We start from the raw sequence: 144179 nt of genomic DNA, 5'->3' as shown, positions 1-144179 counted from the left end.
CAGTTGTCTGATTGATTTCCTCAGAAGACATCGCAGACTTGATGACTCAGGGAAATTTATTTACTATAAAGCATTTCCAGGGAAAAATCAGCAACTATCTGAGTAGGGAAGTGAGACATCAGGCAAATATCCTTATCATATGAAGGGAATTCTGGAAACAGCATGAGCCACTTCAGAAAGGTCACTGTGGGGGTAAGGAATTTGGGGTGCTTCTATCAGTCATTGGTTAAGGGCTGCCCCTAGGGTATGTAAATTCCCAGACACTCCCAGGCTTTCTGAAGAAACTGGCAAAGTGAATATAGCAACCTGAGGGTCTCCTAGTCTCTGCTGAGAAAATGCAAGTACTGCCTCCTGCTGTGCTGTCCTGCCAATACCCCACACCCCCTTTCAGGATCAAAGCTCTCCAGCTGCAGTCCTGCCCAGAAATTGCAGTTGGCCAGAGCAGTCTTGCCCAAGTTCCACCCCCTACTGGAAGTAGCTGCATCTAATGACTGGTCAGTGTGGGGTCACAATGCCCAGGTCCCCGGCCTCCTATGGTCCACTCAGAAGGGCTTATTCCTCTCCAGAGCTCCCTGCAGCAAAACTGGAGCGGGGTGTCAGTCTCCCTCTGCCCAATCACTCTCTTAAAGGTGTGGTTCCAAAGCTCTCCTCAGTGAACCTCTTGTTTGTAATCTCTGCCTCAGAGTCTGTTGAGAAAGCAAACTTGGGTCAGGAGAGAAAGCATCTCAGAAGCCAGTGTGATCAAAAACAGCAAAGAAACCTGAAGAGATGTTGGAGTGGGTACACCCCCAGCCTTGGCCACACTGGTGCATGATAGAAGCCGTAAAAAATTACCCTAAAATTGAAAAAAAAAATTACCCTAAAATGCTGAAAGGCAAGACATGGCATATTGCCTTATTTTGCTGACTCAAATTTAATTAAGCTCTTCACTCACCCAAGTGGTGATATGTATGTTCAAACTTAGTCACTTTTTTTGTATCTGTCCCTAGGATTGAACAAAATATCTGGAAAAGCACAAAAAAGTGCCATTGGCACACCTCACCTCATGCATGAATGTCCTGAGGACTAGAAATTGGAGGGATGCATTATCTGCAGGGGTGATGGTGGTGATGGTTCAGGGTAAAAAAAAGGCTGGAAGGACAAGGATTATAGGGACACAGGATGAATAATTCTTCTTAAAAATTATAGCTGTCAAGGCCCACCCACCAAGCTTGTTCTTCCCTCATGGGTAAGAGGGAAGAACAAGCCCTCCTCACTGGTAAATAGCAGCAAGTGGGTCACTCTGCATAGTTGTTGAAATGTCTCCCTTTGCCTTCCAAAGATACTGTGTCCTCTGACCCCTCTTACCTTCTACTTCCCCTCCTCACTGCTTCCCCCAACCACAGACACTATGGCAGGTGGGTGGGTTTCCCTCTTCCCTTGCTGAACCCTGGCTACACCTCTATTCACTCATCCCCAATAACTCTGTTCAGACTTTCCTCTTAACCAGAAATGGCCTGCAATTCCTTCTCCATTTGTTGAGATCCTATCCCACCTCTCCAGCTTCAAGGAAAACTCCCTATCTTCCAAGAAGCCTTTGCTGACCACTTAGTACTGACAGTCCATTCCCTTCTCTGACCACCAACCACACTCACAGTCATTGCATGCCTTCTGGTGAAAATAATCCATTTATTATTATTTTTATACTAATGCTTTACCTCCTCAAATGGTCTGTTAACCGAGACCTGAATGAAAGACCTTCTGAATCTTCTACAGTGCAGAACATGAGGAAACAGAGGATGCTCTCAGAAAAAAATAATAAGTCCATTGACAGTTTATCATACTAAAGATTTTTTTAAAAGATTTTATGTATCTATTCATGAGAGATACACAAAGAGAGGCAGAGACATAAGCAGAGGAAGAAGCAGACTCTCTGCAGGGAGCGCAATGCAGGACTTGATCCCAGGACCCTAGGATGATGACCTGTGCCAAAAGCAGATGTTCAATCACTGAGCCACCCAGGAGCCCCTATTATACTAAAGCTAAGAGCCAAGAATGATTCCTAGTTTTAGCACTCTTTGTAATTAGTATTCCAAGCAATGGGCTGAACTATGTCCGTTGTTTTCCCCCATGTTTACTCTTCAATATTGATTGAGCTACATTTCATTCTGAGAAAGAGAAGCAGGCTCTTTTCCCCCACTCTCTTCCTCTGTGTCCACTCCCAAATCCTTCCCAAGATGAGATGCACTACTTGGATCAAATGCTCCTATTCCAATATCTCTATTTATTCTGAGAGGCAGATCCATAGCTTCTGGGTGTTATGGTCTTTCAGGCATAAGCCACAGAATGCACCAGACCCACAGAAATTGAAGAGAAAGGGTACAGGTCTGGACACAAAAGGGATAAGGGATCCTGCCATCCTCAGACACAACAGAGATATCAGAAAGAATAAAGGGCTTGGAGAGAGAAGGATGAATGAGCATGCTTAATAGTGAAGGCTGACATGAGAACCATTTCTTGCTATCTGGGAAATGCAGCAGAAAGAGCAGCAAAAGGAAATGATGCTTCCTTGTGTGTCAATGCCAAGTTGGTTTTGAAAGTCAGAAAGACCTTGATTCAGATCCTGGTTCTGTCCCTTCCAAGAGCTACCTTGAATAGGTGACTTCATCTCTCTGGGTTCCTTATCTATAAGAAGAGGATAAAAATAAGAGTTAACCCAGAGTTATGATTATCAGAACATAAATGGTTAGCTGCCCGCTGAGGATCATGCTCTCAGCACATAATATATAGCTGTACTGTGAGCATTGCTCAGCCAAGGACCATGTTTCTCAGACTTCTCTACATCTAGATAGGATCAGGTTATCAAGTTCTGGTTCCCAGGAACCTTCTTATAGTCCTCCACACTCACACACACAAGCCTCCTGATTACAGGATCCAGAAAATGGATTTAGACTGTACCAGGTCTCATACCAGAAGACAAAAGACAGCCAGTTTCTCACTCACTTTTAGGAGGAGGTCTGTCAATCAAATTCCCATATTGGATTCATGAATACATAGAAATAAGCTACTATATTCAGCCACTGAGATTTCAGGGTTGCCTATTAGAGGAGCCAATCTTAAATTAGCCAAACAAGGATTAAATGCTTTATCTCAAGCAATGAGTACCATGTTTGACAGAGTAAGCACACAAAATAGATGGTTGCTCTTCTTTTTGTTACTCCTAACTCTGTACAGTACTTTATGCCTTCTAGGATGTTACTATATTGGACAGACTAATTCAATTTATGTTGCCAAGCACTGAAGAGGATAAAAAGTTAACAAATAAAACTCAGAGACTCCATTCTTCAGGGATTCATATGCTAGTGGTGCAATTAGATCTGTAATGTAAGTAATAATATTGCAAGGCAAATTTTATTAAATGTTTTAAGAGAGGCTCAAGGTGCAATGAGGAGGGGGAGATTAATTTTACCTGAAGAGATTGAAATGTTCCTGGAGGAATAAAGATATGAATGGGGCCTTGAGGCACAATTTATACTTTGACAGGTGGACACTGGCCAACAGTCTCTGGAAGGGAGAAAATTATAGATAATGGGAAACAATAAAAGGTCCCACTTCCTCTGTTCTCTTGTGTAAGGAAAAGGTTGCAGGAGGGAATAAGCTTTGTCAAGGCTTGAGGAGGAGCCTCAACTGCCACAATCAGGAGTCCAAGCTTCCCTTTATTAGTAATAAAGTACATTATTCACAGCTCTGACTGGAAATGACAGAAACACAAATGGCATAAGCTTAAGCAAACAGGGATTTACAGGCTCTACTCATAATCCAATTATTAAAAGGGTTAGAGCTGGTCCTTAGGGATAAATGGAACCAGGGACCTGAGCACCATCAAAAATCACAGGTAGTAGTACCCCCACCCTCCACCCCTATTCACTCTCCTAATCCAGTTTTATGTTACTTTTACTGTTTTCCACTATCTGAAATTACCTCACTTACTGAATTGCCCAACCTCCTAGGATATAAGCTTCCCAAGGACATGGGTCACTCGGTTTTATTTACCAAACATCACAGCTCCTAGCATGGTTCTTACATATATGGCACACAGCACACACTCAGTGCATATTTGTTGAAAGAATGATGTAAATGGATCAGAGATTTTAAGATGTTCTAGTTACACAAGTATGAATATTTAATCTCCCTGACTGTTCCAGTTCACCACATAAATTCGCACATTTGCAGTAAAGTTTGAATAGCTCAATATATCCGTGATTAATGTCCTCAAGAGTCACCAATAGCATTGAACATTTGGTTCTGTAAAAGTGAAGGTCAGAAGCTAGACTCTAGTGAATGAACCACCTTGTGGTACCACAGGGAGGTAGACCAGCTGACCTGTGCTGAGATGGTCTAACAATTCTATGAAGCTTCTTTGAAATGCCAGCACTTTCTGTCTCAGAAAGTCATACACCGTGGACCAAACTCTATTCTTTAAGACTGAGGAGAATACATGGGCTTTATGTCACATAAAGGGTCACAGTAACATTTGTGAGACTTCATCCTATTCTACAAAAGGTGGTCCCTATGAACCTTGTGTAAGAAGTCTAGAACTAGACATAAGTAAGACACAATCCCTACTTAGACCTTAGCCAGATTCTGAAACTATTATCTTCTGTCCTTTCTGACGTACTGCCAGGTCCTTTGGTTTTGCCAGAGCAGAGATGGTTTGAACATACTGGAGAGTTCCACATTTGTTCTCCTTGTTATCACATAATGAGATGATCACAGCCCTATTTTGAGTCTTTTTGTCTGAAATAGCCTTCCCTATTTTTACTACCATTTGACAAAAAAGAAAGAAAGAAAAACAGCCAAAGTTATTTCAGGATCAAGACAAAGAATCATCACACAATCCTCTGGGTATGTTGACTTTTTTTAGCCATTCCACTCCCACCTATCTTTGCCCTATATTTTCACCTTGATCTGCTGAATACTCTATTTGTATATTACTCTGAAAATAAACAAGGTATCACATTCTTTTGTGTTTTCTTTCCATTTGTTAATAGTTTGATATATATTTTTGTTAGAATTGTTAAGTACCACCAGAAGTCATAAAAAGACACAGGCATAGTGGTATACATCACACTCTGGCCATCTTAAAGAAGTCTATTTGATGAAAACCAGGAAAGGAAAAGAGGTAAGTAGTAGAGACAGGAACACTCCCCAATTTTCTCAATAGCCAAAATGGCTTTTCCTGGGAAGGAAGAGAATCTCTTCTGCAAATTATTTCCATTTGATGTAGTCACTTACCTTAGTCACAAACTATGACATGAATCCAAAAATACCTTTCATTGTGTGCTAACATGAAATAATGGTGAGACCACTGTGGTATAAGCAAAGGACCGTGGTTCACCTCACTACTTCTGCTGTCAGGCCTAAGCTCAGTCAGTATTACAGAGATGAGTTTGTGCCAGCTCATTTCTAAATCTCATCTGGTCCCACCTGGGACCAGTGATAGGTATTTACCAGGAGGTAATTAAGAGATAATTTCTATCTGTAGCTATCCCCAACATAAGGCTCAAATTTATTCACCCTAAATCTTCACTGATCAGCAAAAAGTTACAAAGATTTATGCTAGGGACCGGACAGCACGGGAGAAATTATTTTTTCTGTTCTCTAGGAAGTGACAGTCAAGTGGGAGGAAGAGAAATAGGGCACTAATATGCTAAAACAAAAGTAAGTGCCCTTAGAAGTGAGACAGTAGAAGAGGGAGTGGTCAGGATAGCAAAGAGCAAGAGTTGTGGACAGACATGAGGTTTGACTCTCCCCCTTAAGATATCATTTAGCCATTACTGCAATAATGCAGTGTAACAAGTATCTTTTTAACAATAGTTTACAATATCAAACATTTTTCTCATTCTGCAGGACACCTGGGTTTTAGCTGATCTAAAATGTGCTCCTCCTGAAATCCTGGAATTGGGTCTAGACTGTGCCTTGAATTCAGGTCTTCTCTACTTTTGTCTCACCTCCTTGAACCAGTGACTCTCTGAAACATGTTCTTATTACACAATAAAGGCACATGATCCTTGATTTTGGGCCTATGAGCCTAAGAGCCTACAGCAGAAGTTAAAAGTTAGCATAATGGAGTCAAATTTTCTTTATATAAGAGACCGTTTATGAAGGCTGTAATTTCCACATATCAAGAACTATATGCATGTGAAAGCAAAACCATCCCCAACCCTTACCTCTCTCACTTCTACAACAACCACAGGACAATAGCATAATACCTTCAAATCTTTTGTTAGTATTCTAAGGTTTATGACCTTGCAGGGATGCATTTCCTTTCTCAGAGCTCCTTAAGTTTGGGGAACATAAATTGCTCTGGATCTTACTTTAAGGCAGGTTAGATAAAGTAAAACCATTCTGAGCAACATGTTACAAACTTTGGGATGTTGGAGTCTGGTGTCTAGTGAGAGGAAAAGTCTTAAGAGGGAAGAATAGACCAAGAATATTGTATTGAGCTGGGAATTAGGGAGGTACATGGTTAGTAAAGAAATTCACTATGATGAGTTATGGTTAAGTCTTCTTGGGAGTAAGGACTGATGTTAAATTTTAAGTTGCCTCTATTGTACTGTGCAGTGATTTTTCCCTTCAAATACTGTGCACCTAACAAGTAATGTCTGCATCACACAACAGCATTCTATAATTGAACTTGGAAGAAATGAAAGAATAAAGATTCTGGGCAACACAGAGCAAAGTAGTCATAGAAGAACACAGGAGCTGCAAGATCCAAGTCAGGTTGAAGAGGTGAGAAATTTAGCAGCTGGAAGAAATCACAGTGAGAGGTAAAATAGTAGGAACACAAGCCTTCCAAAGAATTCTTAAATTCTGAGCTTCTCCAAACCTCCAGCATTCTTAGTTTTCCTTTGGGAACTCCTCCCAACTGATAGGGCTGCAAACACATGGCCTTTCTTTTCCAATTCAGTGGAGGAGGGGCCTGCAACACAAAATGTTTGGTGAAGAGCCCTTTACCCTCCTGAACACATAACAGGTTCAGGTTCAGCACCCAGTTCAATCAGAGTCCTAAGGAATGGAGAAGGAGTTACAATAGATGCTGCAAGTAAGAGGGTCCCTTTTTTTCAGCAAGTACATCGGTAAGAACTAAGGGCCATATAAGCTCAAAAGATTGGCCATCTTTTCTATCATGTAAAGAGAGCATGCCTGAGAATGAAGCCAATACAACAGAAAGGAGGTGCAAAAAGTAGAGAATGAGAATCCTGGTGCCATTCTTTATGCCCACAGATCCAGCCATAACAGCCCCATCCATACTGGGAGTCTGCAAGCCCAGACTCCAGAAAGGGTCCTGTCACAACCAAAAGAAAGCCTCCTCATATCCTGAGTTCATGTACCTACCAATTTACCCAGTCTACTCTCTACAGCAGAAGTTAGCAAATTCTTTCTGTCTTTCTGTAAAGAGCCAGATGGTAAATATTTTAGGTTTTGTGGGCCATTAGGTCTCTGTTGCAACTACTCAACTCTTGTTATGGCATAGAAATAGCCATGGACAGTATGTAAATAAATGAGCAGAACTATGTTTCAATAAAATTCCATTTATAAAAACATGTTGGCAACTCAGATTTCCTACTTATGTTGTAGTTTACTGACCCCTGCTCTATGGAAACCCTAGATGGTAAATTTCATAAATGACCACTGAATTTGTGCTTCAAAAATTCTATAAGAAGTAAATTTCATAGGGGTGCCTCTAAAAGTCATTTCCATGGCTAAAATGGGATTTTGGGGGAGGAGGAGGTGTTGTTTTATTTTTTACTTCAATGGCTTATTAATAGTATGGATGACATAACAGATTCTTATCCATTCATGCAGTGTTTCCTCTCATCCACTCTGTGAATTCCAACATGTGAAATACCCAGAATTCATAAAATTTAGCTAGTAACACCGGACTTTTTAGGCCTAAATACAGTGCAACTTTGAAAGTTAGTTGACTAAACAAGGCAGTATTAACCACATCAGCAAAAAGCAATGCTGCTTAATACACCATCTTTGTGTATTACATTTTTGATGATGACTGTGGTCATCCTGGGACATCACCGAGCTTCACTTATCCCTTTGCTGAGGGACAATGAAACTTCCTTTCCAGCCTATTAGTTATTTCACTTTCCATCGTCATTATTCCCTAGAAGAGCTTTTTCCCTTGAAATAGTTGTTAGAACTTTGTGCTCCACTGACATAAGCAGTCAAAACATTTACCCAGGTAGCTTTATGACTTTCTTATGAAATGCAATCAGAATGGCCAGCAGTATGTGTATGAATCAATTCAAAGACACCCTTGAGCATCAGTCATGATCAGAGAAAAATTAGGTTTACATCATCAACCAGCCACAACTACAGAAAATACAGACACAAGGCTTAACTCTGCCACCACCTAGCCATACGGTCTACTGTTTTTCCATGAGTTCTGAGTTTCTATTTGGATCACTTAGGGTTGAATCTGACCAAGTCCTAAAACTCTTGAGATGGCAGCCATCTCTCTGATGGCATCAAAATCTGGGCAACTGATTCCTGGATTTGATGAGGCCCTGGTTCCAGAAATCATTATGTGGTGCAGCTAGTCTCCCTGATTCACTGATGTTGAGTATTTTCTGAACTCAAGATCAAGACACACACATTCCCACTAGACCAGGAAAATCTTACCTGATACCTTGTATAATGCCAGAGGCTGGTAGAAAGAGTTTAATCTCTAAGAATGTGAAATGTTAACTGTATTCATTACCCCTACGATATAGAACCTCCAAAACCTTAAACTTAAACCCTTCCTAAAACCCAGGATCAAATTTCTCTCTAGCCCATCAGATCAGGCTCTATTCTGAGTTTTCTAGCAGGATCCCAGGATCCATGTGCTCTAAATTTCTTCTAGGTCTTCATTAATATAATTTCAGTGCTTATTATAGTATCTGGCACATAGTAGGAACTCAAATATTACTGACTGCATAAGCAAATTAATGTGTTGAGAATTTGCAATTAGTAATTAGGAATTACTCCTAAAATGGTAGATGGTATTAGAATACTATTTGGTAAGATTAATTCTATACTCCCCTCCCACACAAGAAATAATCTTACTTGCTTGGCCATAGAATTGTATTGTTGTTATAATGATGATGGATTTTGCTTCCCATACCTTTAATTTGGGTTGGGCCATATAACTTGATTCATCCAGTGGGATGTAGGCAGACGTGATGCAATAGAGATTGTGCAATGTAACATCTTATTATACTCTCTTCAGCATCATAAGAACTCCCACTCTCAGGGCACCTGGTGGCTCAGTTGGTTAAGTGTCTAACTTTCAATTTCAGCTGAGGTCACGATCTCAGGGTCATGAGATTGAGCCCCACATCTGGATCCATGCCGCACATGAAGCTTGCTTAAGGTTCTCTCTCCTTCTCTCTCTACCTGCACCTCTCTCGTGTTCTCTCTCTCTCTCTCTTTCTCAAAAACAAAAAAATTAGAACTCTCACTCTCCCCAAGGTAGCCATAGCTCCTTTGGCCTGGGATTTGAAATAAACACAGATGGAATAACCTGAGCTCACACTGCAGTAAGGAGCCAAGTCCAGCTGGATCTGCAAGTTGACAAACAGCCTCCCAGCTAAGCCAGGCTAGAACAGTCAACTGTCAGGCAAACCGTTGACAGGTAAGCAGGAATAAATGACTGCAATACAGTGATGTCAATTGTTTCCTCAAGAAAGTGAAACAAAATAAATTTTAAAAAATTTAAAGAATAAATGACTTATTTTAAGCCACTGGGTTTGTAGTACTTGGTTATGCAGCATTATTATAATATTAAATAAAGATACACCACTACCACCAGTAATATTAACAGCACTATCACTATTCTATCACTGCTATGAAAATGACACAGACCCCAAGCACATGACAGCTCTGCTTCTGCTGGGAAAACAGAAAACACCATAACAGCCCTAGTGCCTAAGTGGAAGACACAAAAAGTAGAAGACCCAAAGGCTTTGCTTGTCTAGCCCACAAAAATGTGGAAGACCTGCCTTGAAAGTAAGAGCTATCACATGGAGAAAATCCTCTCAAATGAAGAAGAAAAACAGAAAAATGCACCCTATATTTTCTTCCCCCTTTCCCATGAAGTGAAGAAATCAATTAAGTTCCTTTTTTAAAATAATCATTTCAAAGGTCCTCACAGATCTGAGTGGGCACAACCATTGTAACAATAGCTGCTGATAGCATTAATATGCAAATGGTGACATTCAGTATTGGTGACTTAAATGCAAACCCAGGACCCTCATTCTTCCAATCAGCATTGATTTTGAGACAAATACTAATGCTTGCATATACATTTGTTGACTTTTTCCTCAGAAGTTTCTTAAAAAAAAAAAAAAAAAGGCAATGAAAAAGAAAATGGCTTTTTGTTTGAATTTCCTTAAAGAGTCATTTGGTGAAGCAAGCATCATCAGCTCTGGTAAACACGCAAAATTCATTTAAGTGATCTCTGACTGTTCTGAGAAATTGGAATCTGAAGCCTTGTAGCAAATTGTCTCAAACGGATCATGGAATGTGAAATGCATGTGATATAGGCAGGATTGCCTTTATGACAACTCAGTGAGGAAAACAATTACTGCTACTTTTAATGCTCTAAATTAAGGCTCTGCTGTCTTCCATCTTGATAGAAGAATCACCCAAGGCTTGTGATAGATGCTGCAGGTAGGGTTCAGGAAGATGAGGATGAAGGACCTAGGAGCCTAGGAAGCAGCCCAAACATTACACAAACTCACCAAGACTATGTAAAAACATAGTGTAATCATCTCACTTTTTGCCTCTTCCACTTATCTGCCTCTTCCTCCAGCTTCCAAAGAGGTGTCCAAGGATGCTAAGGAGACCAAACTGCACACCCAACAATACTGACTAGTACATGCTGGCTTACCCTGGGTGCATCTCATAAATAAAGGTGTATATCTCCAGGCATCTTTCCACCAACTTCTCTCCTTTCATTTGGTTCCATCTCCCTTGAAGATCTCATCTACTCTATAGCTGATGGCTATCAAAACTCTAGTTCCACCTGACCTCTCTATTGAGCAAAATTCCTATGTTAAATGGCGAAAGTTACTTATTTTACAAGCACCAAGACCCAACATGAGCCAAGTAGCATTCATTAATTTCTGCCAGATGTATTTCTTCTCCTGCTTTCCCTTCATCAGGTAAAGGCATCAGCCGAGCTAAGAGACTTAGAATCATTCTTTACTCTTTTCTTCTTTCCACCCTCAAAGCCAGTAGGATGCCTAGGACCCTAGAGCTTCATTTTCTACTCTGTTAACCTACATCTGCCATTCTTTCCAGCCAACTTCCCATTCACTCGTTCGTCCAATACTTACTGAGTCCTTATTCTGTTCCAGACTCTTTTCTAGGTGTTTTTGGGATACAGCAGTGAACAAGCAGACCAAAAGCCCTCCCGTTTCGGAGCTACTTTTGAGTGTGGCAAGAGAGACGATAAACAAATAAATAAGAAAATATATAATTGTGGTAGTGTTAGGGAAAACAAAGCTCAGTAAATGGATGGTAAATGGGCAAGTGGATGGGCTGTGTGAAGGAAGGACAGGATGCAGTGTTGGATATGGTGGGCAGGATAGATCTCTCTGTAAAGATGAAGTTTGAGCAAGGATTTGAAGAAGCCAAGACTTAAGCAAGAAAACATTATTATAATAATTCAGGCAAAAATGTGATGAGGGCTTAGACCACTGGTAGCATTGAAGATAATGATAAAGGTAGAGGCAATGGGATCTTAGGATTGGTCCACTATGGAATATGAAAGAGCCAAGTCAAGGGCAACTCTAAAGTTTTGTCCTGACCAAATGAAAGCAGCAAAGCTGGGAATGAAGCAGGTTTAGGAAAGCAAAAAATCACCAGTCTTGGGCATGCAGAGTTTGAGATGCTTATTAGACATTTGAGCAGAGACATAAAGTAGGCAGTTGCATAACTGGAATAGTTGCATAGGCTAGAATTCAGGAAGGAGGTTTAGCCTGGAGATAGAGTTCAGGTCCACATCATCGCTCACCTGCATTATTGCAATGATCTCGTAATTGGGCTCTGTGACTCCAATTTTCTATTTTCTGCAATTGCCTTCCACATTTCTACCAGACAAGTATCTCTAAAGCCAGAATCAATTCCATTTCTCACTCGCTTAAAAATCTCTGATTTCCCATTCAATACCAAATTAAACACTATTCCACAATATGGCACTCAAATTTGTATTTTGAGCTCTCTCTTATTAGTGCCAAACAAATGGAGATGATACACTGGACCCTAAACTAATCGATAGTCTTGAATGTGTCAGGCAGCTTTGAGCATTTGTACATGTTTTCTGGATGTGGAATATCACTCCTCCCTTGTATTCCTGGCAAATCCACTCTTCTGTGAAGTACTAATTCAAATGCTGCCTCCTTGCTAGCCCTTGTTTTGCATCTCCCAGAATTAATTGCTCTTTTTTTCTGTCTTCCCATTGCACTTTGTACATTCCTCTAGTGGTAATACCATGTGGCAATACAGCTTTCTATATTTGACTAATGCACTGATCAGATGCTACTTTATTCACTTAAGTCAATGGCTAGCACAGCGGCCAGCAAAAGCTCATACAATTGCAATGAACCAAAAGAAACCCAGCTGCCTTGTCAGCGTACATAATATGGTAGCACAATCTGGGAGCCTAGGGATGTGGGAGAGAGAGTGGGTAGTGATGTTCCCCCATCACATGGGCAACCAGGGGCTGTCAGTTTTAGGGTGAGGCAGTCCCCTCGAAGTAGGTGATCATCCCTGCAGCCCACAGCAACTAAAATCTCCCCTTTTACTCAGTCTTGTGTAAGCCTGGCAAAGAAGAGCAGTGAGGGTAACAGGCTTGAGTTCTAACAGTAGGGGTTTTGTTTAGGCATAAAGAATGTCCTCATTAAACCAAGAAATGAGATGGAACTTGCAGAGAAACATTAAGGGAAATAGAAAAATGTTCTCTAAATTCATCAGACGCCAGAGACCTCAGCAGGCACCTCAGTTCATCACACTTTGCTTCCCTCATATTTACAAAGCATCCACAGGCCTGCTTCTGCAGTTTATTAATAGATATGCCTCCACCTCTGGTTCCCTACATATACTCTTTCTCCTGCCTTCTCTATTATAACAGTGTCACTGATCATTTAGAACATTTAGAACAACTGCCTCCCAGTGTTAGTTGAACACCTTTCAAGGATCTTTTGATAACTTAGCACTTTTTAGATTAAAACAAAACTCTTTTCTAGTTGATAAGAAGAGATGAGAGAAACCTCTCCTAATCCCAATTGCAGAACAACTCCCACCTCCTCCTAGAGAAATAACCAGCCATAAAGTTCACTTTGCGCTCTTCTCTGGGACTTGGGGCTAATTCCTAATTATTATGAACATCAGAGGCCACAGGGAGCCTCTGTGTCCTGAATATTCTAAATAAGGCTCTTTGGGAGAAAACCAAAATAAGAGCAACTTATGGATGGATTTATTCTTCACTATGTTTTAGGTTTCAATTACTTCTAAGGAAAATAGAGCAATTTTCAGGGATGCTCAAACATGACTTTGATGCAAAAATAAATTTAAAAACTAAGATTGAAAAGGTCCAAAGAGAGGCCACCCCATGAAGCCAGGACATTTTATTTGTTTTGTTCATGGTAATACTCCCAGCCTCCAGAACAGTGCCTGGCAGAGTAAGCACACCATAAACCTTTATTTAATAAACAATGAGTCACAGGACTTAAAAGTTAGGGTCAAATAGAAGGATGAAATGCCAAAGATCAGATGCTGTGGTAAGGAGTCAAGCAGTCATTGTACGTTTTTTTAAAATATTTATTTTTATTTATTTATGATAGAGAGAGAGAGAGAGAGGCAGAGACACAGGCAGAGGGAGAAGCAGGCTCCATGCCGGGAGCCGGACGTGGAACTCGATCCCGGGACTCCAGGATTGCGCCCTGGGCCAAAGGCAGGCGCAAAACCACTGAGCCACCCAGGGATCCCCTCATTGTACATTTTAAGCTGATTAAACCCCCTTAAAAAATAAATGAGCAAAAGATAAGTTACCCTTCCAGCATCTGTTTTTGTGTTTCATGTGAGTATAAGTAGAGAAGCAAGACAAAGCCAAATATTTACTGAAGGTAGGAATCTCAAATACTCCAGTCCTTCTTCTCTTCTTCCCTTCCTCCCCATTTCCCATTGCCCTGTCTCCTCATCCCCCCACTCACCATCCTCAGGCAACCTGTCACTAAATATTATGGTTTGTATCTCTTCTGAAGTTGTCTCCCACCAATTGCCTGCCCCCAGTCACTCTTAGGCTCATTCTCTCTCTACCCTGCTATATAAATGACCCTTCTAAATCACTTGACCATATCTTTTTCCTCCTTATAGACCATAAATCCCCTCCTTGTCTAAAGTACAATGTTTAGTTATGTTTGGGTGGCATTTAAAACTTCATGAGCTTCACCTCCAGCAAACACTGACCACTCCTTATAAACTGTCATATGTCCCTCTCCCCACTGCTTGCTTGGCAATCCCCTACCCATGTTTAAAGGCCCAAATGCCTTAAGGACTTAGTGATAAGTAAAAAGATTTTAAAAACTAAACATCTGAAAGGACAAGAACTATATGATCCTCTCAATAGATGCAGAAAAAACATTTGACAAAATATATCATCCTTTCTTAATAAAAACTCTCTGCAATGTAGGAATAGAAGGAATATATTTCAATATCATAAAAGCTATATACAAAAGACCCACAGCAAATATCATCCTCAACAGGAAAAAACTGAAAGCTTTTCTCCTAAGGTCAGGAACATGGCAGGTATGTCCACTCTCACCACTGTTCTTCAATATAGCCTCAGCAATCAAACAAAAATAAATAAAAGGCATCAAAATTGGCAAAGAATAAGTCTAACTTTCATTATCACAGACAACATGATACTCTATGTAGAAAACCCAAAAGATACCACCCGAAATTTGCTAGAACTGATATAGGAATTCAATAAAGTGAATGGATATAAAATCAATGCATAGAAGTCTGTTGCATTTCTATACACTAACAATGAGACAGAAGGAAGAGAAATCACAGAATCACTTTCATTTACAATTATACCAAAACCTATCAGATACCCAGGAATAAACTTAACCAAAGATAATATAAAGGATCTATATTCTGAAAACTATTGAACACTTATGAAAGAAATTGAGGAAGACACAAAGAAATGGAAAAACGTTCCATGCTCATGAATCAGAAGAACAAATACTGTTAAAATATCTATGCTACCTAGAGCAATCTATACATTCAATGCAATCCCTATCAAAATAACATAAGGATTTTTCACAGAGCTGGAACAAAATCCTAAAATTTGTATGGAATCAGAAAAGACCCCTATAAATAGCCAAGTAATGCTGCAAAAGAAAACCAAAGCTGGAGGCATCAAAATTGTGGACTTCAAGCTCTATTACAAAGCTGCAATCATCAAGACAGTATGGTATTGGCACAAACATAGACACATAGATCAATGGAACGGAATAGAGAACCCAAAAATGGGCCCTCAACTAATCTTCAACAAAGTAGGAAAGAATACTTAATGGAAAAAATACAGTCTTTTCAACAAATGGTGTTGGGAAAATTTGACAGCCACATGCAGAAGAATGAAACTAGACCACCTTCTTATACCATACATAAAAATAACCTCAAAATGGATAAAAGACCTAAATGTGAGACAGGAATCCATCAAAATGCTAGAGGAGAACATAGGCAGCGACCTCTTCGACCTCGACCCAGCAACTTCTTGCTAGACACATCTCCAAAGGCAAGAGAAACAAAGGAAAAAATGAACTCTTGGGACTTCTTCAAGATAAAAAGCTTTTTAACAGAAAAGGAAACAGTCAACAAAACTAAAAAGCAACCTTGGAATTGGATAAGGTATTTGCAAACGTCTTATCAGATAAAGGGCTAGTACCCAAAAATCTATAAAGAACTTATCAGGGCAACCCAGGTGGCACAGTGGTTTAGCACCGCCTTCAGCCCAGGGCGTGATCCTGGAGACCCGGGATCAACTCTCACTCTGGGCTCCCTGCATGGAGCCTGTTTCTCCCTCTGCCTGTGTCTCTGCCTCTTTCTCTCTCCCTCTCTCTCTCTCTCTCTCTCTCTCTCTCTGTGTGTGTGTGTGTGTGTGTGTGTGTCATGAATAAATAAATAAAATCTTAAAAAAAAAACTTATCAAACTCAACACCCAAAAAACAAACAAACAAAAAATACAGTCAAGAAATGATCAGAAGACATGAACAGTCATTTCTCCAAAGACATACAAATGGCCACCAGACACGTGAAAAAATGTTCAACATCTTTCCATATTAGGGATATACAAATCAAAACCACAATAAGATACTACCTCACACCAGTCAGAATGGCTAAAATTAACAACTTAGGAAACAACAGATGTTGACAAAGATATGGAGAAAGGGGACTCCTTTCACACTTCTGGTGGGAATGCAAGCTGGTGCAGCCACTCTGGAAAACAGTATGGAGGATCTTCAAAAAGTTGAAAATATTGCTACCATAAGGCCCAGCAATTGAACTACTAGGTATTTATCCAAAGGATACAAACACTAATCCAAGGGGCACCTGCACCTGCACCCCAATGTTTATAGCAGCAATGTCCACAATAGCCAAACTATGGAAAGAGCCCAGATGTCCATCAACAGATGGATAGATAAAGAAGATATGGTATATATGGACAATGGAATTTTATTCAACCATAAAAAAGAATGAAATCTTGCCATTTGCAATGATGTGGATGGCACTAGAGTGCTGAGTGAAATAAGTCAGTCAGGGAAGGACAAAACCCATATTATCTTACTCATACGTGGAATTTAAGAAACAAAACAGATGAACATGGGGAAGGGAAGGAAAAAAATAAGATGAAAATTGAGAGGGAGGCAAACCATAAGAGACTCTTAACTATACAAAACAAACTTAGGGTTGCTGGAGGGGAGGTAGGTAGGGGGACAGGGTAACTGGGTGATGGGCACTAAGGAGGGGATTTTATGTAATGAGCACTGGGTATTGTATGCAACTAATGAATCACTGAATTCTACCTCTGAAACTAATTTAAAAATTTTTAATTTAAAAAGAACTAAACCTCTAAATTCTTATATCACCTAGCATGCCTAGAAGAAGAAAGCTATCAGATTTATTTATTTATTTATTTATTTTTTATTTATGATAGTCACATAGAGAGAGAGAGAGGCAGAGACATAGGCAGAGGGAGAAGCAGGCTCCATGCACCAGGAGCCCGATGTGGGACTCGATCCCGGGTCTCCAGGATCACGCCCTGGGCCAAAGGCAGGCGCCAAACCGCTGCGCCACCCAGGGATCCCCCCAGATTTATTTTTCTAAAAGCCTGAAAGAGTTTTGGGTGAAAATGTACAAGAACAAAAAAATACATATGCTTTCAGTCCCTAGCAGGGGTGAATCCCTTATTTCTGCAGTTAGCTGACATGTATGTGGCCAGAGTCTCTTAGTATCAAGTAGCTAAGTGGTGGCACTCTGGAAGTCATTGCTGCTTAGTCTATTTAGGCATCTTATTTGTCTTTGATTTTGTGATTTCTTAATTGTTTCATTTCCTGCAAGGATTGAGGCTCCCAATTACTGCCATCTTAATGAATTAAAATAATATATTCTCTCTCTCCAACAGTGAGGGTTAGAATAATGTAGGGCCATGTAATATTATGAGCAGTTTGGAATTCATTTCATTGAATTTGTTTACTCTTTTTAAATTAAAGACAAAAACCTTCAGGAAGACAATAAACTCAACATTTAGTGATATGTCTCTTTCTATCCCAAAGGCCACATGCCAAGGATAGCCAAGTTTGGAGAGTTCAATTATAAGTTCTTTTCTCGGTGTGGGAGAGATTGTCCTCAATCATGGACAACATGAAAAGTCAATAAAAGAAACTTCCAAAGGATATGAAAAGGCCACTGAAGGGTTCAGTAAAAATAAGTATAAAGAAGTAAAACTTTCTGCGAAAGTCTTTTTAAAATATACAGTCAAACTATAGTTTCAGCAGGGTAAAAATCATACACCTGTTTTTAGTCTGAATTCCAAGCCCTCTAAGGTAATTAGTAATATTAAATATATAATCCAAAAAAAACAAAAAACAAACAAGAAAACACTTTTTAATTACTTCTAAGTTTCAGAGGACTTGCCACCTAAGAGCTATTATTAGATGGAGGGAGTAGATCTCCTGGTTAGAAAATATTGGGTAGGGAAAGATAAAATAGTAACTTTTCTTTAATACATTCTGCTTATAGAAAGAGGAAGATGCAAAGAGTAATTCTCTCTTATGTGAATAAAATGCAAGCATGCCTGGGAATCTGAGCTCTTTTAGAGACAAGCAGATAGAAATCCCACGCAAAGTTCTTACTAATTGGAGGACACTCCTGACCCTAGTGAAAGCCACAGAGAAACCTCAAGACCTTTCCATTTCAAATACAGAACAAAAACCACAGTAAGTCCACACTAGCTTAATGCAAACCTTGCTAAATTAAGCAGTGATGGAGACCAGTTGAACCATGGTAAGAGCAGGAGCTGTTTGTATATAACATTTTCATCCCTCAAGATCATGTTTAAATCAAAAGGCTGGAATAAAACAGGCCTCACTGGTCATTTTGAAAGCCATTAAGATAAAGCTACAGAGAGGAACCGGGGCACATAATAAACCAACAGCAACTTCTTCAAAAGTTTCACATATGAGATTTAATGTGCCCCATGTGAAACTGAATCTTCCTAAAGTTGGGTCAAAATCACATTTCAGTTACCAGTCAGGTTTCATGCAACATGTTTACTGCCACAAGCTGCATTTTCCTGTATTCTTCTCTTTAGGATCATAAATGTTAAAAACTCTGAAGACTCAACAACAAAAACAACAAAAGCAATCTACAGATTCAGTGTGATCCTTATAAAAATTCCAATGGTATTCTTTACAAAAATAGGGGGAAAAATCCTTAAGTAAATAAAAGCCAAAGCAATCTTGAACAAGAATGACAAAGCTCAAAACCATCATATTCCCTGGTTTTAAAATGTATTATAGACATCCAAATTGGAAAACAGAATTACAACTGTCACTATTGGCAGATGATAGGCTACTAAGGAAGCCCTCCAGATTCCACCAAAAAAAAAAACCACTATAACTAACAGGTGAAATTCAATGAAGTTACAAGATACAAAATTATTACACATAAATATGTTATAGTTTTATACAAGAATGAGCTATCAGAAAGAGAAATTAAGAAAATAATCTCATTTATAGCTGAATTAAAAAAAAACAATAAAATACCTAGGAATCATGGAAATCAATGACCTATTGATCTGAAGAATAAGACATTGCTGAAATAAATTGAAGATAACACATATAAATGTAAAGAGTACATAGTACATAGTTGTTAAGTACATAGATGTAAGAATTTATATTTTGTTAAATCGTCCATACAACCCAAAACAATATATAGATTCAATGCAATCCATATCAATATACCAATAGCATTTTTCACTGAACTAGAACCAATAATCCTAAAATTTGCATGCAACCTGAGAGGATCCCAAATATCCAAAGTAATCTTAATAAAGAAGAACAAAGATTCAGTTATCATGCTCCCTGATTTCAAACTATACTCCAAAGCTATAGTAATCAAAACAGTATGGTACTGGCACAAAAAGAGACACACAGATTAATGCAACAAGAGAATACAAAACAAACCCATAATTATACAGCCAATCTTCAACAAAGGAGGCAAGAATAGGGAAAAGACAGTGGAAAAAATGGAAAGACACATGCAAGAAAGTAAAACTGGATCAATTTCTTACACTATATATAAAAATAAACTCAAAAGAGATTAAATACTCAAATCTAAGCCTGGAAACCATAAGACTCCTTAAAGAAAATATAAGCAGTAAGCTCTTGGATATTGATCTGAAAATAATTTTTTGGATCTGTCTCCTTAGGAAAGGGCAACAAAAGGAAAAAAAATGTGACTTCACTGAACTAAAAAGCTTTTGCATAATGAAGGAAACCATCAATAAGACCAAAAGGTAACCTACTGAATGCAATAAGATATTTGAAATATATATACATATATCTGATAAGGAATTAATATCTAAAATATATAAAGAATTCACACAACTCACTATCAAAAAAAAATCCAAATAAAAAATTGGACAGAGGACTAGAAGAGATATTTCTCTAAAGACAGATGGCCACCAGACACATGAAAGATGCTCAACATCTCTATCAGGAAAGGCAAATTAAAACCACAATGAGCTATGTCTTTACACTTGTAAGAATGGCTATTATCAAAATGACATGGGATCAAACCCGTCTAGATCTACACTCAGCATGGGATCTGCTTGTCCCTCTCCCTCTGCTCCTCCCTGCTGCTCTCTCTTGCTCTCTCTCATTCTGTCAAATAAATAAATAAAATCTTTAAAAAGAAAAGACAAGAAATAAGCGTTGGTGAGCATATGGAACCCTTGTCCACGGTTGGTGTGAATGCAATATGGTATATCCACGTGTCAGTAGTATGGAGGTTCCTCAAAAAATTAAAAATAGAACTACCATATGCTTCAGCAATTCTACTTCTGGGTATTTAGCTGAAGAAACCAAAAACACTAATTTGAAAAGATATATGCATGCCTATGTTCATTGCAGTATTATTTATAATAGCCAAGATATGGAAGCAATCTAAGCATCTATCAACAGATGAATAAAGAAGATGTGGCATATACATACAATGTTGTATTACTCAGCAATAAAGAAGAATGAAATCTTGCCATTTATAACAACATGGATGGACCTAAAGGGCATTATGCTTACTAAGGTAAGTCAGAAAAAGAAATACCCTACAATTTCATTTATGTGTGGATTCTAAAAAGGAAAACAAACAAAATATAAATAGATTCACAGATCAGAGAACAATCTGGTGGTTTCCAGAAGACAGAGGTTTGAGAAGATGAGCTATTAGGGGGAAGGGGATCAAAAGCCACAAACTCTAATTATAAAATAAGCAAGACACAGGGATGCAAGGCACAGCATAGGGAATATAGTTAATATTTTAACAACTTTGTATATTGACAAAAGGTACCTAGATTTATTGTGATGTCATCATCACTTCATTTCTCAATGCATATAAATGTTGATTTGCAATGTTGCACATCTGAAACTAATACATATTTTGTCAACTACACTTCAATATAGACACATATATGTGCTACATTAATCGAAACAGTATGGAAATGGCATAAAAATAAACACATAGGTCAATGAACAGACTAGAAAGCCCAGAAATAAATTCATGCATCTACCATCAAACAATTTTCAACCAGGATATCAAGAATACAAAATGGAAAAGTTTAATAAATTGTGTTGGAGAAACTAGATATTCACACGCAGAATGAGATTGGACCCTTATGTCACATTGTACACAAAAATCAGCTCAAAATAGACTGACAACTTAAACATGAGATCTGAAACCATAAAACTACTAGAAGAAAATATAGGGGAAATGCTTCTTGGCATTATCCAACAGCTATTTACTAAAATCTTGGCTAGACCCTGGAGATATAAGAAATAAGATGTAGTCCCCATTTTCAGTAAAATCAGGGCCTACCTAGGGAAGACTGAAGTTAGAAGGTAGCAAATGCTAAAAACTCTTCCAGTGAGAAAAGGTAATCACTTGCAAGAGTATATTCCCATATTATAAAATAACTTTACATTTGTAAAATGCTAAAATTATTTATGGCTGTGTTAATCCTCTGGCTGAGAGCAATATGAAAAACTATTTTAGGGAGAATATTCAGAGAAGGATTCTTAAGGACAGGACACTGAAGATGAGACAGCAATCAGAAAGGATCAGTTTTGGGATTGTGATGAGATTTAAGTACATTACCACAGAATTTCTAAACTACTTAGCTAAAACTGAATTTTGTATTTGACATCCCTTTCCTTCACTTTCAGCCTCCCCTTACACATCCTTAGCTTGAGGTGTCCCCTTGTCAGGAGAGCACCAGTCATGTTAAGTGTTAGAGACTTGATGTGTTCATCAACCAGGAGTTCCTGTACTTCTTAACACTACCAGCAAGACACAGGAAAGTGAATGTAAATAGTATCCATACCTGTGTGTAAAATGTAAAAAGTGAGGGTTGCTATATACATATATCCTTATATATGTATGTAATGTCTGAAAAAGACTCAAAGACATCAACAACTATGGTTGATTCTGGGGAAGAAACTGAAAATCTTGGGATCCATGCTGAAAAAAGAGACTTCCTTTTCAGTAGCTACCCATTTGTAATGTGTTGTTGCTGTCTATCTGTTGCTATGTCCATGTACTACTTGTCAATTTTAAACTAAAAAAAAAAAAAAAAAAAAAAAAAACGCCAACCCAACGGAAATCAGTTGCCATAATGCCAACACAAAGAATGACAAAGAGTGAATTGACAACACTGAGGCATAGGATGGGAAAGTTATTTGAAGACTTGGAGGGCCCTCCATGAAAGTTGCTTGCTCCTTCTGTCTATTAGGAGTAGCCTGACCCAGTGCTTGGCAAGGTTGCCTCATTATGCCATGTTTAAGTCCATATATACGTAAGATGCTACCTTAGCTTGAGTTGCCTGATGAAATAATAAAGACTAAGTAACTTAACAACCAAAAGTTATTTTCTCACAGTCCTAGAGGCTGGCAAATCAAAGAGGCAGCATCGACAGTTCCTGTGAAGAACACTCTTCCTAGCTTGCTGACAGTCGCCTCTCACTGTGTCCTCACATGATGAGCAGAGACACAGCAAGCTTTCCGTGTCTTTTCTTAAAAGGACACTAATCTTATCAAAGATAAGTGCCCCAACCTCATGACCTCATATAACCATAATTACCTACAGCCTCACCTCCAAATACCATCAAATTTTGAGTGAGAGCCTCAACATGAATTTTAGGGGCAGCACAGTTCAGTACATAGCAGATGCATATATGTTAAGACGCATCTTAAGATAAATATTTGATCCTATCAAGCACATTTATTTTGTGGATGTGGGTCTCGCATAGAGAGCTTGCTCTTAAAGAACATTCTGTGTGGGTTTATGCCAAACCTTTTATTAGAAATGAGAATAGATGGAGAGTTGAGTATGGAACCTGGCAGGAGAAAATGCTTTGCCCTTCGTGCCCAAGAAGACACAGAGTGGAAGCCAAGTAGTCTCATTAAGGAAGTACAAAGAGGGTAATAAGGAAAGCCTTAGTGCCACCTGCTCCCATTTCTCCTTATATCACAGGGTAGAAAACTACCCTATAAAACTAAGTAAAACACCATCTGTGCTGTTGCTTCTGGAAATTGCTTAATTGATAGTACACCAGGAAACAAAGTGAAGTGAGCTTCTAATTCACTCAGCTCAGTCCCACCTCAGGAGTCTCAAAGACACAGGGAACGTGTATTATGCTTAATTTGGAAGTTTAGACTCTTCTTCCTGCATCAGATTTGATTACCTAACATTTGAAATATCGCACTGCAGTTATGAACCCATCTCGTGAACACACAGCCTTGGTTACAACGTGACTTTCAAAATCATCACTGCCCTGGAGCTGTTCTATTTCTCACAAAGCCAACAGATAGAACACTGGAGGAATTACGTATTTCCCTTAACATATTTTACTGTAGTTCCATAAAGGTCCATTTTTGCAAGAAAGGCAACATGTGTTTTCTGAGAATGGAAGGCAAAGTTACACGCAAAAAGAAATTAACAGGATGACAACTATCTAGAAAACGAAATACACGCTTGTTTTATTGCAACTCACTCCTGAATTCCATTGAAACCTACAGGACTGAGATCAATACTCAATCAGCTGAGGCAGTCTCAACACCTTGAGAATCAACTGGCAACATGCCACCCTCCTATACAAGAGAGTGCTATTGACCCAGGTGGTGCCTGCAGCAGATATGGCCATGCCCCCCCTCGGGTATTCTGGACCTTCCTGATAACCCATGTTTGGCGGCCAGAAAGATCTCTTATCAGAGCATTATCTGCCAAGGAGAGAATTCTTTAACAGCACAATTGGTGCTTTAAAATATACACCAAGTCATTCAAACTAAGTTTTGAGACCCTTAGAATTGTAAGGTTCTTCGATCGATTCTATTCTGCAAAGTACTTACTTCAATCTATGGCTATGCTACCAAGAAATTGAATATTTTGATTCCTGATTTAGAAAATTCAACTCAAGGGTTTTAAATCTTCATCATCAGGAAGAGGTGATTTTTTTTTTTTCTTTCCCAAGGGACTATTCCTATTTGCAGCTGTATGGGCTTTCCATGAGGTATGAAGGCGCCTATTATTTTTCTTTTTACCTAGAAAATGAGGCAAAAACAAAACAAAACACAGTATTAAATATTGTAACGCAGTTTTGTAGGACAATAACCACTACCTTGTAGCCTGCTTACTAAATTCTAAATGCTTTATGTATATCCACTCATTTCATCCTCACAGCCACATAGGAGTTGGCTACCATTTTTACAGATGAGGGAATGGAGACACAGATAAAGTAACTTGGCCAAAGCAGAAAGGGCAGAGGCATTTCAAGGGAGGCTTCTGATTAGTTTAACCCAAACACTTGAAGAGTTTTGGAGGGGAATTAAAAAAAAAAATCGTCCCTCAAAAAACAAAATACATTTGAACATGGTGTCCCTGAAATTGTTAATGCTCTTATGTAAGTACAATGAAGACACCCCTCCCCCAACCATCCTGCTTAGGTGGGTCCAGTAACCTGGTGTCTCTACACAAAGTAGATATTCAGTGAATACTGGCTGAGGGAAGGAAGAGATAGGTAGAGAAGATGGTTTTTTTCTAAATTACTATGGTCTCTTTGCAGCCCCTCCCACAAACATGGCCTCTGATGACAAAGAAACAAAAATGGTGTCTTCTCAAGGCTTTAAAGATCACTGTGGACTCCAGCACCCATCCCTCCCAAATTAATGCATGGCTAACTCATTCATTCCTTACCTGTGAGCAATTTCATCCAGTGTCCATTCATCTACTTCTGCTTGTCTCTACATACCTTGCATCCCCACCCTATGTGATCATGTACCCCTGTTTTCCCCAGGGTCCAGGCAGTCAGAACAGTAGACCCATAGACCCTTCATGCAGGACAAATGGACTGCACACAATTGCTACATCAATTCTTGGAAGACATTTTATTCTCACTGCTTCTGCCTCCCCAAGTAAGAGAAAACATTAAATTGTGGTTAAGTACAGAAAGTGATCAATGTGATAAATAATAAGCACTTGAATTGGTTCAAGATACTTGGATGTATCAGCCTATCCCTTGCCACTAACATGCCTTATGACTGGGAGTCTCTTCCCTTCTAGAATAGTAGAGACTACTGGACTACTTGGGGGACAGCAAATGCATATGACCAGGTCCCATCCCCAGTCCCAAGGCATGCATCACTCATCAGTCATTTTCCAATGAGCCAAAATTAAAAGTCAAAATTTATAATAGAAAGCATTCTTTTTTAATATTTTATTTATTTTTTCATGAGAGAGAGAGGCAGAGACATAGGTAGAGGGAGAAGCAGGTTCCCCGGGGGGAACCTGATGTGGGACTCAATCCCAGGACTCCAGGATCATGAGCTGAGCAAAGGCAGATGCTGTACCACTGAGCTATCCAAGTAGCCCCACAATAGAAAGCATTCCTGACAGATCAGAACTGACACACTGTCTTAAGCCTCTTTGCTACCTCCCAAATTTGGTAAAACTTGGTATCTTTCCCATTAGTTAATTTGTGCTATATTGTGTTGAAATCAAGGGCAACTGGTCAATAGTTTGGGGAGATTGGGTTTTTTTTTGTTTTTTTTTTTTTTTGTGGAGTTTGTTTTTTTTTTTTTTAATCACTACTTATTTGCTCATCTCCTCCCTGGCATCTTTCTTATTCTCTCTACCTCCTCAGGACTATCAAATATTTGTGTACACATAATCTGAGAACCTACAAATGTTATTTGTGGGTCAGGAGATTTAGATTATATTCCTTCATTCATTCAGACTCATTTAAGTTTTTTTTGGGTAGCAGCCACATCCAGGCCCAACCAGTTGGACTCTTGACAATGGCTCACGTGTTTGGATAGGGATTGCCTATTCTAATTTGATTGTCCTTTCCAGTGAAGGACATTTTCCCTAACAGAAGGCACTAAAATGTCCAGGTATGGCTGGTTATCTCCTATGCTTACTTTTTCAACAGCAACTCTCCCAAAGAAATGTCCCCCAGTTAGTCCCCAAAACTCTCTGAGCTGCATTGGATGGCATTTGGGTGTGGTCACCCCAACAAGGTAACACAACACCTCTGAGCTCCTAGAGATAGAAATTTTTACAAGAGGGGAGAGGACTCTGAGGTGTCACAAGGAGGACTAATGTCTAATTTGGCTGACATTTACATTTTGTCTGCATTAAGGCACATTACCTGCCTGTTCCATGCCGACTTCACTCACCAAAAGAAGTGCTCATATTCTGAAGTCAGGTCCAAATAATGATGAAAAATAAAGAAATAAGTCCAAGGAGCCCAATCACTTTTTCTATTATCCGGAGGGACATCAGAGGCCAAAAGGCTCAAAGGGTTCCATGCCTATTATATACAAGATATAATGCTGACACACAAATGGGAATCAAGGAAAGAAGATATCAGGGAATAGTTTCTGACTCAGTGCAAAGGACATATGAACAGTCAGAGCTGCCCAAAGAAAGAGAAGATGCATGAAAGAGTAAGGAGCTTCCTGGCTTGAGGAGGTAATCAAGCCAGGCTGTAGTAGAAAAAGGGAAGGGCCCATGCTTGTCTTATTTGGCTCTATAACCTCAGTGCCTAGCATATAGGTGCTCAATAAGTACTTCTGAAAGAGATGAAGAAAGGGGACATAAAGAATCAAGCTAACAATCCTGGTTCTTGAGGGAATTCTTACTCTCAGAGCGTGGCTGGATTAAATGACTTTTGGTCCCTCCTATTTCTGAGATTCTTTGATTCTGAGAAAAAAGAGAAGTGTATGAAAGACTTACCCAAGGTTTTTAAACAGAGATCAATATGACTTCTAAATGAGGGAGCTCCCCCTACTGGACTTCATGAGCTTTGCTGCTTAGTCCGTTGGAATTGGGAGGTAGGAGCATGCCTTCTCATACCAAATCTTTCTAGACCCTGAAGAAGCCAGTATTCAGTATGCCACACCCTGGTCTGAAGAACCAACTGTGAACAAGTGATAGAGTCATAAGCAGTGAAAATACTATTGATCGGAATCCCTAAGTCTAGTCTTTCTTGCTACCAATCTCCTTCTCTCAAGGAATCAGTTTCATCACCTACAGTAAAGCTGTACCCCATTCTATTATAAGCAGCCAGTCAATTATCTGGTCTCTATTCAACACCAACTATGTACCAAGCTGTCTGACACTAAAGATGCAATGATGAGCGTAAACATAGACCAGCAGAAAAAGAACTACAAGATTCTTTGAGTATGTGTGTGTTTGTGTGTGTGTGTGTGTGTGTGTGTGTGTGTGTGTGTGTGTAAGGGGGATTTGGGGAAGTTGGCCCATGAAGACCTCCGGGAAGAACTGATGTTCTGGACTGATGTCTGAAAAATGAATGGGAGTTTACCAGGCAGAGTAGGTGCTCACTGTTTATAAAAACTGAACAACTAAGCCACATAGCCCAACCTTTCTATTTCAGCTTATTTAAGGTTTTTTACATGTCTATTGCTGAACAGACTGTGGATGCTTTGAGGGCAAGTGCCTTAGTTTATACACCTGCTAGTCCTTAACCTCAATTATTTCAATAGAGGATACCAAGAGATTTCAGTTCTCTAAACAGAACTAAGGAATTAAATCAGAAACCTGAGTTGACTGCATTTTCAGCAGGGCCACCTTTGACTTGGAAGTGATTGGGATGTTAATAATATTTAAAATTCAATCTCCAAATACCACTCACAGGTTTCACATTTAAAAGTTTTGATAATGCAGACTCCTCCTACCCATGTTGAGAGGTTAATGCATGGAGTCATAAGTAACCACTGGTGTGAGCAGGAGTCAGGAAGAGTAATTGTTAACCCATGAGGCAAAGGTATAAACAATATCTGCTCTTGAGGAGAAGGAATTTAAAACTGACATTTATTGAGTACCTACTATGATTCAGATATAGGTCTGTGCTACTGCATTTTGTCTTTGTAAAAAACCACATGAAATGGATATGTCAACTTCAACTGATTGGTAAATTGACATAATGTAGACCATGGGGTCACAATGGTTGCAAAAGAGTAATAATTACCTTCCTGCCAGTCTTCTCCAAACTACAAAACAATAAAACTATATACTGAGCCTCTACCATGTACCAGGCTTTAGGTCCAGTGTTTTTTATAAGTGCAGCATTGACTTCATCCTAGATACCACAATTCTCCTTTCTGAAGGGGTACACTGGGGCTCTGAGAGATGCCATAATGTGCCCAGAGCCACACAGCTGCTAAGTGGAGGAGGCAGGACTCTTCATCAGAGCCTGACACCAAAATCTCACTTCCCGGACACATGCTACACAGTGTTCTAGTGTACCTTAACTTAACACAGGCTTAAAGGACTCAGGAGGCTTGGATCACACAGGAAGTCATCCACAGGGAAACCTTGTTTTCAGCCTACCATAACTCTACCCTACAGCCCATGCCAAGACCCAAGAACAGAAGAGTCACCCTTCTACTCAGGCAAGGGGGAAAGGAGTGAATTTTATTTTCCTAGCATACACCTCAGGCCAGGAAAAACTCTAATAAGAGAATCAAACTTTTTAGAGGAAATCTATGCAAAAAGGATGCTCTAGATTGCCGCAATTTAACTTTCAGACTCCTTGCCATCATAAAATCCCTTAAAGGGATTCTATTAAAGCAGAACTTCACTACAAAGAACATTACCAGGAAAGAAGTTAAAAATACAAGATTTGGCAGACAAGACAAAGAATGAACCTTGAACAACGAAGTGGGGAGATGTATTTACCCTCTTCTCCAACCAAACACCTCTACCAGATTCACCTGTGTGAATTTCACCCAATTCTTCTCTGTACCTAGTTGCACTTGTTCGCACTATGGGATGTAAACACAAAGGTGTTCTCACCAACTTGGATATCTGATGTATTCAGCAGGGGGCAAGGACCATGGCTTACTTGTCTCTACGATGCCCAGTGTCCTGCTCCATGGCTCACTGAGAATGTTCTCTCAAGATAAGTTAGCTGTTTCACTTCTATTCCAGTCAGCTTGGAATGGCATGACACAATGCCGCAGACTGGGTGGCTTAAACAACACACCTTTCTTCCCCGCAGTTCTGGAGACTGGAAGTCCAAGATCAAGGTGTCAGCAGTTGGTTTCTGGTGAAAATTATATTCCTGGCTTGCAGACACAACTTTTTACCATGTCTTCACATGGCCTTTCTTCTGTGTATGTGTAGAAAGAGAATTCTCTGGTAGCTCTTCCTCTTGTTATAAGGACACCAGTCCTATTGGATTAGGGCCCACCCTTATGACTTCACTTAACCTTAATTACCTCTTTAAAGGCCCCATCTCTAAATATAGTCACATTGGGGATTAGTACTTCAACATATGAATTTAGGTGGAACACAATTCAGTCCACAATAGACATATCATGATTGTCACCATCATCTTACTCACCCCTATACTTGAGTGCCACCATGGCCCCAACACAAAGTAGAAGCTCCAAAGAGTATTCACTAAACTGAATCTCATTCCTTTGCATCCACAACCTTAAAGTCAGTGTGACCACTATGTGCTATATACAGGAGCAAAAAACAGTCACAGGGCTGTAAAAGTTCCCTGCATCTGGGAGGAGGTAATTAATCATCCACTCATTCAAGCGAAAGATATTTATGGAAGATGCAAAAAATGAAAATGAAATCTGTCAAAAGAGAGAGAGAAAAAAATGAATGTGCATGAATGAATCAATCAATTAATCAATCAAGGTGTGCTTTGTATGGAATTCAGAGGCAACTTCTGCTGAAATCTCTGCTGGTCCTATACCTTACAAGCTGAAACACTTGGTTTCTAGTTTTGCTTTTTGATTGGTTAATCAGATATACTTGGAGATTATAAATCATGAAAACTCGCTCTTACTATTAGAATCACAACGGCTCTTCGTGTAGATGAGAGTGTTTGCAAAATAATCAGGACAATAGACATTAATTGTAATTAAACATTGATTGTAATGCCAAAGTTATGTATATACATTGTAACACAAATATCTTTTTTCACATATAACTTGTAATTCATCCAGTTACTGAAGGCAAAAAGATAAATTCCTACTCCTGGAGTTAACTACAGTCTTTGACTCCTCTCTTTTATTAGTTTAAAAAAATTATCTCGTGAGAAGAAACTGTGTGGTCTGGAAAAGGGCTATTTGAATATATGTTTTTGGGATCAGACGAATTAAATGGATTCAAATTCCAACAATGCCACCCATTATGTTGGAGAAAATCTTTGCCATTCTGTGCCTCAGCTTCTCCTCTGAAAACCATCAGCAGAATAATGCCAGTTAGATGTAACAGCAGATGTGAAAGGGGCCTTAGTTTTTCTTGCATTTGAGAGGTGTAATGCCTTCCCATCATGTATAAAACCTTCACCCTTTTTTCCCAAACAGTATGCACAGTACCCTATAGTCTTAAAAGAAAATAAAAATCATCAGAAATTCTTTTCACTCTGACACTGGCAGTCCATAGCAAAAATTAAATTTAAAGGTGAATTTATATTGTAAAGCAAATGTGTCCCGAAACACGGAATTACGACTCAAGCCACCTCAGTACACTTTGCAGTGACAGCACCTAACTCTGGTTTCACCTAGAAGAACAGAGCACATGATGTTGAGGTCACGTGACAGCTGAAAAGGCAAGTCCCAGCAGTGGTGCTCTAAGGGAAATGGGACTCAGGGAGATTAGGCAAGTGAATCTGAGTCACACAGATGTAAGATGGTAGAGCCAAGGTTTGAATCTAGATTGGTGTGAAGGCAAAGCCTGAGAACTTACCTGTCATGCTGTAACATATGCCTATGGAGTAAACATCACCCTGCCCTCAGGACCTTTGCCTGTTCAAAGAAAAACCTTAAAGATGCTCTAAACAAACTGAGGACAGAAAAACAGGCCACTACATCACTATGAATGCATGTAGCAAGAAGCTGAAGACCAAGCAACAGCCAATCTGTAGGCTGCTGTTTCCCAAGATGTCAAACAGCCCATTTGGGCTGAAACTTTCAGTGGGGGACCTCTCAGTTTTGAATCACATCAACCCAGTGCTGAGTGCACCTGCTCTACAAATGTAATAGCCAATATCTGGAGCAAGATGAGATAAATTAGCCCCTCATCCAGGTGTTTTGATGTTCATTAATGTGACATCTTTTAAGAATGTTATATACTGGGTATCTGGTAGGGGGCTGGTTCATTTTTCTTATTTTCCTATTTACCAGATGTGTTGTACAGTAGGAATGGAAACATGGTCTCAATTCTCATAGAAACAAAATGAATGGAGAAAAACAAGATTATAAAACAAACGTCTCTGACTAATTTGCATTGAATTAGCAGAATTTATTATTAATAACAACATAATGGCTAGCATACCTCCACCCTTCATGGAGAACTAATAGGCATGTCAAGCAATACAATGAATGTTTTATGTATATTATTGTCACATTTAATCCCTGCACCTATTCTCATTTGAGACACAAGGATTTGGAGACTAGGAGAGTCTGTCAAGTAGCAATGGTCAAGTTAGATTCAAACAATGACTGACTCCAGAGCCTTAATCCAATGTCACATCAGTGACTTTTCTGTCCTTGATACTCAGAGTGTGGTTCGTGGACCAACAGCAATTGACTTCTAGAAGCTTGTTAGCAACATAGGATATCAGCCTCCCTCCCCAGATCTAATGAAAGCAAGCCTACACTTTGCCAGGATTCTCAGGAGACCCTGTGCTAACTCTTGTAGGTTTAGTTCACAGACCACTTAGTGCATATCGCCTGAGTGCTTATGGAAAAAAGACATTTATCTGGGCTCCACTCCAGGTTAACTGAATTCTCTGAGTGTAGGATTAACTGGTTCTAGAGGGTAGAACCAACTAGAACCAGAATTAACTGGTTCTCTGAGGGTAGGATCCCGGAATCTGTATTTTTATCAGTTCTTCAGATTGTGCTGATGGCACAATGATGTTTGATAACCAATGCTGTGTTACAGTCTTTTCAAAGTCTAGATGTAGGGTTCTATGCTTATTTCTGGAAGTGAAAGATGTTATACCAAGATGGGTGGACTGTAAGAGAGAAAATAGATCCAATTTAGGGATTTTAGGAAGACATTCACCTATTGCTGATTTGTAATCCTGGGGAAGGTTTAACCATCTTAGCAAAGCCAACTCATCAAGTCCATCCAATTCAACAAACATTTGCTGAGTCCATGCACTCAGCATTAGCAACGGGGAACAAAAGGGTGGGTTTTAAAGTACCAGGCTGATAAGCAAAGGCACAAACACGACCCAAAGCACAGAAGCTTCGTGACATAAGAGATGCACACCATCCAAATTAGCTCTCCCTAACTAGAAACCCCAATGCCCTCCCTCAGCCAGTTGGCCCCATCTGGCACAAAAGCCACCATCCTGTCAAGGGAAATAGATTGGCCATGACCTCAGCCACCCTTCTGGATGTTACCTGAAGTTAGGCTGGTGGACAAAAACCTCTACGCCTCCCTAAGCCTTGTACTTGATCCATGTTGCCCTAATGTGTTCACTTGGGTTTTGGCTTTGTTTTTCCTGTTTAGCTGCCAAATAACCTATTAAGATTAAAGCCTCTAGTCTTTCAGGGCACACAGCCCTTGCTGATGTTCAGCAACTTCCCTGTTAGCTCTCTGAAGTGGGCTAGCATCTGGATCTTGAGCATTCATTCATTTCACACAGGTGCCCAGGACTGAGATATCACAAAGATACTAGACTGATTCTGTATTCCACACCTGGAAATCTGACTTAGAGGCTAATAGGGAAGGACATTAACCATTAAGTAATTACAAACAGAGATCAATGCAATGGAGGTGAGGTTCAGAGTCTTGTGAAATGAATAGAGGAGCCAAACTCAATGAGGGAAGTGACATTCAGTGGAAACTTGAAGATCCAGAGATGGAACTAATTACCTGGACCCCCACCATCCCTTGTGGATCAGGATGCACCTGAACATCCACTGCTCTGCAATGCTCATGGCCACTCAATCTGCATTTAACACTTCCTAGTGTGAACAAATGAGGTTTTGTGCTTTGTTATGAATTGAACTTATGCCCCCCCACAAATTCATATGCTGAAGCCCTCATCTCCCATGTGGCTATACTTAGAGATGGGGCCTCTGAAGAACTAAGTGAGGGTAAATCATCATAAGAGTGGGGCCGTGATCTAATAGTATTTGTGTCCTTTTGAAAAACCCCTGAGCACTCCCTCTCGTTCTCTGCCATGTAAGGAGACAATAAGAAAGGTGCTGTCTGCAAGCCAGGAAGAAGGTTCTCCCCAGAAACCAAACCCTGTTGAAAACTTGATCTTAGAGCTATAGCTCTTCGAACTATGAGAAAATAAATGTCTGCTGCTTCAGCTACCCAGTTCATGGTGTTTTGTTATGGCAGCCAAGCAAACCAATACATGCTGTATTTTGACATGAATTTGCTAAAGGCACTTTTTTATTCATTTATCATTACTTATCAATACAAAAGAAAAATTAGACCTTGGAGCTTGAGGACTTATTTTCTTTACCTTTTTTTCTGATCAGCAACAATATCTATGTGATATTTGTAATGGTGGACTAAATTAAAATAAAACCAGTTAAGTTCATTTTATAGCTTAGGTGAATAAAATAGATTTCCTATCATAAATATATTTTATGATTTTAAGTAATCAAAGTTTCTAAGTAATTTACACATTTAATGGTGAAACTGATACTTCACTTTATCTCATGAACTCATTAAAATTATAGAGAAACTATTATGCTTAACATAAGAAAATAAGTATTCTTCAAAGGTTTTGCCCCACCTGGTCCTTTTTTCTTTTTAATACTTAGGGATGAATATGCTCCAACATTTTTCTCCTTATTTTTAGTGAGAAAGACAAAAGTTATCCTGGCATCTTCAGGATTTCACAAAGTTGTTTTGTTTAGTTTTAAAGATTTTTTTTTGTTATTTTTCCAGTATCTATTTTATTTATTTCTGATCCAATCTTTACTAATTTCTTTCTTCTGTTTACTTTGAAGTCAGTTTGATGTTTTTTTTCTAATTTAAGTATTAAGTTAAGCTATTGATTATATATTTTTTTTAAATAATTTTTATTGGTGTTCAATTTACCAACATACAGAATAACACCCAGTGCTCATCCCGTCAAGTGTCCCCCTCAGTGCCTGTCAACATTTTTCTCCTTATTTTTAGTGAGAAAGACAAAAGTTATCCTGGCATCTTTTGGATTTCACAAAGTTGTTTTGTTTTGTTTTGTTTTAAAGATTTTTTTTGTTATTTTTCCAGTATCTATTTTATTTATTTCTGATCCAATCTTTATTAATTTCTTTCTTCTGTTTACTTTGAAGTCAGTTTGATGTTCTTTTTCTAATTTAAGTATTAAGTTAAGCTATTGATTATATATATTTTTTTAAATAATTTTTATTGGTGTTCAATTTACCAACATACAGAATAACACCCAGTGCTCATCCCGTCAAGTGTCCCCCTCAGTGCCCACTCACCCCCACCCCCCGCCCTCCTCCCCTTCCACCACCCCCAGTTCATTTCCCAGAGTTAGGAGTCTTTATGTTCTGTCTCCCTTTCTGATATTTCCCACACATTTCTTCTCCCTTCCCTTATATTCCCTTTCACTATTATTTATATTCCCCAAATGAATGAGAACATACACTGTTTGTCCTTCTCTGATTGACTTACTTCACTCAGCATAATACCCTCCAGTTCCATCCACTTTGAAGCAAATGGTGGGTATTTGTCGTTTCTAATGGCTGAGTAATATTCCATTGTATACATAAATCACATCTTCTTTATCCATTCATCTTTCGATGGACACTGAGGCTCCTTCCACAGTTGGGCTATTGTGGACATTGTTGCTATAAACATCAGGGTGCAGGTGTCCCGGGGTTTCATTGCATCTGAATCTTAGGGGTAAATCCCCAACAGTGCAATTGCTGGGTCGAAGGGCAGGTCTATTTTTAACTCTTTGAGGAACCTCCACACAGTTTTCCAGAGTGGCTGCACCAGTTCACATTCCCACCAACGGTGTAAGAGGGTTCCCTTTTCTCCGCATCCTCTCCAACATTTGTGGTTTCCTGCCTTGTTAATTTTCCCCATTCTCACTGGTGTGAGGTGGTATCTCATTGTGGTTTTGATTTGTATTTCCCTGATGGCAAGTGATGCAGAGCATTTTCTCATGTGCATGTTGGCCATGTCTATGTCTTCCTCTGTGAGATTTCTGTTCATGTCTTTTGCCCATTTCATGATTGGATTGTTTGTTTCTTTGGTGTTGAGTTTAAGAAGTTCTTTATAGATCTTGGAAACTAGCCCTTTATCTGATATGTCATTTGCAAATATCTTCTCCCATTCTGCAGGTTGTCTTTGAGTTTTGTTGACTGTATCCTTTGCTGTGCAAAAGCTTCTTATCTTGATGAAGTCCCAATAGTTCATTTTTGCTTTTGTTTCTTTTGCCTTCATGGATGTATCTTGCAAGAAGTTACTGTGGCCGAGTTCAAAAAGGGTGTTGCCTGTGTTCTCCTCTAGGATTTTGATGGAATCTTGTCTCACATTTAGATCTTTCATCCATTTTGAATTTATCTTTGTGTATGGTGCAAGAGAGTGGTCTAGTTTCATTCTTCTGCACGTGGATGTCCAATTTCCCCAGCACCATAAATTGAAGAGACTGTCTTTCTTCCAGTGGATAGTCTTTCTTCCTTTATCGAATATTAGTTGGCCATAAAGTTCAGGGTCCACTTCTGGTTTCTCTATTGTGTTCTATTGATCTCTGTGTCTGCTTTTGTGCCAGTACCACACTGTCTTGATGACCACAGCTTTGTAGTACAACCTGAAATCTGGCATTGTGATGCCCCCAGATATGGTTTTCTTTTTTAAAATTCCCCTGGCTATTCGGGGTCTTTTCTGATTCCACACAAATCTTAAAATAATTTGTTCTAACTCTCTGAAGAAAGTCCATGGTATTTTGATAGGGATTTCATTAAACGTGTAAATTGCCCTGGGTAACATTGACATTTTCACAATATTAATTCTTTCAATCCATGAGCATGGAATATTTTTCCATCTCTTTGTGTCTTCCTCAATTTCTTTCAGAAGTGTTCTATAGTTTTGAGGGTATAGATCCTTTACCTCTTTGGTGAGGTTTATTCCTAGGTATCTTATGCTTTTGGGTGCGATTGTAAATGGGATTGACTCCTTAATTTCTCTTTCTTCAGTCTCATTGTTAGTGTATAGAAATGCCATTGATTTCTGGGCATTGATTTTGTATCCTGCCACGCTACCAAATTGCTGTATGAGTTCTAGCAATCTTGGGGTGGAGGCTTTTGGGTTTTCTATGTAGAGTATCATGTCATCAGCGAAGAGGGAGAGTTTGACTTCTTCTTTGCCAATTTGAATGCCTTTAATGTCTTTTTGTTGCCTGATGCTGAGGCTAGGACTCCCAATACTATGTTGAATAGCGGTGGTGAGAGTGGACATCCCTGTCTTGTTCCTGATCTTAGGGGAAAGGCTCCCAGTGCTTCCCCATTGAGAATGATATTTGCTGTGGGCTTTTCGTAGATGGCTTTTAAGATGTCGAGGAAAGTTCCCTCTATCCCTACACTCTGAAGAGTTTTGATCAGGAACGGATGCTGTATTTTGTCAAATGCTTTCTCTGCATCTAATGAGAGGATCATATGGTTCTTGGTTTTTCTCTTGCTGATATGATGAATCACATTGATTGTTTTACGAGTATTGAACCAGCCTTGTGTCCCGGGGATAAATCCTACTTGGTCGTGGTGAATAATTTTCTTAATGTATTGTTGGATCCTATTGGCTAGTATCTTGTTGAGAATTTTGCATCCATGTTCATCAGGGATATTGGTCTAGAATTCTCCTTTTTGGTGGGGTCTTTGTCTGGTTTTAGAATTAAGGTGATGCTGGCCTCATAGAACGAATTTGGAAGTACTCCATCTCTTTCTATCTTTCCAAACAGCTTTAGTAGAATAGGTATGATTTCTTCTTTAAACGTTTGATAGAATTCCCCTGGGAAGCCATCTGGCCCTGGACTCTTGTGTCTTGGGAGGTTTTTGATGACTGCTTCAATTTCCTCCCTGGTTATTGGCCTGTTCAGGTTTTCTATTTCTTCCTGTTCCAGTTTTGGTAGTTTGTGGCTTTCCAGGAATGCGTCCATTTCTTCTAGATTGCCTAATTTATTGGCGTATAGCTGTTCATAATATGTTTTTAAAATCGTTTGTATTTCCTTGGTGTTGGTAGTGATCTCTCCTTTCTCATTCATGATTTTATTAATTTGAGTCTTCTCTCTCTTCTTTTTAATAAGGCTGGCTAATGGTTTATCTATCTTATTAATTCTTTCAAAGAACCAACTCCTGGTTCTGTTGATCTGTTCCACAGTTCTTCTGGTCTCGATTTCGTTGAGTTCTGCTCAAATTTTAATTAACTCTCTTCTTCTGCTGGGCGTGGGGTCAATCTGCTGTTTTTTCTCTAGCTCCTTTATGTGTAAGGTTAGCTTTTGTATTTGAGTTCTTTCCAGTTTTTGAATGGATGCTTGTATTGCGATGTAATTCCCCCTTAGGACTGCTTTTGCTGCATCCCAAAGATTTTGAACGCTTGTATCTTCATTCTCATTAGTTTCCATGAATCTTTTTAATTCTTCCTTAATTTCCTGGTTAACCCTTTCATCTTTTAGCAGGATGGTCCTTAACCTCCACGTGTTTGAGGTCCTTCCAAACTTCTTGTTGTGATTTAGTTCTAATTTCAAGGCATTATGGTCTGAGAATATGCAGGGGACGATCCCAATCTTTTGGTATCGGTTCAGACCCGATTTGTGACCCAGTATGTGGTCTATTCTGGAGAAAGTTCCATGTGCACTTGAGAAGAATGTGTATTCAGTTGAGTTTGGATGTAAAGTTCTGTAGATATCTGTGAAATCCATCTGGTCCAGTGTATCATTTAAAGCTCTCATTTCTTTGGAGATGTTGTGCTTAGAAGACCTATCAAGGGTAGAAAGAGCTAGATTGAAGTCACCAAGTATAAGTGTATTATTATCTAAGTATTTCTTCACTTTGGTTATTAATTGGTTTAAATATTTGGCAGCTCCCACATTCGGGGCATATATATTGAGGATTGTTAAGTCCTCTTGTTGGATAGATCCTTTAAGTATGAGATAGTGTCCCTCTTCATCTCTCACTACAGTCTTCGGGGTAAATTTTAGTTTATCTGATATAAGGATGGCTACCCCTGCTTTCTTTTGAGGTCCATTCGAATGGTAAATGGTTCTCCAACCTTTTATTTTCAGGTTGTAGGTGTCTTTCTGTCTAAAATGAGTCTCTTGTAGACAGCAAATAGATGGGTCCTGCTTTTTTATCCAGTCTGAAACCCTGCGCCTTTTGATGGGGTCATTAAGCCCGTTCACATTCAGAGTTACTATTGAGAGATATGAGTTTAGTGTCATCATGATATCTATTCAGTCCTTGTTTTTGTGGATTGTTGCACTGAACTTCTTCTTAAAGGGGAATTTTCAGAGTCCCCCTTAAAATTTCTTGCAGAGCTGGTTTGGAGGTCACATATTCTTTCAGTTCCTGCCTGTCTTGGAAGCTCTTTATCTCTCCTTCCATTTTGAATGAGAGCCTTGCTGGATAAAGTATTCTTGGTTGCATGTTCTTCTCATTTAGGACCCTGAATATATCTTACCAGCCCTTTCTGGCCTGCCAGGTCTCTGTGGAGACGTCTGCTGTTACCCTAATACTCCTCCCCATAAAAGTCAGGGATTTCTTGTCTCTTGCTGCTTTAAGGATCTTCTCTTTATCTTTGGAATTTGCAAGCTTCATTATTAAATGTTGAGGTGTTGAACGGTTTTTATTGATTTTAGGGGGGGATCTCTCTATTTCCTGGATCTGAATGCCTGTTTCCCTTCCCAGATCAGGAAAGTTTTCAGCTAGGATTTTTTCAAATACATATTCTGGCCCTCTGTCTCTTTTGGCGCCCTTGGGAACCCCAATTAAACGTAGGTTTTTCTTCCTTGGGCCGTCGTTTATTTCCCTTAATCTGTCTTCATGGTCTTTTAATTGTCTGTCTCTTATTTCCTCAGTTTCCCTCTTTGCCGTCAACTTGTATTCTATGTCACTCACCCGTTCTTCCACCTCGTTAACCCTCATCGTTAGGACTTCTAGTTTGGATTGCATCTCATTCAATTGATTTTTAATTTCTGCCTGATTGGATCTAAATTCTGCAGTCATGAAGTCTCTTTAGTCCTTTATGCTTTTTTCTAGAGCCACCAGTAGCTTAATAATGGTGCTTCTGAATTGGCTTTCTGACATTGAATTGTAATCCAGATTTTGTAACTCTGTGGGAGAGAGGACTGTTTCTGGTTCTTTCTTTTGAGGTGAGGTTTTCCTTCTAGTCATTTTGCTCAGTGCAGAGTGGCCAAAAACAAGTTGTATTGGGAAAAGGAGAAAAAGAGAGAGAAGGAAAGAAAAGAGAAAAAGAAAAAGGAAAAAAGGAAGAAAAAAGGAAAAAAGAGAAGAAAAAGAGAAAGAAAAAGAAACAAAGGTGAAAAAAAAAAGGGTGGGGGAAGCAATCAGAAATCCAAAAAAAAAAAAAAAAGACCCACGGGGGAGTATCTTCTGATTCTGTATACTTCAAGTCCCTTGACTTCCCCTGGAACTTGTCCGTCCAGCTGGTCTTCTGGGGGAGGGGCCTGTTGTGCTGATTTTCAGGTGTTAGCACTTGGGGGAGCTGCTGTGCCCCTGCCTGGTGCAGGGCTCAGGGGGGGTTGTTTACCCCGTGACGCCGCAGGAGGAACAACCGCAGTGGAGGCTCCGGGGCGGGGCCGCTGATCTGCTCAGCTGGGGCTGGAGCGTCCTTGAGGTCCTGGGCCCTCCCGGCCTCTGCCTGTCCCGGGGGAGGCCGGATCCTGGGCTGTGTCCCGGCGCCCTGTGCTCCGGGGCCTGCGCTGTTGGATTCCCGCTCCCGCCCCGCAGCCCCCTCCGCGGAGCCGCCCCCGAGCCCCCCCCCCCCCCCCCCCCCCCCGAGCTGCTCCGGGTCCCGCCGTGCGCGCTGCAGCCCTTAGGGAGCTCGGCGCACTCTCCCGGGGCGCAGGTGTCTGTTACTGTCCCCGGGAGCCCGAGGGCATCCCCGCCCTCCTGGGTCCTGCTCCAACTCCCCGCGAGCCCCTTTCCGCCCGGGAAGGTCGGTGCAGCTCCTGCTCCTCCGGGACGGGGCTCTCCTGTCCTGGGGACACTCGCCCCGGCCTCAGCCCGGCTCCTCCTGGGCCCCTCCCCATTGGAGGCCTTTTGTCTCTTTATTTCTTTTTCCCCGTCTTCCTACCTTGATAGAAGCGCGAACTCTTCTCACTGTAGCGTTTCAGCTGGTCTCTCTTTAAATCTCAGGCCGAATTCGTAGATTTTCAGGATGATTTGAAGGTTATCTAGGCAATCTGCTGGGGACAGGTGATTTGGGGACCCTACTCTCCCTCCATCTTGCCCCTCCCTCCCTAAAGATTTTTTTAAATTTATTCATGAGAGACACACACGGGGCCGGGAGAGAAAGAGAGAGAGAGGCAGAGACACAGGCAGAGGGAGAAGCAGGCTCCATGCAAAGAGCCCAACGTGGGACTGGATCCCGGGTCTCCAGGATCACGCCCTGGGGCGAAGGCAGGTGCTAAACTGCTGAGCCACCCAGGGATCCCCTTACAAAGGTTTTTGATTTGTTTTTTACACTTACAATTTATATTTTAACAACTATGGCTGATGTAAGAAATCAAAGCCTCTGATTTCTGACTTCCATGCCATACCTTAGTAACTATGCTCCACCCTTACAAATAAACAAATGATGAGGTAAACATCATGATTCCTACTTAGTAGATAAGGAAATGAGACACCGGGAAGGGACATGAAGATAAAGCCAATGTCACATAGTCAGAAAATAGAAATCAGCTTCCAAATCCAGGCCTGTTTCACTCTCAACACTATCTTCTACATTTAACCACTTAATTCCTCATCTACACTGCCTTCTCTTCTGATTAGAACCCTCCACTACCTTCCTGCCCCAAGCCTGTCAATGGCTACACTCTCAAGAGGACCCTTCACCATCCACCCTCCCCCATCTTTCCTATTATGCCACACTCTGCCTCCCTGTCCCCACCTCATGTCTCACACCCACAACCAGTGTCAAGAAACAAAATGCTTCTAGAACGAAAAATGTGGAAAAACCAACCCCCTGCAGCTGGAATCTGTAGAATATTAGAGAAAGGCAGCCTTGGCCTTGAAGCTTTCAGGAGGAACCAAGTTGTGAAGAAATGTAAATATTATAAACAAAGGTATAGAGCAGGGAAGTTATAAAATACATGAAATATATCCCAAATTAGAGTTCAGTTTTGATAAAGAACAGAGTGCATGTATTGGGTATATATCTAACACTCGGATAGGTTGTCTGGGTAAGCTGTGGAGAATACTAGGCACAAATTTGTAGAAAATTCCTTGTGCCTCCCCAGAATCTCCCCCTGCACTGGTAAGAGATGCCAGCACATACATATGACCCAAATTGGGCCAATTCTAGTAGCTCCCCCTGGCCACAGTGATTGACAGGGTACTTGACTCAAGCTAGACTGATCATATTCTCTCTTTTGGGAATATGACTATTCTTCAGACACCTAATCACCAAGAGTGGTTGAACCCAAGTCATTCTCTGGCAGTTTTCTAGACAGTAGGCCATGCACTCTAGCCTCGGAGACATCTGGACAACCCTGCATCCCATCATTCCCCAGGCTTGGTTATCTGTCTCTTCCTTTGACTTACTGAGCTATCCCATTTGCTTGAGGCAGATTCTAGTGCTTTAACACAAGCTAAGTAATCTGTGCTTCATTAAATAGGAAATGTAGGGTCATTAAAGGATTTTTAGAATAGGGGGTTGTTATTATCAGGCCTGCAGAAATTATCCATAGGGATAGATATAAAACAGCATAAGAAGGCTGTCTACTGATAGGCCCATCAATAATTATACAGAGCCATAGTCACCTGCCTTGTACCATAAACAATGTGACTAATGATGGTTTGAAATATCAACAAAGAAATCACGGAGAAGTCCCAAAAAGCAAGGTAAATTTCATTTCAGACCATCAGAAGCACATTCTTTCTTAATCTTGAGAATTCCCTACTTGAGAACTTTGATTTCACAGTACCAGAGAATATTAAGGTTACATGTGACATTCTATTACTTGGTCTCAGGAAACTGATTTGTGTTGGATATTTTAAGTGTGTCAATATTATTATTGCATTCCGCCACCCCCCAAAAATTCTAGTCTTGTCCAAAATCTAGAGTCCTGCGACTCAATATTTTTCCTGATGATAAGGCAGGCTCTTAAACTCTTGTCACTCCCCACCTTTCAAGAAGCTGTACTTGGATGAAATGAGCTCTGCCTAAGGCCAGTGGACTTGGATTTTCCTCAGGACAGGGAGGAAGAAACAAAAGCATCCAATGATTATGCCCCATTTTAGATCATTCGGGGCTTCATTTTGCTTTGGGATTTGATGCTCAGAAATGAGAGCAGACAGTCATGGGTATCACAGACCTGCCTCCACATGCAAACACATGGGATTATCTATCAAAATGAACCTGTCAATTCACACAGTTTATAAGATTTCCATTCCAACATCCAATTCCACATCCTCCCTACAGGGACTGCATTTACCCACACTCTTATTTTGTTCTCCCATTTCTGTCTTCCCTGCTTCTCAGCAGACATATGGGTACGGTACTACGATAAAGTATGAGTCTGGATATACATGCCCGTATGTGTTAGAACAGTCATTTTAACTCCTTAATCATATCTCCTAATAATGTTATCGAGGTTAGAAAATCTGAAGACTTTACCCATCTACAGAATTTTATAATTTGCTAAAACTTTGCATATGTATTATTCCATCAATTATGTTAAAAGACATGGTTTCTCAACCTCAGTATGGCTGACATTTGGGTCTAGATATTTCTTTGTGGTAGAGGTCTGTCCTGTGAATTGTAGGATGTTTAGCAGCATCCCTGGCCTCTAACCACTATCTACCAGTAGCACCCATCCTGGTTGTGGCAATCATAAGTGTCTCTAGACATTTCAAGGGGCAAAATTGCCCCCAGTAAGAACTTCTTCAATAAGGTATCACCTTACTTTTTCTCAATGCCCCTTACTCCATCCTCTATATCTGCCTCACTGGCAAACTCCTACTCATCCTTTCACAGTTAGCTGACACATTGCCTCCTCCTGAGAGTCCTCCTTGGCCTCCTGGAGTCAGTTAGGGGCCCTTCTCTGGCTCTATTCAAAACTCACACTCACCTGGATTATGCAAGTGTCATACTTTATGACCATTACCCAATATTGTCCCTTGGGAAGAGGGGTCACTTACTGTTCACATTCTACACCATCCAAAATTTATGGCAGTGTGAATTATATCTGGTAGGTATCCAAAGACTCCTTGGGAACAAAGAAAATAGGGCAGGTGATATTAGCCCACTCTGCTCATGAAGAGTCTGAGGTCAGGGTAGTTGACTGACTTCCTTATGCAAGGGCATATGCTTGTTAAATAGTTTGGCTTCTTTTATTTCCTGAATGTCTCTGGATTCCAACTATTTGCCTCCATCCTCATGGAAATCACCCAAGTCAAAGTTGTCATGTCTCACCTAGGCTTCTTATAGCTCTGGTAGTGTCCCCTCCAGTACCTACCATCTATTCTTCACGTACCAGTCTGGTGGCCTTGCAGATGTTAACCTCCCAGGTCAGAGCCCATATCTGTTAGGGAAGCCCCTGCCCACATCTCCACCTCCCCTTACCACACCTATCCCCTCTTTGGTTTTCCCTCTGTTCTAAATATGAGGCCACTTCCTCCCGCAGCAGGGCCCTGACACATATTTTTCCCCTTTTTGGAATATTCTATCCCTATTTTTCACCCAATAAACTTTTCTACTCCAGATTCTCTCAGTTCTAAGATGTTTCCTTCTTCAGCACTCTACAGCATGAACTAGATCAAGTCCTCCTGCTATAGGCTCTCATGCCTCCAATACCTTTCTTTCATAGCACTTATTATTTCTGACTATTTCTGTTGAATGTCTGTCTCTGACACCTCTCACCTAAAATATAAGCTCTGTGATAGTGAGTCTATGTTTATTTTGTTTACTATTATTATACCACTACATTGCACAGCAGCCTGGCAGGCAGTAGGCACTCAATGTACATTTATGGAAGGGAAAAGTGGAGGAAAAAAGGAAAAAGGAAGAAAGAAAGAGGAGGGAAAAGGTAGCAAAAGGGAAAGGTAGAAAGCAGAAGGGAGGTGGTTTGGAGGGAAGTAAGGAGGGATGGAGGAGGACAAGAGCCTGCAAAGCCATGATTAGTAGGTGATACATAATACATAGAATTATCACTGATAGCTTATGCTGTTAGAACTGTGGGATTCTTAAAGAAAATACCACTTTTCTCTCCATTTTGACAAGATGTCCAGATTGTCTTAAACCATCCACTCATCTAATCTATCATGTAAGCAATTGTTTGGAATCTGCTACACAAAAAGAGAATCAGAAATCAAAGGAGCTTGTGACCTTTAAAGGAAGTGACATTTTGCAGGATACATTGGTGGCACAGGGAACACATGATACTTTTCAGGTAGGGGGTTGTATCTTTTGATATATATTCCAGATTTTCTTTCTGTATATCTGCCTTCACCTAAGCTATAGCTGGATTTTCTCCATGTGGTAACACTGAGGCCATCAGTCTGCCTGCCTCCTGCAGACAGAAGAATTTTTGAAGATGGTCCAGTCCTTTGGCAAGTTGGTTTTGGTGGGGTAGATGGTGGGGACCATAGGAAAGGGGAACTTGAACTTCTGAAGGATGGAAGCTAACAGAGAAGAACAGAGGCTGCAAGCAGACACCATCTCTCCTTCCCCTCTCCTCTCTTCCCCTCTTCTTCTCTCTCTCCCTCTCTCCTTTATGTTTTCTCTAATCAAAGGTGGGGAGGAAAACTCTGGCTTCTCCCAAGGCTCTAAGATAAGTCTAGTTCTCAGCAAAATAGGTGCTTTAGGGAAGGCCTGATAGTTTGCACCTAAGCCCTCTGAACCCCCTGCCTTCCATTCAGGGAGGCCCAGCCTCCATCCCCCAAATGCTCCAGATTTTCTAAGTCTCTACCACTTGTGATGGATGATTTCATGTGTCAACTTGGCTGGTCCTTTGGTACCCAGTTTTAGGTCAAACACCAATGTAGATATCATAAAAATGGTTTTTTAGTGTAATACATTGAAATCAGTAGATTCTAAATAAAATTGCCTTCCATAATTTAAGTGGGTCTCACCTAATCAGTTAAAGGACTAAAGAGAAAAGACATATTCCACAAGGATAAAGGAATTCTGCTCATAGACTGTTTTGGACTCAAGCTTTATTTTTACTTTTTTTAAAGATTTTATTTATTCATGAGAGACACAGAGAGACAGAGAGAGGGGCAGAGACACAGGCAGAGGGAGAAGCAGGCTCCATGCAGGGAGCCTGAAATGGGACTCGATCCCGGGACTCCAGGACCACACCCTGGGCTGAAGGCAGCGCTAAACTGCTGAGCCACCCAGACTGCCCTGGATTCAAGCTTTAATATCAACTCTTCCCCCGGCTGCCTGCTGGCCTGGCCTGCCGTTACTGAGCCCCCAAAATCACCTAAGCCAATTCTTTAAAATAAAGCTCTATCTCCCAGTCTCAGTATTTCCCTCCCTCTCTACATCCTTCTCTGTATGTCTGTACACAGAGATACATGCACATGTGCATACACACATATACTCATATTCTATTGGTCCTGTGTCTCTGGAGAACCCTAATACACCACTCCTCCTCCTTCTAATCACAAGGCACAGCTCTGGTTCTGGCCCCCTGGGCGTGCTGGGACAATCTGATTAACTATTTCTGGCTGCAGCATTATTAGATACGAACAGAGAAAGAGATCACCCCTCTGGGAAAACATTCATTGTAGCTAGGGCTCGCAACTGTGTCCATGTACTGATTTTCATCTCCCATTCTCCCAGATGAGCAAGGAGAATGCGCATTCATATAACCCTTTTTAAAAATGAGTAAAGTAATCCTGGGGAGGTCAAATGGGATGCCCAAATTCACATGTCTACTGTCAGTCAGAACTCAAATCCATGTTTGTTTGTCCTCAGTTCTGGCCTTCTTCTGAAGCTGTATTGGTCTGCCTAGACCCAAGCTCTTGACATTACAGTATTTAAAGGTGGGACCCTGAGACACAGTGTCAGGCAGGAGGAGAAGATGAAAAATGTGGCAAAAGAACTTGGATTTGGATTGTCAAACCTGCATCACAACTGTGCTAACTCCCTGTGGGATCTTGCACAGCCATTTAATCTCTCTTGGCCTTGGTTTACCCAATATAAAATGAGAAGATTGGACTAAGTAGGTGATTAATTTCTAGGAAGGGTCTCTCTCTGTGCAGCTTCCAAAGTGCCATGATTGGAGAGAAATAGCTGAGCACCAGGAATAAACTAATCCAAGAAAGGAACAAAGATTTCTGGTGTATGTATGTCTGTGCACACATGTGCGAACACGCCTCTGTGTGTGTGTGTGTGTGTGTGTACATTTTGTTTTCATCACTTCTCCCCGCTGCCAGGGTCTGTTTTGAGTTTTTCCACCCTTGACACCCGTGTCTGACACATCTCTCCAGCTCATAATGAGCTTTCATTCAAGTCACTGATCAATAGCAGGAACCAGCAGGTCTGTCTCTCCTGCTTGTTTTCTCTATCTTCAATCTGCCAAGACAGATTAGGCTACTTCCAAGGTCACTCAATATTCAGGGAACGAATGGAAAGATATCTGTTGGGCTGTTCATAGAACAAGGCTGCCAGCAGACAAGATGTGAGCTCAACTGTGTGTTCCATGACAGATTCGATTTACATCAAGGTCAAAGAGGGTATGTTTTCTTGCTGAACCCTCCCCTATCAGTTTCTGGCTAGTCCATCAGCTACCAACTCAGGGTCCTCCCTAATGGAACACCGACTTACAAACACAGAGCCAGCCTCACCAGTCAAGAGGTGCTGTGTAATCTTGTGATCTAAGGTGTCCCTTGCTATGCAATCTGCTTTATCAATCTGTTGAAATATTCATCACTGGACTTTAATGTAGGACATAGCACAGAGCCCCTTTCTTTACCAATACTGGCATTTTTGTTGCAATAGCTAAGTCTAATCTCTTGACAGGTACTTATATTCACCCAATCATTTCTACGAAGTGCTTGTAGAGAAACATCTGTTCAGCCTCCACCTTTGAACACATGCACAGATGTTTCCTGGTTCAGGAAAACAACATAAGTATGGTGTTACCAGGCTGCCTGAGTGGCTTGGCCGGTTAAGCATCTGCCTTCAGCTCAGGTCATGGTCCAAGGGTGCTGGGATCATTGAGCCCCAAGTCAGGCTCCCTGCTTAACAAACAGTCTGCTTCTCCCTCTTCCTTTCCCTCTCCTTCTGTCCCTCCCCCACTTGTCCTCTCTCTTGCCCACTCTCTCAAATAAAGTCTTGTTTTTTTAAGATTTTATTTATTTATTCATGAGAGACACAGAGAGAGGCAGAGACAGAGGCAGAGGAAGAAGCAGGTTCCCCTGCAGGGAGCCCATGCGGGACTTGATCCCAGGACTCCAGGATCACAACCTGAGACAAAGGCAGGCACTCAACCACTGAGCCATCCAGGTACTCCTCAAATAAAATCTTTAAAAAAAAGAAAGAAAGAAAAAAAAATATGGTGTTGCCATATTCCCCCATTTATTTGTGAGGAAACTAGGAAAATAAAACAGAAAATCTCAAGTAAAAAAAGGTTTTCAATTTTAAACCTGTAAGCAATTGTTCATAAACTGTAAAGATGAAGCCCAGGTTGCATGCAACATATAGACTTGGAGAGCCTGCCTTGACTCTTGTTCTGGGTTAAATTTTGTCTCTACAACAAGTCATATGTTGAACTCCTAACCTCCAGAATCTCAAAACATGACTGCATTTGGAGTTTAAAGTATACCTTTAAAATAAACTCCTTTATTTTTTTGTAAATAAAGTTACCTCTTTAAAGAGGTAATTAAATTAAAATGAGGTCATTAGTGTGAGCTCCAATATAATATGATTGGTGATCTTATATGAAGCAAAAATTTGGACAAAGTCACATACAGAAGGAAGATGGTGTGAAGACACAGAAGATGGGCATTTGCAAATCAGAGAGAGAGGCCTGGAACATATGGCTCAAGGCTCTTAGAAGGAACCAACCCTGCGACACCTTGATCTCAGATTTCTAGCTTCCAGAACTGTGAGAAAATTACTTTCTGTTGTTTAAGCCACCCAACCTGTGGTACTTTGTTACAGCAGCCCTAGCAAATTCATAAAACTCTCCCTGAAGACAGCGTAACATTTGCCAAACAACTGAAGTCATATATTCGGATGTAGGGACCCTTCTCTGAACAAGTTTACAATGCCAATAAAAATGGTGTTTCAAAGTACATGCTTTCTAGAAGAAAAAAATGTAAATATAATATGCATATATGAGAGAAGAGAAAAAGAGAGAAAGAGAAGTACTTTCTCCTAATCCTTTATTTTCTATGATACTTGGAAGTTGTCAAACTTGGCTCTGAAGCACAGTACTTTTTATTAACAGTCCCTGATGCTGTTAAGGGATTCATTAAATCATTCTACAAACATTTATTTGATGTTCCCTATATTCTACTAGGAACTGGCGTTATAGGTATGAACAAAATCCCTACGGTCAGTGAGTTTACATTCTAGGAAGGGAGATAGGTGAAAAAGAAGTGAATACATAGGGAGTATGTTAGGTAGTGATACAAGCTATGGAGAAAAAAAATTAATCAGGGAAAAGGGATGAATTGTTGAGAGCTGTCACCTTAGACAGAGCAGATAGGGCATGCTGGTTATTGACCCAATGCCTCTCTGCTCTATTCTAGTCCTTTCAGGGTCAGCTCTGAAAAGCAGGGGGCTGAAAGCTTGCAAACTACATTTCCAAGATCCCATTGCAGCTGGCACTAGTGAGGCTCTGCCAATGCTCCCTCTGCCAATGGGAGGCACTGATGGAAGACTGGAAGGCAGAAGGAAGGAAGAAGCAAAGTTCTTTCTGCTTCTAGTGGTATTTAAGCAACTGTAGCTGCCAAGGTGGAATCAGGGGTGGGAGGGTTCTTGAGTCCCTGATAAGACAGAGTAATGCCAAGAGCATTAGCCATGAGGCAATTAATGGCTCTGGCTCTGGCAGTGGTAACACCAGAGGCGAGGGGCTCTTCTAGCTCCCAAGCACCAGTGGAAGTGAAGACTCTGGTCTTGCTGCAAGGTAGTGGCATGGTGGAGCCAGCAGCATCCAACTCTGTGGCAGATCAGGAACTGGCTCTGGGTTACACCATTTCCCCCTTTCTCCTCCAGCCCCCCTGCGGTCAAGAATCTCTGTGTAGGTCCACCTAACCCTTCTGTACCTCTAGGCTTTGATTTGCAACCAATCTCCTCTATTATATTGTCTGTTTGCAAAACCTAGTTGTTCCTGTGTTTCTAACTAGATAGTGACCAGGACAATAGGTCTCACTGAGAAGGTACCATTTGAGTTAAGGATGTGAAGAATATGGAGTGAGACTTGGGACTATCTGACTGAGGGATAAGCATTCCAGGCAGAGGAAGAGTGAGTGCCAAGGTCCTAAGCAGGAGCATATCTGGTATTTTCAGGGAACGTAAGGAGGCCAGGAGAGATGAAGCAGTGTGATGCAGAGAACAGAAAATGAGATTAGAAAGAACCAGATCATAAGACTACTGAGATGATGCTATTACTCTAAAAAAAAAAAAAAAAAAAAAATCCAACATCCCCTATTGAATATGTAAAAAGGGAGAGAATGACAAAGCTGGGAGTCATCATAATTTTGAATGGATACTGGAGCCTAGTGTATGCCTGTTCCAACATTACAAAATTGGAGAAACCATGGGAACTGTGATTTAAAACAGGCTCTTTGTAAACTATAGCCCACAGGCCAAATCCAGCCCACCACCAAATCGTTTTTTGTAAATAAAGTTTTACTGGCTCATAGCCACACCCATTCACTTATATTGCATATGGTAGTATTTGCACCACAATAGATAGCTAAGTACTTGCAATGGAGACTGCCTGGACCAAAATGCCTAAAATATTTACCCTTTCCTTTATAGAAAAAGTTTGCCAACCCTGATATAGAGAGTTAGTCATCTCAGTGATAAAGGAAAAGTGATTTCAGAATAGGAAAATAACCATACATAGTTAGTAAAAAGTTCTGACCTACATAATGTACAGTCTTTGTGTAAGCAGAAGGATCACAAAATAGAAACCTCCAACTATCACATCACAAAATTTTTCACCTACTTTTATTTTCACCTACTTTTTAAAAAAGTAGTATCAGACTTATAATACAAAGAACAAACTAATGGTTGCCAGAGGAGAAACGGATGGGGGGAGGAGCAGAATGGCTGAAGGGATTCATTCCAGTTAAAGAATGAATAAGTCATAATAGTGAAAGGCACAGAATAGAGAGTATAGTCAGTGGTATTGTAATCGTATTCTATGGTGACAGATGGTAGCTACACTTTGATGAGCATATAATGATGTATAGAGTTGTCGAATAACTATGTTGTACACCTGAAACTAATGTAACATAGTGTGTCAACTATACTCAAATAAAAAACATTTTTTCACCTAAAAGCAGTCTGGATATTGTCAGGAAAGTATCAAGTAGTAGGCAGTGATTGAGGCAATGAAGAGAGGCACTAAAATCAGTCATTAGTATGATCTCTTGAGCAAGATGACACCTGCTTAATCAGAACAAAACAAAACAACAGCCAATAGGTATCCAATAGAGTGTCAGAAATTCAGCAATGCTGAACAAAGAAAACTTCACATGGTTGGAAATCCCACCCTAATCCTAAATCCTAGAACAGGGAAAAAAAGAAATGCATCTGTAGTTCTCACTCTATGCCCTCATCCCCTATTTTCCCAAAATGAGCACCTTCCATCCACTTCTTTCCTTCCTCCCACCTAGGTCATACCCTACCCTGAGCACTGAGGTGGAATAGCAAAATTTGTCTTTAAATATGTAAATTTAGCTCCTTATGTGCTTGAAATGTACAGAACCAGAAACTAACATTTGCATTTCATAGTCTCTAGATTCCCACAGACCTTGATGAGCCGAAAGGCAGTTAACACAAGCATTCCTGGGTAAACTCAGTTTTCTATTGGCAAATAAATCTTTTTATATTAAGGTGAAACAATAATAATCATTTTAAACAATCATGTGGAGTGTGATTACAAAATAGCTCATTTGGAAAGAACATTATCAGTTTATGAGATCCTTGGAGATTCTAAGACGGAAGGTGCTATGGATAAAACCAACTGTTATGGGGTTTTGTTATTTCCACAGTACATGGAGGCAAAATTCACATTTTAATACTGTAATGAGAAAACAATGCAAATTCTGATTAAGTAAAAAGTGAGAGCACTTGTTACAGCCAAACCCAATGTCTTTCATATCCTTGCTGGCATTGAGAAGGAATCATGAGAGAGATTTCTAAACTCCTGGGGCTCCTCAGGTACCATTCAGTTCTGTGCACTCACATTCTGAGCACGCTCCCTTTGAAGGCTGGGTAATAGCAAAGGTTTGCTAGCAAATGCAAACAATTACATTTTGCAGTATTCCATTCACTTGCTATTTACCCAAGGTTTCCGGAAAGCAGAATTCCATCTGGCCCAGTCTAAGTCATGCTGAGCTCATTTCAATGGCAAGTTTTCCAGAACACTACAACCTCCCTGACTTGGGCTTATTGGTAAAATGTCAAGACTGAGTTACTCAACGTTCAGAAGAGTCAAGAGCATGGAGTACTGTGGCCAAGGTATGGTGTATTCCTTCTGAGTACTTAGCAACTCCTAGAATAATAAAGAAAGAACTAGCATTCATTCATTCAACAAACAGTAAATGAACCCCTTCTTTGTACCAGATGCTGTCCTAGTGCCAGAGACAATTATGAAATAACAGTTGGGATTCTTCCTGCATGGGACTTCATATCCAACAGAAATGGGAAAAACAGGTCATCATCAAATAAATGATTTTATGAAAAGATATATCAAAAACATTTCCTTCTGAATATGGCAACCATCCCCACTAACATTATTTACACAAGGATAAAAGTTATTTATCCTTCTTTCTTAACACAATTATAGGTAATTTTGAGCAAAGCCATTATTCAAATCATGAATTCTTGACATCTAAACCAATGTGACTTAACTCCTTGTTGCACTGGTAAAGGTAATATCTACTTTCTGAACTATCCATGAACATTTTTTCAGCACATGTAGTTTTGTTTTTTTTTTTTTTTTTTTTTTTTCCTGCTGCCATGCACATCAGGCTTGCTTCTGCACAAAACAGAATGTGGATGCTTGGAGGATACATTCCCTTTCTCATTAGCCTTTTCCATCTTTATGCTCTCACTATCTATTCTCTCATTAGCCCACTAAAACGTGGCTTCTGCCTCTGTCTTGCTGGTTGACTACTGCCAAATTTATTAATAACTTCTCTGTTGCTTAAATGCAATAGACAATTGTCATTCCTCAGCTTCCTGATCTTCTCAGCTGCATTCCATAGAGCTGACCACTCTGTCCTAGCCTTGTCTTCCATGGCACTGCATTTGTGTAGCTCTCCTCATACCTTCTTGGCATCCTTTGCTCACTAATTCTCTTTTAAATATTAATATTCCCCAAGGAGGACTCTACAACCTTTCCTCCTGGCTTCATACTTTGTCTCCTTGCTTCCATTACCATCTCTGGGGTAATGGCTTGAAAATCTATGTGCCCAGCTCATGCCTCTCCTCTGATCGAAAAACAATATGCTCAATTGCCTAGTTAACATTTTCCTATATACCACAAGTACCTTAAAATCATGTATCTAAAACTAAACTTGTAATATAATTTCCTAACTCATTTTTCTCCAAAGTCTTCTGTCTCCACGAATAGCATCATCAGTTGTTACAAACTAGAAACTTCAAAGTCAATATTCCTCCTTTCTCACCAACCACATCCCAATAAATGTCAAGAGCTATTGATCCTACTTCCTAAGTATCTCTAGGACCTATCCAAAGTTTGTGTCATATCCACTAACAGCCCATTGGCTAAAGCCAGTCACAAAGCCAAGCCCAGAATCAAGGAGCAAGACTGTCATTCCTCCACTGTAAATCTACAGGGGAAAAAGGCATGGATATACAGATCGTTGAAAAACTGAGGCTAAGGATGCAATTTACTCCCACACACTGACCTGACATCCACTTGAACATAATCCTAGTAACTCATACACAGCACAACTTGGAAACACACTAGCAGTCCCTTTTCCTTGATTCTCTTTGGTCCTTTAACCAGTTCTGCATCCTCTCTGGTCTCATTCACAAAGAGCTTCACACAACATGGTTCACAATGACTATTTCATGAGAAAGACTGAAAAAACAGTCAGTATTTTGATCTTTTCTAGTGTGTGGCAGTCTCTAGGCAAAGAGAAATTTGTTTTAAAAGCAAATTAATAAAAGGAGGGTTTTATACCATTTTGGTGTTATCTGTACCCTTGTGCCAAGCATGCTCCATGGACCAGCAGCTTAGGCATCACCCACAGGCTTCTTAGAAATGCAGAATCTCAGGCTTTGCCCCAGACCTATTGCATGAAAACCTGCCTTATAATAAGATTCCCTGGGTGATTTGTATGCATATTAAAGTTTAAGAAACACTAAACCATGCCATGATTCCTTCAAATTCAGGGAGAGACCAAGAGGTTACTTTGGATGATGATGATCAAAATTGGATGTAACCAATTTCCACTCTTTATAGGCACAGAAATGGACAGCAAATAGCAATGTGACTGTTGCTATTAGATTATCAGACCCAAAGCTTTAGTTTTCATAATCTCTCATGGGAAAGAGGATGATGCATTCCTTGGTGAACAGTCTATTTCTTTTGAAATCACGAAACTTCAAACAAATTACAAGAAAGGTCAGACTGAAAATTAAAGCTATAATTTTATTGGGTGACTCCTCTCAGGCAGACAAAGCTGTTTTTCTTCACTGCATCACTTTTATTGAATTTCTGGGTTATTTAAAAGGAAAAAAAGTTATGCCCAGAGTGAATGAGCATACAGTCAGTTGAGTGAAGAAAAAGTATAAAAGATTCTCATTAACTGTGAAATACTAGTTTCTGATGAATGACAAAAATAACTAAAGAACTATGTAGAAAAGACAAGCAACCAAGCAACTTTCTTTTGTAGGAATAATATAGACAGGAAATATGAAAAAGAAAGTACATCTTCAAAAAATAATCTACTCATCCGGAGTGTAGGGAGAAACATGCTATATGTAATTTGAACAAAATAAATACATTTGTAAAAATTTGCTGTGCCCTTTCTAATTCATTCTTCTCTCTATACCTGTCCCCAGGCAACCACTGATCTGCCTTTTGCCATTATAGATTAGGTTGATGGCCTTCTTAGAATTTTAAATAAATGAAATCATATATTACATATTCTTTTTTTGCTCTGGCCTCTTTCACACAGCATAATGATTTTGAGATTCATCCGTGTTGTTGTGTGCATCAATAGTCTATTCCTTCTTATTTCTAAGCAGTTTTCCATCCAGGGTATTAGAAATAAAGTTGCCATGGAAATGTGGGGGTAGATCTTTGTATGGACATATGTGTTGGTCTTCCTTGGGTAAGTACCTAAGAGTGGAATATCTGGTCATGTGGTAAGCATATGTTTTACTCTTTGCAAAAACTCTGTCAAACATCTTGTGATGTACCATTTTGTATTCACACCAGCAGGGTATGAAAATTTTGGTTCCTCACATCCTCATGAACACATAGTATGTCAGTCTTTTTCATCATAGCCATTTTAATGGGTGGGTAGTGTTATCACTCTGTGGTTTAAATTTGCATTTCCTTAATAATTATCCTGACCATCTTTTCACATTCTTATTGCCCATTGTTATAACCTATTTTTTGAAATGTCTATTCAAATATTTAGCTTGTCTTTAAGGAGTTATTTTGCTTTTTATTATCAAGTTATACAAGTCTGTTATATATTCTGAATACATGTTATTTTCTTTTATATGGTATAAAATAAGTTTAAAGGTTCTTTCTGATTCTCACATTTTAATATACCATTGTTTGGAAGTATTCCTGAATATTCAGATACTTGTAATTATGGAATCGAATGGTACAATAAGCCTTTTACTTCTCACTTAATCATTTGCATTTTCTACAGATGTAATCCACTAAGCATGGATAAATTTTAAAAGACTCCAAAACCTTGCTTATTTATTTTGTTTTCTAGTACCACAGCAATTTAAAATGTACATTGTGACTTTATTAAGAGTCACTATTTTGTCCACTGTCCAGCAGCTGTGGGAGAAATGGGACCTATTTTGGAAAAAAACAAAAAAAAAAAAAAAAAAACGAAAATAAAAAGGAGAAGAGGGGAAAGAATCATAGAGAAAAGAATCTGTTTTCCTTAAGGGTCCAAAGAAGCACTTGCCCTTAAAGTCCAAAGGAGATTCCTAAGCACCTTAATAAGCCTTAACAAAAGGAGTCTTGAAGGCTACTTATAAGACATCAGACACAACACCAGAAGATAAAGCTGTCTCGCTTAGAGACCAAATGAATAGGCTTGTTTACTGGTCATTGTGCCCAAGAGAACAAGCAAGACCAAAGAGACAGGTAATATGAACACCTTTGGTGTGTGCAGTCCCAGTATTTCTTAGGGCCTCTCAAGGGACAGGGCCTCTGATGTCTTCTTAAGTACTACAGGGTATATATCCAGCACTGCTCTGCTCTTGAGCTTGAGAACTAAGAAAGGACTAAAGCAAGATTCTTGCCTTCAAGGACCTTATATTCCAGAAAAGACCAGACAACCAAAAGAAAGAAAGAGAAGGAAAGAAAGAAAGAAAGAAAGAAAGAAAGAAAGAAAGAAAGAAAGAAAGAAGAAAGAAAGAAAGAAAAAAGCCTAGGATGAGACTCCAAGAGCAGCTCAGGTTAGCATGGCACATCACATAAAACAACACGAGGTATTAGAACCTAGCACCACCAAGTGGTACAATACAAAGGACTAGCGATGCACCATGGTTTCTCTGACACCCCAGAGTAGACATCCTTCTCAAAAACGGAACTCAAAGCAGCAAAGTTGAAGCAAGACCTAAAGGTAAAATAAATAAATAAATAAATAAATAAATAAATAAATAAATAAATGTAAATAAATAAAAATAATATCAGAAAACACCACGACAGCAGCAACATTGATGGTGTCAGGGGCAGAAAGCCTTATACTTCAGAAAATTAACTGAAACTACAGAGACGTAACCTCCAGACTATCTTCCTGTAATTAGCCTTTTCTAGACATGGATGGCCAGCAGCAAATGAAAGCTTAGCAAATTGAGGGGAGAACCGAAGAAAAGAATGACCACAAAAGCCTAGAGTCAGAGATGATGTTATGCCTTCTTTACCTCCTTTGGCTAAAAGACTGCACCTGTGCCAAGAGTTACAATGTTATAATTAATTAGGCATATGTCCAAGTTAACTATTTGGTAAAACTCTATGGTAGATTGTTTAGATTCTTCTCATACTCGTTCTTTTATGTGTTTTCTCATAAAAGAGACATAAAAGGAAGGAAATCCTGCTGTTTGTGACAACATGGATGAACCTGAAAGACATTACGCTAAGTGAAATAAGCCCATCACAGAAAGGCAAATACTTTCCAATCTCACTTAGATGTGGAATCTAAAAAAGTTAAACTCCTATAACCAGAGAGTAGAACAGTGGTTGCAAGGAGCTTAGGACTAGAGGAAATGTTGGTCAAAGGGTACAAACTTGAGATCCCTGGGTAGCTAAGTGGTTGGATGTCTGCTTTCCCCTCAGGGCATGATATGGGTCCAGGGATCAAGTCCCACATCGGGATCCCTGTGAGGAGCCTGTTTCTCCCTCTGTCTACCTCTCTGCCTTTCTCTGTGTATCTCTCATGAATAAATAAATAAACAAAATCTTTTTTAAAAAAGGGGGCACAAACTTCCAGTTGTAAGACAAATAAGTTCTGGGGAGCTAATGTACAGAATGGTGATTAATGTTGCACTATATACTTGAAATTTGTTAAGTAGATGTCAAGTGTTCTCACCACACACAAAAGAAGTAACTTTGTGAGGTGGTAGTTATTTCACAATGTATACATATATGAAATCATCACATTATACACCTTAAAAATGAAATCATTTTATATAACCTAAAAATAAAATATATAAATTTTTCAAAATTAGTAAATTCTTAAAATTATTTTTAAGAGGCAGCAGTGAGGTTATGCAGCAAGGAGTTAACTCTGAACCATACTTCAGAACTGCCCCAGTGAAGGCCCCTCTGCCTCCAGAACAAAGACACTGAACTTGGTCCACTGATGGCCCTAAAATACCAGGACTCCCACACTTACAAATATCCCCAAAACCAGATGTCTCCCCCAGGATACTCCCCAGAACAAGGACGCTATGCCCCATCTGCTCCCTCCTTCTGCCTGCATTTGCATCTTATTAACTGAGCCTAAGTCATACGTCTGCACCCAGCAGCAAGGGGGTGTGGGAAAGTAAGTATTCAGCTCCTACCTGGTGTACAAAGGATTCATATTAAAAAAGACTTTTCAGAAGATTCTGTGTGGCCACAAAACAACAAATATCCACAATGCACATGAGCAGTTCTGTCTGTCCAACCAGGCCCACAGTTAGCCATGTCGGGGGTAGGAATAATGACAGGGAGACTAGAAATATCCGTGACATAGGCATGGCAAAGCATCTAGTTTTGCTGAATTTCATTCTCATTCCAACCCAGATAAATGGTCCTCACTGATGTTCATTTCCTTTTCTTTCATCCCTTATCAGAGGTTCGAGTCAAGCTTCAGCCTCTGTCACTGACATAGAATGATAGATAAAACTGAGTTTCTGAATTATTGTTGCTGGAGAACAAACCTACGCTCATTTTAAAGAGCTTTTGTCTGCTCCACATACAATAATGATTAGTTAACAATCGCTATTGTATTTTGGCAAGTACATTAAAACTTGTAAAAAAAAAAAAAGCACTTTTATGTGAGCAAAGCTAAGTGTCTGAACAATGATAAAAACATCAGAGGTCACAAAGAGTGGAAAAGTTCCAAAGAATAACAAAGGCTATTTTTCAGATAACAGCAAGCTGAAAAGAAGGTCACGTTGGCAAGATAGACTTTCCTAAAAGAGAGGATCAAGCAACCTATTAAAAAGAATCAATACTATTAATATCACAGAGATGTCATTTAATTCACCTGCTTAATTTCATGAAACAGAGATTAATGACTATAAACCAGAAGAGAAGGGTCATATTATTCAGGTAAATGTATATCTGTACTATTAAATAAGTTCTGATATTATAATAAAGTCAGCCCCAAAATGCTCAAGTTGGTGTCTGCTTACCTTTACCAAAAATGTGATATACTTCTAAAAGTAGAGGCACCTGGGTGGCTCAGTCAGTTGAGCGTCCAACTCTTGATTTAGGTTTAGGTCATGATCTCAGGGCCATGGGATCAAGCCGTACATCAGGTCTGTGCTCAAGAGGGAGTTGGCTAAAGAAACTTTCCTTCTCTCTCTGCCTTTACCCTTGCTCTCTCTCTAAAATAAATAAATAAATCTTTAAAGTACACACACATACACTTACTCACACATAGCAGTAAACTGTTTGTAGACAAGTGTATCAATAAAAAAAATTGGGAAATTAATGCTATTGGGCAAATTTAGTCGTAATTTTTCAAATAGTTTTTTGAATGTTCTCTTAAGAGTAACCCATTACTTAAGACAATTTAATCTTACTCAACTATCTTTAACAGTCCCAAAGATATGAATACAAGCTTTTAATATCCAGACTGAGTTTATGACTCTAGGTGGATATACTTGTATTAATAACAAAGTCATACTTAATGTGTACTGTCCATAAGTATAATATTCTATTTTAGATGAAACTTTGTTTCAAAAAAAAATCAATGAGCATATAATGGAAATTGGGCACTTAACACATGAAATAGCATGAAATAGCAATCAACAAATTTATTTTACAATTAGGTTAGGTTCTTAAGGTCCATCAGAGGGGTATTGTGTACAAATTCATACCAGTAATGATTTCTCTCAAGTGAATTTAACACGTGAATAAAAATACTAAAATCAGAATAGTGACGGCTTTAAAATTATGTCTAGAATTATTTTTAAAACTGTTAGAAAGCTTAGAAAATTTAAGTATTCAGTCCACATAGTTTCTTACAGAGTCACTTCATTAAAAGATAATACCCTTTAAATAAATGTATGGCAGTCAGCCTGGATAAACTCATAACCAAAATCCAGCAAGTACTCTGCCTTCCAAATCAGCACTGCCTTGCTCATAAGCAGCATTAGGACCCTGTGTACCTAGAACTACGGCTTTTCAACCCAATCTCTTGAGAGGAATGGAATGTCATGTTTTCCAAGTTTTTAAAAGAACTTTCAAAATAAACTTCATATATTGCACTGAAGAAAGGCACACAGCTACTTATTTCCTACTTCTGTTGATCTGAAGGTTCCACAGAACTCATACAGGCTACTTTCATTATGCTGCAAATGTTCTCTAACCTCAAGCAGCCATTCTCATCACCTGCAGAGACAGAGATGAATGAGAGAGGTGGATGCACACCAAGGAGGCGATTTCCCTGATATAAGTACTAATGTTGGTGACATTAAGCCTAGACAGAGAAGAATTACCCTCAGAGTTAGAAGGAAAGAGTGCCCTTTATTTGCAAGTTCCTGGGATGGAGAGCTGGTTCCTGGACAAAACAGTGAAGTTAGCAAATTGACCCGAACTTGGCATACTCTCTGCCCCACCTCCAAGTGTCCTGTCTCACACTATTGCCTACGGAGAAAACAACCCTATATACCCCTCAGCTGCTCTGAGCCTTGGGGTCCCCATCTATAAAATGGGGGAAACAATATTACAATTTTTGTGTTTGTTAAAGGAGCTACTAAAGTAGCTAGATCTGAGTATGTGCTAGACTAGTTTAAGAAATTTTCCATTTATAACAGCACAGGTGATATTAACTATGAACTACTGATTGTATCTTCCAGTTATTGTTTTAGGCTAAATATAATAAGCCAAGTTAACATTATTATTAAGAGCACCATCTTCTGGGATGAGCACTGGGTGTTATTCTATATGTTGGCAAATTGAACACCAATAAAAAATAAATTTATTAAAAAAAAAGCATCATCTTCAACTCTCATGAACTCTGGAGCCGTGCATAAATGAGTTAGAACAGTGGCTTTATATATTTATATAAATACTATCCATTTAGCTTTTACTATGTACCAAGCACTGTGGTAAGGATTTAACACACACACACATACAAAAAACTCTTAACCTTTGAATGATCTGAGAAGTGAAGTGCCAGTATCCACGGTGGGATGGGGAGAGCAGGAAGGACTAAGAGAACTTGGTAGTGCTGCTCTAATACCATGCAGGCAATTGTCTACTCCATTTACAACAAGAAATTTTTTGGAAAGCAGACTTCTCCCAAATGTGATCATCATCCTTAAGAAGCACAGTGTGTGTTCATGTGTGCACATCCTAAAGACGGACGTGTAGTTCTATTCTCACCCCACCTCCAGCCTGCTGTGTCAGCTTAAGCAGTAATTTCCTTTTCCTCAGACTAAGTGTTCTCAACTGGAAAGCAAAGGCTAGATGATGTCTACAGGTCTTTAAATCTCTAACATTTCAGATAGTTACTTAAATCAATCTTTTGTCAAAAACAAAAAAAAACAAAACAAAACAAAAAAAACCCAGAGGTCCATTGGAACTAGTGCTTCATAGAAGGAAGGAGGTTTTTCATAGTATGGTCATGGAAAGTGGTCCAGCCCTAAGGAAGTCTGAGGCCAGCAATTCTATCAGGGAGTCTCGGCTTCAATCTGGGCTTCAACTCTGTTATCCTCTTTTTTCTATCCATCTGGGATCTTCACCTCTAATCTGTTTTTCTCTCTTTTTGTTGTTGTTGTTCTTTCATGACTCTAATAATGTCAGTTTGCACATTTTTTTCCTCATGGTATTCTACAGCGTTTTGCACCCACCATTAGGTAGGTCAGCCTCTTAGTTTTCCAGTTTCTGGAAGAATTATCTAATTCATCCAAGCAAACACTTCTGGCCAGGCCATGGTCATGGCCATGGGTCACTATTCAGCCTATGGACTGGCCACTTGTGTTCAGGCCCCAGCCTTGATGCATTCAGCTGTGATCAATGAGGAAAGCACCACCTCAGTGAGATAAAACAGTCTCACTCCTCAGCAGTGTTTGTAGGTGGGGCAGTTTCCTCTGGAAGAACACTGTGTTCAATGAGAACACCAGAATCTAGCAAGGCTACTATACCATGTTCATGTCTCTATTAAAAGATACGCTTTTACCAGAGAATGGTGGCCATGTTTAGGCTGTGGCTTAAACACACACACACATGTGTACAGATACCCATACAAGTGTATATACCCACACACACACACGTGAAGAACCATGAACTCTGTATCTGTACAGCTGCAAACATAAAAAGTTCCACTTTTCAATAAAGCTTGAGAAAGATAAAAGGAGCCCCTGATATCCAGCTAGACCTTGATGTTCTCCTGTTGAACATAGACAATGTCACAGTACATCAACACCAGACAGGGCCATGCTACAAGTATGATGAGTCAACACACACACAAAAAAGACCATAACCCTGTCTGAACACAGACAAACATGAACACTGTCCAAGACACCACAAAAGTCACCCAACAACTCCTGACTGATTAGAGCATCAGTCTCCATTTCATCTTCCCTCTCCCTAGATAAAATGAATTAAGTTATCTAAATCAGAATCACAGCTGCATCCTGACACTATCTGGTCCACAGAATAAGCCCCTCTTCTTTAAACCCTCCCCAAACCACCTGACCCAGGACCAAATCTCATCAAAATCTTTCGAACACCCACCAAGACGTCCCATAATTCCCTGTGGGATCATTTTCCCTTACTGCAATGAGTAGTGGACCCAACCTGTACAACTACAGGTGTGTTCTTGGAGGGCATGGACATGATTTATAGCTTATAAAGCAAGTCTGCTTGTGTGAAATTCAGTCATTTAACCTCATATTTGCCCTATGAATAGTTGTCACTAGTCAGTAAGTGAAGCAAGTAAGGTTGAGCAAAGATTACGTGGAAGCACAACTGGTCCTCTGCAATGGCCAAATTTAAATATGGTGCTGATTCTAAATCCAGTGCTCCTTATTGCAGAAGGAAATAATTTCCTTAATGTGACTGCCTTCCTTGAAATGATTACAGTAGCCAAAGACAGTCATATCTATAGCTAGCTGTGGGTCTCTCATCACCTTTTTCCTCTTTCTCTCTTTCATACAGCCTTCTTCCTGATTTAAAAACCAATGTGAACAACACAAAACAGTCACACTTTGACTTAGAAGTCATGATCGATGAGAATGTGAGGCTTGGCTGGAGACAAGGGCCATTGCCACAATTTAGGAGAAAATGCTGGTGGCACGTGGAGATAGCTGGCCCAGATGGCATGCAGTCCCTGGGGATGTCTCCATCTCAACACCAGCCAGCCTGGGCCAGGCTGACCAAGTGCCATTCTTCTCGCCTTCTTGCTCTTTTCTGCAAACTGGAAGAGATCCAGTTTCCACTGCCATTCAAGCACATGAATAGGAACCAATTCCTCCTCTCAAACTTTTCATCTAAATGGAGGTGAAAAGCCATCCTAATGTGTACTTACTATGAAGAGTTGCTCCTATAAATGGAGTACTGAATGACAGAGTTAATAAAACATTGAAAAAGAGGCATTTTCTCACCTGAGAACTTAATTGCTACAGCAAATTTAACAAGGAGCTCTTGACATTCTATTTCATAAAAAGTGTTTTATTCTCAAATTGTACCTTTGATTTATAAACCGCAGGGTGAGGGCCCATCAATGGCCATGGGGAACATTTCTCTTCTGAAATACCAAGGTATAATTTACACACGTCAAGACTAAAACTAATTTATTTGGCTTACAATATAACTCAAAGTGCCTTTAATTTATGTCATTATAATTTTGAAAAATTAACTTTGAAAATAAATTAAAGCATTGCCCATCTTCACAAATATGCATATCCCTTGGGAGTTTGCATAGGCCAAAGGCTCAAGTTATCACTATAAATGGGAGTTAGAAAAGATCCTGCCCTACCCTTTTGCAATAATTTAACCAAGAATATGAATAATAGAATATTTGTACAAATTCCTTATAAATATTTTAGGACTTATTTTTCTTAGCAAGGCTAAATGAAGGTTTAAGTTTTCCATCTTAGAAGAACTTTACCAAAGGATTTTATATGATAGAGTGTATGTGTATATCTTAGTTTTTACAGAAAAAAATATTTTTGAAAATGTTCTAATTTCACTAACAAACATTTATTAGATGTTTATTCTATCAATCAAGTCTCAGCTGTAAACAGATGCACACTCAAAATAAATAATCTTAGATGTTTTATTCACAGAGGGGCCCAGTACAAAGGCATGGGTCTATAGTAAGTAATCACAAAGGGTGGTGGTGGGTACCTAGCGTTAGCAGCAGGGACACTGTGTGGCTCTTAGGCCAGATGGATCAAAGTAGGGAATAGTTCCTAAACCCTAGAAAGGGAGATTCCAATAGTGGAAGCTACTTTTAGAGAAATAAAGGCCTATAGGTGGATGAGGGATATATACCGGGTATGAAGAGCACTCCCAGGGAAAAAATAAAAATCCCGATCTCACTCTTCCTTCTCCATCCATTTTTGGGGGTGTCTAGACTATCCATTGAACAAACCCAAATGGAATAAAAAGGATACCGGAAACCATTGACATGATTTGCAGAGGTCAACCTTTGGGGAGAGAGAGCAGAAAAGGATGGGAAGTGGATGGGCACACAGAAGATGTCAAGCACATCTACCACACTGTACTAAGAGGACATGGAGTCGAATAGCAGCCCTATCTGCCCTCAAGAACTGTGTCATCTGTGAGAGAGAAAGAATATAGGAGTATAAATTAAATAAACCATAAACAGAGCATTATAGAATTTTAGTGGAAAGAAAATTTTAAATTTTTATAAGCTCTGTTTTGCCTATATGGGAGCTGTTCTTTATTTGGTACAAGCACGCTTATTTTCCTTAGCATAGTGGTTCTTAAACTTTAGGGATATGTGAATCACCAGGAAGGGTTGGCAAAACATAGATTACTGGACCTAACAATTCTGGAGTGAGCCTTAAGAATTTGCATTTCCAGTAGGTTCCCAGGTGATGTTAATGTTGTGGGTGTCCAGGAGGGCAGTTTGAGAACCACTGCCTTTGGAAAGCTACCTGTCCCCCACACTCCAAACCTCAGTTCCTAAGGCTCATATAGGGTTATCAACTTCACACCTATCCACTGGTAGTCACGACCCAGACCAGTCGGCATCATCACCCATCACCTTGAACTCCACCCCAATGGAACTGCTCTGCAAAAGCATTAGTCTGTGAGGCAGCATTGACCTCAGGCCCCCTATTCACCCTTTCATCTTCTTCACTGGTAAATAGCCCAGCTCTCATGTGCTCACTACACTGTTTACACTGTATACATCTTCAGGAAATACTCTGAAGTCCGTGCCAAGATTTAGCAACAAGGATATTCATCACAACATTATTAACCACCTAAACAGACAGTTACAGGAATTTGGTCAAATAAAGTATCACATGTCCACACAATGCTATATAAAGAAGCCATTAAAATTTTGAATGCAAAAATACATTCCTTGATACAGAATGATGTTCACAATACATTAAGCTAAAAAAAAGCAAGTAACAAAACTATTTATAAGATATTATCCCTTCTTAAATATATATATACATATATACATATATGTATATATATATATGAAAGTTAATACACCATGTATTAACTGATTGTTTCTAGGTGGGTGGGATGATGGGCTTATTTTAATTCTCTTTTTTGTTTGCCTGTCTGTTCTTTTTTAAATGGCCATGGATTGCTTTTGTAATAAAACAAATAGTAAAAGAAATTTCATTTTGAAACATATACTCATGCAGTTCTCATACTGACTGTACCTAATTTAAGGGCTCAAAAAATAAACACCTATATTTGTTCTATTTTCTCATACCTCTGCGGCTCCATAAAATCCAGATATATTAGTTATAATTAGGTTTTGCTATATGCAACCTAAAACCCAAATTAAGAAAGGCTTAGAACTGAGAAGGTTTATTATCTCCCATAAAATTTATAAACGGTCTAGGGTCAACTTGACAGCTTACAAATGCTAAGGAACATTGTCACCTTCCAGACCTCCCCATTCATTGTTGCTGGAACGTGGCTTCTTCTGAAAGTTCCAAGATGACTGCCCAAGTCCTGGTCATTTTAACTCTATTCTAGCCAGGAGTTAGGAGGAAGGGTGAAAGAAGAAATACTCTCTCCCTTCAAGACATTTGACTGCACTATGCATACTGCTTGCATACCATACATCCTATCCATTGGCTAGACCTTACCACATGGCCACACCTAGATGCAAGAGAGGCTGGCAAATGCCTTTACGGTGCACAGCCACATCCTCAAATAAAATTGGGAGTTCTATTACTGTAGGAGAAGTGAAAATGAATATGAGAAACTAACTGACATCCCATGCTATACCATGTCAAGGAAAAGGCATGATCCCCTTAAAGTCTACCCAGTAACTTCTCCAGATAAGCACTCAAAATTAAGGTTCTTTCTGCAATATCTCCTGGTAAACCTGAGCTTCAAAATTCCCTAACTCCATGCTGTTGAAAGAATATACTTTTCAATGGCTTTATTTCAGAAGTAGCTAGTACAAGAAGAGGATGTTTAAACTTGAAAAAATTTGTAAAGTTCAACTTTTCCTTCATGGTCATGACTGAAGAGACTCTTGCTTCTGAGAAGCTAGTCATCGATTGTGTGGAGGTTCATTACCCAGAGAATTTCCTGAATCCACACTATCTGCATCTCATTTTAGACATAACATCTGATATAGAGCTGATTTCCACAACAGATGGAGTCTACTGATTACTCCACTTTAGTCACACTGGATTCCTCATTGCCCAGGAATGTGCCAGACAGCTCAGTGCCTGTGACCTTGCTTGCTCTCTGTTTGGGATGTTCAGTTGTTAACTTGGCTCAGTGACTCACTCCTCTGCCTCCTTCAGATCTCTGCTTAGAAGTCACCTTATCAACAAGGCCCTTGCTCCAATCTATTTAAAATTGCAATTGCCTGCCTCCCTACCCAGCACTCTCTACCTCCCATTTTCCACTTTATTTTTGTCAGCTGCAATGATCTATGTCAAATATAACGTTTTTGAGAATTTAATTTCTGTCCTACCTTTGTCCCCAACCAGAAGGTAAACTCCATGAAGGCAAGAATCTTTCTCTGTTTCACCCAATCCTTTTGTCCCCTGACCTACAGTAGAGCCTGGCATATAATAGGTGCTCAATAAATATTGAATCCGTGAATTGATGAATAAACAAACAAATCTTATATCCTAGTATCTCTGACAGAGTACTAACTCAGTACTCTTGAATGGGCATTTATAAAAGAATAAATCAAATAGTTCTAGGTGTGACTCATTAAATCCAGAGCTCAAGTTTGTGTTTTCTGAATCCTTATCTCTGCTAGACTCTATGCTTGACAACAAGTAAGCATTGGTGAGCAGAGCCACAAAGGCTCTAAGTCATAAAAGTGTCAACCTGATGAAGTAGCACAATACAAATCATAGAGTCCCACAAACAAATGTGAAACTAGGACTGTGCCAATCAGTACAAAGGGGAGCGACCCCTTCCCAAGTGATTGTTCATATCACCCTGTATTTTCATATTACCTTTCAATAGAGCTTACTGAATTTTCTATTTGTTTAACTCTTTATTACATACCTTCTCCACTAAAATAAAGGTCTTCTTTTCACAGGGATCTATCTGCCTTTTCTCCATGACCTTCGTACCTAGAGCAATACTTAGCACTTGGAAGGCACACGGTAAGTATTGTTGGATGGATGAACGCTATGAATGTGTGAAAGAAAGTAAGAAAAGCAAATGGGTGGTATGATTGATGAGAGATGTGAAAGCGAAAGAACAAGTTAACTGAGCAAATAAGGAAAGGAAGGACATTCCAGTCAAAGGAAAACAAGAGCCTTGTGCAAAAACTCTATGGTCAGAAGGAGCACTATCTGTACCAAACTACAGCTTGTGGTTTGATATACACAAAACAATCCCATTCATCATCTGTTTTTGTAAATAAAGCTTTAGTGGAATACAACCATGCTCATTCCATATTGTCTATGAATACTCTCACACTAAAGAGAAAGAGCTGAATAGGCAGAGATAAGTAAATGCAAGGGAGGCCCAAGGCACTGCAAAGCCCAAAATATTTACCATCCTTTACAGAAAAAGGTTACTGACCTCTCTCTATGCAAAGGCTGAATGTTAGACAAAAATATGGTAGGCAGTGCTACTCAAAGTGTGAGCCTCAGACCAGCAGCATCAGCATCCCCTGGAAAAGTGTCAGAAATACACTCATCAGGCCCCATCACAGACCTACTGATTCAGAATCTCCAGGACATGCATGCAGCCATCTGTGTTCTGAAAGCTCTCCAGATGATTCTGATGCACACCAACCACTGTGGTAGAATGAAAGGGAAAAGAGGAGTGTGGTGAGAAATGAGGCTGGAGAAGTCAGCAAAGGCTAAATAAAGCATGCAGGCCTAAGGGTACGTTCTAGAGGTCAGTCTTCATCTTAAGGACAAAAGGAAGCTGTTGAATGGTTTTAAGCAGGCAGGTAATTCTGAGCAGATTTGCAATTTGCTATCATTCTGGCTGCAGTGTGAAGAGTAAGTTATAGAGGGCGCTAGAGTGTGGGTGGCAAGACCAGCTGTCCTCACCAGAGAGATGATGGAAAGGAACAATTCTAGTCTGAACTCTGGATGATGCCGACAGCTGTGTAAAAATATAAGAAATGGATGTAAGGAACCCCCTGAAACATCCAGTCATCGTGCTCTTGTTGCCCTCATTGCTTTTATTAAACCTGAACATCAGTTTCCTTATCAGTGAAATGGGGATGTAACTCACAAATTTGCAATGAGGATTAAATTAACATTTTACATGAAGCACCTAGCAAGGCTCTAACACAAAATAAGGATTCAACTAATAGGAGTTCTATCCTTGAGGTCCTTTCCTTGTTTTTCTGCTTTGCCTTCATTCCTTTGTCCTGAATAATGACCCTTGTATTCCACTTTGGCCAGTCTACCACACGACAACTTAGAAGTAGAGAATATATTCCTATTTCCTTTTCACGTCTAGCAAGATTAGGGCTCATTTTTATGATGAACCTTAAACTGCTATCAAAAGCAACGGAAACTCATTCATCTGGTATTGATATGGTCATTAAGAGGGAATTCTTTTTTAAGAAAATACTTTTTCTTCACTTATACCCCACCCTATTCCAAACAGGAGTTAAGATGGCTTCCAAAAATGTGCATGCCACAGAAAAATAAACTGAAAGGAAGAAAAAAAATGAGACAAAAAGAAAATAAGGGAAAGAAAGAGATTCAAAGCCGTAAATAAAGTCAGTAAACTCCCTAGGACTATGCCACTAATTTGGCTGTTTTCCCAAAGTCAGTATGTCAAGGAAGTCGGAGTAGGTTATAGGATTCACAGTGTCCGTAAGGCTGAAGCACAGTAGTGCTAAAGAAAAGCCCCTAACACAGAGGCCAGAGAAAGATGCCTCCCCTGGGCCCTCAGAGTGAAGACATCGAATAATGTAACAAACAGCATCCTTGGCAGCCCCAAGAACAAGCCTGAAGAACTCCTGCTTAATTGCTATGTTTTATAAAGCCAGGATTCAAGTTAGTGAAGGAGAGAGTATATCACCCCAAAATGTGCCACTTTGGTAAGTGGATAATTTTGAGCTGAAGGCAATCAAGACCCAGCAGACTCAAGAAAAGATTTTACTTTTCCCTTAACTGCCTAAAACTAGTTAAGAGGCCTGGCCCAGAAAGAGAGCTATTACTAGAGATAACTTTTTATCTGAAGGACTTACCTGCGTGGCACAGCAAACAACTGATAACCAAACATTTGCTCTTTTCTCCCTATGAATTATCGCCCTCACCTTTGAAACCCCAGACCCCTATCCTATTCCTTAGGTCTGGCAGCATGGAAGCCTCAGTTGCCCGACTGCCTTCAGGTCTCACATTTTTACAGCACTCCTGTACATGTGAAATTAAATTTGTTTTCTCCCATTAATTTATCTTATGTCAATGTGATTATTAGACTAGCCAAACAACCTAGAAGGGTAGAAGGAAGATTTTTCTGCCCCAACGTTAGCATCATCTATCATTTCAGTGGTCCGCCTGAGAGCTGAGGAATTTCATGCTGCTGTGTTAGTCATATTCAAGGAGAACATGGGAGCTAAAAGTCATGGGGAGTGTTCCAGCCCAGAGGTTCTGAGGCTATTTTGTGGATTCCTTGGGTTCCAGAGATGCCTGAGAAAATGTGAAGGCTCGGAGGAAAACACCAGAGGCCAGAGAAGCAGGGTTTGCTCTCCACGTCTTTGGCTCCATCCAGAGTAGTTTGAAAATGACATGGCCTCAGTAAAGTGCAGATTTAGTGAGCCCACTTCAGAGTTATTTGGAAGTCAGACAGACTGGGTTAAAATTTACACTTAGATACTCCCTAGCTGTGGGACTTTGGGCAAATTACTTCACTTCTTTATGCCTCAGTTTCTCTATCTGTCCAGTCTATTCCAAATCTGTCTATTTGTATTGCCTCCTACATAAGGCTGCTGAGAAGATTAAGCTTCTTGGTGAAGATGCAGTCTCATGATGCTGTGACTTATAATAAAAACATGGTTTGGTCTTTACCCTTATTCTTGGCTCACATTTCCCAACACCCTTGGAATTTTCTGAGTATAAAAGCAATCAGAACATCTTTTATCAAAATATTTGGTCTCTTGTCTTCAGTTCCTAAAATTGCTTCAGAGTCATGAAGGTGAAATGGGTGTCTTGTTATTCATAACAAGTCCCTTTCCATCACAATTGGGTGTCAATGAGATGATTTTGAAAAGCAGGTAAGGATGGGGCTGCTTGCCGGGAACCAACCTTGAAGAGAGGGTTAGAATTTTCAGTCATCCCTTGATTTCTGGAGGGGAGAGAAGCTAAAAGTTGAATCAACCACCAATGGCCAGCGGCCTATGTAACAAAGCCTCCATAAAAACGCAAAAGGAAAAGGTTCAGAGAGCTTCTATGTTGGTAAACCAGACACTTCCATGCACCACCATGCCGGGCCCCAAACTCCACAGGAATAGAAACTCCTTTTGTTTTCAAGACCTCACTCTATGTATCTCTTCATCAGGCTATTGATTCATATCCTTTAATATGCTTTGTAATAGGTAATCTGGTGAGTAAACAGATTTCTCAGCGGTCTGTGAGCTGCTCTACCAAATTAACTGAACCAAATTAACAAAACTGATTGATTCAACTTTTAGCCTCTCTCCACTCCAGAAGAAAGAGGTCATGTGAGCCTCCGATTTATATCCAATCAGTTAGACATACAGGTGACAATCTGGACTTGTAACTGCCATCTGAAGTGGGTGCAGTCTTGCAGGACTGAGCCCTTAACCTATGGAATCTGTTGCTATCTGCAGGTAGATAGAATGAGAAGTGAGCTGAATTTTAGGACACCCAGGTGGTATGGGAGAGTTACTTGGTAGTGTGAGGAACTCCCCACAGCATGCACACACACACAACACTCACAATGGAATAGAGTCCAGAACCCATTCCTTTAGCAGAATGCCTGGCACAGAAAATTTAGTAGCAGAAGTGTGGGTAGGAAAAATATTAACCCCAGAATCTAGTTCAACCTCCTACATATGAAGAAACTGCTGCTATAAAAACACTCTGCCTGCATAAGGGTTATCCAAAAGAAGAGTATCCAGAAGTTGAAGACACTTGTCCCAAATCACATTTCCACTAGCAGAATAGGCACTGAGCCCAGCCCTCCTACCTTCTTGTCCAGTGCCCAATCCACATGAAAGGGAGACCAGTTCCCATTTCTCATGGCTGTGTTCTGTTTCACTCTCACTGCCTCCTTGTACCTGTTTCCTGAAACCCAATATATGGAATGGCAATGAGTTCTCATCTCAGGTGTGACCTCCAATTGTCAGTGGCTTCTAAGAGAAGGATTTTAGACCATATTCAGGATTATCAATACAGAGTTTGATAATCAATTACTAATGTCCACCATGGAAAGAACTAGGGAGTTATTTGCAGATGTCCTTTACTGTGGCAAATACTATGCTATATAGCAATTTCTTGAAGATGGAAACCATGTATTAGTGTTTTGGACTCTCCACAGCACATCTCCCACATAGTAAGTCATTTGTCAATGTTTACTAAGTGACCAACTAATTATTTGTATAAAATCTTTAATGAGCATAAAATAACTATAGTGACTGATGCCTTCGACCTTTAACGGAACATAGAGTAGGTGAAATTACATGAGGCTAAGAATTATGTACATTAAATTATTTACTTTCTCAAGATCCTCTGAACATATAACAATGCCTAACTGCTTTTAGAAGGTCCATTGGCTGAACAATGGGCAGGAACATTGCACTGATTTCTATTAGGAAGATGTCCGTTTGTGAAGGCCCGTAAATCAATTCAGCACTCTTATACAATGGCTGACTTCAATATGCATTGCCTCTGAAAATTGCTTATTTTCAAATAATTCTAATGCTGCAAAGTTACTGGGTCCCTACTTTACCCAGATGCTGTGCTACTAGCTATAAACCACAGAAAAATGAATCAGAGTTGCTGGCTTCCAGCAAAGATATAAATGCCATTTAATCTTAAACTTAAGAATGCAGATTGATACTAATATTAGAGCAAGAAAAATGTTATTAGAACATATGCCTGCGGCAGAGGTGGTGAGTGGGAACGCTTCTTGGAAAAGGTTCCTTTGAGCAAAGTAGAGTCCAAAGATCTGTTATGAAGGGAAGACCATTCCAGGTGGATGAACAGGCTTCAGCACAGGTATAGAGAGGTTAAGAATGACAAAGCATGTTACACAAGGCAGCTGCCCAAAATAAGCAGAGGAGAGGACATGTGATGGGGCAAACTGGAGTGGAAAGTTGAAAAGGCTGTTAAGGGCCAGATAATAGAAAGCATAGAACACCAGGCAGGAAACACTGGAGTTTTCCAAAAAATAATGGAGTGTGAAAATGTTTTTGAGCAGTAGAGCTTTGGCTTCAAGTTACTGGGGAGAAACAACAGAGAGACAGAGTAAGACACAGAGACAGAAAGAGAAGCATAGAGAACCAAGAAACTTACCTAAGAGTATATAACTTAAAGAGAAATGCTTCAATTTTTAAATAAACCAAAACTGCTTTTGGAACCATAACTTTTCAAAATTCCTAGTGTGTTGCCTGAAAACAAGGCTCATCCTTTGGCAGTACATAAAGAACTTCTAATCGATGAAATTACTTCATGTCAGTTATCTCACATTTGAACACAGTCATGGATTATACAGAAGAGTTGGGATTAGCATTCCAAGCTTACAGATAAGAAGGCCAAGACATATAGAGGTCCCATAGCAAGCTGGTAATTTTTAATACTGGAAACCATGCTTCTCTCCCTCACTACCCCTACTCGGTGATTTCCTCAACACATTGCAACATTCATTTCATGATTGTTGAGCATATATAATATATACCAAACATCACAGCAGGAAAGCATCCCTAAAAGCCGGCATAATGCCTAGCATAGTGTAGGAGACCAGCTGGTTCTAGTTCTAGGTTTGCCACCCCCCCATTTATTGCCCACCAAAATCAGGTACTTCATGTGGCAATGAGAATATGCTTATACATCCTCATTTCTGATTTTTTTTATTATTATCCAGGAACTCATATAACTTGCTATTGATTTTTCCAAGTCCTTCTCTTACTCAAACCAGCCCACGTTATAACTTTCTGAGCAACAATGTACTCAGAGGTTGTTCATTCAATCACTCAATAGATATTTACTAAGTTTCCATTGTGTAGGCATTGTTTTAAACACTTACAAATACAGCAGTGGAGGAGACAGACCTAGGGTCTCTGTCCCCATGAACCTCATAAGTGGTGAGGAGGTCAAAGGTTGAAGGGTGATTGCAAAGTGGGAACAAAAAAGAAATCTGCGAAACCTGTCTCTGAGCCTTGAGCTTCAAGTGAATAATATATGTAGGAATACCTAGGAAAATATTAAGTACTGAACAAACAAAAGTATGGTTAAAATGGTAATAATGGTAACTACAAATGTGTGGAATTTGTATCAGAGGAGCAAGAGAATCTCCCAGTTTCTAAACTCCTCATCCAGAATTTAAGACAAAGTTGGTCAAATACCACCAATGTCCCATGAATAAATATTTCAAATAATAATTCAACCATGGGATTAGAGATTTCACCTGTATTGTGATATCTGGAAATGAGTATAAAACTTTATGAATATAAGGATAAAGGGATTCCTGGGTGGCTCAGCAGTTTAGCACCTGCCTTTGGCCCAGGGAGTGATTCTGAAGTCCCAAGATGGAGTCCCGCATCAGGCTCCCTGCGTGGAGCCTGCTTCTCCCTCTGCCTGTGTCGCTCACTGTGTCTCTCATGAATAAATAAATAATTTTTTTTAAAAAAAAGTATAAAGTTATCCCAAAAAAGTAAATGTGATACTTTCTTTTCTACCCTTCAAAACTGTTAGATCTCTAAACTCAAATTATTATATACCTGCTCCAAAATCATTTTCAAAAACAGCAAAGTAAAACTGGATTAAAATAAATCAGGGATCCCTGGGTGGCTCAGCGGTTTGGCGCCTGCCTTTAGCCCAGGGCGCAATACTGGAGACCCCGGATAGAGTCCTGCGTCAGGCTCCTGGAGCATGGAGCCTGCTTCTCCCTCTGCCTGTGTCTCTGACTCTCTCTCTCTCCCTCTCTCTCTCTCTCTCTCTATGTCTATCATGAATAAATAAATAAATTTATTTTTAAATAAATAAATAAATAAATAAATAAATAAATAAATAAATAAACAAACAAACAATAAATCACATATTTGTATTAAAACCGTGTTGGCTACATACCCTGTAGTAGGCTGTAGAATTGAATAAGACACAGGCTCTGCCCTCCAAGGGCTCTCAGTCTAATGGGAAAGGTAAACATGTGAACTGATCCTTGTATTAGAATGCAGGGTGTGCAATCATGGAGCTCTACCTTGAAGAGACTGGGAACCCAGAGCAGAAGTGGATCTTGAAGGCTGAGGATGCAGGGAAGGAGTAGAATGGAGTTGGAACTTAAAAAGTCTTTCTAGAAGAGCCAATACCCAAATAAATAACTAATGAGGACTTACTCAGGTGATTATGTTCTTCCTCTTTTCTGCCCCTTGATGTACTTGGCTCACTTGGTTGACAGAGCACAACATCCTCCCCTGGTTTTCCTCCTACATCTCTGGAACTAGACCTTCTCAGTCTCCCTTTTGATTTCTCTTCATTTTCCTGAATTCAAAATTTTGGAGAATCTCAGAGTCCAGTGCTTGGATCTCTTTTCTTTTGCATTAACATTCCTGCCTGGTAGTCTCATCCAGTATTATCACTGTAAATGCTATCTGTATGCAGATGGTTTCCTAATTTATGTTTCCAGCCATGGCTTTTCTTCTGGACTCCAGACTTGTATAACCAATGGCACACCTAACATTTCCACTTGGATGTCTAAAGATATCTCAAACATAGAATGTCTCAAACCAACTTCTGATACTTACTCCCTCAAACCACTCTTCTTCCAGTCTTCCCATTCCATTCCAACTCACTACACGGCAGATGCATTCACTTGGTGGCTCTGCGCAAAAACTTTAACTCCTCTCTTTTGCTGGTAACTTCTAACTAATCTATCAGTAAATCCTCTCCACTATCCCTTCATTTTACCTGGAGTTTAATCCCTTTCCACCATGTCTGCTCTAGCACCATCATTATTCATGTGAATTATTACCCTGCCTCCTAACTGATCTCCATACTTCTACCCTTAGCCACCTGCATTTCTCAACATGGAAGCCATAGTGATCCTGTCAAAATGTAAGACAGATAATTCAAGTCAAGTCCAATGCCACCAACAGCCTCGCCTTTCTCTTAGGGAACAAACCTAAGTCCTTCTGTATTAGGGCCCACATGATTTGTTCTACCTACATTACCTGCCTGAATTCATCTCTCATTACTCTACCCCTTATTCACTCTACTTCAGCCACATGAGCTCCTTGCTGTGCTTCAAACACACCAGGTACTTTGCTACCTCAACCTGGGATGTTCTCTCCCCAAATACATACGTGGCTCACATCCTCACCTTCTCCAGGCCTTCTACTCTATCAAAAGTTATGTTCTGCAAGTCATTTCCCAGCCACCCTATCTAAAAGTGCAAGCTGTACTCTCAATACTTGCTATGCTTCTTCCTTGCCTTATATTTTTGCTTAGAACTTACCACTCTCTTGTATATTTTAATCAGTTTGTGTACTTTTGATCTCCCCCACTAGAATGTAAGCTCCATGAGTGTGGGCATTTTTGTCTCTTATTTACTTTTGTGTCCTCAGCATCTGGAATACTGGCTAACACACAGAAGACATTTAATAAATATTTATTAAGTAAATGAAGGAAAGGGAATTCCATTCCAGCAGGAGAAAAGCAAATAGAATGCACGATGATAAGAAATAGTCCATATTCTTTTAATGAAAAAGAACTCACATATTTTATTTATTTTTTTTATTTATTTTTTATTGGTGTTCAATTTACCAACATACAGAATAACCCCCAGTGCCCGTCACCCATTCACTCCCACCCCCCACCCTCCTCCCCTTCTACCACCCCTAGTTTGTTTCCCAGAGTTAGCAGTCTTTACGTTCTGTCTCCCTTTCTGATATTTCCCACACATTTCTTCTCCCTTCCCTTATATTCCCTTTCACTATTATTTATATTCCCCAAATGAATGAGAACATATAATGTTTGTCCTTTTCCGACTGACTTACTTCACTCAGCATAATACCCTCCAGTTCCATCCACGTTGAAGCAAATGGTGGGTATTTGTCATTTCTAATGGCTGAGTAATATTCCATTGTATACATAAACCATATCTTCTTTATCCACTCATCTTTCGATGGACACCGAGGCTCCTTCCACAGTTTGGCTATTGTGGACCTTGCTGCTATAAACATCGGGGTGCAGGTGTCCCGGCGTTTCATTGCATCTGTATCTTTGGGGTAAATCCCCAGCAGTGCAATTGCTGGGTCGTAGGGCAGGTCTATTTTTAACTCTTTGAGGAACCTCCACACAGTTTTCCAGAGTGGCTGCACCAGTTCACATTCCCACCAACAGTGTAAGAGGGTTCCCTTTTCTCCGCATCCTCTCCAACATTTGTGGTTTCCTGCCTTGTTAATTTTCCCCATTCTTACTGGTGGAACTCACATATTTTAAATATATTTTCTAAACTTAGAAGGCAAAATTTAGAAGAAAAAAATATTTGCAACAGTGAAGCTATATGATGAACACTCTGTGTTTTTTCTGGAATTCTAGTCACTTTTATTTTAAATGTTTCATAAATATTTTTAAAGGTGCAATGAATTTTCAAATACTTCAAAACATCAGGAAGTTATTTTGGAACATCAAATTGTTTCTAAATCTTTTTCAAAAAACTTCAACTCATCAGTAAGCTTACAAAATAAACTAGTTTAATATCAAAAATGTTTTTAAGTTGTGCTTTAAGATGTTTGGCTTCAAAATGGAGGAAAAATTATTTGGAAACAGTTGTGAATGCCAACTGTTTTCAAGCTGATCATGTTTAAAATTTGACGTTTTCCTTATCTGGGTGAGGACAGAGAATAAATCAAACATTTCAGTCATTTACAAAGCAACATTTCCAAATTTGGAGTGAAGCAAATTGAAAATGTTCACAGATACTTCTTGCTGCCTTGTACTTAATAATAAAAACCTGAAAATGTGTCTGTCAATAGGAAAACTAGCAAATAAATAAGGCATCTTAAAATGTAATATTAAAAAATATCGAACATATTCAGCAAAGAAAGAAAATTGTGGAATTATATGTAAATCATAATCCCATTTATGTTTTTTTCTAGGCAATTTAATGTATTTGTCCATAAGACATACCCATGTTTATAACTCTCTGGAGGGCTATTTCTCCCCAGATGTTAATGGTGGTTGCCCCCAGAGTAGGAGACTGGGTTAGATAAATAGGAGGACTTTTAGTAATTTACCACTTTTTGTTATGTCTTCAAATTCTTTGAAATGTGATGAATTATCCATGAGGATTTTTTTCCTTAAAAAATTAAAATAAAAACTATGAAACAGTCTCAAATGTTTTAAGCATAAGAGGGCTTGAGATACTGAGATGAATTAAATCTGTTCCCAGCTTTTAAAGGACTTAAAATATAATAAAATAGCCAGAAATGTTAAGGAATAATTTTCCATAATATCATAAGCTCTATAGCAACAGCACAAAATTTAGGAGATGAACAGATAAAGGAACATCTCACTCTGTTAGAAATCCTTCCCAGAAGATAATTGGGCCAGTTCTTGTGGGACAGATTGATCTGAGTCAAGACATTTCAGAAAGATGGATTAGCAGAGCTAAGACATGCAAAGGGCATATTGGAAGGAACAAAGTGGCAATTTAGCTTGACTGGGAGATGGGCTCAAAATTCCTTCATGGTTACAGCTAGGAAGACTGAGCCCAAGTTAGGATAAGCTTTGGAATAAAAGAGAATGTAAATAAGTAAAAGCATTAGGCACAGACTTCATTTTGGTACAATTCCCAAACCTATAGGAAGTCTCCTAAACCTGAGGCTTTCCTCTGATAAGAAGCCCCTGAGTCTAGCATTCTCATATAAAGTATTCTTTCTAAAGATTAAAGGGTATTTATAATGAACTTACCAAAGGAAGAGACTCTCAAGTAATAATCTTCTTTGATTCAGCTTTTAAACTCTTTCTACTAATGCAACATCCATGATTGTGTTTGACCTACCCAATGACCCACAAGAATAGATAAGTTGGAATATTTTCCATTTTATAGGGAACATTGTGGAGGCCAAGTGACTTATCACTCTGCAAATTAGTGATTGGGCTAGAACTTAAGTTCACATTCCTGGTACCTTCAGTCCAATGTACCTTCCACTGGATCACATCATAAAATGATAATGAGTCTTTAAAACTAGAAATAAGTCTCTGGGGGCCTGTGCCACCATTGGCTGCTCTCGTCTCTTACTACTGGCTGTTGGCAGCACCTCAGAGAAGATATTGAAAACAGATATTCATTTCTTCATGAAGTTCCTTCCAAGACAGTAGTCCTTTTTTATTCCTCATTATTGAAAGAACACTTAATTTATTGATGGCTATTCTCTAAAGAAGTCAAAATCTGGAAAACGTATTTTAGGTAGAACTTAGTGGCTCAGGGATGCCTAGGTGGCTCAGTGATTAAGCGTCTGTCTTTGGCTCAGGTCGTGATCCCAGGGTCCTAGGATTGAGTCCCACATCGGGCTCCCCACAGGAAGCCTGCTTCTCCCTCTGCCTGTGTCTCTGCCTCTCTCTCTGCATCTCTCTGTGTCTGTCATGGATAAATAAATAAAATATTTTAAATAAATAAATAAATAATAAAAAAGAAGTTAATGGTTAAAAAAAAAAAAAAAAAAAACAGTGAAGGAGAGAAGCTGGTACTCCAGAAGGGTAAGGAAGGTACAAATCATCATGCTTTGATCAGGAGTTAACTTATCTTTAAAGACAGAAGGATAAGAAACAGGCCACCAACATGGGTTCTTCTTTGTAAATTCACTTTCTTGATTATTGCATTTAGCTTGAGGAAAAAACTCAACGTCTAAAACTACTTTTGCCTTTATATGACTTAATGTCTCTGAATTTCTATTCTCCCATCTTAAAATAGGGATAACACTAAGACTGGCCCATAATTCTGCTTCTAACCACACTGGAGGAAGAGTTATCAGATTTACCCTCCCACCTAAAACAAGGGGAAAATGGACAGAAAATATGAAACAATGGCTTTCAAAAACACTGAACAATAGGTAATGAAGGATACTGATACTTGAGAGATGAGGTAAACTCTAGGATTGCCCCAGATGAGTGCTTTGAGAGTTTCCTGACTGAAAAAAATCTTAAGATACAAAAAGATTAAACTCTAAGTAGCATAACTGCATACCAGAATAATGTTTAAAATTATTTGTAAGAATACAAAAATATCCAGGAACAAACAAGATAAAATTCACAATATTTTGCATCCAATGAAAAATTACCAGATATGCAAAAAGCATAAATATATATACATATATATGTAGATATAATGAGAAAAACCGATCACTCACAACCAACCCAGAAATTACACAGATGTTAGGATGATCAAAGATGTTAAGAACTATTATAACTCTATTCTATATGTTCAAAATTTAACTAGAAACATATATTTAAAAGTCAAAAATACAATTTACAGACAGAAAAACTGAAGCATGGAAATGTAAAATATACCAGGAATTACAGATTATATTTTCTACAATAAAATCAGTGAACTTGAAAACATAGCAATAAGCAATGATTTGAAACACAAAGGCCAAAATTTTTCCAAATGTTATTAAAATTATAAACCTATAGTCCCAAGATATTCACTGAAGTGCAACACAAAAGAAAATATAGGGGCACCTAGGCAGCTCAGTCGGTTAAGCATCTGCCTTCCCTCAGGTCATAATCCCAGGGTCCTGGGATAGATAGATCCCTGCATTGGGCTTCCTGTTCAGCAAAGAGTTTGTGTCTGAACTCTCACTCTCCTTCTACTCCTCCCCCTTCCTCGTGCTCTCTCTCTCATTCTGTCTCTCAAATAAATAAAATCATAGATAGATAGATGATAGATAGATAGATAGATAGATAGATAGATAGATAGATAGATGATAGATTAAAGGCATATCATAATTAAACTGCTCAAAATCATGGAAAAGAAAAAAATATCAAAATCAGTAAAAAAAAAAAAAGACTTGTCACAGAAAAACAAAGATAAGGAAAAGATGAGAGCAGCTTCCTTTTGAAAACAATGCAAGCAAGAGGAGAGTAGAACATCTTAAGGCACAGAAAGAAAAACCATAAACATAGAATTAATTGTATACCAAGTGAAAATATATTTCAAAAAGAAAATGAAATAAAGATGTGTTCAGGTATATTAAAACAGAATTCATCACCAGCAGACAGGCACTGTAAGAAATGTTACAGAAAGTCCTTCAGGCAGAAGAAAAATAATATCAGGTAGAAAAACAAATCTGCACAAAGAAGGAAGAATGCCAAAAACAATAACTAATGGGTAAACTGTTTAAGATTTCCTCTTATGGGGATGTCTGGGTAGCTCAGGGGTTGAACATCTGCCTTTGGCTCAGGGCGTGAGCCGGAGTTTCAGGATCAAGTCCCACATCGGGCTCTCCTGCATGGAGACTGCTTCTCCCTCTGCCTATGTCTCTGCCCCTCTCTCTCTCTCTCTCTCTCTCTCTCTGTCTTTCATGAATAAATAAATAAAATCTTTAAAAAAAAAAAAACAAGGTAGAAATCAAAGTTTTGTGGATATGAATATCTAATTGAATATGAATATCTAATTCATGCAAAAACTAACTTCAAATAGATCGCTGACCTAAATGTGAATTCTAAAACTATAAAGCTTCTGGAAGACAAAACAAAAGAAAGCTTTTGTGACCTTGGGTTAAAGTTTTCTTAGATATGACACCAAGGCATGTTCTATGAAAGAATAAAAAGATAAACTTTATCGAAATTAAACATTTCAGTTTTTTTGAATGAAAAGAGAATGAAAGACATTCCACGGACTGAGAGAAAATATTTGCACATTATATATCTGGTTAAAAACATGTCCTCAACATATACAAAGAACTCTCAAAACTCAATAATAAAAAATTAAAAGACAAATGAAAAAAAATGAACAAAGAATTTAACAGACACTTCCAAACCAAGAAATATGCAAATGGAAAATAAACATGGGAAAAGATACTTGATATTATGTCATTAGGGAAATACAAAATAAAATCATAATGAGACACCACTACACACCTAATATAAGAGGTAAAACATAAAAGACTGGACATATCAAGTGCTTACAAGAATATGGAAGAAATGAAGTTTTCATACTGCTGGCTAAGATGTAAGAAACTGGGACGCCTGGGTGGCTAAGCAGTTGGGTGCCTGCCTTCAGCTCAGGTCATGATCCTAGGATCCAGGATCAAGTCCCACATCAGGCTCCCTGTGAGGAGCCTGCTTCTCCCTCTGCCTTTGTCTCTGCCTCTCTCTCTCTCAGTCTGTGTCTCTCATGAATAAATAAATAATTTTTTTTAAAAAAAGAATCTTTAAAAAAAAAGATGTAGGAAACTAAGTTTCTAAAGTTAAACATACATTTATCATATTATCCAGCTGTTCTACTCTATTTACCCAAAAGAAAGTTTATATGTTTGTGCTCATACACAAATTTGTCCATGAATGTTTATTATGACTTTATTTGTAATAATTAAAAACAAGGGGTGCCTGGGTGGCCAGATGGTTAAGCATCTGCCTTCAGCTTGGGTCATGATCTCTGGGTCCTGGAATTGAGCCCCACATCAGGCTCCCAGCTCAGCAGGGAGTCTGATTCTCCCTTTCTCTCTGTCTTTCCTCCCTACTCATTCTCTCTCTCTCTCTCTCTCTCTCTCTCTCTCTCTCTGTCTTAAATGAATAAATAAAATATTTTTAAAAAACTAAAAACTAGAAACAACCCAAATATTCAACATATGAATGAATAAATAATGGTATATCTATACAATGGAATACTTCTTAACAATAAAAAGTAATGAGCTACTGACATACACTACATGTAAAATAGTCAATGAGGGGCACCTGGGTAGCTCAGTTAGTTAAGCATCTGCCTTCAGCTCAAGTCATGATCTCAGGGTCCTGGGATCCAGCCTCCTATCAGGCTCCTGGCTCAGAGACAAGTCTCTCTGCCTGTAGCTCTGCCTACTTGTGCACTCTCTCTACCTCTCCCTCTCTGTCAAATAAATAAATAAATAAAATATTTTTAAAAATAAAAGTAAAAATAAAAAATAATAATCAAAGAGGATAAACTTCATTGATTATTTTAGACAAGCCAAAATGAGTATTTTGAAAGAATACACACCAGAAAGAGTACATATTGTGTGTTTCAGTCTATATAAAATTCTAGGGAAAGCAAACTAGTTAATAGTGACAGACAGTAGACCACTTTGCTTGGGACAGGGTCCAGGAGAAGCCAGAGGGAAGGATCATAAAGGAGCATGAAGAAACTTTCGAGGGTGATGTATATATTCATTATTTTGATGGTGATGATAATTTCCTAGGTGTATAAAATCATACTCTTAAATGTGTATAGTTTACTACACATCAATCGTACCTCACTATAGTGGCTAAAAAATGAAAACAACAAAACCAAAAAATATCCAAGAGGAAAATGGGCCAGGAGATGTAAAAACAAAACAACAAAACAAAATAAAAACATAAAGCCACAGCACAGGGGTGTGTACAAGAAAAGTCAGGTGAAAAATGGATTTGGCAGGGAGTATAATGTCTATTTTCTCAGCTTCATGATTTGAAAGGAGTTAAAAATTTTTTTGATGATTTCAAAACAATTTGCAATATTTCAAAATAGCGTTCAACAAGCTTGAATTCAAATTTTGACACCTGCTGGAGTTGGGGCACATCAACACTTCATTGTAGTGGGACCTACAGAAAATCCATCTCCATGAATGGACTGTCCTGGCTCAAGTAGATGATAGGCTACATAGCTCTGGCTCAAATGTACTAGTTCGGACAGCAATCAGTGTGATCAGGCCTCCACTTCTCTCCCTCTTGGCTCTGCCTTCTTCTACTCTGGCTTTATACCAGCCTTCACATTTTCCCCTAGACGCCAGACAGTGACCACCATCTCCCCCGACCTTCCCTAAATCCAATGGGAAAGATAGAGCCTGTTGATTCACAGTCACCTAATTCCTCCTGATAGGCCTGGCTTAGAGCACATGATCATCCTAACCCAATCTCTGTGGATAAGGACATAGGATACTCTGATTGGTTTAAAGTCTATGTCCCATATTCCATTCATTAAGTTGAGGTAGAACTCCATCCAGAGGATGTGGAAGGAGTTTTTGTTTGCTTTGTTGTTGTTGTTGTTGTTATTGTTTAGATTTTATTTATTTATTCACGAGAGATAAAAAGAGAGAGGCAAAGATATAGGCAGAGGGAGAAGCAGGCTCCATGCAGGGAGCCCGATGGGGGACTCAACCCCAGGATCCTGGGATCATGACCTGAGCCAAGGGCAGATGCTCAACCACTGAGCCATTCAAGGTGCCCTGGTGTGGGAGGAATTTATCTCCAAGCATTGGGGACCATTTCTGGAAGAGAAGAGTTCGGCCTCTGGAAGGCAAACACCAAACCCCCACTATGAGCACCAAACCCAGTTTTCAGCACCTGATAGATGTTCAGGAAACTGTATCTCCAACTTTAATTCTGGATCTGAAAGAAACTAGTCATGTTATATCATACAAATTGAGGACATAACATTAATAAAGAAGAAAGAGTTTTATCCAGTTTCATCAATTTTTTCCTCAGGAAATTAGGTAAGACCAGATAAGTTACATTTTCAAACAGGATACATCAGGCTATAATCTATAAAAGTAATGTTAAGGAAACTGAGGCTGGGAATGTTAAAGCAGCCATCTGCTCTGAGAGGGATGTCTATCATTCCCTTTTGGTCATAAGGCCCCATCTCTTTATCTGTAGGGACAACCATATATTTCAGATGTGGCCAATGAGAGCACACATCCCCAGCCTACACTGGTTCTGGACAGGTTTGTGACCCAACCTATGCCAAGAAGAGAAAACAAAGAATCTTGACTGGATTTTTTGGAAATAGGATACTGGTCCTGATGGTATTACTGATGCTGGTGGCTTATAAAACTAGAGCTGTTGATGATTATCTTTGCCACCATTATGGAGGGCTTGCCTGGAAAGAGAACACCAGAGAAAAACAAAATTCGAAGAATAAGAGACATTTCCTGATGACCATATTTGAGCTCCTGGATTCAGCTATATCTGAATGCAGTGGTACCCCTAGACTTTCCAGTTATGTGACCCAGTAAATTCCTACTTTTGCTTAAGTCAGGTTTTGGGCTGGTCAAAAGAAACTCAAAGTCTGTCTACTGCAGAATTCCTCAGCTCCCACACAGCCAATTCAGTCTAGGACCCTGATAAGGTTATAGGTCACAATGGAGAGTAGACAATAAATCCACTTTCTAAGGATCAAGCTTCAGATTTCTTGCTCCTAGATTGTCTACTCCTTGCACGTCTGACTTCAAGCACTTGAATTGTCTTGACTGTCAGGTTATTTGGACTTTGTTACTGTTCAATTTACAGCTGTGTCAATGTAGAATTTGGAATGAGTAAGTGTAATAAATTGATCCTATTTTCTGTGATGCCAAGCCTTAGCTAGATTCAATCATCCTCCAAGTGATACATCTACAGCTGGGGCCAGCATGAGGGTAAGCACAGAGGGTGAAGGAAGGAGGGTCAGGGAGTGAGAGTTAAAAAAGTCAAGTACAAGAAAGTAAGGAGAGTCACCTAAATGCTGTGAAAGCTATACTGAACCAGACATAGCCAGATCTAACCCCACCCTGGGTAAGCCACTTCCCCTTTTGATGCCTCCATTTCCCCCCTCTATAAAATGATCACGATACTGAGTGCTGGGACCACTTTTCCAGAGTGACTGAGAAAAGGAAATGAAATAATAGATAAGCAATATATGGATAGTCCTGTTATTGCATCTACCACTTTCATGGGGAAGAGCTATGGGACTCAGAATTCAAGTATCCCTTTCTGGAGGGAAATTACAATCAAATTACCAATCTTCCAGGTGAAGTCTGTCCTCCTCCATTCACCTATTCTTCATACACCAGGCAGGTATAATTGGATGGGAAGAGCAAGAGAGATGGGTCCAACCAAATCTGAGTTGGAGGCTGGCTCCACTCCTTTCTAACTGCATGATCTTCAACAGGTGAGTCAGGGATTCACCTCCGAGGACAATGAGGTAGTAGGGGAGGGATGTGGAAGGGGAGGGATGTGGAAGGGAAGGGAATGAGGACTTAGTAAATGTCAAACATGGCAAGCAAGTTTTGAATATTAACTTGCTTAACTCTCAAATGACTCTGTAGGGCAGGTATCATTTTTCTTGTTACACAGGTAAGAAAATGGGCCCAGGTGATAAAGTCACTGGCCTACAATTACACAGTTTGTGACATGGAACATAGGAAGGATTCCAGCCCTGGTTTGAATGGGTCTAGAGTGCTTCTTTGTTTCACTTTCTCTGCTGGGAATAAATTCATATTAACAATAATACTAAATAATGGGCGGAATGAACATTATGGAGTACTGTGCTCAGGACCTCAGAACAGTATCTCATTTAATCCTTTGACATCCATTTGACATCTGTATGGGACAGATCCTAATTCTCAGATGAGGAAACAGAGGCCCTGAAAGTTGAATTAACTTGCTCAAGGTCTCAGAGCTGGCAAGTGGTCAAGGTAGGATTTGAAGTTGCACAGTGTGATGACACAGCCTGTGACCTGTTAACCACTATGCAGTATTGCCTATGTAACAGCATTTGGGAAAATGTGAAGTGAGGCCGCAGATCACACAGAGGTGCTCCTGGGCCTTGAGCATGATGGGGTGGCCGCTCCAAGATTCCTCACAACCGTGAGGTCTGGAACACTTTCCTAAGCACCTCCTGAAACCTTTCTCTTGCACTCAGCTACTGCACTGCGGCATGCTCTGGACTCCGTTGCTCTGTTCTGCCCTGGGCCAGAAGGGAGTATCCATTTACCCACTTAACTACAGGCCTGTTGGGACTTCTCCACTCTGTCTCCAAAGTCTTCATCATGTTGTCAAGTCCTATCAGAGCCACCACCTGATAGAAAATCTACCAGACACCCTGAGGTTCCCACCTCCTCCATGAAGCCTATCTGCCACTTCTCTCCTTCTTTCCTTCCTCCCTCATTCCACTCCCTGCCCCCACAAATACTTTTGCAATATCGTAAGTTTGGGGAAGGCCAAACTTAGCCAGGATGTTCCAGGGCACCACCTGCCCACCATTTCCAGAGCATTTGTTTGAGACCCTGCAGCCCATCTTGGGAGTCACTTTCCAGTCCTCTCCACTTCCAGATGTTCATCAGGGAAGGCTGCTCCAGATGACACCAGAACCCTGGTTCTCAGCTTATATGCCACGTGCTCAAATATCTACTGTTAGCTGATATCTGGTATCTATTGCTGCATGTCAGTATCCTAACCCTGTGAGAAAGACCTGATTACATCACAGATATATTAATGAGAAAGCTAAGGAGTCACACAAGACTGTAACATCACTCAGCAAATGCCAAGACCCAAAGTTAAATCTGGACTCTTTCCTGCTGCATCATCACAGGTTCTGTACTAGCTCCCTGGCAGGGTTGGCATGGGAGAGAGAAAGAGATTATTCCCTGGGGAGCAGGATACTCAGAAACTTAGCCAGAGTCAGCTGCCTTCTCAAGGGGAATCTTGCCAACTCACACCCTTCTCCCTAGGCTCTGAGTCACTTGCCATCTATAAGTAGGGGCTTTGGGTTGGATACTATTAATAACAATACTATTAGATGCAATTAATACAGCTTCCTTTCCCTAACTCCTTTTGCAGTGCTTGGTACTTTGCCAGGTAGATTGGGAAAGTTGGCAACATGGACTCTACTCAAATCCTGGCTCTACCACTTAATCATGAGTAGCCACAGACAAGTTACTTTTCTCAGTTTACTTATGTATAAATTGCAGATAAAAAGAATATCTACATGAGAGTTGCCCTGAGGGTTTAGTTAGTATAGACAAAGGTACCTAGAGCTGCATTTGGACTGAGATTGTGTTGTTGCTGTCTTTACAACCTATGCCTTAATCATCTCCCTTCAGACTATTGGCAACCCATCAGGTCATGATCTCAGGGTTGTGGGATTGAGCCCCATGTCAAGTGCTCTCTTTCTGCTTGAGTTTTTCTCTCCCTCTGCCCCTCCCCCCTGCACTCACTTGAGCACACTCTCATCTCTCTCTCAAATAAATAAATAAATCTTCTAAAGAGATACTCTTGGCAGCCCTCTGAAGTACAAACTATGATCTCCATTTTATAGATAAGGAAACATAGGCTTAGCAAAGCTAATTAACTTGCCCAAGGCCACACAATCTCTTATGTATAAAATTGGATTCGAATCCAAGTTTGCCTGACTCCAATGTCCAGGCTCTCACACTACATATGGTCCCACTACATCAGGGATTCTCAACCTTGGCACTATGACATTTGGGACCAGGTAATTCTTTTCTGTGGGGACCTATCTTGTGCATTAGAATGTTTAACAGCATCCCTGGCCTCTACTCACTAGATACCAGTAACATCTCACACCAGTTAGGGCAACCAAAAATGGCTCCAGATATTAACAAATGTTCCCTAGAGGGCAAAAATTGCTCCCAATTGAGAACAGAGATGTTCCCCAAGGTCAATCTCACTTTCACATTCTACATCTCTACTTCTATTAGAACTCTGACCAATTGACATCTTCCAGGAAAGCAGAGAGGTTCGTGATGCTGTTTGTCACAGGAAATAGACAAAATCTAGTGGAAACCTTTCCTGGACAAGCATAACTCACTATTTTTTTAAAGATTTTATTTACTTGAGATAGAGAGAGAGCACAAGCGAGGAGCAGAGGCAGGGGAAGAAGGAGAAGCAGACTTCCTGCTGAGCAGGGAGCCTGATATGGGGCTTGATCCCAGGAACCTGAGATCATGACCTGAGCCAAAGGCAGACATTTAACCAACTGAGCCACCCAGGCACCATCCTTATAGGATAGCAGCTAGTTCAATAGCACCTTTGTACTTAAGAAAGTTACATTCATTGAACAAATTACTGCATTGCATCATTTTTACTTTTTAACATCCTTGAAGTTGACATGTCTTATAATCAATGGTCTATCAAGATTTGACTGGCAGCATCTCATCTTTCTTAGTTGTACATAAAATAGTGGTGCATCTTACAAAAAATGGCATCCTAAATGTGTCGATAAACACTTTGCAAACCTCTCCCACTCTCCCACCCCTGGTGAACACAAATTAGAATAAGCAAAGGCCATGGCTCAGCAAATGGATGGTGCACTGAAGAAAAAGATGCCACTTCCTCCAGGCGGACACAGGGCATAGAGCTTGGGGAGGAACACAGACTCCATTTCAGCCCCAGGGGCGTTTCTTTAACATACAACCTTACAATACATGATTCACTGACCAACTCTGCGCAACCCCAGGTGCTAAGAATTAAATTATCATCAAATGCCACTGGATATCAGATGGTTTCTCAGAGCCTGAAGTAATTTCATGTTATAATTTGTTGAAATGGTTTCCAATTTTTTTATCAAACCCAACAAACCAGGGTATTTTACAGATCGAGAATGCCAACCAATTACCTGCAACTCAAAGGCAACTGAATAAACAACCACAATATGATATTCTTTAAAAAAAAAAAAGGGAAATGCTCCCTCAACAGGAGACAAATGTAGCAAAACATCTATTAATATTGTTCCCTGAAGAAGAATGAGTTAGTATAAAACCAGGAAGGACAACAGCCATGCATCTTTCTCTGTCTTCATAAAATACAGCCGTCCTTAAAATTGATGTGATTACTTGTGAAGCCAAAGTTTCTCTACTTTTTCTTCTTTGATAGCTGTGTGCGCCTTAATGTGCTTTAAATGTGTAATAAAAATCTAATGAAAAACATACATTTATTCAATGTGGCTGCTACAACATATGCTATAAAGCCTGAATCCTGTAAAGTTGAATTTTATAGCATTTCTTAAACTTGTTCCTTCTACTTATAGCTGCCCTACAAGATTGGTCAGAATTTAGTGCTTCTCTCTCCCACCCCCATCTCCCAGGAAATTACTGAGTTTGGACATTCAGTTCCTATTCCTGCCCCCTTCCTTTTCCTCCAACCTAGCTCCTACACTATACCTCTATTCCCCTCATCTTCCCAGCCTCTCCTCCCACCCCATGAAACTCCATCACAAAGACATTCCTGTGAGGCATGGCTTGTCACAAAACTCATGCCAAAAAAAAAAAAAAACACATGAAGACTCCCCTGACCAAAAACAACCTCTTATATTAAAATGTGAAGCAGTGGAATTAGATCAGGGCTCAGCAAACTACAGCCAAATCTGGCCCATATCTACTTTTATAAATAAAGTTTTATTGGAACACAGCCTTGCTCGTTTGCTTACGTATTATTTATAGCTGCTTTCATACTACAAAGGCAGAGTTAAGTACCTGCAACAGAGACTTTATAGACCACAAAGCCTAAAACTCTCACTATCTGGCCTTTGACCGGAAAAGTTTGCTAATCCCTGGGTCAGAGCCAGGTCTCCAGGAATAAAATGCCTGGGTTCACATCTCAGCTATGTGCTTTACAGCCCTGAGTTCATGGGCAAGCTAAGTACCCTACCTGCATTTCAATTCCTTGTAACTAAGTGGGGATAATAAAAAGAACTTCACCATGGGGTTGTGAAAATTCATAGCCCTTAGAACAGTACCTGGTAAGCAATGTAGTAAGAACTCAAAGAGTTAGGTGTTGTTACTATACCAACCCACATCCTCTGCCCACTAGTACTTCTCAAATGATGAAAGAATTAGTCTACTCTTCCTTATCTTCCCCTCCTAATCTTTCTGTCCTCTCAATGCACTGTCTTGTCCCACACTTTGGCCACTCCAATAAGACCTCTCAGATTTGCATTCAAGGCCCTACCACTTCTGAAATCTTTATTCCATTCTATTTTCCAGTGGATTCTGATATGGTAGGACCCACTCCTACCTACTCACCCTTGGAGTTGGACTTCCTCCCTAGGAATATCCATCCAAGGGCATGGGCCAACAGCTGCTGTTGCTCTAGGTCCTCATGCGTTAGAGAAAAGCAATTCTTTCCCTGCGTTCACCCCCCTGTAAACAACATTAAGGCAGCATGTTCTCATAGCAGCCACATTCTACCCACACAGAGCAAGAGCCCCAGTCTTCACTCTGACATCAGCCTAATGAGGTGAGGATCTTTAATTACTCTACTCTGAAGAGTGAAAATAACTTTTGTTCCTTGACAACAATCTTCATAGTTTGTGTTCCCCAAAAAGCAGCGCTGAGACAAGATTGCAATGTAAGTAGTTTATCTGGGAAGTAATCTTGAGAGATATTGGAAGAAGAGGAGGAAGTAAAGCAGAGAAGGGAAAAAAACAAATAAAAGGTGTATAATCAAGAAACTTACAAGGGTGGGTAACAGGCACTTAGCTCTGATATGGATCTCTGAGATACAGCTCAGAACATTTGTCTCCGAGTCATCTCAAAGGGGAAAGGAGTGCCCTCTCAAGGCTCTATCCACGGATTCTGATAAGTCACTGGTTGAGGGATGCTCCCTAAGGTGTTAATTACCTGCCCTCCCAGCCTGCCAGGCATGCAGGGATAGTAATTGAAAGTCAGACCAAAGTGCACTGAAATGGTAAAGAGGCAGGGGGATGGGGCATCTACAGCATTAGAAACAACACTGTGTCAAATAAATTACCCCCAGTGGAAGGAGAGGATGGGATTGGCGGTTATGGAAGATTGCAATTTTATGTAGAAATTGAAACGTGCTTGTTAAATACAGCTGCCATGTGGCTGTTAGACAACAATTGCCTTAACCAAAGGCAACTGAAAATGTTTGAATTTGGAACAGAAAGTATTTATTCTTCTGATCGAATTGCTCTGGGATGTTTAAAATAAGAGCAGCTCTCTACCTTCAAGGTATTATTAATGTTACTAGACTGTCAATCAAGCTCTGTTTTCATTTGTCCTAGAAGAAAATGTCCCCTTTTCTCTGTACTTAAATTGTATTATTTCTCCTCACTGGTACTACGGAGCAAAACTATACCTGTAATGACATACCAAGCTTTTCAAGACTTTTATTTTCCTTTACATAAACACAAATAACACATCCAAGTTAGCTCGGTCTATATTTTACAATGCAATAAATGAGAGACAAAGATATTTTTAACATTAAGCAGCCATATCAAATTCACTCATTTTGCAGCCCTTTGTTCAGGCACTCATTGAATCAACAACTAGTTTTTTCAATATTTATTGTGCAATTTATTAAAGGCTAGAGGGGGGTGTTAAAAAATTAATAAGCCATAATCTCTGCCTTTGAGAGAGTTTAAGGTATAATAGTGTTGAGAGAGTGTTGCAAAGAGCATTTGCTATTTTGGGTCTGTCCAGCATCCTTCCCTCCCTGTCAGTGGTGGCCCTCTATCTCAGTACATGGTCTCCATCTAGAGTCATGTGGAGGGCCTTGGATGCAAATCTCAGGGTTCTGATTGGAGTGGTGAAGTGCAAGACAAAGCAGTGCCTATAGTCCCCATAAAGACCTGTACCTACCCCAGGTCATGGGATCCAGGCCAATCAGTTCACTGAATATTCTAAGACACATTGATTTGTTCAGAGGTAACCACATGATCATGTCCTATCAGAGTAAACTTCAGGACTTGTGTGGGACTTGTCAGGAAGAGGTGCTTCTTCCTTTTTCTGTCAAACTTGAACTACAGCTGTTTAGGCTAGAGCTCCCAACAGTCACTTTACTCCCACAAGAGGAGAGATTATCTGAGAACGCAGCTTAATGGAGGAAGTGGAGCTGAAGGATGAAGAGAAGGAAATGGAACCCTGATGATACTCTTTGCACCCTGAACAAAACATTCACTGCTCTGGACGTTTTGGACGATGGAACCCAGTAAGGTCTCTTTTATGGCTTAGCCAGTTCAAAATAGATTTTCTGATAAACAGAAACAGTGTTAACCAACCCAAAGTGAAATAGCCCTGATGATATTTTCTGATGAGGGATTTCAGATGTCCATCAGTTTCATGAGGCAACAATGTAATGTGGCCACTGGGCGATTAAATGTGTCTTTTGAATGTAATGACAGATATATAGAGTATAGAACCACAGAGATGGGGTTCTTGATCTTGGCTGGTCAGATCCCATCTAGAATACTTACAAATTCTGGATATATCACCAAATAAATGGAAGATACTCAGAAAAGGGAAAGCAAGACAAGTTAGTATGTCAAAATCATGTCATAAGAGTGACTGATATAATTGAGATGTTTATCTAGGAAGAAAAAAACAGGAGAAGTTATAATTTTATAGTTATTTACACAATTATTTGTCTGAACAACTGGAGCATTTTAAGGACCACCAGATGAATAATGCCCTCCTTTTGAATGTATTTCAAGCCAGCCTTTGGCTTTTGACTTTGGTTGAGAGACTGAAAATCTGACAACATGCTTTTCTGGTCTGGGATAGTAAGCCTAAAAGTAGAACCCATCAGTGGTACTTCAAAGTTAATTCCATTATAGGCAATACTGGAGTACTGAATATTCTCCATTTATCCAGCATTGCCTGCTCTCATTTATCACCAAAGGTATGAAGCAGTTCTCATGGTGGCACAGTCAGATTCCTTAAGAAACTGAAACATCTAATGTAATACAGCCTCCCAATCAATGCAATCACAGTCCTGCCCATAGCTCTTAAATCTTCTGTAACTAAACAGCATATTCCAGCATTAGAGGATTTATTTAACAAACATGTTTGAAATACCTAATGATCATAGGACATTGTGTAGGTAAGCTCTGGCTGTTGTATATATAATTCAGCAGGGTATTACATATGCCCTTAAAGGACTTACCAGTTAGCATTAGTGAAGTTGTGTGCAAAAGAAAAGAACAGTAGTACATCAGAGAAGGCATTTAAGAAACTCATGCGGGGTTTTTTGGTTTTATTTTGTTTAGAAACTCATGTTTCAATTCCTCTTCCTTTAGGCGGATACTGTTAATGATTATGACTATCTTTCCCCCTAGATACAACCTCAGAATCCTTCTCAACACAACTTTCCAGGCAACTATTATTAATCAACCAGGTTTCCTTCCTAAAACGTACTTGGCACTTCTAAGTTGGGGGAAAGGAGATTGATTCCTACTGCAGAGATTGCTAGTACTAAAGAAGTAGCTAGAATGTCTCCACTTAGAGATTTGAGTAACATTCTCACCATATGGAAGAAACTACATGAGCCATGACTGAGATGGGAAGGTAGTATAATTTGGCAGTATAATTTGGCTGACATCTCAAAGAGTGAAAATGAGGCTACATATGATTGAGGCATTAGGTCCTACACTGGCAACTAGAAGTTATTTGGAAGGTAAAAATAACCTTCAAAAATATTCTATCAGAGAAGTATTACATTTTAGAAATGCCATTGGCTGGGTTCTAGGAAGATAACAGAAGGAATCAAAAACAAAATACAGAGAGAGGAGTTAAACAATCAGAAGCGTACAGGGGAGAAAGAATGAAGGTCTCAAAATGAAAGGGAAAACTGACCGTTGGAAAAAGCATCATGGAGAAGATAATGATGGGGTACTGGCCTATGAGTGAGAGGGAGAAAGAGGAGGGGGGCAGTAGATCTTGACTCTGGGATTCTGAGTTTGAGTGAAAACATACAGTATCATTAACTATGAGAGGTTAATTTCTTTTGGAGCATGCTGAGCTTGAAGTGTGTAAGACATCCTGTTGAGATTTCCAGGTAGAAATTGAGAATACAGGCCTGGAATGTGAGGGGAAAGAGATGGTGGAGACATGGAAGGGAAAGATCCAGTCATGAGAAAGTAGGAGCTCAGTGAAGATGAGAGGGAGGATGGTCAAGAGGCCCCTTGAAAGAAAAACTCTAGGAAGCAGCCTGAAGGAAGAGAGTCATGTGAAGAAAACAGAAGTGAAACACACTATTTTCTGAGGTAATAGAAACACACTATTTCCTATCCAGGGCTATAGATGATTTTGAGTCAAAGAAATCTTTCTTTTTTTTCCCCCCTAGCAAAACAAGCCCCCAAAGCAGCCCTGGCACTGACTGTTGGTATGGTCACTTAGAGGCCACCATCAGAATCACTCACTTCTGAATGCATAGACGTCAGGGTAGAGAGAGCTATGCACAAAGCTAGGAAGAGACTCTCTTAGCTACAGATTCAGGTCAAAGCCAAACTAGCTTCCCAGGCCAGGTGCAGAGAAGCATCCACTCAGGTACTTCACATACATTGAATCCGGCACATGTTAACACCTGAAAATGTTTTAAGACATATATGATGGAAAAAACAATGTATCTATCCAAGGAGAAAGATCATCAGAAGGCTACCAGGTCTAAGAGAGTCTTCTTTGACTTTCAAGGGCACTGTACTGGGCCCGGTACCACTAAATACAGATGGATGGATGGATGGATGGATGGATGAGTAGATGGATGTATGTATGGGTGGGTAGAGAATGGAGTAGGTGGATGAATAGATAGGTGGAAGGAGCATACATTTATTGATAGTGTTGAGTAATAACTGTTAACAAATGGGAATTAGTGTCTTTCCCCTCTCCCTGACAGCAAAAGAAGATAATTGTTTAGTTTTTTTCCTTTCTACACCCTGTAAAAAGGATACTTGTCACAGACCTTCTTTCCAATCTTTGGAAAAAAGGACAAAACAAAATAATAACAATAAAAAACATCCACATACCTACTGATTTCTGTGAAGGAAAGATTGAGAGTTAATGATGCATTATACCACTCCTCCTACCCCTGCTGTGTATGGGTGGTGTGTGGTGGGGACAGAATATCTAAAATGAGGAAGACAACTCTGCCTGGGTATAAATTAGTAGCTCCCAAATGTTGCTGGACTCAGAAGTTAAGAAATGACACAAAAGTGGGGTGCTCTCCATGTTCTACACAAGGTGCAGGCTGAAATCAGAATCCTTGCTTGGATTGTGTTCTCCTGAACATAATGTGTAGCAAAGACAACTTCACCAAACATGTCATGGGTTTCCTTGCATTTTCCAGACTTCCTGAACTAAGGGTTTGGACCATGTAACTTGTTCTTGCCAATGAATTATAAATGGAAATGGTATATATCCCTTCTGGACTAATGTAATTAAGAGATGATGTGTCTTTTCCAACTCCCTGATGGTCTATAAACCACATATTCTAGATATCACAGTTAACAAGATGGAAGAGGCCACCACAGTGACAAATGCTGAAATGTTTGGACCTTTGAAATGTTACATCACTGAGACATCAAGTTTTATTTGTTATTGCAGCATAGCCTATCACTATTCTGACCAATACCTACTACCACTCTGCCCATGAACTACATGGCTCACAGGCTCATTATAGTTATGATAGTGACATTGAATAAATCGTTTTAAAGATCTTCAGATAAATTCTCCTACCACCTCATTTTCTAACTTATTGCCTCTAAAATACACAAACATTCATGTAGTGCTGTATGGTCAGATGTGCAAACCAAAAATAGACATTTATATATTTTAGATGATATTTTAAATACAAATGGAAGCCTGAAAATACAAAGAAAAAGAGCATCTATATCTATCCAAATCAACCACTGCTTGTTTGTTTTCTCTTACACATGCTGTATTAGATTACAATATGTTTGAAGCATGCTTTTCAGAGCAACAAAACACTTACAAAAGCAATAATAGGAGACACAATTGATACTACATCTATGTATAAATGGAAACTGGCATAAAATTTAGTATCCTGTTTTCAAGACAGTCGATTTAATATCAAGGAACACTTATAGAGGTCCTTGTAAGATAGATCATTTTTATTTTGGTAGCTTCAGGGGTAAATTTTAACTATCCTTTCATTTTTTCTATTAAAAATAAGATGTAGAAAAAAATGAGAAAATTTAATTTTTTCAACCCTCTAGCATAAGTACTAGGGACACTCAGAAACAAAGAAAGAAGGAGGAAAAAATGAAAAAGGCTTTTGGCCATTATATTGTTACAATTTATCAATACTGTCCTATAAAATTTTTATGTGACATCTCAAGATGTGATAAAAAAAAAGTCCTGAGTTTAAAATAAAACTATCCCTCTAGTTCTCTTCTAGTCAGTCTATATGTGAAGCTGTAGCAAATATTATACCTGAATTCTGAAAGAAAAATAAAGGCAGATAATAGGAAAAAGATACAGAATAAAGCAAAAGATCTCATTTTATTTTAGAAATTTACATTTAGGGTCACCTACCTGGCTCAGTTAAGTGGCTGACTTCAGCTCAGGTTTTGATCTCAGGATCCTGGGATGGAATCCCTCCACCCTCAGGCACTACACTCAGCAGGGAATCTGCTTCTCCCTCTCCCACAACTCCTGCTCATGCTCTCTCTCTCTCTCTCTCATTCTCCCTCAAATAAATAAATAAAAATCTTTACAAAAAATTAATTTAAAAAATAAATAAAAATCTTTATAAAAATTAAAATATAAAATATTATATTTATTTTATTTTTTAAATAATACTGCGACTCATTAAATCATCCTCAAGGTCTATAGAAAGATGGCAAAGTGTCTATCATTCTAATGTCAAATATTACAGAAGTCACAACTATTTTTCCATTTCTTTCAACAACTCATCCATCCTCCAGCCATCCATCCAACCATCCTCCATCCATCCATATCCCCATCCATCTATCATTAATCCATCTCTCTATCCATGAATTCATTTCATTCACCAAATGTTCAGTTAGCCTACAAAATACAAAGTCCTAACCTCAAAGAACTATTAACAAATAATTTTAGACCAAAGCTGACAGAGATAGGATATAGGAGAGGTACCAATAAAATACTGAGAGTTAAGAAGACAGGAGCAATCGCACAGAGGAGATCAAGAAGTGTTCAAGGAGGGCAGCCAGGGTGGCTCAGTGGTTTAGCGCCGCCTTCAGCCTGGGGCGTGATCCTGGAGACCAGGATTGAGTCCCACGGCCTTCCTGCATGGAGCCTGCTTCTCCCTCTGCCTGTGTCTCTGCCTCTCTCTCTCTCTCTCTCTCTCTCTCTCTGTGTGTCTCTCATGAATAAATAAATAAAATCTTAAAAAAAAAAAAAAAGAAGTGTTCAAGGAGAAGGTTGAAGGTGCAACTGAAGGCACAATAGCATCTTTTTCAGTGCCTTACAAGTGAGGTTGAGCCATGAAGTAATATTATTAACAAATAGCTAGCTGTCTCAAAGTAAGTTTATTAGCTACCACTGAAACATGTAACAATTTCTGCAAACAACTCCTGGAAAGTTTTACCACTTACTTAAAAAAAAAAAAAAAAAGAATGCAGATTGAGGTGGCAGGGGTCTTTTTCAACTTGGTTCAGCATTCTCCAATGCCTTTTGCCTTTCCAAGTAGGGCCTGCAATCAAAATGTCATCAATGTGCCTCCTCCTGTTTTTCCAATCTCTCAGGAAAACTGCTGTTTCAAAAAAAAAAAAAAAAAAAGAAAGAAAGAAAAAAAAAAAAAACCATGACAGAACAGAACATTTTGACGTTATTTCTATGCTGCTGTCCAAAAAAAGTGGCATTTGGTTAATGTCAAAATTCAGGTAGTATTCACATCAGATGATGTGATTATTTCTTTTAACGTAGGGTCTTACTTTTTTAGCTAAGAATTTCTAGCTAGACAGCTAAGGTTATCCCCACATATACATTTCCAGTTGCTAAAAGAGAAAGAGAGAGAGAAAGCCACTAGTACCCTTGGCTGTGTATGAAGAAGACTGAGCAATATTTCTGGAGCCCCTCATGGGACCTGAGGTTTTGGAGAATACACCAAGTTACTATTGAAGCAGCTCTACTTTTGCCTTCTATTTGTCACTTCTCTTTTCTTAACTCCGTGGGGACTCAGAGCTGGGAATTCGCTTTGTAAGAATGGCAGGCTCCTCTCCTGTTTTCCCATCAGCTGCACCACTATTTAATCAAGGGAACTAATCAACTGTGCAGTTCATAATGGATGTCAGTAACATTTCCTGTGTTATGACTGATGAATCTAACTTTGGACTTAATGCCTTTGTTCCAAATTAGATGACAATAGAATCGAGATTAATACCATATTTTTTTTTTTGAAGTTTCATTATGTCAGCTAACAAAAGTACTTCTCTCACAGAGATTGTACTGCATGGGTGGGACCAGAGATGATTTTTGGCAGTACTTAGACTATTTTCATTGTAATAACAAGTTATATTTTAACATGAATTAATGTAAATCTTCTACTTCTAATAACTGATTCTGGTTTTTTCCCCAGGAAAGGTGGTGATAAAAAAAAAATCTCCCTTTTTGTAAAAATTTAAATAAAAACTTAGTCCTCTGCCCATGTGTGTTGAATAAGTAAATCTCTATCCTTCAAAGAAATACCCACTGAGTCACCCTTTTACCATCTCTATCTCTTTCTGCCTCTCCCATGCATTCTCTCCCTTAAAATTAAAGTTAATAAAATGCAGATGACCCATAGACAACTCCCTCAAGTCAACTGTGCCCTCTAGGGATCCAGTGTCAAACAATTGACAGAGTCCTCCCCATTCATGTCTCTCTTCTAACCCTAACCAAACCTGACCATTGAATCCTCAGTCCACCAGGCACTTGCTTCATTTACAGTGTCTTCTTTGTTCCCTCCTATTTTCCTTTATTTTTTGATTAATCAACAATGCTTCTCCGTAATAATCTCAAAAGAACCTCTTGATAGATTACAACCATTAAAGGACTTTCTCTGCAGAGAAATGCACTTGAAATGTTCATCAGGTTGAGGGGTGAGGGTGGGGGGAGGAAGCCGTGGAGGAGTCCTTTAGCAGTCATAATAGGAGAAACTAATAAGACTAAAAACATTCATTTCAACTCAATGGGGAAAGAATGGGGTTTTTAAATTATTAAGTTCTTAAGACAACAAAATTACATTATTGCATTCTAAAATTGAGCAAAATGCAAAGGAATCTTCTGCATAATAATAAGTAACTATATTATCTTGATTTTTAAACATCTTCACTTAGCCCCTAGAAACAGTTCTCTCCTGAGAATACAGATATCTCAACAATTATCTATTTCTGTAAATCCCTTTGCATTAGTTTTTCTTAAATTTCTTAGTAGGCACTACAACATATTTAGAAAGGGGTCTCCATTCACGGGAGTATAAATGTGAACTGGTTTTTTTGTTTGTTTGTTTGTTTTTTGTGAACTGGTTTTATCTTTTCCAAGAACTGCTACCAACTATCCTCTGTAGGATTCCTATTGCTCCCTGAATAGAAGTCTGATTGTGTAACTTATTGGTCACCTATTAAAACAGTCTCAGTTTGGTCCTTTATGCTTATGTCATATTTGTCTCAAAGCATCAATTTCATATTTGCTCCCAAACTAGCCTCTTTCCTCTTCCTCTCACTACACACTAAAATGGCAGCTCAAGATCCTGAAAAGGAAGGAGGTAGGCAATACCAGAAGTTTCTTTCACATTCTCACTTTGTGAATGGTGGTCAAATTGAGAAGAAGGAGAAGGAAATAGACATCTTCTTTTGTGACTATCCCATAGCAGCAATGAGCCTTCTCCTTGACTGGTCGTAACCACCAATCTATTTCTTTGTTCCATGGACTTGATGGGTTTAAGTAGAGACTCCAACAGGCCCTTCTGATGGGAGCTTCACTCCACATCTGACTAACAGGAAAAAACCTCAATTCCTCAGCAGAACATTTAAGGCCATTTATAATCTGATTCAAAACTCTCTCCAACCTCACTCCTGCCACTCCACTCCAGAGACCCTAAGTTCCAGGTCTTTGAAACTTCTGTTTGCCAAATCTGCCATCTCTGTCCTCTGTCCGGCCCTGTCCACTTGCTTCCCCATCCCCCAAATTTGGAGTGACCTTTCCTCTCTTCTCTGGCATCTAAACTCTTATTTATCCACAGTCTTGAGATGTATCAGACTTTAAGGCAGGTAAGAAGCTAGGGGTACTCAAGGTTCACAGAATTCTCTGGAATTCTGAAAATCTCTGGAATTCTGAAAAAAGAAGACTCTATAAAATTTAGAACTAGGAGAAACCTGAAAATATCCAAATCTATCTTTTGTAAATCATTTGAACATATAGGTAGTATTTTCCATCTACTTTCAGTACTTTCTATAATGCTGTTATAATTCTTCTTAAACTAAAAGTCAGTTTAAAAATAACAATAAGCTATAGTAAAAAAGCCATCAGGAAAACATTTAAATTTTCTCTCACAAGTGCTATCATTACTCCCATATAAATGATGCTCTTTTCTTAAAACAAATAAATAATTAAAATGATCCAGGCAAATAAAAACTCTGATTGTTTCACTGAATGTTACTTCCTTGAGAAAATACACACACATATACACACACAGAGTGGAATTCCATCAAGATGGCTTTTACAGGTTGTCTTACATATAGTCCTCAAAGTGATACTACACTCCAAAAACAACAAAATACAATAATCAGATGATGTTAATTAAAACACCATATCTTATGTGCCTTAGAGAATATGGTGTTTTAACTCTGCAAAAGAAGAAAGCAGTAGAAAAGATCCTAAATTAATATCTATAAATCAATGATATTTTTAACAGGAGGGAAGAAGACTCATTATTGGTTATATAGAATAGAAGTTTCTATCAGGTTACTTATCTCCTCTCCTCTCTCCAAAATAAGCCATATATATAGAAATAGCCTAAAAGTTTAGGAGAAACATTTTCTTTGACTGGGTAAAACTCTTCTATTCCTTGTCTGAAATGACCTTTGTTTAAGGTTCCACTACATTGTATTCAAAAGAATACATAAAATTGAAAATTAGTTTGGGCTTTTTCCTTCCTTGGAAGGTTTGACAAAATTTCCGTAATGCACTCCAGGGTGGCAGTCAGAGTCCTGTGGGAGTCAGTCTATGGAGCAGGTAACTGATTATCTTCCCTCCATTAGACCTCCACCAATGTGGAGATCCAGGTCCCAATGTTCAAAACCAGGACTCTGCAAAACTACAGCCCACAAGCTAAAAGCAGCCCATTACCTGCTTTGATTAAAACAAACAAACATAAAAACCTTTATTGGAACACAGCCATTTGTTTCAGTATTGTCTATAGGTATAGGTATTTTCATGCTGTAAGGACAGAGTTGAGGACTTGTGAAAAGGCCTAAAATATTCACTTTCTATCCCTCAACAGAAAAAGTTTGACAATCTCTACTCTAAATACTTTCATCTTGGTACTTGGCACATAGTCAATAATCAATCAATCAATTCTTCCCATTGTCCCATTCTATACTGTAAGCAAAGAGGTGCCAAGTTGCTAGTCGGAACACTTTTCCAATAAGAAGCCAATCTGAAAGTATTATATGGACAAAGAGAATAGATATGGCATATTGAGTTTCAAATAATGTCAATCAGTTATCATTCTGATGTCAACCGATAAAGTAATTATGTCACTCCCTTTCTCATTGAGCACCGTCCCAATCCAGGAACCCTCAGGTGAAAAAATAGGAACTTCAGGTGACTCCTATCCCAAACTACTCACTGAATGAGAAATGGGAGTATCTATAAAGAAAAAGTAGTTGCATTAGACCATTTAGTCAATAAAAGCAAATAATATATTAATAATCAGGTTATTTGAAAGCAAAATTGTAAAGACACCAAGAAGATACAAAGTCAAATTAAATATTAGTGATACCAGCAGCCCAGATCAGAGCTCTTAATAAACTGAATAATATTTACATTTCAACTTGGTCTTCAGTACTATATGTGGAATATTCTAATCCATCACTCAAACATGAAAAACACTGGCTTAGCCACTGGTTAATTATTGGATTGTCATAACCCATTTCATGCCCGCCCATCTTTTTTTTTTAATAAGCTGATTTTGTTAGTGCTTTTATTTTGTAATTACAGTCTCCTGACAAGTGTCTCTCCCATTCCTGTCACTTTACAATGGAATCTACTGAGAAGGGAAAAAAAATCTCCTATGTATAGAGGCTTCAAATATCTTACCATCTAGTCTCACATGTAGTTTTAAAACATTGAGCGGACGGATGCTGAACTGCCATTCTAATGCCATATAAGGTTATTGAGAGCCCTAAGGGAATATATAACTTCTTTTTTATATATAACTTCCTTTAAACATGTATGCAGAATTAACAACGCTATCTTAGATGCATGTCAATGAATCCTGGGATTAGCTCCCTATTCAGGTTGATTAGTAGTTATTTTTGAACTCCTATAATTACCAGGATGACTAATTTAATGAATACCATGACCAGTGTTCACACCCCTCATAGCAGGGTGTATAGTGTGGTTTGTTCAGAATAAGGAAGGGGTGACTTCACAGCCTCTTTACAAATAACATTAAAATCATGACTTTTTTTTGCCCAATTCTGTCATAGTCATATTTCATGAGCCAAAAATGATACGTTGCTCACTCCTCTGGGTCCACACAGCCACTCCTGTGAACACCTACTATGTCATCATGTCATCAAGTGTGGGCTCATTGCAGTGTCAGCTGCTTACCTCTCTGGATGGCCACCCTACTAGACTGTAAACCCCACTGGGGGCTGGGGGAAAGTCATGTTTATCTACGAGTTTCTTATCCATAGGATAACATGTGGCACCTTTTAAATCTTTTCAGTAAATGTTTGTTAACTTACACATGGTTCTGCTGGTATGACAAAGCCCATCCAAGTTAAGCACAATGCCACCAGGCTGTGAAGACAAAAAAGGCACAAACCATATTTCTGGTCTATGTATCATCAATGCCTATCATCAATAAGACTTCATACATTAAAAAAAAAAAAAAAAGACTTCACACAAGGAAGCCACTGAATGAAATATTTCTGGAAAGAAGGAAGGATTTTTACCGGGAGGCGAAAAACCCATTCGGTGATATGAAAACACAACTTCTACCCAACTATGTTGTGGATCTAAATCAGAAGATGACATTTTTTTTCTGCAAAGGATCAGTGGTAAATATTTAAGGTTTATAGGTTTTACTGTCTCTGTTGCAATGACTCAGTTCTGCTATAGTCAATGAAAGCAGCCAGAAACAATAGGTAAACAAATGACTGTGATTGTGTTCCAATAAAACTTTATTCATAAAATCAGGTAGTGAGCCAGATTTTCTTGCCAGCCATAGTTTGATGACTCTTAAGATGAGGAAAGACAAAATAATAAAGCTTTTATAAGATAATACATCCAAGTATCTATAAGACCTCAGTATATGGAAAAAGTCTTTTTAAAAAAATATAAGAGGGCAGCCCCGGTGGCGCAGCGGTTTAGCGCCGCCTGCAGCCTAGGGCAGTGATCCTGGAGACCCTGGATCAAGTCCCACGTCGGGCCCCCAGCGTGGAGCCTGCTTCTCCCTCTGCTTGTCTCTGCCTCTCTCTCTGTCTCTCTGTCTCTATGAATAAATAAATAAAAAATCTTAAAAAAAAATATAAGAAAAGCAATTATCATTATGGAAAAAATATGTCAACTGTATTAGAGTTCAGAACAATGGAATACTACATAGACATAAAACACACCATTGCTACCAACACTACATGAGAAACTTCCCAATATAATGCTCAACAAAAGAAGCAACATACAGACATTCACATAAAAACATCATTAATGAAGGGAAAAGTTACAGGGTGAGAAAGAAACTTGTCACTTATATAACTAATGAAGGCCATAAAAGTGCTGTGGAACCATTTCCAATGTATGGTTTTTTGCTCACACCAACAAGCAATTCCCCAACACCAGCTTGGTGTACTACAATTCAATTCAATTTTGACACTATCTATCCGAGAAACCATCAGACTCCAGAGATCAAGGGCTTAATCCTTCAAGACTGCTCCCTGCCAACCCTTGGACACAGCAGCAAGTCCAGATTATCAGCTGTGCTTCTGACTAACTGGTTAAATCAGAGGTTTCCATCACCTCTTCCTCAGGCTCCATTAATTTACTAGAGCATCTCACAGAACTCGGAGGAATATTTTACTTCCTAGATCACCTGTTTGTTACAAAATAATGTAACTCAGGAAGGGCCAGATAGAAGAGCTGCATAGGGCAAGGTGAGAAGAGATGGTGCAGAGAAAGCTTCGAGGCCTTCTCTTCCCAAATCTCCATGTGTCCACCAATCTGGAAGCTCTCTGAAATGTATCCATTCAGGTTTTTATGGAAGCTTCATTACATAGCTGATTGCTTAAATCAGGGGCAAGTGGCATTTGATTCAACCTCCAGCTCCTCTCCCCTCCGTAGAGGTAAAGGAGTTCCAGCCTTCTAATCATAAGGTTGGGTTCCCCAGCAAGCAGCCCCCACCCATCTAAAGAGTGGTCTCAAAGTCACCTCATTAACATAAAAAAGACATCTTTATTGCTCTCAACACTTAGGAAGTTGCCACAAATGGTAGGAGCTCTGTGCCAGAAACAGGGACAAAGATCAAATATATATTTCTTGTTACAAATCATAATATCACAACCCATGGTACAGTAAAGAACCCCTACATATCAAAAAGGGAAAGACAAGTGAAATAGAAAAATAGAAGAGGGCAAAAATAAGCATTTCACCAAAAAAGCATATCCATTTGGCCAATAAACATATGAAAATAAGACCAACTTCATTAGAAATCAGAAAACCCAAGTCAAAACCACAGTGATGTACCACTCCATGCTCACTCCAGTGGCAAAAATTTAAAAGGCTGGAGCCAGTCCGAGACAGTATCTGATCTCACCTTTTTCAGGGACACACTGAATCTACAGCAACATACAGAACAATTTCCTCTTTAAAAGACCCCAAAACTAGCCAGACAGCTCCTTCCCATCAGGATAAAGGAGAAGACCAGCATCAAAGTGCATAAGAAAGGGTGGGAGACAATCTCACCAGAAAGCACCCCACTCCCAGTTTGCAGCTATTTGAAATTGGAAGGGAATTCACATACCTGGAACTTCTCCCAAAGGAGCAAAGATTTTATACCCCACATCAGGCATCCTCCCCAACTTTCATTTATTTATTTATTTTAAGATTTTATTTATTCATAGAGACAGAGAGAAAGAGAGGCAGAGACACAGGCAGAGGGACAAGCAGGCTCCATGCAGGAAACCCGACGTGGGACTTGATCCCAGGTCTCCAGGATCACACCCCAGGCTGCAGGTAGCGCTAAACCCCTGCGCCACCGGGACTGCCCGTCCCCCAACTTTTAAGACTTGCATCTGAGAGACATTACCTCCAAATATCCAACTGAAGAAGCAAAAGGGCTCACATCCTCCCACAAGATGCACAAGGGTGGGAACAAAGTGAGAGACTGGTCTTGAGGAGCTGGAGCAGACTCACCTGCCCCAGGGCCGAGCGAGGAACCTTTCATTTGAAAAGCACCCAGACTTAAGGGGAGGAAAGATTCATCTGCTCATCTGAAAGCAACAGCTTGAGGGGCAGTGTAGACCCAGGCTGGCACAATTTTTACATCCTCCTTCTACCTTGCTAAAGCCAGCAGGCCCCTTGTTTCCCTACTTCCACCTCTGGACATTTTTTCCTCCTTGCAAATGCCATCATTATCCTCCAGTTGGCGGGTACCACCTTCATGCCCTCCCTCAACTCTGCTCCACAGAACCAGTATCTCCCACAGCTGAGTTTTATACACACTTGGTCCTGGTATTTCAGCTATAGTCCAGGGAAGGCCCCTTCAAGGCCTGGTCCCGGAGGCCAGGGCAGCTTGCTTTCCTGGTCCCATGGGCCTACGCAATTAGAGCCCCAGTCCCTGGCTGGCTCCCCTCCCAGTGCGCTGCACAGACTCCAGACTGAAATATTCCTCCAGGCTTTCTGGGATGGAGGCCTATTTGCTTGTTCAGGGGCTTTGAGTGGAGACACACATCTAGAGGCCTACGGAGGTGCTCTCAAGGAGGAGAGGCAGGTGGACACAATCTTTGTGCTCCAGCTTGCCGGTATCTCCCAGAGAGGATCTTATGCCCTATCTAGCACCCTGATTTTTGCAGCTGCTTCCTGGACACCTCTTTATCAGCTGGCTCTGCAGGCCTGCAGGGCTTATACTCGTGCTTGTGGGTCCCACAGGACCATAATCAATGGAGTAAGAGTTCTTAAACAGATACCCCCAGGGCACAGCAAGAAGCAACAGACCCAAGAGCTGAGAGTTTCTGTTGAAGAGGCCTATACGCTGATTTTCATAGCTGCAGCCTGAAGGGCAGGCTTCTGATTAAACACATATGTAAGGGCTAGCTGTAAACCTTTCCAGAAACCTCAGAAAGCAGGCACTACTCAAGCTCTCCCTCTACTGTGCTCCAGAGCACCGGTATCTATCTCTTGGAGCAAAGCTCTGACATGTGTCTGGTGCCCTGGTTCCTACAGCTGCTGCCCAGGGGACACCCCTTGAATATCTGGCTCTGGTGTCAGAAAGTCTTGTGTTCCTGGGTCCCCTGACACTTGTTAACCTAAAAATAAAAACTGCCAGTTATTTTACCAGGAAAAGATGGGTTTATTCAGGAGTAAAAGAAAATTGCCATCTGAGGCAGGCTTCAGGTTTAGCACATGTCCAGGTAACTACAGACAGGCTTTCAAGGGATGTAGGCTGGGGGCGCCATCTTTACATGTTCTCTCTGTGTTGCTCCAGTTCACCAGTAACTCCCAGAAAGGAGCTTATTTATTCATCTGGAGCCCTGATTTTTTTACTGTCACCCAAGGGACACCTCTAGATCACCTGGCTCTGGGAGCCACCAGGGATTATGCATGTGGTCCCATAGGACTATATATTTGTTCATAGTTTAAAAGCTAATGCCTGAGGATCTGGCTTCCAATAAGTCTGAATCTAGGTGCTGAGATGCCTCAGCTCTGGAACACTGACAGGTCTTGGCACATCCTCAAAAGTGAGAGCTATTAAAAACAAAATAGGCTATGGGGACAATCATAAAAGTTTAAGAGACAACCAAGAGCTAAGGTAGGGTTGAATGATAAGATTCATCTCCTATACAAGGCCACCCCTTCAAGACTAGGAGAGGTGGCTGTTTCATCTCAGAGAAACAAACACAAGAGTTGAGCAAAATAAGGAAACAGAAAATTATGTTTCAAATGAAAGAACAAGATAAACCCTCAGGAAATAAAAACCTTAATGAAAAGGCAAAATGTTGGTGAATTTCAACAACAGAGCTCTCTTCTACTGTTTTGGGAACATGAATTGGTACAATCACTTTGGAAAGCAGTTTGCCACAACCTATATTGAATGTGTACTCCTAGGTGATACCTAAGAGAAATGTGTGTGCAGGTATAATAAAACATGTGTTTAAGAATGTGCATGGCTGCATTATTTGCTAGAAATAACTGGAAGTAATTCGTGTGTCTACCAATAGTGGAATGAATAAATGTTCACACAATGGAATGTTCTACAGCAGTGATATAAACAAACAAAAGCTACACATACAACATGGACCAAGTTCACAAACTCATACTGATAAGGAAAAAAAAAGAGACACAAATGAGCACATACAATAATCCCATTTATATAAAGTTCACAAACAGCAACATGTAGCCCGTGATTACGACAGAAGTTGGCCCGTAGTCATCTTCATGAGGCAGGAAGAAGCATCAAGATGAGCATCCTAAGAGTTCTAAGTCCTGGCCATTGTTTCTTGACCTATGTAATTACATAGGGATTTGCTTAAATAAATAAATAAATAAATAAATAAATAAACAAACAAACATTAAGCTCTATAGTTATGTATATAGGCTTTTCTGTATATGGTAATAGTTCATAATTTTTTAAAAGGCTTTAAGACCTGTCATCTATAATAGAGATTTTTAAATAAAAATATCACCATCAGTTGGTCTCCTTTGTCTTTTCAACGTTGCTATTACTACATCTTAATGAATATGCCATATTCCTTTAAGCAAAAGTGATATTACATGATTTCTGAGGCTAGGTCACAAAAAGCACTGCTGCTTTGCCTGGTTCCCTTGACATACTGGTTCTCAGAGCACTCCTTCTGGGATCACAGCCACCCTGCTATGAGAGGTTTAAGCCATGCAGAGAGGCCATTTGTGTACCATAGCCAAGCCCAGTTTCAGAGTTATCCCAGCTAGGCACCACATATGTGGTACCAGAAGATTCCCACCCCCAGCCAGTGGAGTCTTCCCAGTTGAGGCCTTGGATATCCCAGAGCAAAGACAAGCTACCAGCCATACCCTACTAAAGTTCCTGACCCCCAGAAACCATAAGCACAAGGAAATGGCTATTAATTTATGCCCCTAAATTTGCAGTGTCTGTTACACAGCCATAGCTCCTGGAATGACCACTTTAATGCCATTATTTCTAATTTTTGTAAGAATTTGATGAAGACAGGTGCTTCCCTAACATTCAGGTGGGTGTGGCTGAGGATTAGGCAATAGGTGAACTGCCCAATGTTATATGGTGGTGCCTCCATTTAAGCCCTAATCTGTCTGTCCCTGAAGTGTATACACTATCTACAGGTCATGCTGCCTCTCTTTCAGAAAGGGGTCGATCACCGCAACAAAATACCTCAAAAAATAAATGCAATATAAATAAGAGTGTATTGGTGTAACATCTGATGCCAAGCCTAATCACCAGAATTTCTTAAGACTAACAGACTTTTAATAGTCTAATGGAAACTCTGTCACATGACAGCTCCATGCCATGGGCAATTCACCTAAGCCTTCCTTTTCTCATCTGTGAACTATCATGCAAACACTGGAACATATGATGGGATAATGCCTGCTTGGGGCTACATTTGGGGATTTTTATGAGGATAAAAATGAGAAAATAATGAAAATTTAAAGGAATCATCTGATGCCATCAGACATGTTGCTTCTTGGCCAATTGACTAGTTTTGAGAACATGAAATTCTTTCACATCTGCAAAGCACTCATAGTTTTCAAAGCATTTCTACCAATATGCCTTGGGAGAAACTACTTGATAAAGTGTAAGGCACGATGACAGCATTACTATTGACACACAGGGTGACAATTAACACTGAGGAGCATCATTTTGCAAGAGCCATGGAACCAGAATGATAGAAAAGAGGAGAGAGAAGAAGGATGGGGATGGGCCATAGGCATGTGGTTTTCCTTCTTTGTATCCTCTGCATAAGAACAGAGTCAGATGCACAGAGGAGTGTGAAATTTCCAGAATGGTATCCCATATTCCCTTTCAAGCCAGCCAATGAAGTTTTGGACATCTCAGAATTAGAATAATTGTCACAAGACAAATTTGGCTCCCAACTCTGCTCCCTTGTGCAAGAGCTCAGAAAAACCATTCACTGTGGCAATAAGGAGAAAAACAATGAAAGCCTGTCAGCATATTTATGGTGGCCAACATGACATTCCCCTTTATTAGATGAACTTCTGTGAAAGGACATAGGTCTAGAGCCCTCTGAAGAGTTCAGCCTCCCTCAAAAGGGTGGTTAAGGCTCCACTCACCGATCTTAATCCAAAGACTCCCTGCTTAAAGTTTAAAATATGCTGGGTGCCTCAGTCTGATTCCTTTTTTTTTTTTTTTTTTAATCCACTTCAGCACACACAATGGAACAGAACATGAGGTCAAGAAAAAAGTAGAATAGAAATTCACTTTGTGTCTCTGGGAAGAAATGGGAAAATGGAAGATCATGTTCTGAAGTGACTTTCACTGCTCTCCAAGGAGCAAAATACAATGAGAGACCCAAAGAGCAGGGTTAGAGGTCATTTCCTTGCACAGCTCTTGAGTTGATGTATTTTATTCTTGGAGTCTTTTATAGTATTCTGCTCCTTCTAGGGCATAGAAAGTCATTTCAGAACTTGTTCTGCTACCTTCTGTGTTTCATGGAGTCAGAGGTTGGTCTGTCTTCAAAAGACAAAGAATTCTTTGTTGATTCCAAGTCTTTATGGAGTTCTTACTATGTGCTCACACACCATGTTAAGTTCTGTATCTGGCCTGGTGCCCAAATACAGCTGGTGATCCAGAGACGCTTGGTTATTCATTCAAACATTGACTGTGCTAGGTTCTCAGCTCAAGTTGGTGAAACAGATCATCTCTGCCCTTATGGAGTTCCCAATGTAATGGAAATGCCAGTGGGACTAGGTACTGAACGCCATAGCACTAGAGGCAGAGGTGACTACCTGCCTGTCACCAATTTATGCTTCCCTCCAAAAAGTAGTTGCTGGGAAGCAATTGCCTACGGTGTTACTAGCCCCTTTGCATCTAGGTTGGGTCATGCTCATCATACCCTAAACAAACAAACAAACAAACAAATGGAGAAAAAGACCCAGATCATAAAAACTTTCTGCACAATCCTCTGTGCTCTCTCTCTTCTCCCTCTATTGGCTGGATGTAAAAGTTTGTGAGAGCCACATGGTATAGATAGGACAAGGCATGTCAGCCTGGATCCCAAAATGACTCTATGGAGCAGAGATTCTGCTTTCAAGCTCTGCACTGCTTGAAATCCACTATTGGACTTGACATTAGTGAAAAATAAACTTATATTAAGCCACTATATTGAAAGTTTATTACTACTGCTCTTTTATTAATTACACATACAGTACCTTTCAGTTCATTCATTTATTTTTTATTTATTCAACACACTATTGAGAACCCACTATTAGTTAGGCATAGTGCCAGGCACTTGGAATACTATATGTAGGAAGAGACAGAAAATAAGCAAAAAGATAAATACACAAGAGAATTGAAATGCTACGAAGATGTCTTAGTCCACTCGGGCTGTTCTAACAAAATACCAGACTGAGTAGCTTATAAACAACAGATATTTATTTCTCATAGTTCTGGAAGTTTGGAAGTCCAAGATCAAGACACCAACATAGTTGGATTTTGGTAAAGGCCCCCTTCCTATTTCGTAGTTAGCACCTTCCCACCATGTCCTTACGTGGTAGAAGGAACAAGGGAGCTCTGTAGGGTCTCCTTATAAGAGTATCATTCTCATTGATGAGGACCCTACCCTCATGACCTAGTCATCTCCCAAAGGCCCCACCTACTAATACCATCACCTTTGGGGTTTAGGATTTCAACATATGGGGGGCAGGACACAAACATTCAGACCACAGCAAACAGAACAACAAGCATTGCTGTGATAGCAATTAAAAAGCATCTCTAAAAAGCTAACAATTTAACATAAGACCTGAAAGATATAAAGGAGCCAGCCATGCCCATATTTAGAAGAGTACTGTCAGCTGAAGGAAAAGCAAATGCAACGACTTCACTAGGCATATTCCAAGAACCAACCAAAGTCGCATGTGCTGTACTAGTTAAATCAGGAGAAAGGGCATAAACTGAGAGAGCTCCTAGCCAACCAGGAGGTGTGGTTCCCTCCTCATGACTTTCCCAACCAGTTTCAAGATCAGTCACTGCTGCCCTATAATCCCAAAGTTTTCCCTTCCCAGTGCCTCACGATCTGGCTGTGACTGCCCCTGGTGAGGACTGACTGACCCCTGAAAGAATGTTTTTTAGCAGCTATAGCAGCAAGCACAATTTTAGAACACTGCCTGAAATCATCTCCTGTACACCGAAATGAAATCATTTCAATCAATGAAGCATTTTAAATTTATGACTTTTTTAAAACTGGCAACAGTACCATTGGCTTGAATGTCACCAAGAATTTTGACCTGAGGTTTCAAGAAACCAACACTATGTAAATTGCTAAGTATTTCTTCATAAAATAAATAAATAAAAGTCAGGACAATCACAATAACCTCGCCATGGAGTGTTTCCTCTAGTAGGGAAGAGGAAATTGTTATAGTTTCAATTCGGGACTTGGGGACCACATTTGATGTGAACTCTCTTGCCCTTACATGAAATATTGAATTAATTTCTGTTATCAGTTGGAATATGTTGCTGTCTTATTCACTATGAATTACCCTGGCTGAAAATATTTACTATTTTTTTCCCCTTTAGATTCTCCTGTGTCAATAGCCTGGGGGGATAAACTGTCTGATTTAGTTATAGAGAAAATCACTGTTTTTATTTGATGCCTATTTTTTTCCAAGGGGACAAGAAAAACATTCTCACTGCTATCAACTTGTTTCTAAGAAAAGAAGAAGGTGCCATTTCACTAAAAATCTATCACACAGTCTGAATGAGATTGCTCTGAGCTTGGATGGGGGAAGCTCCAGGAGATGATTTAAGAAGAAAGTCGCAAGGGAGTCTGGAGTAAGAGAAGTATTGAGTAATTCCTGGCGTGGCCTCTACCCTGGGGGCAAAGGGAAGCAGAACCTTTGGTGTTCAATGGTCTCCACAGGGAAAGAAGAACTGAGACAAGTGGGGAGGGAAGGAGGTAAATAATGTCAGAAAGCTAGATTGTGGTCCTGACTATATCTCCAAGTGTTGGTGTATAACTATTACTCTAGGCCTCTGTTTCTTCATCAGTAAAATGATTTTGGTTTAATCTCTGCTAATCCTAATGGTCTATGGTTTTTCAACAATGTTCACTGAACATTGTGACGGTTATTTTTATGTTACCTTGGCTGAGCCACAGTACCCAGATATTTGGTCAAACAGTATTCTAGATGTTTCTAAGAAGGTATTTTATGAATGAGGTTAACATTTAAGTCCGTAAACTCGAGTAAATCACATTGCCCTCTATAACGTGGATGGGCATTATCCAATCAGTTGGAGACTTTACTGACCTCTCTCAAGAGGGAGTTTTACCAGCAGATGGCATTCAGGCCTGAGCTACAAGTCTTCCCTAGGTTTCCAGCCTGCTAGCCTACCTTGCAGATTTTAGACTTGCCTAGTCCACTTTCACAATCACATGATCCAATTGCTTAACACAGATACTGGTTTTCTTACTGGTTCTGTTTCTCTGGAGAACCGTAATACAACCACCTACCATGGCCCAGCATCATCCTAAACACTTGGGATTTATAAAGAAACAAAAAGAGGCAAAGACTCTTGACCTCTCAGAGTTTATGATCTTGCCTAGGTCTTTGAGGACTGTGTAGGGTCACTTCCTCATAATAGTCCTCAGGAGTTGGTATTAACTAAGACTAAAATGAGAATTAAAGATGTGTTGAAGTAGTCAAAAATAAATAACTGAAACAAAATAAAACCTAGGGACAGTGTGCGACAATAAAGGGAGATAGCTTGTTTTGTCCTGTTCTTCAAACTATCCCTGGAATATGCCCAATTGCAGTAAATTCTAAAGGTGAACACTATTAGCAAACCACAAGAAAATAGAATGTATCTAGGTGGGATCCCTGGGTGGTTCAGCAGTTTAGTGCCACCTTCAGCCCAGTATGTGGTCCTGGAGTCCTGGGATCGAGTCCCATATCGGGCTCCCTGTATGGAGCCACCTTTTCTCTATGTCTCTGCCTCTCTCTCTGTGTCTCTCATGAATAAATAAATAAAATCTTAAAAAAAAAAAAAAAGAATGTATCTAGGTGAGAGTGTCCAGGTTAGGAAAGTTGGCCAAAAACTTCAAATGCTCTGTAGGAAACAGTGGGGGGAAATGCAGCTTTCTAAAAATTCAAGTAGCGTTCTCAACTGGCAATGATTTTGCCCTCCAGAGGACATTTGTTAATGTCTGGAGACATTTTGATGGCCATAACTGGGTGTGCTACGGGCATCCCAGTACATAGAGGCAAGCCTACAATGCATAGGATACCCTCTCTCAATAAAAAAACAATCCAGACCAAAATGGTAATAGTGCTGAGCTTGAGAAATCCTGAATCAGAGTCAAAGAAGGAAGAGATCTACCTAATAAAATGAATACTATTCTTTTAGAACTATGCAAACATGGAATCAGTAGCTCCATAAGAAATGAGTTTTGTGTTGCAGGACATTTCTAGGGAAAAACTATAGGTCATCATGATATTACAGAGAAGATCCAAATCCTGAACTACAAGTGATTCTCAAACATCTATAGGAAGCTGCATGGAGTGGTCTATGAGTCTTCATCCAGTTTAAGGATGAAGAAACGTCAGAAGTCAAATGATTTAGGTGCAATCTCATAGTACTCTGCAAGCAGAGTTAAAATTAAAATTCACAACTGTGGAATCTTGTATGGAATGGAGAAAAGACATCTTTAATCTCTCTCCTTTGGCAGATACAATAACTTAACTGAATAGAAAGTAAAAATGTGATCATTATTTATAATTACTTTATCTACCATTTTTTTTAGCACTTCGTCCTAACTCCTCTGCATGTCTTATATAATCCTCTAAAACAAGAATGGAGAGTACAAACAAGAATGAACTCATGAAAACCTCTGAGGCAACTACTGTTATTACACCCATTTCTCAAATGACGACCCTGAGGTATACTGAAAGTAATTAATTGGCTAAGGGTCCTTTAGCCAGGACTTATCAGAGCTGGGATGTGAGCACAGCCTGCCTGATAAGCCCATATGTGTTCCAGCTACAGGAACAAAAGCAGCACCAGAAGATTCTGTTAATGAAGACCAAGTGAAGGATTAATGGTGTTGTTTGGACATTACATTATAGTTAAATGCTAGAATTTACCTTTCCTGAAAAAAAAATCGCTGCTAATGAAAATTCACCATGCTTTGTCCTTCTGTCAGCACAACCAGAAAACTCAGTTGAGGTCATACTCTTAGTCTTCCTGGGCCTAAATTTCATGGTTTATAAAACGGGGTGATGACCCATCAGTCAGTATGTGCAACCTATTGCAAGTACTAAGATCATGTTTATCAGGCAGGATACCTACAGGAAAGAGAAGCAACACTCAAGAACATTCCAGAGGTATTTACAAAGAGATTCATTCAAAACTCAAGGGACAGTGCAGGAACGTGGGTTAATAGCAGTGGAGCTGTCTGGATGCTTAGGAACTAAAGGACAAAAGGAAAAAGTGGGTCCCAGAACATGGAAGCAAAGACAGTTGTGTAGAACAGCTACCTTGGGCACACAGAGTACTGAATCTGTATCAACTGTTGACTACACAGGGATGGAGGAAGTCAAGAGAATAAACACTGTGACCTTGTCCTTCTCCCTTCCCACCCCATCTCTTGCTGGGACTCCTCTTTGGCCAAACCCCACAGAAAGGACAGGTAGGGGAGCCTGTTGATGACCTTTCCAGAGATCACCTCCCAGAGGCAGAGAAAAAAAGAGAAGAGAGGACACTTGGAGAGACAAAGCGATACTGTCAGACACATATAATTTTTGTGCCCAAGATTGCGAATCTGAGAAACCACCAATGAGCGGACACGGATGCAAGTACATGAGGGTTTATTAACAAGCTCGAGCTTGGTCCAAGTATAACCAACACAGTGGAGCAGGGACTTGGAACCCGAGGTGGTTTACAGCTGGGTTTTTATGGGCTGGTCTAGGGGACCTCCAGAAGGGGTAGAGGAATTTCTTAAGCTCTGTTTTCATTACAATACGGAAATTTCTGTCAAGGGCATTCTGAGCTCTGTTCTCATTCTGATATGGGACTCTCTGTCAAGGGCATTCTGCGGTTTTTCCTGTAAAGTTCAGCTCTTATTCACAGGGGCCTGAGATGGCTATACTTGTGCTAACACTAAACTTGAGGTGGAATGGCTTTAATTTTCTCGGCCTCCACATAATGGAGCCCTAAAACACGTGAAGAATGTGCAGCCTCACCAAGATCAGAAGGGAAAACACAATTTTAAGTATTTTTTCACATCAAATTTGGAAGAAATATTTTAAGGTGATAGCAAGTGTAAGTGGCTTTGATGAAACAGGCATACTTAACTAGAACTGAAGTAAAGATGTTCCTTGTATCTATCTGTAAGGCAGTTTGAAAAAAGCAGCAAGAGGTATTAAAATATTGTTACCTTTGACTCATTATTACCATTGATATACGTACAAATGTTCTAGAATATCTGTAGAACTGTAGCAATATTTATAAAAGTGAAAAGCTGTAAGATTAAGTGTCTAACAATAGGGCCTGGTTAAATAAATTATAGTATATTCCTATGATAGAAAACTCCACGACCATATTGTTGGAGAATATTTAATGATAAAACAAAATGTTCAAGGTATAATATTAATGACAAAAAAACTGTTATTTTATTATAAAACAGATACCATGAAACCCAATCCATTTAACATATTCTATCTGTATATCTGGGATTACATCTGAATTCAATCAGGAAGTACATCAAAATATTAGCTATAACAGACTACTTCTGAGTCATGAGATTTGGAATGATTCTTATACCCTGTTAGCTGAGACAACAGAAAAAAAAAGGGGAAAATAAGTGCTAGGCATTGGTATGCCTCAAATCAGCAAGAAAATCAAGGTTTTAAATTTCAGCTGAAAACACTGTGCCATTCCCTAATGCCCTTAAGTCATATCAAAGAATTCAAACAGGGAAAGGAATGGGGGATGCTCCAGAGTCCCCTTTCCTAGTCAAGAAAGATAAGATTCGAAAAATGAATAACACTTCCAAGTCAAGTATCTACTATTTCTAATGTAGCTATTTAAAGTGAAGCTTTAGTTACTTTAAACAATAAACCCTAAAGTGAATGGCTCTATCAAAACGCACGCCTACCCACTCTCATTAAGTGACACCATTTACCATTTGCTGATCCTAAAAGCTATGACAACAGTTTCTTAGAGACAAGAAAACCCAGTTTACCAAACTCTTCCACATATACCGCTTCCCATACATATCTCATTTTCATCTCCACATTTACAAGGAAGGAGCTAAATGCAAAGTCGCTAGTACAACTGACGGCTGATAGTAGATCATGAATGAGCTCTGCTTCAACCTGGAGCACCCGTGGCATTCCTGTAATTTTGCAGATGAGGAAAGTGAGACCCAGAGTGGAGAATCTCTTACCCAAGTTTACGGGGTAGATGATGACTTGAGCTAAGAATGATGAGGATTTTTCTTTAGAGCAGCTTCTCTCCAAATGGCTGAATGTGCCTGAGACAAATGCAAGGCCAAGAAGCCTCTGAGGAATGGAGACCTTCACACACAGACAGATTCCAGGGAGGGCACTCCACATAAGAGCCTTAAAATGGGCATGCTCTTGGTTCTGCATTTCATTTTTCAAAATTCATCCCAAGGGAATCCTCAAAGAGGCATACAACTGTTCATATACAGAGACATTTATGAACATTGTTTATAAGAGCAAAGTAGCAAGAAACAACATAAATGTCCAAGAACAAGGGAATGGTTAACTAAAGGATGATTTAACCATGTAACAGAAGACTACATAGCCATTTTAAATGCTTTCAAAGAATACTCAGTGGCATGGGAAAATGCTCGCATTATAATGCTGAACAAAAAAGAAAACAATCTGACAAAGATGACAAATTGTAATCTGCAAGGACAAATATAAAATGATGATTTCAAAGAAAAATGACTGCTTCTTGTAGCCTCTAAATAAATACTGGGAAGATTTCTTTCTTTTTCAAAACAAAACAGCTTAGACTCTTGAAGAGTTTTTTCTACTGACCTCTATCTCCAAAGCAGTTCAACAAAACTATATTTATTTTAGTTATAGCTTTGCTTCTGATCACAATTGTAATACATGCACAAAGCAGAAAACTGAAGAAAATAGAAAAACAAAAAGCAAACAAAAGCACAAATAACTTTCACATATTCCCTCTCAACCTGTGCCCCTAAGATAGCCAGGTAATAGTTTTGCCCAAAATTCTCCCCTTTTTCTCCCAAGCTACAGCTTTAAGCTTTATAATCTGTGTAATATATGACTATATGAACAGAGAATCAAAATATTCTTAACTCAACAAGCATATATTGTGTCTTCTTTCATCGTTCAAAAATGAACTAAATTTAAAAAGTAAACAAATCCTGTCAACCCAACAAAACTATTGATCATCCTTTCCTTCCCCAAGCATCATGGGAAATTCTTTTCGCCCAAGAATGAGTAAATGAATAAATAAAAGAATTAAGTCTGAATTAATGAATGCATGACAAGTAAATGTCTCCTGGTCTGGAAAAGAAAATATGAAGCTGTCTGCTAAGCTGCTTTCTGGCCTATAAACAATTAACAGCAACACAGCATAAGGAAGAGTTGCCATCAGGTCCTGTCTGTCTTGCTATAGGAATATCTGAACTCCTTTTTCGCAATCTTCAGTTTGATAGGCACAATTCACTTGCAGCACTTTATTTTTTTTTTTTTTTACCTAATGGGTTTTAAACTATTCAGCTTCTAAGTGTTCATATTGAATGAGGCACAGGGATGAGGCAAAAAAATTTGGCAACAAGGCCTAATTGTCTTCAACTCACTGGAGGCACTCTCTGCCTTTGGTACTGTCCGCAGTGTCCCTGTGTCCTCTGAGCTGGCCAGAGTTTTCTCTATTATATCTCACTGCTTCATGAGACAAGGACCAGGACATCTATAGACACAGTTACCACTCTTATAGCCGTTTCCATTCCACAGACATTACTCATTCTTTTGCTCATAAAGATCAAAGTATTAAAACACAGTTCTGATGTCATCTTGCTCATGGTCTTATCCAATGATAAATGGCAGAGGGACTGAGCAAAGACATGATCCCTCTTTTGTAAATTCAATGTTACACTAAGAGACATATATTCCTTGATGACTCTCATGATTATCATTAAGCATTCATTATTTATTCATTCACTTAATAAGTGAATGAAGTGGCACTTATTAAGTGCCTACCATACTAAGCCCGATGCAATGAGCTGGTGAAATAACAGGGAAGGGGAAAAATATGAGCTCTGTCTTCATGAAGCTCCCAGCCCAGCCTAAGAAACAATGAGGAAATAGGGAAATAATCAGACTCTCAAATAGAAAACAATGGGACAGATACTGGTATTCAGGGAAAGCTGTATGGTGGATTATGATGCTCCTTCAATGTAGGACTTCATGCCTGGCAGTACCATCAGCTCTCAGCCTTCAGCTGTCAATCCTTTCAGGGGTGGCCTCAGCTGCAGAGAGATGACTCTCCAAGATCACATCCTTCCCAGTGGAAAGGTAAACCCCCACTTAAGGCTGATCCATGAAAGAGTATAAAGGCCTGGCCATGGCTTCCAGCTGGAAGAAACACTGTAAGACCACTCTTGATCCAGAGCTCCCTGTGTAGTCAGCCAGGGCTGTGCCTGGCTTGCTCTGCTCCATGTCTCCCTCTGCCCACACCAGCTCCATTCTCCTCTCTCCCACAGTAGGCGAGCCTAAGAGTCCCCATTAAAAAAAAGACTTCATGCTAAATTACATCTCAGCATCTTCCTGGGATAGGCAAAAGTTGAGCCTTGAAGGATGAGCAGGAGCTAGCCATACCAAGAGGCAAAGGAAGCAATCCAGATTAGGGGAACATCAAATTCCAAGTCACGGAGGCATGAGCTTGTTGGCATGATTAAGGACCAGAGAGTATTAGGGACACAGTCAGCAATCTAACCGGTTAGGAGATGGAATCAGAGAAGCAGGCAAGGGCCAGACCACGAGGAGATCTGTAGAACATTACAAGGGGCTTGGATTTCATTTAGTATGTAGGGAAAGATACATGAAGGGTTGTATGCCAAGAAACAACAAAATCTATTGTTCATTTTTTTTTTAATTTTTATTTATTTATGATAGTCACGGGGGGGGGGGGGGGCAGAGACACAGGCAGAGGGAGAAGCAGGCTCCATGCACCGGGAGCCCGATGTGGGATTCGATCCTGGGTCTCCAGGATCGCGCCCTGGGCCAAAGGCAGGCACCAAACCGCTGCGTCACCCAGGGATCCCCATTTTTAAGAGATGACTCCAGTGGCTTGCTCTTTGCAAGACTGCTGTAAGGAGTAGGAATACCCAGAGGCATATATCTCTATGTGAGCTGTCCCAATACACAAGTCTGGACAGATAGCAACTCTTTAAGATTTGTCCAAGAGATAACTTTGAGGGGTATAAAAGGGGGAAATGCCTAGTAGCTAATGAACACCTACTATGTACTAGCCATAACAAAGCTTTTGATACAGGCTTAATTACCTTCATGTAGCAGCAACAGCAATGGGGGACAAAGAAAGTAAAAAAGTGGCCTAAATTCCCTAAATTCACACAAACAGTTAAAGACCAGGGATGTGAATCCAGGTCTCCTGGCTCTATAGCAAATTACTTCCTCTTTGTAAGTATTATAGTATTATGACTATATATTATACATATTCTGTTTTTATATAATAATAGTGCTATATAGGTTTAGTACAATAAGTATTATAAGATGTTACATCTTTTGTAAAGCCAATGATAATTATAGGCATTTAAATGACCAGTTGCTGCTATTCTATATTTCCCAACCTACTGAACAGCTGCACCTGCCCCCAGATAATTTTCTCAGAGGGTCTTAGGGTGAAAAGGAAGAGACCAAATGCAGTCTCATGGTATCCAAACTCTAATTTATACCCTGAAAAATTTTTGACATCTTCTCCCCCTAGAAACCCCCACCCCCCCCCCCACCAGAATGTTTCATGAGAAGGACTCCCCCTTGCAGGTTGCTGACTTCAGGCACAAATCCATGGTATGAATCCAATTACCAACCAACTTTGGTTGTTGTTTCATGTATCCTGCAATGCCACCCATTGTAATTCAGTGTAAGTGGCTGAACTTTCAAGAGTGTCTCCCTCTGCTATCCCTTGATCTGGAACAAGATAGCAAGGCAAATGCGTGCAATTGAAGGGCTTTTATCATGCAGTGATATGAAGGTCAGCAGAAGGTAACTTGCTTCCTCTCCCCTCTTTTCAAAGCTTGCACAATGAAGATTTCCAACACAAATAATGTAAAAGGGCAAAGGCAATATGAATGCCACCTCTTCTTACACATTTTTTAGAAACATCAAGGTCATCGATGCATTATATTATTTCAGGGGGTAAGATTCCTGCAACAACATAAAAGGGCACAACCGGAGAATTCAGCCTGACTCCTCCCTCGAGGAAATCTGGTCATTGCATACTCTTTTCTTTACAAGACTATTACTTTTCCTGTGTTCTGCCTTTGTTTTCTTTTTACCAGAACTGCATCTAAAAGCAGGAGCAGACCCATCCCAATGTTTCAAATGTTTGTTTTTCTTTTTTTTTTTTTTTTCTTTTTTGAGAGAGAGAGAGCAAGAGCGGTAGAGGAACAGAGGGAGAAAGAGAATCCCAAGCAGGCTCCATACTCAGTGCAAAGTCCAATGTGGGGCTTGATCTCATGATCCTCAGATCATGAGCTGAACCAAAATCAAGTGTCGCATGCTCAACTGACTGAGCCATCCAGGCACTCCTCAAATAGTTACAAAGACATCCTTAATAATGCAAAATGAAACAAAAACCTTGAGGCAGCTTAAAGTAGAATATACAGAGAAAACAAATCCAATAAAAAAATCATTAAACTGAAGTAAAAAGTCAAGAACAAAGAAGTAACCATATTCAGCTTGCTGAGATTTTCTAAATGTATATTTATAAGTTAGTAGATAATTTCCTAATTCTCCAGAACAGCAGATTCTCTGGTAAAGATGGGCATCTCTTCCTGGGCTGAGTTACTCTTGTAGAAGCATGAGTGTTTTACTAAATAATGTTTTTAAAGGTAATTCAGTTAACTGAGTATATTATATACACAGAAATGTGTAATCAGTAGAATATAGCTTGAAAAGTTTTACAAAATGAACATTCTCATGTTACCAGCAACCAGATCAGGAACTTGAACAATGCCCAGCACATTAAACCCCCTTCACAACCCTCCCAGTCTCTCCCCTCCCCAACCTCTAGAAACCCCTAGAAACCCCCACCCAGGCAACCAGTATCCTAGCTTCTACCATCCTAGGTTAGTTTTGCCTGGTTTCGAATTTTATGTAAGTGGAATCAAATAGCATGCACTCTGGTGCTTAACTTCTTTTGTTTAACTCAGTGTTGTGAGTTTCATCCATGTTGTCACATGTAACAGCACTTCATTGCATTACAGTGACATTCTTCCTCGCATGACCTACAATATCCAATACGGATGTACACTTTGTTATCTCCTGTCCCCAGGTACCATGAATAGCACTGCCATGGACATGCTTGTACAGCTTTCGGCACATGACTTGCATATCTCTGTCGGAACTGAACTTCTAAATCATACAGTATGTGTATAGTCAGCTTCAATAGATACTAGTGAACAGTTTTCCAAACTGATTGCACTAATTTACATTCCCCATGACAGGGTATGAGAGTTCCTGTTGATCTAAGCATTTTTCCAAGGTTTGACTGGTTTTGAATTTTCATCAAGTAATGCATGTTCAAAGTTTTAAAAAAACAAATAATACCATAAGGCTTGTAATGCAAAAGAACAATCACCTACACTACCTTTAAGTCCTGTTCCCCAGACTTTTTAATTCTTTTAGCATTCTCAATTCTTTTAGCTCCTTTTTCCAACATTTTTCTTTGTGTTTTGATTTTTATTCCTTAATTATTTTAAGGATTATCCATTGATTTCCTTCTACTGAAAAATAGTTTTAACACTCTTACACCCTATGCTCCCACCCTCCCCACATGCATTGCACCTCTATCTTCTTCATACAGCTTTATTATAATGTTGATTTTAACAGTAGTTACTATCTAAATTAGTATTATATAATTATTCACAAATGAAGCCAATAGTATACTACAACTGCATTCCCTTTCTTATCAAAATTGTGTTTTCTCTAAAGTTAGTAATTGCCTTTATTTTTCATCTACTCATCATTTTGTCTCAGGCTCTTAGACAGAATTATAAACACTCTTTCAAAAAACTATAGTTCCCTGGGAAATCTATCAGTACTGCATTTTCCCTTTGAAATTTGGTGAGGTTTTTTGGTTTTATGAGGTTTTTGAGAGTTTGGGGGTTTTTTGGCAAAAGGCCTGCTCACTGAGCCGCCTGAACAGCTGTCATTTTAGGAAATCCCTTCCTCATCATCCTAGGAATTCCTTTACTCCTCAGAGTTGGATCCCCCATCTCCAGAATCTTATTTTCCTTCCTGATGTTTTCTTTTGCTTGTTGGAACAAACCTTCCAGTAGTTTCCCAGTATAAATGTTTTGAGCCTCCCACATCTACATTCCATCTACTCATTTGACAGTTTAGAAGTTAATGGATGTGTAGGCAAGAAGCCTTTGCTCTGCCTGAAGACACCACTCCCTTGACTTGTTGGCTTCCATGTTTGCCACTAAGTAAGATTTCATTGTCATTCCTGATCCTTTGATATGTGACCCATTTGTTTTTCTCCGGGGTACTTTTAACATCTTCTCCTTTTATCCCCCATGCCCTGAAATTCCATGGTAATGTGCCTTGATGCAGACTCATGTGCTGAGTACAGTGAGTCTTTTCAATCTCAAGATTCTAGTTCTTTTGTTATCAATATATAAAGGATTTTTAAAAAAATTTTCCCCTTTTTTGTGTCTCTCTTGGTGGACCTACTTGATTGATTCCCTGATTTTCTAATTTCTCTCTTGCTATCCATGCCTTTGTTCTCTTGCCCTACTTTCCAGGAGATTGCCTCAACATTAATTTTCAAACTTCTGATGTTTTTTTTTCATTTCTGCTATAATATTTTTCATTTCCAAGAGCTCTTTGTTCTCCAGTCCTTTTTTAAAAATAGATTGTATTTTGTTTTATCAGTGAAATATCTTCTCTTTCTGAAAATATTAATTAATTATAGCTTTTAAATTAAGTTGCCTCTTGCTCACTTTACTATCACAGTGTTCATCAAGTTCATTTCCTCTCAGTCTTTGTTTTGGTCTTTCTTCATTTTAGAATAGAAAATTTCCTCAAAATCTGGTGATTCTTACACATCCACTGATATATGAGAAAGGCAATAAAAAATGCTCATTGGCAGTTCATGCTGAGTAGCCTGGGCTTTACTTGAGAGCGACTGGACAGAAATTTATCTAATTCACTGGAGGCCTTCCTCTTGGAGTATCAACTACTCACAAGAAAAATTGTCCCATTTCTGCTTGGGGAACATATACCCTGCTACTTCTGTTCTGGAAATTGAGGAGAGGAAGGGGATTGGGCAGAGAAGTCTCTATCTTTATTTCATTTTAATATCTGAGGCCAGCTAGCCATTCATTGTTCCTGATGTCCTCAATCTGAACTCTCTCTGAGTGTCTCCAAATGCTGTGAGGAAAATCCATTACCTGGTTATTTGGAGTAAGAAATGGCATCTCAAATAAAACAATCCATTATACATGCAGTATTAATAAGGTATTGGGGGGTGGCCTATTTTCTGCTTTACTAAAAAACTGCAATCCATAGAAATGGACTTAGGCAATTTAAGTGAGAAAGAACTTTATCAACTGAAGGTACTTCACAGAATCCTTGGGAAGGCTAAAAAGCTAAATCTTTTAGAAGTAAGCCCAAAATCACCCACCAGAACAGGCCTGGTAAGTAAATGTCCACAGACTCTACTACCCACCCAGCACTAAAGAAGATGATCACTTCTCCCACCACCACCCCACCAAAGCCAGTTTTATAAAGACACTTGACCTTATAACCATTGGCTGACTGCTTCCACTAAAAGCTAGATTTCCCTCTGCTTAAATAATGAAAACACACCCAGACTCTTTCCTCAGCTCACTTGCAAATTAAAATGTCATGTGTATTTGATTGGCACAACCAGGTCCCATGACTGAGGGGGAAATTGGGAATTAGAGTTTAGATTGGGGAAGCAAGACTACAGATTTCCCTAAATATAAAAATACTACTCAGAAGATGACAGATGGCCACAAATATGAGAGCTATCCTCTACTGCACTCATTCTGTACATTCTGTCTTTATAGGTATCTGGGCTTGGATTTTCACATCTCTAGAATTCCATGGCCAAAGTTGGCTTATTTCTTGTTGGAAGTCCACTCTCCAGACACGCTGTTTCACCTTTTTTGCTCGTTATCCAATTGCCATTCATCCATCTGCTCTCCATCTTCTATGCTTGTTGACATCTTTAATTTGCTATTGGTTCCCCTCCTGTACTTTTTGTCTGGGTAGGCTTATAGCTTTTTATTTCTTTTTTGTTGTCTTAGTGGGGTTCAGGAGGAAGCAGAAATCATTATGTGCTATGTTTAAACAAACTTTAAGATATCTTTTGTGTAGCCATTAAGGTACCAAGGTGATTTATTGATTATTTAATATACCAGAGTAACCTCTTGAAAATTTTAAAACTTTCAGTGAGCTCAGACACATCAGTACTGCCACTTCTCACCTGCTAACTTCCACCTAGGCAGGAAGTCAGAGGCCTGTACATCGTTGAGGAATGGACTTTCTTACCAAAATTTTATGTATTTCAGGAATGATAAAGGAAAAAATGTCAAGCTGAGTCCTGTGTTTTTACCACATGGTGAAGAAAGGAAGCTCTAGTCTCCTATCCCTGTAGCATTTCTCTCTCTAGATTCAATTTTAAAATCTCAGGGAAGAATTCTGGCTAGATTGGGTCATGTACCCACCACAGTGGTCAGGGTACATGAGGACTTGTGACTGGTCCAGTCTGGCTTACTCCATGACTAGAGCATAGGTCTTTCACAAGAGGTTGGGGGAGTGAAACAAGACATTCTGAGGCAAGTAACAACCTAACGTGTGTACACTGCACTGCTACACAATGGATATTCCCAGATATCATGTAACCATGGCAAGATGCAGATATGGAAAATAAAATTGCAGAAGGCTGAATAATGCCCTCAAGACACATTGTCAATCCCTAGAACCTGTGAATGCTACCCTATACAGCAAAATAACAACAACAACAAAATCTAATGTACATGTGTAATTAAGTTAGGGACCCAGAAATGGATGATCATCCTGGATCATCTGGCTGGGCCCTAAATATAATCAATCAAATATGATCAGTACATGTAATAAAATATATCCTATTTTAAAAAGAGAGACAAAAAGAAATTTAACACAGCTATAGAAAAGGGAAATGCAATGTGATGAAAGAGATAATATTATATCAGCAGCTACCATAAGCTGGAAGAGCCAAGGAAGGAATTCTCCCTTTGAGTCTCCAGAAAGAGTACAGCCCTTGGTTTGGGACCAGTGAAACTAAGGAAGACTACTACCTTCCAGAACTATGAGAGAATAAATTTCTCCTGTTTTAAGCCTCCAAGAGTATGGTAATTCACTATAATAGCAATTGGAAACAATTACAGGTTTTGGTATCTGCTGTAATAAATTCCTACAAATAGCTTTGGAATTGGGTAATGGGTGGAGGTTAGATTTTGAGACCTATGAGAGAAAAAGAGATCGCCTTAGCACATTAAAAGAAATGTGAACATAAAATGCACTGTTGGTGAGGTCTCAGAAGGAAGTGAGGAACATGTTATTGACAACTGAAGGAAAGGTAGCCCTTGTTTATATAATGGCAAAATGCTAAACGTAAATGTATCCTACATTTGTGTGGAGAGCAGAACTTGTAAGTTATGAACTTGGACACTTAGCTATAGAGATCTCCAAGTAAAGTAGTGAAGGTACAGCATGATTTTCTCTTGCTATTTGAAGTAAAACATGAGAGGAAAGACATAATATGAAGAAGAAACATTAAGCAAAAAAGAATCAGAACTTGACGACTTTGGGTATTAACTTCCTATCCAGATTGCAAAAGATGCCAAAATTAGTAGATAAGGTAATCACTATAAGGAAATCATGCTCTGAGGATTAGGTCAAGAGTGTGGCTGGACAATCTGTTGAGAGAGCCAACAAAACTGGGCATGAGACTTCATCATCTCAGCAGAAGCTGGGAATACAGATAGGATTGTCCAGGAAATATCTGTGGGGAATCCTTTATCTAATAGCATGAATGCCTATGATAAACAGTGGAGAGCCACAAGATTTTTGAGTGTTCTATTTGTAGAAACCATGCTAGTTTTGATGGAAAGAGAGAGAGAGAGAACAAAATGAAGAGAGGGCAAGAAACAGGCTCATAAAAGCATTGACCTTCAAATATATACTACTTTAAAAGAAAAAGGAAGACCAATACCCAGAGTGGAGTCTTAAGCCAAGAGGTCAGAGCCATGAACCACAGAGGATTATTTCCAGGCCTTGAGACTTAATAGAACTTGTCCTGCTGGATTTTAAAATTGCTTAGGATCAGTGACTTCTTCCTTACATTTCCTCTTCTTTGGAATGGGAATATGCATGCCTGTTATCCTATAGCCTGCCCCACCACTGTATTTGGAAGTATGTTTTCTTGCTGTACAGGTGTATAGATGGAAAGAAAATTTTCCTTATGATGAATTATGCCAAGAGTTTCATTGACACCTGATTTATATGATTTAGATGATGATATTTTATATTTGAGCTGTTGGTAGTTACATGAGATTTTGGACTAGAGTTAATATTTTAATGGGTTGAGACTTAGGACAATGCTGAGATGGGGTGGGTGAAAGCATTTTGCACATGGGTTGGATATGAATCTTTTGAAGGCTGAAGGGTGGACTGTGATAGGCTGAATAATAACATGCTCTCCCTCCAAAATAATATACCTCATTCTAACCCCTAGAACTTGGGACTGTTACTTCATACTGAATGGATAAATGGATGAACGAATAGATGGATGGATGGATAGATAGACAGACAGACTTTGCAGGTGTAACAAATTAAGGACCTTGAAATGGTGAGTTTGTCCCAGATTAACAGGGTGGGCTCCAAGTGCAATCAAATGTATCCTTATGAAAGGGAATAAGAAGAAGCTTAACCACAGAGAATACAATATGACAACAGAAGAAAGAAAGAGAGATTTAAAGATGCTACTCTGCTGTCCTTGAAGATGGAGGAAGGGGCTATGAGCCAAAAAATTCAAAGAACGCAGCACTAGAAACTAGGAAAGGCAAGAAAATGGATTTTTTTCTCTACAACCTTGAGATGGAGTATGGGTCTACAGATACTTGATTTAGCACCATAAAACTTACTTCAAATTTCCGGCCTCCAGAACTGTACAAGAATCAATTTCTATTGTTTTAAGCCAACAAGTCTGTTGTAATCTAGTACAGTCACCACAGAAAACTAATACACACTTGAAAGTATCAATGATCTCTGAGAATAGAACAATCAAGAGGAAGGGGATATATTCCCTTAGAAAGGAAGATAACAAGTAACTGAATGCCATACACACCCTAAACTCCAGACATTGCCACTTAGACTTATGTGACCGTGGGCAACACAACCTTTAGAGCCTCCCTTTCTTTACCATTAATGTGGGTGACAACACCTGGCTCACTTTATTCCCTTGGTTGTTTTGAACTTAAATAAGAAAAAGTAGACTTGACATTGCTTTATGAATTCAAGAGTACAATTAAAAATGTATAATGATTACTTTTAATAGATGAATCCATCCAAAACATTACCATAAGTTGAAAGAAAGGTATTAAGTACTGCAAACATAGGTTACCAAGACATCTAATTTTTAAAATGTAAGACAGTGACACATGCTGGAATTCACGTGGTGGAACGTGAAGGCTTGGGAATATGACCATGAGAAACATGAATTCTGGGCAAAGAATTGGTTTACTTTCTTTATCTAAGGGTAGGAATTCCAACAACCTATGCAAGCTAATGTATTCATTCCAAGTTAAATGTGCTTCCTACTGGGAAAAACTAGATTCAATATGTCACATTTATCAGGCATGATGAAATGAGACTTAAAAAAATAATTTGGGAAATTAAATCCATTCAAATGACACTGTTACTGTTCAAAGCATCTGCAGAATGACTCTGAGAATTTTTCTTCCAAAGCCAATTTCACCAGCCAAACAAGCAAAAAAGTCACTATTTCAAACTAAGCCCTTGATTTGGCTCTAAAATGGTGTTTCCCAGAATAATTTACCACTTTTTTTTAAAGATTTATTTATTTATTTTAGAGAGAGATAGCAGGGAGAAGGGCAGAGGGAGAAGGAGAGAATCCTCAAGCAGACTCCCCGCTGAGCGCAGAGCCCAAAAAGGGCTTGGTCTCATGACCCTGAGATCATGACCTGGCTGAAATCACAAGTTGAACACTCAACCAGCTGCACCCTGATAATCTCCTACCTTATTCACAAGAGTTGCCTACAAAAGTGTTGAGAGTATTTCCAAAAATGAAATCTATCCCAAAAGGACCAAGATTTACTAACATCAAAAATCTTCTTAAAAATATTTTGAAAAATGTACTCTAAAGGTCATTCTAAATGAAGCCCAACAGTGTTGGAAACAATAGTATGTCACTCCGGTAAGTTTCTAGCGCCTCCTGATGTGGGGCTGATGTACTCACATCTCTGTACCGACAAGCAGAGAAGACTCTTGGGCAGAAAGCACTGCAACACTAGAGACAGACTGACCTGAGTTAGAATCCAGCTCCATCCCCCACCTGCTACACGACCTTGAGTGACTCATTACTTTCCCCATGCCTGTTTCTTCTTCCATAAAATAAACACAATATCTTGGGTGGCCATATAATTTATTGTTCAACCTGGAGCACGTTGGAAAGTGAAAAGGGCTCATTTAATACTGACATCAGGACAGCAGGCAAACCAGGATGCTTAGTCATCCTAATGCCCTACTCCTCCTGGGTTTTGTGGGCATCAAGTAATATAATGGGTTCATCAAGTATGCAAAATGGTAGCCTTATAAAAATTATATACACCAAGTTTAAAACAAAACCAAAAAAAAAGGTAGTTATTTTGGTGATGCCTATGTGTTCCAATGGGTTTGGCTTTCAAATGCCTTTTATTTACAGATCTGTGCAGGTCTGGCACCTTGCTGCATCTGCTATGATAAATGGATGTGCGTTTTACACTGACCGCTTGGCAGGGCTACCGACGGGGCCTTCCCTCCCTCCATCTGCACGATACCACCACAGGCTGGCAGGTTTCCCTCTGAGCCCAGCCGGGAGAAGGCAGCTCTAGGTCCATTTATCATTTGCTCTGTATGCACAGAGCTGACCACACAGAGGGGTTTTCAGGGTTATGACAGGCTCAGCATTGGGCTCCAGTTAGTTGAACTTTCTCAAGAGAAGTCAGTTAAACCCAAGCATTTCTGCACATCCCAAGTTATATAGACATTCATGCTTCTATATGTCACCCTGGGATGAGAGAAATTTCCAAGTTATTAAAATATTTAATTTATTTATTTGACAGAGAGAGAGAGCACAAGCAGGAGAAGCAGCAGGCAGAGGGAGAGGGAGAAGCAGATTCCCCACCAAGCAGAGAATCTAACGTGGGGCTCCATCCCAGACCCTGGGATCATGATCTGAGCCGAAGGCAGACGCTTAACTGACTGAGCCACCCAAATGCTCCCAAAATGTCCAAGTTATTAATAATCCAAGCCCTGTATAAGCTATTATACCTTCTAAGGCTTGCACCTACTTTGGGAACAAATACCTCTGACAATCTTAACATGAAGTGAGCTTTCTCTGATTAGCTCTCATGCCTGATTAATCTTCTTTTGGCTACTTAGGCCTCCCGGAACAAATGGAAGTAACAATAAGATCAATTACAAAAACATACTATAAAGATGAGGGTCATGCACTCAGGTAACAGTCTGCCTGGATTCAAACCCTGCCACGTACTAGCCATGTGACGAGCCTGGGCAAGCACCTGAACTTCTCTGTGCCTCGCTTTCCTCCTCTTTTAAATGTGAATAATAGTACCTAGCTTTTCGACCCGTTATAAGGAGCAAACAAGTTAAATGAGCCACTTGCGCTTAGTTAGCACTACTTAGGTTTTTGTTAATTTTCTTTTTATTTTAGTAAATAGCCTTACAGTAATGTGTGAGCTCCCAGTTCCTAGGTCCTTACTGCGAACAAATACGTCACTAGGCTCTGATTGGTTTTTCTGGACACCAAATACATCATCCAACACCGATTTTCCAATTCTCTGACACAAACTAGGTGTCCTACAATTCAGTTCAATTCTGACACCAACCAGCTGGAGTTAGCACAGACCCCACAGGCTCAGGACCCAGTCCCACAAGAATGCCCTCCACCTCAGACAAATAAAGTCCCCAGACTACCGTCACTTCTATCTAGCTGACTACAACTTCAGGGGTTCCCAGGACCCCTCCTCAGGTCAATAATTTGTTAGAACAACTCAGAGAATGCATGACAGAGCTATATTTATTATTGCAGTTTATTTTAAAGGATATAAATGAATAGCCAGATGAAGAGGTGCACAGAGCAAGGTCTGGAAGTGTCCTGAGTACAGGACCTCTGCCCCTGTGGAACTGGCGTGTGCCACACTCTCCCAGCATGGATGTATTCACCAATTTGGAAGCTCCTTCAATCCTTATCATTCCGACATTGTTTGTTTGCTTTACCAAGGTTTCATTGCAGGCAAGATTAGCTAATCACTGGCCTTCAGTAGCTGAACTCAGTTTTCAATCCCTCTACCCTCTGTGGAGGTCAGAGGTAGGACAAAAGTTCCCACTGTTATCCTGTGGTTGGTTTTCTGGCTACCAGCACCAATCCTAAAACTAGGGACCTTCATCTCATTAGCATACAAAGGACACCCCTTTCACTAAGGAAATTCCAGGGTTCCAGGAGGCTTGTGCCAGAAATGAGTCCCGTCTATTACCCCCAGCTCTTTGGGTATGTTATCTCATAGTTAGTCCCTTTTCAGGAGGCTGAAAGGTTGACTTACTTGCCTCAGGTCACAACTGGTATGTGACAGAGCTGGGAACTCACACACACACACACACACACACACACACACACACACACAATGTCTATCTCACGTTATGGCCTCATCTTTTGTTCTTTTGTTTTCCTTAGAAAGAGGGAGAGGGAGGAAGGGGCAGAGGGAGAGAGAGAATCTTAAGCAGGCTCCATGCCCAGCATGGACACTTCACCAGCTGAGCCACCCAGACCACCCCTCTTTGGTTCTTTCCTTTATAACCAGACACATGGGTTTGACCCAGGCCCAAAATCTAGCAGAGAAGCAAGATGTATCCACATGAAGCAGACTGTCTCTCACTCTGATGTGTCCTCAATTCAACCCCATGGACTCACAGCTTACACTATCAAGAGGAGAACAATAACTAAAATGGAAAGAGTTGATTCGATCTGATAACCCTTTGCGGCACAAGCAACATGGCAGGAATCCCCTCTTAGGTACCAAGTTTAATGCAAAAAATGGAAAGCAGCTTTCCCCTGTTTTCACAGAAGCACATCACCCAGTCTGGAAAGTCAGGAAGCCCCTGGCCTGGCTGCAGAGGAGACAGACAGCCACAGAAACAGCACAGCTGGGCACGCCGAAAGACCACAGTTCCTCGTGATATATCAACAACCACAGCAGGAGACAAAAGAAACAGAAAATTCCAGGAAGCCCCTGACCACACAAGTGGCAGGATTCATTCTTGAGTACATGAAAATTCCTTGCCAAGACCCTGCAAAATACTTGAGGGTTTCTATTAAGGAAAAGGCAGTTGTGTGAGCAAGGAGAGACAAGAGCCATTGCAAGTGATAGGTATGATGCCATTTGGCCCCACAGGCACATAGATACTGGGCTAAGATAAAAATCCAACCCTAGGGCAGCCCCGGTGGCTCAGTGGTTTAGCGCTGCTTGCAGCCCAGGGTGTGATCCTGGAGACCCGGATTCAAGTCCCACGTCAGGCTCTCTGCATGGAGCCTGCTTTTCCCTCTGCCTGTGTCTCTGCCCCTCTCTCTCTCTCTCTCTCTCTCTGTCTCTATGAATAAATAAATAAAATCTTTAAAAAAAAATCCAACCCCAGATTCAGTTTCAGAAGAGCAATCTTTGATGCTTTCTCCCTTTATTTACATAAAACTTGAGAGCCAAGAGACACGTGATTAATTCAATTGCTTTTTGCATTCAAGTCAAGCCCTCCAAAAACATGTCTCATTAAACCCAGACAATTGGTCTGTCCATAGCAACAGCATCTGAGTGTGGGATTTGCACAACCAAGCCCTATTTTAATTACAACATAATGGGCAACCTGGGTGACTCAGCAGTTTAGCACTTGCCTTCAGTGTGATCCTAGAGACCTGGGATCGAGTCCTGCATCGGGCTCCCTGCATGGAGCCTGCTTCTCCCTCTGCTTGTGTCTCTGCCTCTCTCTGTGTATCTCTCATGAATAAATTAAATAAAATCTTAAAAAAAAATTACAACATGACCACAAGGGAACTTCCCCAGTCAATTGTTAGGGCTGCCATGGAAATCTTCATCCAGGTAAATCCATCCATTTTAACATGGTAAATCATAATAAAGAATAATAAAAACACTGCTCCAGATGAAACAATAGAACCAGGAGAAGTTTATTAGTGTCCCCCCCTGACATCCAAGAGTAAACAGGAGACTAGAAATGTTGCCCATGCTGACATATCACTTAGGGCCAGAGCTTTTCATGTAACAGGATCATTTTTGGAGTCTCAGCACATCAAAAGGGTGCTAGAAGAAATAAGTAATTACCTGGGGAAGATATGTGACGACTGTGAATATAAACTCTCTTGACGTTTTCTCAGGTTCCATTTTATCTTGACTTAGCAGTCACCATCACTAAACAAACATTTGTGGGTTCAATTGAATCTTGAGTGAAGCCAGCTACCATCATTAGGCAAACATTCAAATTGGGACACGTGTCAATACAAAAATGATCTGCTCTGTTGATTGCCACGCTGCCATAGAACAGACTCAGGACCAGCTGGGTCCAGCAATCAGCTTACTTTATCCTCACCTCACCTCCCCCCGATCTCCTGTCCACCAGAGAAAATTCTCAGTCCCCACTGGTCTCTCTCCTTCTTCCTAAAGGCTGATAGGGCAGAAATGCAGGCTCTCACCTTCCTTTGCTTCTTTGCTCTTCCAACTCAGTCAGAAGAGGACTTCAATTCCAACTGGCTTGACTACCTTTCTTAAGGGGACAAATCTAATTAATCACTCTCCTGGCTAAATCATGGTGACCAGGGTATAGTTATAGTTGTTTTGTAGGCTATTTCAATGCCAAACACTCTTAGTATCTGAACTATAATTATGTATTGCCCTTTGCTCCTATTTCTCTAAGATTATCCCAGAACTATTCTGCATAGGAAAATGCACACACAGAAGCTGGCATCTAACTCTGCTTTCTTCTTTTTTTTAATTAAAAAAAATTTTTTTAATTTAAATTCAATTAGCCAACTAGAGGAGAAGACAGGTAGCAACCTTTTAGCTCTTGGCCGCAGCAACTTCTTGCTTGCTCTGCTTTCTATCCCAAACCCTAAGCTGCAGATTCACAATTCTATCCCAAACCCTAAGCTGCAGATTCACAATTAGGACTTAAGAAACCTCCTATGCATTTACATCCATGCTGATGACAACGTTCATGATGGGAAATGGACAGAGTGGATTTTGTTCAATGCAGACTTTCCTAATTATGGGTCTGGACCCCAAAGAAAACTCTCCAAAGCTGTTTCCTGATGTCCATGCTACAGCCAGACCAGATCTGTGGTGTTGAGCTGTGGAAGTCTGGACCCCAGCTATCCAGAGGGAATATCTGTTAACTTTTTAAGGATCTGTTGCAATTGAAGACAGCCACAAATTCTTTTACACTCTTCCCATCGAGAGGTGGAAGGCACTATGCTGAGAAAGACATATGAGCTCTATCAGTTCATTTATATGTGAAATCTAAAAAAAATTAAAAATAAATAAAATTTAAAAACCTCCAAACTCTAGAAACAGAAAACAAAGTGGTGGTAGCCCGAGGTAGGAAGCGGGGGCAGACAAAAATGGGTGAAGATGGTCAAGGGTAAAAACTGCTAGTTATAAAACAAGTCCTAGGTAATGAATGTACAACCCAGTGACTACAGTTAATACTACAGTATTAGCAATGGAATATTAGCCATTAGAAACGACAAATACCCACCATTTGCTTTGACGTGGATGGAACTGGAGGGTATTATGCTGAGTGAAGTAAGTCAGTCAGAGAAGGACAAACATTATATGGTCATTCATTTGGAATATAAAAATTAGTGAGAGGGAATAAAAGGAAAGGAGAGAAAATGAGTGAAAATATCAGTAAGGGTGACAAAACATGAGAGACTCCTAAATCTGGGAAATGAATAAGGGGTAGTGGAAAGGGAGGTGGGCAGGGAGTTGGGGTGACTGGGTGATGGGCACTGAGGGGGGCACCTAGTGGGATGAGCACTGAGTGTTATACTATATGTTGGCAAATTGAACTCCAATAAAAAAATTAAGTAATTAATTAAAAATAATAATAATACAGTATTAGATATTTAAAAGTTGCTACAAGAGTAGATCTTTAAAGTTCTCATCCCATTCCAAGAAAAAAAAATTGTAACTGCATGGTAATGGATGTTTAAACTTACTGCAGTGAGTGTTTCACTATATGTATATATATTTCAATCACTCTCTCTCTATATATATATATATGTATATATATATATACACATTTCAAATCAATTATGTTATACACCTGGAACTAATAGAATGTTATATGTCTATTATATCTCAATTAAAAAGTGAAAAAGAAAGAAATAAAGGAAAAAAGAAAGTAAAGAGAGTGAAGCAGGGAGGAAGGAAGAGGTAGGGTCTATTTATTCTCCCCTTGAAGAAGGAGGACTGGACTCTCTGACCAGTAGAATTGAGCAGAAGTGATGCCATGTCAGAAGTAATTTCTGGCCTCAGCTTTAAGAAGACAGGCAGCTTCTACCCTGGTCTCCTGGAAGCCAGTAGCCACGTAAGAAGGGCAAACACTTGGGGAGTATCATTCCTGTGAGAAGCCCCAGCCCTATAGAGAGGCTGTAAGGATAAGACACCACATACAGAAGAGAGATCCGGGGCAGCATCAGGGTGCCATCTCCAGCTCCCCTTGCTGGTGACACCAGGTGGATCAAAACAAGCCACCCAGCTGAACCTCTCTCAATTCCTAACACCTACAAAACTGTCAGCAAAATGGATTGGTCATTTAAAACTACTGAGTTTGGGGATGGTTTGTTATGCAGCAATAGATCACTGGGATAGTACTAATTTACCAAAAATGCTTATCTTGAACTTGGTATGCTTGTTCCCACATGACAGCCAGCTTTTCCTTCCGTCTGAGTTGTTGTTCTCCTAGGCATTTGCCTGACCAGATCCTTCCAATTGAGGTTGTAGAACAAAACCTCCAGCTTGGAAAGTCCTTACCTAACCATTCTATCTAAAGTGTCTTTCCCAAATACACATACCTAAGTCACGCTTTATCCTATCGCCCTCCTAAAATTCCCTTTTTGTTCATTTTTTTACTAGTTGATAATGGGTCCCTCACCCCTTCAGGATATGGAGTTTTGACTTCTCTGCTTATTGTCTTATTTCAGTCACCCAGAACAGTGCATGGCATACATTAGATACTCAAGAAATATTTGTCTAAGACAAATTTCTTTTTAAATCTAACATTTCTTTTTAAAAAAGAACAAGAAGAAGAAAAAGAAGAGGAAATGAGCATGTTAGCAGAATAGTTGAGAAAACAAAATGTATCTCCAAGAGAAAAAGTTGTAAATTGTGATAACATGACGTTATAATAAAGCAAATAAAAGCTTTTCTCCCTTACTTGCCTGGTTCTTATGCTTCTTATGTTTCCAAATTAAGAATGTAAAGGAATGATTTAAAATTTTCCTTCCTGATTCTCCAGAGTAAGAATCTGGACATTAAAATATCATTTACAGAAGACATTACTCCATTATCGAGCAACGCTTCCCTCTTAAATGTAACCCATTTTTCTTACCTTAAGACTTCGGTTTGAAAGGTACACTAAGGTGATATTTTTGTTATGCGGAAACCCTGAAATCAAAGATACTACCACAGTGCCACCTGGTGACTGATTCTGATTCTGCGCATATTTTTCTATTGACGTAAGGTGGGAAGAAAGGTATCTTGCACCTCAGGTTATGATATACATAATCTTGTTTGAGATACAATGATTCTGAAGTCGGTGATATTATTCTCATGTGATGGAGGACGAAGGGGGGTACTGACAAACGTTCACAGATACCTAATATGTGCTGTATTAGGCAAGGCTTTTTCAATAATTTTTCTCATTTAATACTTAAAATAACCATGGGACACTGATAACCACCCTCATTTTTGTAAATGAGCAGACTTGCACATAGTAATGTTCAATGTCTTGTCCAACATTTAGTAGATGGGATTTGGACCCAGGAATGCTGGCCTCCGAGCCTGTTTTCACTGTACTGGATAGCAGGATTAAACATCCTCACCAAGGAAGCTGAGCCTGTAAACTTCAGAGAGAAAACTCAAGGCCCAAACTTCTGAATCCAAAGTTCGTGTAGTACTTTCTTTAAGAAAATAAAAAGATTTTATTTATTTATTTGAGAAAGAGAGAGAGAGAGCAGGAGCAGTGGAGAAGGGCAGAGGAGGGGAAAAGCAGACTCCCTGCTGAGCAGGGAGCCCTACATGAAGCTCAGGCCCAGGACCCTGGGATCATGACTTGAGTCAAAGGCAGATGCTTAACCGACTGAACCAGGCTCCCTTGTGCTTTCAATGTCCAAAATACTTTTACATTCATATTACGTTTACTCTTCCCCTAAATGAAGTATATAGTTACTCTTGCATTCCAGAAGAAAGGGAAGACCCAAAAGGCAAGTGACTCGTCCACATTACGTTAGTCCTCCTACATTAGCAGGTAGCCCACACCACACTTTTATCCAATCCCAATCCAATTATCTTCTCACTGTGCTTCTTCATTTTAAATGACAGTGTAACTTAATCCCTGGTTACTGCTGACTTACCAGATTGCAGTCAGCAAGGAATCATCTGACACCTAAACCAAAATTAATTCTAATTTTCATATTATTAATGTTCTTATCCCTCTGGGTAACAATTTTGTTGAACTTAGTTCATTGGCCAGCAATACTTTGGTTAATATCCTCGTCTCAAAAACAGATACCTGTCTCGTGTTTTCGTAGCTCAATTGGGGAATTTAATCAATGAATCAATTCAAACTAGGTTAAGTAATTTGTTTCCACTGACTTGCTCGATTCTTTAATTGATTTTTATCAAATTGACCCGTTACATGAGTTGAGAAGATATAACGGGATAATTCAATTAATTTTAAATTTAGTAGGAAAGTGGGATTGGAGGGAGTAAACACCACCATTTGCTATTCTGTAGAAGAAAATTACACCAGTGGTAAATTCTCCAAAAGAGCTACCAAAAAAAAAAAGCAAATTCTGTCATTTGTTCATTCATTCATCATTCATTCATTTTTTTCTTTTGATCATTCAGTTAACATTAATTTTGTACATACTAAGTGCCAGACCTGTGCCAAGTAGATGGTAAAGAGGTGGTTAAGAGGAAGGTACAATACAAGAATACACCAGCTATCAATTTATTGCCTTTTTCAGATCCAAATCATCTTTTATTGACAGCTCAAGGAAAATAGTTCTTTTGAAGACGGCGTAATGCCCAATTCTACCTATAGAGGGCGATGCAGAGACACTGCAGGAAGAAGGGGCTGCTTTTGTTCTTAAGCCTTTACAAGGGCTGCTTCTCTGGTTCCTACCAAGAGCTGTTGTCAGCAGTGGCTTGCAGGGTGCACAGGGACACGTTCCCATCAGCTCCAGCAACATCCCCAGGATGGGTATCCAGTGAATAACAGGAACCCTGCAGTCACTTCACCTGCATCGGGAAGGGGTGTTTCCTGCTGCTGGTCTCTGCCTCCCTTCCAGTTGCTTCCTGCTTGCCTAGCAGCTATACACCAGCCCCAGCCCAGAGTGACGGAGAAAATGCCTCCACAGAGTGGACTGCAGAGAAACCCTGCTTCACAGTAAATTTTTCTTCCTGAAATTACTATGTGGTTTCTTTCTTCTCATTGCAGCCTGACTGACAAAGAGGGTGGGAAAGAAACAAAGGCAGATAAATTAGACCTTGGTAGCTTTCATCGCCAGGTGTTTGTCTTAGCAGCTCTGTATTGTCTAAAGAATCCTGCTTTTCATTAATATTTGATATTGCTGATGGACTCAGGAAAAACACAAATGCTGCTCTCTAAAAAGAGAAACCCAGGTAAATTTTTAAAATTTAGCTTGGCACGGAATTCCTTATTGATGAATGGGGAACACATACTTCACGTACAACAAATGCTACACCCTGCCAAATGGGTGGGTAAGAGCATCATGAGATGGCAGCTCATGTACTCATTAACAAAGAAAATTTAACTTGAAATACTAGAAAATGATAAATTCAAGAAATCTAAAATATAATCCAAAATCACCTCCCTAGAGTGAGAGGGCCTTAAAAGACCACCAATCCAATGTTACCCAACTTAGGAGGAAAATCTGAGTCATCTGGGGATTTTATGAGGAATACAGCATCAGGGCCCTATCATGTAATGATATAATTAAAGTTTCTGAGAGGCAACAGAGCCCAACTCCTTCATGTTAGACAAGCCCATTGCTGACCTTTATGAAAGGCACCCTCTGCACCAGGCACATGATTTGGCAGGTGGAAAATCTAGGTTTTAATCTCCTCCTGCCCCCTCAACCAAGTTCACTTGTGCAGTGTGCAACCTGCAAAACTATACAGGGGAGCCCTAACTTGCAAAACAAAAAAAATTGAGGCCAACAAGATTCAATTTCATCCTTGTGCTAATTTATTCTCTGACCCATTCATTCACTCAACCATCATTTATTGAGTATTTGATATGTCAACTCTGTGGAAATAAGATAAACAAGACATGGTCCTGTCCTTAGAGAATGTGCCATGCATCTAGAAGATAACTTGAACAAAAATGCTCTGTTTATGCTATGGCATCTGATCTTCCAACAATGTGGAGAGGTAGGTACTACTAGTAATATCCCTGTTTTACAGATTGAGAAACAGAGGATAAGAGACATATTCAAAATAACATGCAAAATCCAGTCCTGAGATGCAATCAGAGCCCAAGCCCTCAAACCCCAGCACAGTTTGTTCCTTGATATAATATTGCCTGTTCTAGAAAGCCACAGTGGTGCCCTGTACCCCAGCCTCAAATGCAACCTATCCCCCAAATTTGGACTATTGAAAGTCATTTTCAGGGCATCTGGGTGGCTCAGTCAGTTAAGTGTCTGCCTTTGGCTCAGGTCATGATCCCAGGGTTCTGGGATCGAGCCCCACGTCTGGCTCCCTGCTCAGTGGGGATCCTGCTTTTCCCTCTCCCCTTCACTCCTCCCTGCTTATTCATTCTCTCTCTCTCTCTCTCTCTCAAATAAATAAATAAAATCTTCAAAACAAAAAACAAAACAAAACAAAAAAGAGCCATTTTCTTCCCTATTCCACATCCTTGGGCTTTCTTCCTGACTGGGGATACCTGTGTAATGGGCATCATTGAATGCAGAAGGCCTCTCAGTTCCAATTGACCACATTTAAGAATGAATGAGAAATTTCAGGGCAAGGTGGGAATAAATGGAAGTAATAAATGTGTGTCCTGCTCATGAGAAATATACCCAGTATTAATCTGTCCTCTAGCAAAAATTTTCTTTCTTCGTAACACTAATCACTAGATGACTCTAATTCTGTGGACTGGCTTTTATCACTAAAATGTCAGCTCTTTGAGGGTTGCGATTTGCCTGTTTTGTTCAGTTCCATACTCCCAGAAGGAGGAGAGTGCCTGGTTCACAGCAAGTAATGGCTGAATAAATGAAGGAATGAAGGAACAGACACATTTTATAGAACCTATGCAGTCAGGTCAACCAAACCATTTTCTGATTTAGGAGAAAAGCCAAAAGCAATAGCAGTATGTAAATTTCAACAACAAGCCCATAAAATGCTCTAGTTTAATAATGCAAACTTATTTGTCAGGAAACATGAGCATTTTCTTTCCAAACCTATATTTTTATAGTTAAGACATTTTTTGCTTCACTGTCAATAAAGGAATTTTCTTGCAGTGACACAACCCAGTTTATGGTCTGTTTCTTTTTATGTGGATGGTAAAAAAAAAAAAACAAAAAAGCAAAACGTAAGCCACCACCATCTCATCATTTTGTACCATTCCAGTGGTCCAGAATAAACCATCCAGATCAAATGTGGACAGGATGAACATCATGCTAGTGATGCCTCACAGAGTCACAAATAATAAAGCTGGCAAAAATCATAAAGTATGTGTGTCAGTCTCATATTCTTAAATATGCGAGGAACTACAAGCCAGATTAGTGAAGGAAGTCACTGAAAACCACATGGCAAGTTAGCGTCAGGGCTGGGACCAGATCACATTTCTCACCAAAGATTCATTTCCTCTGTCGAGGTGCTCAGAACTAGAAACAGTATTGGGCATCAGTGGCACAAACCCACAGGAATGTGCTTGCATGGAACACTGAGGAAAAACAAGTGTGGCTCTAATTCATCTGCCCCTAATGAGCGTGCCCCTAGTCTCACGACTCAACTCTGGGATGAACCCATGTGACTCGAAGCTAAGTGCATCAGGTAGGTTTTGTTGCATAACTGCCAACCACCTCAAAAGTTAATGGCTTAAAGCAATAAACATGAATTTAATGCATGGTGCTGAGAGTCGGCAACGTGGGTTGGGTGCAGCTGGGAGATTCTTCTGGTCTCAGTTCACGAGGGCATCAGCAGTCAGCTGCTGGTGAACAGGAAGCTCCATGTCTAAGCTGGCTGGTATTCCAGCTCGGGTGATGGGAAAGATTAGGCCACATGCCTGTTACCCTCTGGCAAGCTCCCTGGGCTTGTATACATGGCAGTGGCAGCATTATGACAAGACAAGCAGCGCACGGCCTGGGCCGAAACTGGCACATCACCCCTTCCATAGCATTCCATGCTAGTCTACACCCAAAGAACAAAAGAAGAGATCCTCCTATGTCAGTGGGATGAGCTTAAAGTCACACTCCAAGGGCATGGGAACAAGGCAGGAAAGAATGTGTGACCATTTCTGCAATCTCTCACATACCCCTCCTCCTTGGCCCTCGGGTCTAGCATGCCTTCTGCAGGACTCTCAGCCAATCTGTGAGGATATGCATTCGCAGCTTTATTAGGTATAAGCTTGTGCCCAAATTAAGAGACCTTAAGAAGACAGGATATTTAGAATGGAGAGAATCACCAACCCAATAGGGGAAGAGAGGTATGCAGAGTCACCCTAAAGAGTTATGTTGTAAACAGGAAGACCATACAGTAAAGTGTGTGAGCCCTGGAGTCAGCCTGCCCAGGTTTGAATCTCAGAGTGAGATGTACCAGCTACGTGACCCCACACAAATTACTTAACCTCTGTAGACCTCAGTTTCCCTGTTTGCAAAACGCAACGACCACAACAGTATTATTTTTATTTTATTTTATTTTTTTTCACAACAGTATTATTAAATAGTGCGCAGGCTTCATACACAGGAGGAGGTAAATAAACATCAGTGACTATCAGCTTAGTATGATTACAACAAAAGAATGAGAGAAGTACTTTCCCTTCTATCCCCTCAGCATTTTTTTAAATTTTTAAAATTTAATTCTTAAAATATTTATTTCTTTATTTATTTATTTATTTGAAAGAGTGAAAGAATGTGTGCACCCACGCGCATGAGTGGGGGACAGGGTAGAGGGAGAGGGAGAAGCAGACTCCCCACTGATCATGGAGCCTGACCCGGGGGTCCCTCCCAGGACCTCGAGATCATGGCCTGAGCCAAAGTCAGATGCTTATCTGACCGAGCCACCCAGGCACCCCACCACCCCCAGCATTTCTGTCCTTCGAATCGGGGCAAAATCTGTTGCCTTGTGGCTATTGTCCACAAAAGGGAGAGCCCCAGGGAGAGGACAGGTCAGTGGCCTAGCGAGGAGAGCAGTCAGAAATCCCAACAGGAGAGGGTGGAGGAGAAAGTAGCACTTAGCCTCTCTTCCTTGGAGCAACCCTGGAGGTGGCAGGACCACCCAAGAACATATAAGTAGAAACAGGGGGCTCAACCGTAAGCCCTGTGGCATCCAAACTTTCAGAAAGGGGCCTAGGAAAACCCAGCCCCCCAGAGGCTCAAAGGGACCACGATGAGCTATACTCAAGGCAGCCCTTTCCCCAGCTTCCCAACCTTGTGAATTCTGTGGGCTTCCCACACAACCCGGGGATGGGGCAGGGCTGCCCTGAAACATAAACCAAGCTACATTTCTTGCCCTTTCTGACAAGAGGGAAATGGGTCAAGCAAGATTTATTGATTTAGAGACACAGAGAAATGTAGATTGTTCCTTGCCCCACTGCTTCTTTACGATATTGGCCCATGAATGCAATGCACCGTCCCACAAGAGCACAAGCTCAGCTAACAAACCCCCAGGCCAGAGCACTGGCTAAGGGCTGTGGCGAGGCCCCAAGGCATCTGGATGTCCTCTACCAGGACGGTGGTTGTGCTACATCCAACACAGGAAGACATAGCCACAGCCCATTCAATAGTCCTGCTCCAGGGGGCAGCCTTCTCAGGCTAGCCTGGAGATTGGGAAGCTGGGGAAGAACTGAGGGGTCCCCTAGAAGACATGGGTATAGGGACAAGTAAGCTCAAACCTTAGCTCAGCCACTTGCCTCATCTGCCTCCTCTCTGTGCCTCAGTTTCCTCTTCTGTTCAGCCAAGATTGTATCCACCCTGCAGGACCATCATAACCAAGACCATGTACATAAAGACCATGGTGCATATGGGTTTGTGATCAATATTACCGATACCGTGAACAGTTTACAGGATTTCTCTAAGTAGACATGACATCTCAGTGCTGATCTCAGCAGACATAGATCTCTGCAGAGTCCAATGCACTCTTCCCACAGAAAACGAGAGTCATCCCTGTCACAACCTTTACTCCTTGGCTTCCGGACCCATCTTCCCAATGACCTGAGCTCTACAGCAGGCAGCTTCTCAGGCCTGGTTGTACTAGGTGCTCCGTAACAGTTTAAAAAGGGAACAAATGTTGATTTGTCAGT

This window comes from Canis lupus, chromosome 20, assembly GCF_003254725.2.
Source record: "Canis lupus dingo isolate Sandy chromosome 20, ASM325472v2, whole genome shotgun sequence".
In the NCBI taxonomy this organism is placed as follows: Eukaryota; Metazoa; Chordata; class Mammalia; order Carnivora; family Canidae; genus Canis; species Canis lupus.
The sequence above is the reverse complement of the archived record's forward strand: the minus strand, read 5'-3'. Positions refer to the sequence as shown.